General features: G+C 45.8%; 3 protein-coding genes across 4 annotated transcripts in view; 2 read left to right on the top strand and 1 right to left on the bottom strand.

Moving 5' to 3' along the window:
• Positions 1 to 42,079: 42,079 nt before the first annotated feature.
• LOC138674468 (uncharacterized) lies at positions 42,080 to 53,172 on the bottom strand. The gene is made up of 7 exons (XM_069762308.1): positions 53,068 to 53,172; positions 52,868 to 52,991; positions 52,369 to 52,516; positions 43,326 to 43,755; positions 42,846 to 43,210; positions 42,607 to 42,774; positions 42,080 to 42,494 (listed from the first exon to the last, which is right to left on the bottom strand). The coding sequence occupies exons 1-7, from the start codon at positions 53,170 to 53,172 to the stop codon at positions 42,080 to 42,082; spliced, it is 1,755 nt and encodes a 584-aa protein (XP_069618409.1).
• Positions 53,173 to 71,897: 18,725 nt separating this feature from the next.
• Positions 71,898 to 80,562, top strand: RPL26L1 (ribosomal protein L26 like 1). 2 transcript variants are annotated; one of them, XM_069764099.1, is made up of 4 exons: positions 71,898 to 71,917; positions 72,390 to 72,562; positions 75,792 to 75,932; positions 80,397 to 80,562. In XM_069764099.1, exons 2-4 carry the CDS (start codon positions 72,395 to 72,397, stop codon positions 80,523 to 80,525), a joined length of 438 nt encoding a protein of 145 aa, XP_069620200.1. In that variant the 5' UTR covers positions 71,898 to 71,917; positions 72,390 to 72,394; the 3' UTR covers positions 80,526 to 80,562. The 2 variants fall into 2 exon arrangements, with proteins under 2 accessions (XP_069620200.1, XP_069620201.1); XM_069764100.1 differs by having other exon boundaries at positions 71,906 to 71,998.
• A 38,421-nt stretch (positions 80,563 to 118,983) lies between these two features.
• Positions 118,984 to 125,034, top strand: part of ATP6V0E1 (ATPase H+ transporting V0 subunit e1) — a 26,185-nt gene continuing 20,134 nt past the window's right edge. Inside the window, exon 1 of the mRNA XM_069764097.1 lies at positions 118,984 to 119,170. Within this exon, the coding sequence (XP_069620198.1) occupies positions 119,067 to 119,170 (104 nt within the window). The 5' untranslated portion in view covers positions 118,984 to 119,066. The remainder of the gene's footprint in view (positions 119,171 to 125,034) is intronic.

The following is a 125,034-nucleotide window of genomic DNA, read 5'->3' as shown; positions in this document are numbered from 1 at the left end:
GTGTCTCATTAATGGAGTACAGATGATGGCAGTGATGGGGTCAGCTCCTGTGTCTCATTAATGGAGTACAGATGATGGCAGTGAAAGGGTCAACTCCATGTGTCACTAATGGAGTACAGATGATGGCAGTGAAAGGGTCAGCTCCTGTGTCTCATTAATGGAGTACAGATGATGGCAGTGAAAGGGTCAGCTCCTGTGTCTCATTAATGGAGTACAGATGATGGCAGTGAAAGGGTCAGCTCCTGTGTCTCATTAATGGAGTACAGATGATGGCAGTGAAAGGGTCAGCTCCTGTGTCTCATTAATGGAGTACAGATGATGGCAGTGAAAGGGTCAGCTCCTGTGTCTCATTAATGGAGTACAGATGATGGCAGTGAAAGGGTCAGCTCCTGTGTCTCATTAATGGAGTACAGATGATGGCAGTGATGGGGTCAGCTCCTGTGTCTCATTAATGGAGTACAGATGATGGCAGTGAAAGGGTCAACTCCATGTGTCACTAATGGAGTACAGATGATGGCAGTGAAAGGGTCAGCTCCTGTGTCTCATTAATGGAGTACAGATGATGGCAGTGAAAGGGTCAGCTCCTGTGTCTCATTAATGGAGTACAGATGATGGCAGTGAAAGGGTCAGCTCCTGTGTCTCATTAATGGAGTACAGATGATGGCAGTGAAAGGGTCAGCTCCTGTGTCTCATTAATGGAGTACAGATGATGGCAGTGAAAGGGTCAGCTCCTGTGTCTCATTAATGGAGTACAGATGATGGCAGTGAAAGGGTCAGCTCCTGTGTCTCATTAATGGAGTACAGATGATGGCAGCGAAAGGGTCAGCTCCTGTGTCTCATTAATGGAGTACAGATGATGGCAGCGAAAGGGTCAGCTCCTGTGTCTCATTAATGGAGTACAGATGATGGCAGTGAAAGGGTCAGCTCCTGTGTCTCATTAATGGAGTACAGATGATGGCAGTGAAAGGGTCAGCTCCTGTGTCTCATTAATGGAGTACAGATGATGGCAGTGAAAGGGTCAGCTCCTGTGTCTCATTAATGGAGTACAGATGATGGCAGTGAAAGGGTCAGCTCCTGTGTCTCATTAATGGAGTACAGATGATGGCAGTGAAAGGGTCAGCTCCTGTGTCTCATTAATGGAGTACAGATGATGGCAGTGAAAGGGTCAGCTCCTGTGTCTCATTAATGGAGTACAGATGATGGCAGTGAAAGGGTCAGCTCCTGTGTATCATTAATGGAGTACAGATGATGGCAGTGAAAGGGTCAGCTCCTGTGTCTCACTAATGGAGTACAGATGATGGCAGTGAAAGGGTCAGCTCCTGTGTCTCACTAACACTGGGGATAAGCTGCTGCAGGAGATGGTTCTGATGAGCACAGCAGTCAGAGGAGGAGACGGGTGCTGACCCATCACTGCCATCATCTGTACTCCTAATGAGTACGTTCTGATATCCGTGAGGATGAAAGCAGGGACTTAGACAGGGGTCAAATCAGGGTCTGGAAGCCACCTTCGTGTAATTTTTATAATGAGGCTGAAGGAAAAAAAACACTAGTAAAGTGACAACATTTCTGAACTTTCCTTGCTGGACAAAATAATAAGAAAATGTAGTTACTCTTTTAAGGACCACTAAGACCATCGCATGTATGAACGGATGAAACCTCTTTAAATCATATAAACCTGATGTCATTTTACATCGTACTGTAAGGAGTAGATTTAATATACTGGAGATGAAGGTTCCAATTCATTATTGCATTTGTGGAGGGTTTTTTGTCTTTTTTTTTTTTTTTTTTTGTGATTTTAGCCCATTTTTGATTTGCGCTAAATGTTGTTTTTCATTTTGATCTATTTCTATTAGGGTGCTTTCACAAAGCACTTTGGCATCCGTTCGATGGTCCCGTTTGGGTTTACTTCCAAAGCCCCCGTAAAACAGGTTCATACATATGCGCCGGCAGGGCCATAGACTATAATGGTGCCAATAAAGTGAAAGTGCGCTTTGACGTGCTTCATTTTCGGGTGGGTACGTCTACTGGACACTCAGACACAGTCTACTACTTCGAACTGTCCTCCTTCAGTAAGCGTATACGCCCGAAAATAATGCACGGCAGAACGCACGTTCACTTTATTGGCACCATTATAGCCTATTGTGCCATCAATGCACGCGTCAAAATCCCGTTCTGCGGGCGTCCGGACGTACGCCCTGGCAGGATTAATGAAAGGGTGCAAAAACACAGCGGGAAGGAACCCTTGTCTCTTTTTGTTTTTTCGTTTTTTTCTGATGTTTGAGGCAGATTCATCACTTGCTACTTTTTAACATATTGCAAAATTTTGCTCCAAAGTGCTCCAGTCTATCCTTGGGGTGACTTTTTTTTTTTTTTTGCAAGCTAGAAATGTTTGCATAAATAGAGTTCAGTTCGACATTGTAATGGAACATGCAATGCTTTATTATAAAAAGGCACAAAAAAGCCTAACGGCTAAAATAACATTTTTTTTGTGCGAAAATCATGAAGCACATGCATGATTTGAACAATTTGTGGCAAAATATTTCAAAGAATACTTCAAGGTGAAAAAATAAGTCCCAAAACCCCCCCGCAAATGATGAATCTGACCATAAATCCTGACCATGCTCTATAAATGCAATTCCAGATTGGGGCCATGTTACACGACTAAGGGCTGCCGATTCCTATACAATATGGGTTCGCATTTACTTGCAGGACACCGTTTTTTTTGGTCTCTTTTGGAAGAATGTTACATTTTCCTTTTTTTTTTTTTTTTTTTTAATTGTTATTGTAAATGAAGGGAATGATGTAGAACGCTGTGGGAAGATAGTGGAACTTTGTGCAATTTGTTCTGAGTTTCTGTTTTTGTAAACCTTGAAATAAAAATAAAAAATATTTTAAACCATTCTTTTCTCCTCATTGAGCTATTTTATTTCAGTGGTATCATATGGTACTCCATCCGTCAGAATGCTCCAGCCCCAAAATGAGCATAGGAATGGGGTCATTTTCATTATTGCATTAGTCATAATAACCCCTCCTGAAAACATCTGTGCGTGGTTTACAGGTCAGGGTGAGATTGCAGCGAGACTGAGTCAGGCAATGTAGACAAATGCTATAACTGGGACATTGTGCACTAGAAGTTGGAGAATTGCAACCTACTTTATTGATTTTAATCACTGAAGTCATCATTTTAGGACAATGTGGTTGCCTCGCACCCCAGAATGTATTCCATAAGGGCCCACATACACGTAAACTAAAGTCAGCTGAACCTGCCAATATCGATAGTCTAGTATGTATGGGGGCCTCACGCATATGGCCAGGGTAATGGGCTTCTCTGGTCTTAAGCAACAAGTCTGCTGACACTGTATGACTGCAGACTGGTGAATCCTCACATTGCGCCCTAAGAAAATTTTCCGCAACGGGAGCGGGCAGTCATGTAACCGCAAATATGTGATTTCCACACTTCCAACTACCTTCCTACTAGACTGTATCTGGCCTTGGACGATGTTCATTCAGTTGTTTAATTTTATAGAAAAAAAAGCAGATCACAGACAAGGCACAAAACTAAAGTCATTTCAAATGGCAACCTTCTGGCTTTAAGAAACACTAAAATTAATCAAGAGCAAAAATGTGGTAGTCAGTAATGGTTACGTTTTTTTTTTTAACCAAGCATAGTGTAAACATTATGGAGTCACTGAATTATGAGGGAAAAAATTATGGAATCACCCTGTAAATTTTCATTCCCAAAACTAGGATCAAATCAGATCTGCTCATTAGTCTGCATCTAAAAAGGAGTGATCACACCTTGGAGAGCTGTTGCACCAAGTGGACTGACATGAATCATGGCTCCAACACGAGAGATGTCAATTGAAACAAAGGAGAGGATTATCAAACTCTTAAAAGAGGGTAAATCCTCACGCAACATTGCAAAAGATGTTGGTTGTCCTTTCAGCTGTGTCTAAAATCTGGACCAAATACAAACAACATGTGAAGGTTGTTAAAGGCAAACATACTGGTAGACAATGAAGACATCAAAGCATCAAGACCGGAAACTTAAAGCAATATGTCTCCAAAACAGGAAATGCATAACTAAACAAATGAGGAACGAATGGGTGGAAACTGGAGTCAACGTCTGTGACCGAACTGTAAGAAACCGCCTAAAGGAAATGGGATTTACATACAGAAAAGCTAAAGGAAAGCCATCATTAACATCTAAACAGAAAAAAAACAAGGTTACAATGGACTAAGGAGAAGCAATCGTGGACTGTGGATGACTGAATGAAAGTCATATTCAGTGATGAATCGTGAATCTGCATTGGGCAAGGTGATGATTCTGGAACTTTTGCTTGCTGCCTTTCCAATGAGATTTATAAAGATGACTGCCTGATGAGAGCATGCAAATTTTCACAGTCATTGATGATATGGGGCTGCATGTCAGGTAAAGGCACTGGGGAGATGGCTGTCATTACATCTTCAATAAATGCACAAGTTTATGTTGATATTTTGGACACTTTTCTTATCCCATCAATTGAAAGGATGTTTGGGGATGATGAAATCATTTTTCAAGATGATAATGCATCCTGCCATAGAGCAAAAACTGTGAAAACATCCCTTTTTCCCCTTGAAAAAAGACACATAAGGTCAATGTCATGGCCTGCAAGTAGCCCGGATCTCAATCCAATTGAAAATCTTTGGTGGAAGTTGAAGAAAATGGTCCATGACAAGGCTCCAACCTGCAAAGCTGATCTGGCAACAGCAATCAGAGAAAGTTAGATCCAGATTGATGAAGAGTACTGTTTGACACTCATTAAGTCCATGCCTCAGAGACGGCAAGCTGTTATAAAAGCCAGAGGTGGTGCAACAAAATACTAGTGATGTGTTGGAGTGGTTTTTTTTTGTTTCTTTGTTTTTTTTGGTTTTCACGATTCCATATTTTTTTCTCTCATAATTGAGTGATTCCATAATTTTTCCCCTATGCTTGGTTAAAAAAGTAACCATTACTGACTACCACATTTAGGCCATGTTCACACAGTGCGTTTTTTACCGCGGAACCGCGGCGGTTTTGCCGCTGCGGTTCCGCAGCTGTTTTCCATGCAGGGTACAGTACACTGTACCCTATGGAAAACAGGACACACTGTGCACATGGTCCGGAAATTGTAAAAAAAAAGACGCGCTGAATAGCTCCCGGAAAAAAGAAGGAGCATGTCAATTCTTTTTCCGGAGCCGCAGCGGTTCTGCACCCATAGACCTCCATTGTGAGGTCCAAACCGCAGTAAAACCCGCAGATCAAAAATATATCTGCGGGTTTTACTGCGGTTTGATGTGCAGAACCGCTGCAGCAGGAAGTGCGGGGAGCGGGCGGAAGTGCGTGGGCGGAGTGTGGCTGCCCCCCCCGTGTTCCGATCCCGCCCCCCCGTGCTCCGATGCCCCCCCCCCCAGTGCTCCGATGCCCCCCCCCAGTGCTCTGATGCCCCCCCCGTGCCCTAATCTCCCCCCCTTATACTCACCCGGCGTCCCGGTGTCCGTCCGGCCGTCTTCTCCCTGGGCGCCGCCATCTTGCAAAATGGCGGGCGCATGCGCAGTGCGCCCGCCGAATCTGCCGGCCGGCAGATTCGTTCCAAAGTGCATTTTGATCACTGAGATATAACCTATCTCAGTGATCAAAATAAAAAAATAGTAAATGACACCCCCCCCCCCTTTGTCACCCCCATAGGTAGGGACAATAAAAAAAATAAAGAATTTTTTTTTTTTTTTCACTAAGGTTAGAATAGGGGTAGGGTTAGGGGTAGGGTTAGGGTTAGGGGTAGGGTTAGGGGTAGGGTTAGGGTTAGGGGTAGGGTTAGGGGTAGGGGTAGGGTTAGGGTATTTTCAGCCATTTTAACCCTAAAAAAATTCCTAGAAAACACACAGACTCTGGCTAGAAAACTGCATCAAAAAAACGCATCAAAAAACGCATCAAAAACGGACCAAAAAAGGACCAAAAAAAGGACCTGCGTTTTCTGCCAAGAGCTGCAGTTTTTTAAAAAACAGTCAGGAAAAAAAAGGATGGAAATCCTGAACGTGTGAACATACCCTTATTGTTCTTGATTTCTTTGTGTTTCTTAAAGCCAGAAAGTTTCCATTTGAAATGACTTTGGTTTTGTGTTCTGTTTTTTTCCTACAAAATTAAACAACTAAATGAACATCCTCCAAGGCTGGTGATTCCATAACTTTTGCCAGGGTTGTATGCATATTGCATAGCTGTGGTCATGCACCTGCCACTCCCGGCACCGCAGACCTAGACCTTTAAGCCTCCACTTGTGTGATACAACCAATTCACTATTCTACCCATCAGTGCCTAGCCTACCATATATTATCAGAATATAATTGGGTTTGGGTAGTTATTAGTGAAAAAATAAGAATAAGCATTACTGACCCTTTTAAATCTTTTACTACTCTAGATATCCCCTATTTTGGCGCTTTTGTCAATCTGTGTTTACAGGACAATCCGCATTGATGTACAGTTTACAAGTACTTAAGAGCTGCAGCCAATCAATGGCCTCGGCGATCTCAAGCCTTCTGTCATCACTGCTGAGCCCAGTCATTAACTGTAAACCAAGGCCGTCGGGGAATAAAGTGGAGGTGGGGCTGGAGTGGCGGGGATTCAGCTAGTAAGTAATGCTTATTTTGTGAATTTTAAAGCATTACCAGCCTGTGGCCCATTCTTTATGAAAACTGACAGTCTTTAAGATGGTTTGCTCTCCTAATGGCTTATGCTAGTGGGCACAACTTCCAGTTTTGGTTTTGATAATTATGAATTGTAAAGTGCTGTGGAATATGTTGGTGCAATATAAATATATTATCCTGCTGCCATGCTCATGTTAGAGATACCACTAGAAACCCCATATATCTGTCTGTAGGATTCAGTAGGGGTCATCTACCAATATGAGAAAACAATCATGCATAGAGCAACTTTCTTTAGAGCAGTACAAGTGTCTTATATAGGTACTACACCACGCTTGGCTGCTTCTGCTGGTGCATGTTTATAGGCATCAGCATTGACCTAACATTTACAAAATGAGACCTCTGCAGCCAATCAATGGTCTCAAGGTCTCAAGCTTCCTACCTTGGCATCTCTGCTGAGCCCAGTGAAGGCTACAACAAGATGACAGTGGTACAGCCCTGTAAACAAAGGCCATCGGGGAGCAAAGTGAAGGTGGTGCTGGGGTGAACCACAGAAAACTGGTGCAGTACCAGACAAAAACTGTTAAATATTAATGGTTCTTAAGAAGGAAGACCACCCTCTCTAGTGTCACCGATCAGTGATTATCCCTCATTTTTTTTAGATAATTTTGCTCTTAAGACTCCCTATCATTTGGGTCTTCGCAAAGGAAATTCATATTTTTCAAGAGGCAAATTGGCATTAATATGATGCAGCAATCCCTGTAAATTGGGACTTTATGCTGGATGTAGGTGCTCCATATCTAATGTGTGGTGTGATATCTAACATGGTAAAATGTGTAATGTTTCAGCACATGCTGTCATCTTTACTTTACCTTTGGCATTTCCCCAGGGCTGGTGTTGGGGCCATGACCCTCAATTCCTTGGAGCCCCCAGTGTTCACAGCAGGAGCTTCACTGATGATGGCATTATCAGTGAAGCTTCCGATGTGGAGACGGCTTCAGGACCGTTGGTGACTCCACAATCAGTTACTGGTCATGTGACCATGATGATACCACAGGTTTTGTACACGGCATGACTTCAAGACCTTTGATGACATCTTGATCATGTGACCGTAATGTCGCCACATGCTCTATACTCTGCTCGAGTCCGAAGGATTGAAGAGAAGATAGACAAGTGGTAAGTGTGTGTTGTGTCTGTATGTATCTCTCTGTGTGGTTGAACCCAAAATGTATGGGTTCCTCTCTGCAGCCCATACAGATGGATACCTGTGGATGATGTTCTTCAATTAGTAAACTTAATCCCTTCATGACCTTTGACGTACATTTATGTCATATGTTGTGTTTACTGAACATACATTGCAGTCGCCCAACATTTCAGATATTAAAATCATTTTTCAAGCTGGTGTTAAAAAGTATTCTAATTTACTGAGATAATGACTTTTGGGTTTTCATTGGAGTTAAGCCATAATCATCAACATTAACAGAAATAAACACTTGAAATAGATCACTCTGTTTGTAATGACTATAATATGAGTTTCCCTTTTTGTATTGAAGAACTGAAATTGACTTTTTGATGATAATATAATTTTGTGAGAAGCACTTGTATGTGAAGACATGTGTATGTACAGTAAAGTGCATATATATTTGAACAGAGAACATTTTTCTAATTTTGGTTATAGACATTACCACAATGAATTTTAAACAAAACAATTCAGATGCAGTTGAAGTTCAGACTTTCAGCTTTCATTTGAGGGTATCCACATTTAAATTGGATGAAGGGTTTAGGAGTTTCAGCTCCTTAACCCCTTCCCGACCCATGACGCCACGTAGGCGTCATGAAAGTCGGTGCCAATCCGACCCATGATGCCTATGTGGCGTCATGGAAAGATCGCGTCCCTGCAGATCGGGTGAAAGGGTTAACTCCCATTTCACCCGATCTGCAGGGACAGTGGGAGTGGTAGTTTAGCCCAGGGGGGGTGGCTTCACCTCCCCCCCGTGGCTACGATCGCTCTGATTGGCTGTTGAAAGTGAAACTGCCAATCAGAGCGATTTGTAATATTTCACCTATTATAACTGGTGAAATATTACAATCCAGCCATGGATAGAACCTGAAGACTCATCTCTTCCGACAAGCCTACAGCCTGCAGTGATCCTCAACCTACTGAACAGCCGTACAGCCAGCTCTTCCCTCTCCTAGTGTATCCTCACCCACCCCCTGCAGACTGTGAGCCCTCGCGGGCAGGGTCCTCCCTCCTTATGTACTCGTGTGCCTTGTTATCTGCTCATGTTTAATGTATTTGTCTATATTTGCCCCGTATTCACATGTAAAGCGCCATGGAATAAATGGCGCTATAAAAATGTATAATAATAATAATAATAAATGGCCGATGCTGCAATATCATCGGCCATGGCTGGAAACACTAATGTGCCCCCACCCCACCGATCACCCCCCCCAAGCCACCGGTCTGTCCGGTACACTGCTCCGGCTCCCCTCCGTCCTGTGCTCCGCTCCCCCCGTGCTCTTGTCCGCTCCCCCCATGCTCCAATCACCCTCCCCGTGCTCCAATCACCCCCCCTGCACTCCGATCCACCCCCCCGTGCTCCGTTCCACCCCCCCGTGCTCCGTTCCACCCCTCCCGCGCTCTGATCCCTCCCCCATGCTCCTATCCCTCCCCCCATGCTCCGATTTCCCCCCCCCCCCCCCCCGTGCTCCCACCCGTCCCATCATACTTACCAATCCTGCCGGGGTCCGTCCGTCTTCTCCCTGGGCGCCGCCATCTTCCAAAATGGCGGGCGCATGCGCAGTGCGCCCGCCGAATCTGCCGGCCGGCAGATTCGTTCCAAAGTGCATTTTGATCACTGAGATAGATTATATCTCAGTGATCAAAATAAAAAAATAATAAATGACCCCCCACCTTTGTCACCCCCATAGGTAGGGACAATAAGAAAATAAAGAATTTTTTTTTCCACTAATGTTAGAATAGGGGTAGGGTTAGGGGTAGGGTTAGGGTTTCGGTATGTGCACACATATTCTGGTCCTCTGCGGATTTTTCCACTGCGGATTTGATAAATCCGCAGTGCTAAACCGCTGCGGATTTACCGCGTTTTTTCTGCGCATTTCACTGCGGTTTTACAACTGCGATTTTCTATTGGAGCAGTTGTAAAACCGCTGCGGAATCCGCACAAAGAAGTGACATGCTGCGGAATGTAAACCGCTGCGTTTCCGTGCAGTTTTTCCCATAGGTTTATATTGAACTGTAAACTCATGGGAAACTGCTGCGGATCCGCAGCGTTTTCCGCAGCGTGTGCACATACCTTTAGAATTAGGCTATGAGCACACATTCGCTGCAGTGTTCCACCAGGATTACAGTACCATGTAAACATATGGAAAACCAAATCCGCTGTGCCCATGGTGCGGAAAATACCGCGCGGAAACGTTGCGTTGTATTTTCCGCAGCATGTCAATTATTTGTGCAGATTCCGCAGCGTTTTACACCTGTTTCTCAATAGGAATCCGCAGGTGAAATCCGCACAAAAAACACTGGAAATCCGCGGAAAATCCGCAGGTAAAACGCAGTGCCTTTTACCCGCGGATTTTTCAAAAATGATGCTGAAAAATCTCACACGAATCCGCAACGTGGGCACATAGCCTTAGGGTTAGGGTTGGAATTAGGGTTAGGGGTGTGTTGGGGTTAGGGTTGTGGTTAGGGGTGTGTTGCGGTTAGGGGTGTGATTAGGGTTATGGCTACAGTTGGGATTAGAGTTAGGGGTGTGTTGGGGTTAGTGTTGGAGGTAGAATTGAGGGGTTACCACTGTTTAGGCACATCAGGGGTCTCCAAACGCAACATGGCGCCACCATTGATTCCAGCCAATCTCGTATTCAAAAAGTCAAATGGTGCTCCCTCAATTCCGAGCCCCGACGTGTGCCCAAACAGTGGTTTACCCCCACATATGGGGTACCAGCATACTCAGGATAAACTGCGCAACAATTACTGGGGTCCAATTTCTCCTGTTACCCGTGTGAAAATAAAAAAATGCTTTTTTGAGGAAAGAAAAATGATTTTTTATTTTCACGGCTCTGCGTTGTAAACGTCTGTGAAGCACTTGGGGGTTCAAAGTGCTCACCACATATCTAGATAAGTTCCTTGGGGGGTCTAGTTTCTAAAATGGGGTCACTTGTGGGGGGTTTCTACTGTTTAGGCACACCAGGGGCTCTGCAAACGCAACGTGACGCCCGCAGACCATTCCATCAAAGTCTGCATTTCAAAAGTCACTACTTCCCTTCTGAGCTCCGACGTGTGCCCAAACAGTGGTTTACCTCCACACATGGGGTATCAGCGTACTCAGGAGAAACTGGACAACAACTTTTGGGGTCCAATTTCTCCTGTAACCCTTGGGAAAATTAAAAAATTCTGGGCTAAATAATTATTTTTTGAGGAAAGAAAACGTATTTATTATTTTCACGGCTCTGCATTATAATTTTCTGTGAAGCACTTAGGGGTTCAAAGTGCTCACCACACATCTAGATAAGTTCCTTTCGGGGTCTAGTTTCCAAAATGGGGTCACTTGTGGGGGGTTTCTACTGTTAAGCCACATCAGGGGCTCTGCAAACGCAACGTGACGCCCACAGAGCATTCCATCAAAGTCTGCATTTCAAAACGTCACTACTTCACTTCCGAGCCCCGGCATGTGGTTTACCCCCACATATGGGGTATCAGCGTACTCAGGAGAAACTGTACGACAACTTTTGGGGTCAAATTTCTCCTGTTACCCTTGGGAAAATAAAAAATTGCAGGCTAAAAGATCATTTTTGAGAAAATAATTTTTTTTTAAAATTTTCATGGCTCTGCGTTATAAACTTCTGTGAAGCACTTGGGGGTTCAAAGTCCTCACCACACATCTAGATTAGTTCCTTTGGGGGTCTAGTTTCCAAAATGTGGTCATTTCTGGGGGATCTCCAATGTTTAGGCACACAGGGGCTCTCCAAACGTGACATGGTGTCCGCTAATGATTGGAGCTAATTTTCCACTTAAAAAGCCAAATGGCGTGCCTTCCCTTCCGAGCCCTGCCGTGCGCCCAAACAGTGGTTTACCCCCACATATGGGGTATCAGCGTACTCAGGACAAACTGGACAACAACATTTGGGGTCCAATTTCTCCTATTACCCTTGGCAAAATAGGAAATTCCTGGCTAAAAAATCATTTTTGAGGAAAGAAAAATTATTTTTTATTTTCATGGCTCTGCGTTATAAACTTCTGTGAAGCACCTGGGGGTTTAAAGTGCTCAATATGCATCTAGATAAGTTCCTTGGGGGGTCTAGTTTCCAAAATGGGGTCACTTGTGGGGGAGCTCCAATGTTTAGGCACACATGGGCTCTCCAAACGCGAAATGGTGTCCGCTAACAATTGGAGCTAATTTTCCATTCAAAAAGTCAAATGGCGCGCCTTCCCTTCCGAGCCCTGCCGTGTGCCCAAACAGTGGTTTACCCCCACATGTGAGGTATCGGCGTACTCGGGAGAAATTGCCCAACAAATTTTATGATCCATTTTATCCTATTGCCCATGTGAAAATGAAAAAATTGAGGCGAAAATTTTTTTTTTGTGAAAAATAAGTACTTTTTCATTTTTACAAATCAATTTGTGAAGCACCTGAGGGTTTAAAGTGCTCACTAGGCATCTAGATAAGTTCCTTGGGGGGTCTAGTTTCCAAAATGGGGTCACTTGTGGGGGAGCGCCAATGTTTAGGCACACAGGGTCTCTCCAAACGCGACATGGTGTCCGCTAACGATGGAGATAATTTTTTATTCAAAAAGTCAAATGGCGCTCCTTCCCTTCCGAGCCTTACCATGTGCCCAAACAGTGGTTTACCCCCACATGTGAGGTATTGGTGTACTCAGGAGAAATTGCCCAACAAATTTTAGGATCCATTTTATCCTGTTGCCCATGTGAAAATGAAAAAATGGAGGCCAAAAGAATTTTTTTGTGAAAAAAAAGTACTTTTTAATTTTTACGGATCAATTTGTGAAGCACCTGGGGGTTCAAAGTGCTCACTATGCATCTAGATAAGTTCCTTGGGGCGTCTAGTTTCCAAAATGGGGTCACTTGTGGGGGAGCTCCAATTTTTAGGCACACGGGGGCTCTCCAAACGTGACATGGTGTCCGCTAAAGAGTGGAGCCAATTTTTCATTCAAAAAGTCAAATGGCGCTCCTTCCCTTCCAAGCCCTGCCGTGCGCCCAAACAGTGGTTTACCCCCACATATGAGGTATCAGCGTACTCAGGACAAATTGGACAACAACTTTCGTGGTTCAGTTTCTCCTTTTACCATTGGGAAAATAAAAAAATTGTTGCTAAAAGATAATTTTTGTGACTAAAAAGTTAAATGTTCATTTTTTCCTTCCATTTTGCTTCTGCTGCTGTGAAGCACCTGAAGGGTTAATAAACTTCTTGAATGTGGTTTTGAGTACCTTGAGGGGTGTAGCTTTTAGAATGGTGTCACTTTTGGGTATTTTCAGCCATATAGACCCCTCAAACTGACTTCAAATGTGAGGTGGTCCCAAAAAAAATTGGTTTTGTAAATTTCGTTGTAAAAATGAGAAATCGCTGGTCAAATTTAACCCTTATAACTTCCTAGCAAAAAAAAATTTTGTTTCCAAAATTGTGCTGATGTAAAGTATACATGTGGGAAATGTTATTTATTAACTATTTTGTGTCACATAATTCTCTGGTTTAACAGAATAAAAATTCAAAATGTGAAAATTGCGAAATTTTCAAAATTTTCGCCAAATTTCCGTTTTTATCACAAATAAACGCAGAATTTATTGACCTAAATTTACCACAAACATGAAGCCCAATATGTCACGAAAAAACAACCTCAGAACCGCTAGGATCCGTTGAAGCGTTCCTGAGTTATTACCTCATAAAGGGACACTGGTCAGAATTGCAAAAAACGGCAAGGTCTTTAAGGTCAAAATAGGCTGCGTCATGAAGGGGTTAACATGTGCCACCCTGTTTTTAAAGGGACCAAAAGTAATTGGACAATTGACTCCAAGGCTATTTCATGGACAGGTGTGGGCAATCCCTTCGCTATGTCATTCTCAGTTAAGCAGATAAAAGGCCTGGAGTTGATTTGAGGTGTGGTGCTTGCATTTGGAAGGTTTTGCTGTGAAGTAAACATGCGGTCAAAAGAGCTCTCCATGCAGGTAAAACAAGCCATCCTTAAGCTGCAAAAACAGAAAAAACCCATCCGAGAAATTGCTACAATATTAGGAGTGGCAAAATCTACAGTTTGGTACATCCTGAGAAAGAAAGCAAGCACTGGTGAACTCATCAATGCAAAAAGACCTGGGCACCCACGGAAGACAACAGTGGTGGATGATCGCAGAATAATCTCCATGGTGAAGAGAAACCCCTATACAACAGCCAACCAAGTGAACAACACTCTCCAGGAGGTCGGCGTATCAATATCCAAATCTACCATAAAGAGAAGACTGCATGAAAGTAAATACAGAGGGTTCACTGCACGATGCAAGCCACTCATAAGCATCAAGAATAAAAAGGCTAGACTGGACTTTGCTAAAAAAAATTTTTTTAAAAAGCCAGCACAGTTCTGGAAGCTTCCGGTCCCAGGGTTGGTATGAGCGCAGGACCTGTGATGACGTCGCGGTCACATGACCGTGACGTCATGGAAGGTCCTTCTCTCATACGCAGCATCAATAATAAAAAGTTGGTCACACAGGGTTAATAGCTGCATTAATGGAGTGCGTTACACCGCGGTATAACGTGGTCCATTAACGCTGCTATTAACCCTGTGTGAGGGCTGACGGGAGGGGAGTATGGTGACTGTGGGGAGGAAGGAGCGGCCATTTTGCCGCCGGACTGTGCCCGTCGCTGATTGGTCGTGGCAATGGTCGTGGGTGTTTTGCCACAACCAATCAGCAACTTGGAATTCCATGACAGATAGAGGCCGCGACCAATGAATATCCGTGACAGACAGATGGAAGTGACCCTTAGACAATTATATAGTAGATGTGACACAGGACAGAAGCAGCCGAATGAATTCTGAGGTCTTCAGAGACATACTGTGTGCTCAGATCCAGCCAAATGCAGCCAAACTGATTGGTCGGCGTTTCATTATACAGATGGACAATGACCCAAAACATAAAGCCAAAGCAACCCAGGAGTTTATTAAAGCAAAGAAGTGGAATATTCTTGAATGGCCAAGTCAGTCACCTGATCTCAACCCAATTGAGCACGCATTTCACTTGTTAAAGACTAAACTTCAGACAGAAAGGCCCAAAAACAAACACCAACTGAAAACTACCGCAGTGAAGTCCTGGCAGAGCATCAAAAAGGAGGAAACACAGCGTCTGGTGATGTCCATGAGTTCAAGACTTCAGGCAGTCATTGCCAACAAAGGGTTTTCAACCAAGTACTAGAAATTAAAATTTTATTTAACCCCTTAAGCCCTGAGGGTGGTTTGCACGTTAATGACCAGGCCAATTTTTACATTTCTGACCGCTGTCCCTTTATGAGGTTATAACTCTGGAACGCTTCTACGGATCCCGGTGATTCTGACATTGTTTCCTCATGACATATTGTACTTCATGATAGCGGTAATACTTATTTGATATTACCTGCGTTTTTGTGAAAAAAAACGGAAATTTGGTGAAAACTTTGCAAATTTCCAACTTTTAATTTTTATGCACTTAAATCACAGAGATATGTCACACAAAATAATTAATAAGTAACATTTCCCACATGTCTGCTTTACATCAGCACAATTTTGGAAACAAAATTTTTTTTTGTTAGGGAGTTATAAGGGTTAAAAGTTGACCAGCAATTTCTCATTTTTACAACACCATTTGTATTTAGGGACCACATCACATTTTAAGTCATTTTGAGGGGTCTATATGATAGAAAATAACCAAGTATGACACCATTCTAAAAGCTGCACCCCTCAAGGTGCTCAAAGCCACATTCAAGAAGTTTATTAACCCTTCTGGTGCTTCACAGGAATTTTTGGAATGTTTAAAAAAAAGAACATTTAATCTTTTTTTACAAAAAATTTACTTCAGCTCCAATTTGTTTTATTTTACAAAGGATAACAAGAGAAAATGGACCTCAAAAGTTGTTGTACAATTTGTCCTGAGTACGCTGATACCCCATATGTGGGGGTAAACCACTGTTTGGGCGCATGGGAGAGCTTGGAAGGGAAGGAGCGCCATTTGACTTTTCAATGCAAAATTGTCTGGAATTGAGATGGGACGCCATGTTGCTTTTGGAGAGCCACTAATGTGCCTAAACATTGAAACCCCCCACAAGTGATACCATTTTGGAAAGTAGACCCCCTAAGGATCTTATCTAGATGTGTTTTGAGAGCTTTGAACCCCCAAGTGTTTCACTACAGTTTATGACGCAGAGTAGTGAAAATAAAAAAAAAAATTTCCACAAAAATTGTTTTTAGCCCCCAGTTTTGTATTTTCCCAAGGGTAACAGGAGAAATTGGACCCCAAACGTTGTTGTCCAATTTGTCCTGAGTACGCTGATACCCTATATTTGGGCGCATGGCAGAGCTCGGAAGAGAAGGAGCGTCATTTGGAATGCAGACTTAGATGGATTGGTCTGCAGGCGTCACGTTGCATTTGCAGAGCCCCTGATGTACCTAAACAGTAGAAACCCCCCACAAGTGACCCCCATATTGGAACCTATACCCTCCAAGGAACTTATCTAGATGTGTTGTGAGAACTTTGAACCCCCAAGTATTTCACTACAGTTTATAACGCAGAGCCGTGAAAATAAAAAATCATTTTTTCCTACAAAAATGTTTTTTAGCCCCCCAAATTTTTATTTTCCCATGGGTAACAAGAGAAATTGGACCCCAAAAGGTGTTGTCCAATGTGTCCAGAGTACGCTGATACCCCATATGTTGGGGTAAACCCCTCTTTGGGAGCACGGAAGAGCTCGGAAGGGAAGGAGCACTGTTTTTCTTTTTCAACGCAGAATTGGCTGGAATTGAGATCGGACGCCATGTCGCGTTTGGAGAGCCCCTGATGTGCCTAAACAGTGGAAACCCCCAATTATAACTGAAACCCTAATCCAAACACACCCCTAACCCTAATCCCAACCACACCCCTAACCCCAACTCCAACACACCCCTAACCCTAATCCCAACCATAACCCTAACCACACCCCTAACCCGGACATACCCCTAACCCTAATCCCAACTGTAAATGTAATCCAAACCGTAGCCCTAACCCTAATGGGAAAATGGAAATAAATACATTTTTTTAATTTTTTTATTTTTCCCTAACTAAGGGGGTGATGAAGGGGGGTTTGATTTACTTTTATAGCGGGTTTTTTAGCGGATTTTTATGATTGGCAGCCGTCACACACTAAAAGACGCTTTTTATTGCAAAAAATATTTTTTGGCGTTACCACATTTTGAGAGCTATAATTTTTCCATATTTTGATCCACATTCATGTGAGGTCTTGTTTTTTGCAGGACGAGTTGACGTTTTTGTTGGTAACATTTTCGGACATGTGACATTTTTTGATTGCTTTTTATTCCTATTTTTGTGGGGCAGAATGACCAAAAAACAGCTATTCATGAATTTCTTTTGGGGGAGGCGTTTATACCGTTCCGCGTTTGGTAAAATGGATAAAGCAGTTTTATTGTTCGGGTCAGTATGATTACGGCGATACCTCATTTATATCATTTTTTATGTTTTGGCGCTTTTATACGATAAAAACTTTTATAGAAAAAATAATTATTTTTGCATCACTTTATTCTGAGGACTATAACTTTTTTATTTTTCTGCTGATGATGCTGTATCGCGGCTCGTTTTTGCGGGACAAGATGACTTTTTCAGCGGTACCATGTTTATATCCGTCTTTTTGATCGCGTGCTATTCCACTTTTTGTTCAGCGGTATGATAATAAAGCGTTGCTTTTTTTTTACGGTGTTCACTGAACTAGTGGGACAGTTTTATAGGTTGTGTCGTTACGGACGCGGCGATACTAAATGTGCGTACTTTTATTGTTTTTTTTTTTTTATTTAGATAAATTATTATTATTTATTTAGGAATTTATTTATTTTTTACATATGTAAATTTTTTTTTTTTTACTTTGCCCCGGGGGGGGGGGGACAGATCGCTGATCTGACACTTTGCTGTGCACTGTGTCAGATCAGCTATCTGACATGCACAGCAGGGAGGCTTCCTGGCGCCTGCAGGAACCGGATGCAGCCCCGTGGCCATTTTGGATCTGGGGCCTGCAGGGAGAAGAAGGTAGGAGACCCTCGGAGCAACGCGATCACATTGCGTTGCTCCGAGGGTCTCGAGGAAGCCCGCAGGGAGCCCCCTCCCTGCGCGATGCTTCCCTATACCGCCGGAACACTGCGATCATGTTTTTGGGGATAAAATGTTTGCTTCATAATTTAGATCATAATGGTTCCTACCGCACTGCAACCTTAACAAATTCTTAACTTTCACAAAGCGTCTCAATTGTAATGTTTGTAATTGTAATGTTTGATCGCAGTGTGCCGGGGGTTAGTGTGCCGGGGGGCGGTCCGTGACCGCTCCTGGCACACAGTGCCGGATGTCAGCTGACACCCGGCCGCAATCGGCCGCCCTCCCCCCGTGAGCGCAGCTGATCGCGCTGGATGTACTATCCCGTTACTGGGAATTAAGTCCCAGGTCACCTTGACGGGATGGTACATCCAATGGGATTAAGGGGTTAAAATTATTTAATCTGTCCAATAACTTTTGGTCCCTTTAAAAACAGGGTGGCATAAGTTAAGGAGCTGAAACTCCTAAACCCTTCATCCAATTTTAATGTGGATACCCTCAAATGAAAGCTGAAAGTCTGAACTTCAACTGCATCTGAATTGTTTTGTTTAAAATTCATTGTGGCAATGTCTATAACCAACATTAGAAAAATGTTGTCTCTGTCCAAATATATATGGACTTAACCGTAGGTGCTCTGTATACATGTGTGTATGTGCTTCGTATATACATGTGTGTATACATAAGAGTGTGTAGCATAGAATGTGTGACACATAGTGTGTGTGTGTGTGTAGCATCCACATGTATATATCCAGACAGTGCAATTGAGAGTTAATAGGAGTAAACATGTTGGTAAATCACCCAACAAAAGAGCAAAATTTTGCTCATTCATTGAGTGATTGGATTGGCTATGCTGGAACAAAAATCATTGCTCTCGGCAGCATATCGCCGATGTAACCTGCAGATGTGCTGCTGATAGCATGATACTGTATGGGGACAGATTGATCTACTAGTGATCGTTCTGTAACCACCATTCTTCCTCAGCTGGTGTAAAGAGGCCGGGAAACAAGTGTAGAACGAGTTCAATGTTGTCGATCACGCTAATATAGCGGCAAGAACTCAGCGCATGTAAATACAACGTAAATGTTTCTGTGTGTTGTGCAATATGTGAACATTTACGGTCCCACTTTTGCCCAGGGCCCCACTTTGTCTAAGATCAGCCCTGCACTTCCCCAGTGTACCGGGATGATATTTCTGGCAAGTTCTTCACCCGTCTAAGGAAGAGTGAGTAAATATAATGATGCAATCTAATCCCGGAGTGTCAGCCTTACTTTTTGTGCTGCCTAACTACTGTATTACACATCTGATCTATGTGCAAACGGCTGTCAGATCCATCCCCCTCACTCTGGGATCAGCAAGAAAAAATGTGCAAGACTAAACAATATGGATTCTTTTGTCACTCTTTGTCATGGCATGTGAAATAACACAGCTGGAGGGGCTACAGCAGTATGTGTGATACATTTCTATCAGCAGTGAGCTCGGTACCTTCTGACTTGACAGCATCGCACACACAGAGGAGTGACGTCTGTATCATTAGATCTACAGCTCCACATTAATATCCCATGGCGTCGGAGAAAGATGTTCTAAGCGTGCAATCATTTATTTCCGCTAGGCCTTTGTGCATAATGGACGACCCGGTACTATACACTTTTGCAGATGTTGGTGACCCTGCTTCTGTTGTGTTCAATTCTATCAGTATCCTCTTTGCCCTTTTTTGATGACAGACTCAATGTAATCCCAATGTAATTCACCTATCACCTACTTGGTGCCCATATATACATATATATGGGTGAATATATATATATATATATATACAGTGGGGCAAAAAAGTATTTAGTCAGTCAGCAATAGTGCAAGTTCCACCACTTAAAAAGATGAGAGGCGTCTGTAATTTACATCATAGGTAGACCTCAACTATGGGAGACAAACTGAGAAAAAAAAATCCAGAAAATCACATTGTCTGTTTTTTTAACATTTTATTTGCATATTATGGTGGAAAATAAGTATTTGGTCAGAAACAAAATTTCATCTCAATACTTTGTAATATATCCTTTGTTGGCAATGACAGAGGTCAAACGTTTTCTGTAAGTCTTCACAAGGTTGCCACACACTGTTGTTGGTATGTTGGCCCATTCCTCCATGCAGATCTCCTCTAGAGCAGTGATGTTTTTGGCTTTTCGCTTGGCAACACGGACTTTCAACTCCCTCCAAAGGTTTTCTATAGGGTTGAGATCTGGAGACTGGCTAGGCCACTCCAGGACCTTGAAATGCTTCTTACGAAGCCACTCCTTCGTTGCCCTGGTGGTGTGCTTTGGATCATTGTCATGTTGAAAGACCCAGCCACGTTTCATCTTCAATGCCCTTGCTGATGGAAGGAGGTTTGCACTCAAAATCTCATGATACATGGCCCCATTCATTCTTTCATGTACCCGGATCAGTCGTCCTGGCCCCTTTGCAGAGAAACAGCCCCAAAGCATGATGTTTCCACCACCATGCTTTACAGTAGGTATGGTGTTTGATGGATGCAACTCAGTATTCTTTTTCCTCCAAACACGACAAGTTGTGTTTCTACCAAACAGTTCCAGTTTGGTTTCATCAGACCATAGGACATTCTCCCAAAACTCCTCTGGATCATCCAAATGCTCTCTAGCAAACTTCAGACGGGCCCGGACATGTACTGGCTTAAGCAGTGGGACACGTCTGGCACTGCAGGATCTGGGTCCATGGTGGAGTAGTGTGTTACTTATGGTAGGCCTTGTTACATTGGTCCCAGCTCTCTGCAGTTCATTCACTAGGTCCCCCCGCGTGGTTCTGGGATTTTTGCTCACCGTTCTTGTGATCATTCTGACCCCACGGGGTGGGATTTTGCGTGGAGCCCCAGATCGAGGGAGATTATCAGTGGTCTTGTATGTCTTCCATTTTCTAATTATTGCTCCCACTGTTGATTTCTTCACTCCAAGCTGGTTGGCTATTGCAGATTCAGTCTTCCCAGGCTGGTGCAGGGCTACAATTTTGTTTCTGGTGTCCTTTGACAGCTCTTTGGTCTTCACCATAGTGGAGTTTGGAGTCAGACTGTTTGAGGGTGTGCACAGGTGTCTTTTTATACTGATAACAAGTTTAAACAGGTGCCATTACTACAGGTAATGAGTGGAGGAAAGAGGAGACTCTTAAAGAAGAAGTTACAGGTCTGTGAGAGCCAGAAATCTTGATTGTTTGTTTCTGACCAAATACTTATTTTCCACCATAATATGCAAATAAAATGTTAAAAAAACAGACAATGTGATTTTCTGGATTTTTTTTTCTCAGTTTGTCTCCCATAGTTGAGGTCTACCTATGATGTAAATTACAGACGCCTCTCATCTTTTTAAGTGGTGGAACTTGCACTATTGCTGACTGACTAAATACTTTTTTGCCCCACTGTATATATATATATATATATATATATATATATATATATATATATATATATATATAATCAAATTCTTCTATACTTAAAGGAAATACTAAGCGAATTTTGATGGGATGCTACAGATTACCTCTGTATTATGTGCACACTGCTGAGAACTGCAGGTCAGCGCGATAAAGTTGCGACTATACAGCACGTGATGCCAAAATGCGCAAGTATCGAGAGTAGGCAGACCAATTATTGCAAGTGACGTACAAGATAACCTGAGCTTTACTTACCCTCCCCGGTCCAGCACTAGCTCTGCCTTACTGTTTCAGCTCTTGTTGATTGAGCTCATTGATCAGCTACAGTGCTGTCAACATGACATTACTGTTGCAGTCAAGACTAGAGCAGGAGGGTGTAAGGCCAGGGTTAAATAACTTTGAGTTTATTTTTTATTCATCACTGAGCCTATGGGCTAAAAATACTTCAAACAAGATAACCCCTTTAAAGTTCAAAGACAACAGAACAAACCCTTTAACAAGCCCTCAAAATATGGAGAGCTGTCAGGTGATTGCTGTTTAAAGGACTGATGTCACTTTTTCTGGAGTAAGTGCACCCCCTACTGCTAAAAAAAAAGGACAAAGCGCATATGTACCGGCTATACAATCTGACATTCCAAGAATTCACTTTAAGGCCAAGTTCAGTATTTGGTCGGTATTTTACCTCAGAATGTGTAAGCCAAAACCAGGAGTGGGTGATAAATCCAGAAGTGGTGATGTGTTTCTATTATACTTTACCTCTGATTGTTCCACTCCTGGCTTTGGATTATACATTCTGAGGTAAAAAACTGACCAAATACTCAACGCGAGCACGTGGCCTAAGGGGAATAGTTGCACAGTCACTTTTTATGAGGGAATGGCCAATGAAGAATGTATCAATTCCAAATATAAAGCTCTGGCAGACAGTGACCTCAGTGGGCACATCAGACATTTTGTATTTCTTTGGTAAATGGTTATTAAATTCCTCAGGATACTGAGGAAGGAAGAAACCTTGAAATGTGGAGATGCCCTATGTATGTTATTATTAAGTATTTACCGAATGGATACATCTTATGGATTGGTGTGTGCCCACAAGAGGTTCGCCGCCCATAAGAGCATAATATTTGGATTTGATACCTTCTTCGTTGAACCGGAGGAGACACATTGGCTGTTCTTCCATAAAAAGTGAGTGTATTCATACTAGTGTGGTGTCCATGGTTCCTCGCTCTCCGTCTTTCTTCTGTTGATTCCTGTACATTGCTTACATGGTTCCTGCATTTGTGAGGATCCTGCCATTGTGGATTTCAGCTGGGTAACCAGTTAATTTTTCGGAGGTTTTTGATGGATGAGGATTGTGGGTAGAGAATATGTTCAGCTCCCTCCTTATTCGGCAAGCTATAGCGCTTACTGAAGAAGCTGCATCGGGAACCTGGATACCTGGAGCGCTCCGATAATCAGGTGTCCGGCTCTGCAGCGGCATGTGTTGCTGCTGTGTGACAGTCACAACATACAGGCTCTCCATACATGTGTTGTGACTGTCACACAGCGGCGACACCTGATTATCAGGAGCGCTCCAGGTATCCCGTTTTTTCGGTAAGCGCTATAGCTTGTCGAATAAGGAGGGAGCCGAACATATTGCTCATGTCTAATTGTGAGCAGTAGTTACCTGTCACTCACAGAGGTTAAGTAAAAATTGCTATATAAGTACATCATCGTCTTGTATCAACACACTGGTTCACTCTTTGACCAGCTCCTGAGGCAGTCTACTCCACAGATTAAGGCTATGTGCCCACGTAGCAGAAAGTATGCAGAATTTTCCTGATGAAACCCAGACTCCCTTCGCAGGAAATCCGCTTGTGTTTTTTTTGCGTTTTAGGCACGTATTTGTTGCATTTTTTCACATTTTCGCGGATTTTTAGCATTATTTTCTAATGGTCCAAATACAATTCTATAGCGGCAAAACCGCCGATTTTCCGCAAAATTAATGAACATGCTGCGTTTTTTCCGCAATGATTTTCCGCTGCAGAAAAAAACGCAGCATGGGCCGAAAATTTGCAGAATGCATTAAAATAATGGGATGCTTTATGTAAGCGTTTCCGCAGTGGAAAACCGCCGCAAAAATGCTTAAACGCTAAAAATCTGGAACGTGGGGCTCATAGCCCTATACTTCGGGTAAAGAAGCCTTGTCTTGTCTGGAGATTGGACCTGTCTTTCTCCAGATGGAGGGAGTCTCTTCTCAAGACTAAATAAATATAACTCTTTTAATCTTTCTTCATAACATCCTTTCTTCATAATATCCTTTCAGAACTATCCTTTTAATCTTTCTTCATGACCTCCATGCCTTTCCATGAGCTGGTGCCCAGACATGAACTGCATATTGTAGATGAGGTGGCACTAACGCTTTGCAAAGTGGTTTTCTTATGTATTTATATATTTAACCTCATGCTAAATCACTTACATCCAGAAGAATTGCAGTGATATGTTAAGGTAAACTGCTGTCCCGGATACAGGGAACATGCACACTAAGATAAATTTCTTGAGTTTCCAAAATGCGGTCACTTGTGCGGGGTTTCTTCTGTTCACAATCTATTCAAATAAAATCTGTATTCCAAAAGCCAAATAGCGTTCCTTCTCTTCTGACCCTGCCATGTGCCCAAACATTACTGTACAACCACACATGGGACATTGTCGTGTTCTGTAGAAATTGTCCATTTTCTCCTATTACTCCATATTACATGACACACTCAAGAACAAGGGAGTATTACTGGCAAGTTGTAAATAACTCTTTATTAAATACAGTATAAACCATAAAATTACATACAGTATAAACCAAAAATGGAAAATAGGATGAGAGAGAATAAAAAAAAAATCCCCAGTGGCATGTAAAAAAGTGTGTCCTACCATAGAAAAGTAGGAACACCAATAAAAAAATAGGACTTTTCCTAGTCATTTTAACTAGTAGGACCTGCAGTCACATGGTCTCATTCAGTCAATGGCAACCCGGCATATCAGGGCATGCGCACTCTGCCGTGCGCGCCAACCGTGTAAGGGGCAAACCCTTTTCACACAAATATACATACACAGTCAAACTAGAAATCAGAATAAACCTTTCCCGTTTTAGGTCAGTTAGGATTACCATAATTATTATTTGCCAAATACCAGAATAATAAGAGAGAATGTTTTAAGGCATTTTATTACTTACTGCAAAGTCAAAAGTTTACATACACTAAGATTACTATGCCTGTAAACAGTTCTGGACTGCCCATGATGTCATGTGTTTGGAAGCTTTTGATAAGTTTTTTGGCAACATCTGAGTTAATTAGAAACACACCTGTGGATGTATTTTCATGCACACCTGAAACACACTGCTTCTTTGTGTAGCATCACATGAAAGTCTAAAGAAATCAGCCAAGATATCAGGAAGAGAATTGTGGACTTGCACAAGTCTGGCTCAACCTTAAGTACAATTTCAAGATACCTGAAGGTTCCTAGTTCATCTTTACAAACAATTATACACAAGTACAAAAAAGATGGGAATGTCCAGCCATCACACTGCTCAGGAAGGAGACTGGTTCTGTGTCCCAGAGTTGAACGTGCTTTGGTCTGACATGTGCATATAAACCCAAGGACAAAAGCAAAAGACCTTCTGAAGATGATGGCAGAAGCTGGTAAGATTGTGTCAATATCCACAGTGAAACGAGTACTGTATCAACTGTATCAACATGGGCAGAAAGGCCACTCCGCAAGGAAGAAGCCATTACTCCAATAGAAACATACAAGCCAGATTGTTTGAAAATGCACACAGGAATTAAGACCTTCATTTTTGTAGACATGTCCTGTGATCTGATGAAACTTAAATTGAACTTTTTGGGCATAACAACCGTCGTTACGTTTGGAGGAAAAAGGCAGGAGCATAGAAGCCTAAGAACACCCTCCCAACTGTGAAACACGGGGGTGGCAGCATCATGTTGTGAGGTTGTTTTGCTGCAGGGACTGGTGCACTTCACAAAATAGATGGCATAATGAGAAAAGAAGATTATGTGGCAATACTGAAGCAATATCTCAAGACATCAGCCAGGAAGTTAAAGCTTGAGCATAAATACAGGTGCTTCTCACAAAATTAGAATATCAAAAAGTTAATTTATTTAAGTTATTCAATACAAAAAGTGAAACTTATATATTAGTCATTACAGAGTGATCTATTTCAAATGTTTATTTCTGTTAATTTTGATGATTATGGCTTACAGCCAATGAAAACACAAAAGTCATTATCTCAGTTAATCAGAATACTTTATAACACCAGCTTGAAAAATTACTTCAAACCCTTAATCCCATATGACGTACTATCCTGTCGAGGTGACCTGGGATTTAATCCCCAGTGACGGGATAGTACGTCATATGCAATCGGCCGCACTCACAGGGGGAGCGCGGCCGGGTGTCAGCTGACTATCGCAGCTGACATCCGGCACTATGTGCCAGGAGCAGTCACGGACCGCTCTTGGCACATTAGCCCCCTGAACACTGCAATCAAACATGATTGCAGCGTTCCAGGGGCATAAGGAAGCATTGCGCAGGGAGGGGGCTCCCTGCGGGCTTCCCTGAGACTCTCGGTACAAGGCGAAGTGCTCACCTTGTACCGAGCGTCTCCTCCCTGCAGGCCCCGCATCCAAAATGGCCGCGGGCTACTTCCGAGTCTTGCAGGGAGGTGGCTTACAAGCACCTGCTCAGAGCAGGCGCCTGTAAGCCTGGAGCAGTGCACGTCAGATCGCTGATCTGACACAGTGATGTGCAAAGTGTCAGATCAGCAATCTGTCAGTATAGTGTGATGTTCCCCCTGGGACAATGTCATAATGTTAAAAAAAGTATATTTAGATGTGTAAAAAAAAATAATAATAATAATTCCTAATTAAAGAAAAAAAAATATTGTTCCCATAAATACATTTCTTTAAATAAAAAAAATATAAAAGTACACATATTTAGTATCGCCGCGTCTGTAACGACCCGACCTGTAAAACTGTCCCACTAGTTAACCCCTTCAGTGAACACCATAAAAAAAAGGCAAAAAACAAAGCTTTATTATCATACCGACGATCAAAAAGTGAAATAACACGCGATCAAAAAGACGGATATAAATAAACGTCATCTTGTCCCGCAAAAAACGAGCCACCATACAGCATCATCAGCGAAAAAATTAAAACGTTATAGTCATCAGAATAAAGCAATGCAAAAATAATTATTTTTTCTATAAAATAGTTTTTATCGTATAAAAGCCCCAAAACATAAAATAAGATATAAATGAGGTATCGCTGTAATCGTTCTGACCCGAAGAATAAAACTGCTTTATCAATTTTATCAAACATGGGACGGTATAAACGCCCCCCACAAAAGAAATTCATGAATAGCTGGTTTTTGGTCCTTCTGCCTCACAAAAATTGGAATAAAAAGCGATCAAAAAATGTCCTGTGCCTGAAAATGTTACCAATAAAAACGTCAACTCGTCCTGCAAAAAACAAGACCTCACATGACTTTGTGGACCAAAATATGGAAAAATTATAGCTCTCAAAATGTGGTAACGCAAAAACTATCTTTTGCAATAAAAAGCGTTTTTTAGTGTGTGACAGCTGCCAATCATAACAATCCGCTTAAAAACCCGCTATAAAAGTAAATTAAACCCCCCTTCATCACCCCCTTAGTTAGGGAAAAATAATAAAATTAAAAAAATGTATTTCCATTTTCCCATTAGGGCTAGGATTAGGGTTAGGGTTGGGGCTAGGGTTGTTGCTAGGGTTAGGGCTGGTGCTAGTGTTAGGGCTACAGTTAGGGTTGGGGCTAAAGTTAGGGTTAGGGTTGGTGCTAAAGTTAGGGTTAGGGCTACAGTTAGGGTTGGTGCTAAAGTTAGGGTTGGTGCTAAAGTTAGGGTTGGGGCTAAAGTTAGGGTTGGGGCTAAAGTTAGGGTTGGGGCTACAGTTAGGGTAGGGGCTAAAGTTAGGGTTGGGGCTTAAGTTAGGGTTAGGGCTACAGTTAGGGTTAGGGTTTGGATTACATTTACAGTTGGGATTAGGGTTAGGGGTGTGTCAGGGTTAGGGGTGTGGTTAGAGTTATGGTTGGGATTAGGGGTGTGTTGGAGTTAGGGGTGTGGTTGGGGTTAGGGGTGTGGTCGGGATTAGGGTTAGGGGTGTGTTTGGGTTAGGGGTGTGGTTGGGGTTAGGGGTGTGATCGGGATTAGGGTTAGGGGTGTGTTTGGGTTAGGGTTTCAGTTAGAATTGGGGGTTTCCACTCTTTAGGCACATCAGGGCTCTCCAAACGCGACATGATGTTCGATCTCAATTCCAGCCAATTCTGCTTTGAAAATGTAAAACAGTGCTCCTTCCCTTCCGAGCTCTCCCATGCGCCCAAACAGAGCTTTACCCCAACATATGGGGTATCAGCGTACTCAGGACAAATTGGACAACAACTTTTGGGGCCAATTTCTCTTGTTACCTTTGGGAAAATAAACATTTTGGGGCCTAAAAAAAATTTCTGTGGGAAAAAATGATTTTTAATTTTCACGGCTCTGCGTTATAAACTGTAGTGAAACACTTGGGGGTTGAAAGTTCTCACAACACATCTAGATAAGTTCCTTGGGGGGTCTAGTTTCCAAACTGGGGTCACTTGTGGGGGGTTTCTACTGTTTAGGTACATCAGTGGCTCTGCAAATGCAACGTGACGCCTGCTGTCATGATCCCAATGGCAGGGGATCACAAAAGGACAAGCACAAAAACAAAACAAGCTCTAGGGTGATGGAACCTGAGCTGACCGCGATCCTGAACCTAAACACACAACTAGCAGTAGCCGGGGAACGTGCCTACGATGATTCCTAGACGTCTCGCGCCAGCCGAAGGATTAACTTCCCCTATTAGAAGAAACACAGACCTCACTTGCCTCCAGAGAAACCTCCCACAGAAATAGCAGCCCCCCACATGTAATAACGGTGAAATGAGAGGAAAGCACATACGTAGTTATGAAAACAGAATCAGCAAAAATGAGGCCCGCTAAAGCTAGATAGCAGAGGATACAAAAGTGAACTGCGCGGTCAGCGAAAAACCCTTCAAAAAACCATCCTGAAATTACTTGAACTCATGTGCCAACTCATGGAACATGAGGAGTAATTTCAGCCCACTAGAGCAACCAGCAGCAAGGAATCACATATCTGCAAGCTGGACTAAGACAAAAATTAAGCAAAACGTGGAACAGGAAAATCAAAACTTAGCTTGTCCTGAAGATTACAGACGCAGGTAGCAGAGGTAAAAAGACACACTGATTACATTGCTAGCCGGCGAGGAAATGACAAGAAAGCCAGGTTAAATAGGAAACTCCCATAACCTGATGGAACAGGTGGACACCAGAGACCGCAGAGAACACAAGTCACCCAGTACCATCAGTAACCACCAGAGGGAGCCCAAAAACAGAACTCACAACAGTACCCCCCCTTGAGGAGGGGTCACCGAACCCTCACGAGAACCACCAGGGCGACCAGGATGAGCCCTATGAAATGCACGGACCAAATCGGCAGCATGAACATCAGAGGCAACCACCCAAGAATTATCCTCCTGACCATAACCCTTCCACTTGACCAAATACTGGAGTTTCCGTCTGGAAACACGAGAATCCAAGATCTTCTCCACAACATACTCCAATTCACCCTCCACCAGCACCGGAGCAGGAGACTCAAGCGAAGGAACAACAGGTACCTCATACTTCCGCAACAACGACCGATGGAACACATTATGAATAGCAAACGATGCGGGAGATCCAAACAAAACGACACAGGGTTAAGAATTTCCAAGATCCTATAGGGACCGATGAACCGAGGCTTGTACTTAGGAGAAGAAACCTTCATAGGAACAAAACGAGAAGACAACCACACCAAGTCCCCAACAAGAAGTCGAGGACCCACGCGGCGACAGCGATTAGCAAACTGCTGAGCCCTCTCCTGGGACAACTTCAAATTGTCCACCACATGACTCCAAATCTGATGCAACCTATCCACCACCATGTCCACTCCAGGACAATCAGAAGGCTCCACCTGACCAGAGGAAAAACGAGGATGAAACCCCGAATTACAAAAGAAAGGAGAAACCAAGGTAGCAGAACTAGCCCGATTATTAAGGGCAAACTCGGCAAGCGGCAAAAAGGTAACCCAGTCATCTTGATCAGCAGAAACAAAACACCTTAAATAAGTTTCTAAAGTCTGATTAGTTCGTTCCGTCTGGCCATTCGTCAGGGGATGGAATGCAGACGAAAAGGACAAATCAATGCCCATCTTAGCACAGAACGTCCGCCAAAATCTAGACACAAACTGGGATCCCCTGTCAGAAACGATGTTCTCCGGAATGCCATGCAAACGGACCACGTTTTGAAAAAACAGAGGGACCAACTCAGAGGAGGAAGGTAACTTAGGCAAGGGTACCAGATGAACCATCTTAGAAAAGCGGTCACACACAACCCAGATGACGGACATTTTTTGAGAGACAGGGAGATCCGAAATAAAGTCCATGGAAATGTGCGTCCAAGGCCTCTTCGGGATAGGCAAAGGTGACAACAATCCACTGGCCCGAGAACAGCAAGGCTTAGCCCGAGCGCAAACTCCACAAGACTGCACGAAAGAACGCACATCCCTCGACAAGGAAGGCCACCAAAAAGACCTGGCCACCAAGTCTCTAGTACCAAATATTCCAGGATGACCTGCCAACGCAGAAGAATGGACCTCGGAGATGACTCTACTGGTCCAATTATCCGGAACAAACAGTCTTTCCGGCGGACAACGATCAGGTTTATCCGCCTGAAACTCCTGCAAAGCACGTCGCAAGTCTGGGGAGACAGCCGACAAAATCACCCCATCCCTAAGGATACCAGTGGGCTCAGAATTTCCAGGGGAGTCAGGCACAAAACTCCTAGAAAGAGCATCCGCCTTCACATTCTTTGAACCTGGCAGGTACGAAACCACAAAATTGAAACGGGAGAAAAACAGTGACCAACGAGCCTGTCTAGGATTCAGACGCTTGGCAGACTCAAGGTACATCAGATTTTTGTGATCAGTCAAGACCACCACACGATGTCTAGCACCCTCAAGCCAATGACGCCACTCCTCAAATGCCCACTTTATGGTCAAAAGCTCCCGATTACCAACATCATAATTCCGTTCAGCGGGCGAAAATTTTCTAGAAAAGAACGCACATGGCTTCATCACTGAGCCATCGGAACTTCTCTGTGACAAAACCGCCCCCGCTCCGATCTCGGAAGCATCAACCTCAACCTGAAAAGGAAGCGACGTATCTGGCTGATGCAACACAGGAGAAGAAAACCGGCGCTTAAGTTCCTGAAAGGCCTCCACAGCCGCAGGAGACCAATCAGCAACATCAGCACCCTTCTTAGTCAAATCCGTCAAAGGCTTAACAACACTAGAAAAATTAGTTATGAAGCGACGATAAAAATTAGCAAAGCCCAAGAACTTCTGTAGACTCTTAAGAGATGTAGGCTGCGTCCAGTCACAAATAGCCTGAACCTTGACGGGATCCATCTCAATAGTAGAAGGGGAAAAAATATACCCCAAAAAAGAAATCTTCTGGACTCCAAAGAGACATTTAGAACCTTTTACAAACAAAGAATTGGCCCGCAGGACCTGAAACACCTTCCTGACCTGCTGAACATGAGACTCCCAGTCATCAGAAAAAAACAAAACATCATCCAAATACACGATAATAAATTTATCCAGATATTCACGGAAAATATCGTGCATAAAAGACTGGAAGACAGAAGGAGCATTAGAAAGTCCAAAAGGCATCACCAAATACTCGAAATGGCCCTCAGGCGTATTAAATGCGGCTTTCCACTCATCACCCTGCCTTATCCGCACAAGATTATACGCACCCCGAAGATCAATCTTAGTGAACCATTTAGCCCCCTTAATGCGAGTGAACAAATCAGTCAACAATGGCAAAGGATACTGATATTTGACTGTAATCTTATTCAAAAGACGATAATCTATGCAAGGCCTCAAGGAACCATCTTTTTTGGCCACGAAAAAAAAAACCTGCTCCCAAAGGGGACGAAGATGGACGGATATGTCCCTTTTCCAAGGACTCCTTAACATAATTCCGCATAGCAGTATGCTCTGGCACTGACAGATTGAACAAACGACCTTTAGGGAATTTACTGCCAGGAATCAAATCTATAGCACAATCGCAATCCCTGTGAGGAGGAAGCGAACTGAGCTTAGGCTCCTCAAAAACCTCCCGATAATCAGACAAAAATACCGGAACCTCAGAAGGAGTAGATGAAGCGATAGAAATCGGAGATGCATCATCATGAACCCCCTGACATCCCCAGCTTAACACAGACATTGTTTTCCAGTCCAGGACTGGGTTATGAGTTTGTAACCATGGCAGACCAAGCACTAAGACATCATGTAAATTATACAGTACCAGGAAGCGAATCACCTCCTGATGAACGGGAGTCATACGCATGGTCACTTGTGTCCAGTACTGAGGTTTATTCATAGCCAAAGGTGTAGAGTCAATTCCTTTCAAAGGAATAGGAACTTCCAGAGGTTCCAGACTAAACCCACAGCGATTGGCAAATGACCAATCCATAAGACTCAGGGCAGCGCCTGAATCCACATAGGCATCGACGGAAATGGATGATAATGAACAAATCAGAGTCACAGACAGAATGAACTTAGACTGTAAAGTACCAATGGCAACAGACTTATCAACCTTTTTTGTGCGTTTAGAGCATGCTGATATAACATGAGCTGAATCACCACAATAAAAACACAATCCATTTTTCCGCCTATAATTTTGCCGTTCACTTCTGGACTGAATTCTATCACATTGCATTATCTCAGGTGCCTGTTCAGAAGACACCGCCAAATGGTGCACAGGTTTGCGCTCCCGTAAACGCCGATCAATCTGAATAGCCATAGTCATGGACTCATTCAGACCTGTAGGCGCCGGGAACCCCACCATAACATCTTTAATGGCCTCAGAAAGGCCATCTCTGAATTTTGCAGCCAGAGCGCACTCATTCCACTGAGTAAGCACCGACCATTTCCGAAATTTCTGACAATATATTTCTGCTTCATCTTGCCCCTGAGAGAGAGCCAATAAAGCTTTTTCAGCCTGAATCTCTAGGTTAGGTTCCTCATAGAGCAAACCCAATGCCAGAAAAAACGCATCCACATTGAGCAACGCAGGATCCCCTGGTGCCAATGCAAATGCCCAATTCTGAGGGTCACCCCGCAGGAAAGATATAACAATCTTGACCTGCTGAGCAGGGTCTCCAGAGGAGCGAGATTTCAAGGAAAGAAACAACTTGCAATTGTTCCTAAAATTCAGAAAACTAGATCTATCTCCAGAAAAAAACTCTGGGATAGGAATTCTAGGTTCAGACATAGGAGTATGTACAACAAAATCTTGTATATTTTGAACCTTAGCAGCAAGATTATTCAGGCTGGAAGCCAAACTCTGGACGTCCATGATAAACAGCTGAGGTCAGAGCCATTCAAGGATTAAGAGGAGGAAAGAAGCAGCCAGGCTGCAATTAAGGCTAGGCAGCAAACACTGAGGAGGGGAAAAAAAAAAAAAAAACTTCCTCAGACTACTTTTCCTCCTACTTCAGCCAAAACGATGACCAATTTTTTTTTAGGCCGGCTATACTGTAATGATCCCAATGGCAGGGGATCACAAAAGGACAAGCACAAAAACAAAACAAGCTCTAGGGTGATGGAACCTGAGCTGACCGCGATCCTGAACCTAAACACACAACTAGCAGTAGCCGGGGAACGTGCCTACGATGATTCCTAGACGTCTCGCGCCAGCCGAAGGATTAACTTCCCCTATTAGAAGAAACACAGACCTCACTTGCCTCCAGAGAAACCCCCCACAGAAATAGCAGCCCCCCACATGTAATAACGGTGAAATGAGAGGAAAGCACATACGTAGTTATGAAAACAGAATCAGCAAAAATGAGGCCCGCTAAAGCTAGATAGCAGAGGATACAAAAGTGAACTGCGCGGTCAGCGAAAAACCCTTCAAAAAACCATCCTGAAATTACTTGAACTCATGTGCCAACTCATGGAACATGAGGAGTAATTTCAGCCCACTAGAGCAACCAGCAGCAAGGAATCACATATCTGCAAGCTGGACTAAGACAAAAATTAAGCAAAACGTGGAACAGGAAAATCAAAACTTAGCTTGTCCTGAAGATTACAGACGCAGGTAGCAGAGGTAAAAAGACACACTGATTACATTGCTAGCCGGCGAGGAAATGACAAGAAAGCCAGGTTAAATAGGAAACTCCCATAACCTGATGGAACAGGTGGACACCAGAGACCGCAGAGAACACAAGTCACCCAGTACCATCAGTAACCACCAGAGGGAGCCCAAAAACAGAACTCACAACAGCCTGCAGACCAATCCATCCAAGTCTGCATTCCAAACGGCGCTCCTTCCCTTTCGAGCTCTGCCATGCGCCCAAATGGTGGTTCCCCCCCACATATGTGGTATCAGCGTACTCAGGACAAATTGGACAACAACTTTTGGGGTACAATTTCTCCTGTTACCCTTGGAAAAATACAAAACTGGGGGCTGAACATTTTTGTGGAAATTTTTTTTTTTTATTTTCACGGCTCTGCGTTATAAACTGTAGTGAAACACTTGGGGGTTCAAAGCTCTCACAACACATCTAGATAAGTTCCTTAGGGGGTCTACTTTCCAAAATGGTGTCAATTGTGGGGGGTTTAAATGTTTAGGCACATCAGGGGCTCTCCAAACGCAAAATGGCGTCCCATCTCAATTCCAGTCAATTTTGCATTGAAAAGTCAAACGGCGCTCCTTCTCTTCCGAGCTCTGCCATGTGCCCAAACAGTGGTTTACCCCCACATATGGGGTATCAGCGTACTCAGGACAAATTGTACAACAAATTTTGGGGTCCAATTTCTTCTGTTACTCTTGGGAAAATAAAAAATTGGGGGCGAAAATATCATTTTTGTGAAATAATATGATTTTTTATTTTTACGGCTCTGCATTATAAACTTCTGTGAAGCACTTGGTGGGTTAAAGTGCTCACCACACATCTAGATAAGTTCCTTATGGGGTCTACTTTCCAAAATGGTGTCACTTGTGGGTGGTTTCAATGTTTAGGCACATCAAGGGCTCTCCAAACGCAACATGGCGTCCCATCTCAATTCCAGTTAATTTTGCATTGAAAAGTCAAATGGCGCTCTTTTGCTTTCCGAGCTCTGCTGTGTGCCCAAACAGTGGTTTACCCCCACATGTGGGGTATCAGCGTACTTAGGACAAATTGTACAACAACTTTTGGGGTCCTTTTTCTCCTGTTACCCTTGGTAAAATAAAACAAATTGGAGCTGAAGTAAATTTTTTGTGAAAAAAAGTTAAATGTTCATTTTTTTTTAAACATTCCAAAAATTCCTGTGAAACACCTGAAGGGTTAATAAACTTCTTGAATGTGGTTTTGAGCACCTTGAGGGGTGCAGTTTTTAGAATGGTGTCACACTTGGTTATTTTCTATTATATAGACCCCTCAAAATGAGAAATGTGATGTGGTCCCTAAAAAAAATCGTGTTGTAAAAATGTGAAATTGCTGGTCAACTTTTAACCCTTATAACTCCCTAACAAAAAAAAATTTTGGTTCCAAAATTGTGCTGATGTAAAGTAGACATGTGGGAAATGTTACTTATTAAGTATTTTGTGTGACATATCTCTGTGATTTAAGGGCATAAAAATTCAAATTTGGAAAATTGCGAAATTTTCACCAAATTTCTGTTTTTTTCACAAATAAATGCAGGTAATATCAAAGAAATGTTACCACTATAATGAAGCCCAATATGTCACGAGAAATCAGAATCACCGGGATCCGTTGAAGCGTTCCAGAGTTATAACCTCATAAAGGGACAGTGGTCAGAATTGTAAAAATTGGCCCGGTCATTAACATGCAAACCACCCTTGGGGCTTAAGTGGTTAAAATACGAAATGTGGGCATACTGAAATGTATGTTCAGTAAATGCACTCAATAATTGGTCGGGGCTCTTTTTGCATCAATTAGGCTACGTTCAGACTAGCGTTGTGCGCCGCTGCGTCGGCGACGCAACGCACAACGCACGCAAAAACGCGGCAAAACGCACGCAAAAACGCTGCGTTTTGCGACGCATGCGTCGTTTTTTGCCGAAAACCGGACGCAAGAAAAATGCAACTTGTTGCGTTTTCTTGGTCCGACGCTTGCGGCAAAAAAGACGCATTTGTCGCAAAACGCAACAAACAAAAACGCATGCGTCCCCCATGTTAAACATAGGGGCGCATGACGCGTGCGTCGCCGCTGCGTCGCCCGACGCTAACCCGACGCACACTAGCACAACGCTAGTCTGAACGTAGCCTAACTGCATCAATGCGGCGTGGCATGGAGGCAATCAGCCTGTGGCACTGCTGAGGTGTTATGGAAGCCCAGGTTCCTTTGACAGCAGCCTTCAGCTTGTCTGCATTGTTGGGTCTGGTGTCTATCACCTTCCTCTTGACAATACCACATAGATTATGGGGAATTCTCTATAGTAGTATTCCCCAAGTCCGGTCCTCAAGAGCCACCAACAGGTCATGTTTTCAGGATTTCCTTAGTATTGCCCAGGTGATAATTGCATCACCTGGACAGGCAAGCATTCAATGACCTGTGCATTACTAAGGAAATCCTGAAAACATGACCAGTTGGTGGCTCTTGAGGACCGGACTTGGGAAACACTGCTCTCTAGGGTTAAGGTCAGGCAAGTTTGCTGGCCAATCAAGCACAGCGATACTGTTGTTTATAAACTCCGCGATCTGTAATAAATCGCTCAGTGCACATAGCCAGTCCTGATTCTTGACCTTTGCGAGTCCTGTTTACACAGAATGATGCACTGCCGAGAAGGATGGTCTTTTGCGCTGTCACAATTATCTTTCAGTGTAATTACAGCTTTACTTGCAGAGAAATGACAGGAGTAATTGTATTATTGTGCATACGGTGCCCTCACTTGTTATGTATAGTACTGTCGCTTATTATATTGCATCATCTCTTGTTATGTATAGCGCTGTCCCTTAGTATTTAGCATCCTCTTTTGTTTTATATAAAGTTGTCCATTATTAAATAATGCATAGTGCTGCCTCGTATTAAAAAAAAATGTGCATGGTGCTCTTTCTGTTTGTTTATATCTGCAGGTTTACAGCAGAGCATCTGTGTGTTCATCACATGATCTATCACATAACCTCCCCCCCCCCTAAAAAAAAATCATGCGACTGGTCACATGAAGTGTTGGGTGCGAGGCCTACACATCCTAAACTGCCCAGGGCCCTGAATACCCTTTATCCGCCCCTAGTAGGGATATCATATTGATGTAATAGGATGTGGATGATTTATAGAGAATTTAGGCCTCTACAATATAGAAATCGTCTGTGTCCAAGCTCAGTGACCTCTGCTGATAAAAATGATCTTAGACATGGGAGGCCAGTAGGTAATATAGCCTTTCACATACAGTTTATATGTCTGCAAGCATTAACCCCTTCCTCTCCTATGTTGGAAGAGATTTCGGAACCTGTAAATGACCATACTATTTTGCGGTAGTGATGACCGAGCTGCTGTACGGTTAGGCTCTGGCACTTTAGAGGAAAACAGTGTCCCAGTGTGCTGTCAGGTGTGGGGGCATCACACTCATTTGTAGGCCACAGGCTTCCATCTTCAGGAGAAGCCGCACACAACTCAGGGGACACTAAGTTCATTTAAACAAGCAAACCTTTACTGGTCAGCTTAAGTTCATGTAACATGTGGGATGAGGCACAGTACTCCATGTTTCTTACTTATTACAACTCATCTTCAGCCCTACTTGTTGGTCCTGGACTATCCCTATGCCCATTGACTCTGTCAGCCTCAGGGATGTCCTGTCCACTTTAACAGTGCAGGATCGACCACCTGCCCTTAACATGGTTCCACATTCACCAACCTTTATCTGTCAGAAGACCAGACCCTTTTGGTGTCAGCTGGTCCAAGCTCTAGGCTCTGAGCATTGCAGAAATCTTTGAGGGATTTCAGTATGGCCTCCCACTGCCTTGAGCGATAGGTAACGGTGACCCTAGCAGCCCACTGTCCCTGAACTTGACCTTGTCACTATCTCCCTCTCTAGCAGGAAGAGCCCACCTTTTAATAATGCTAGTCCTCTCCCACTGGGCTAGTTCTATCCTTTAACTACATCCTATCCTATAGACTAAACCTGTTGTCCTTGTCTTATCCTCGGTCTAATCCTGTACTTACCCTACACTATACACTGCTCACATTATACATTAACACTTTACATTACTTATATGCTACGCACACACAATATAGAAGACGCACATCACTATTCACGTTACATGTAAAACTGCATGACACTGTATAAATAGTGTGATTGTTGTCTTCAAGGGTAGGAACGCAACAGAACAGTCCATCATTATTCCATTGGCACAGGAACAACAGGAGAACAATGCCCTGCTCTTGGCTGTATTGCATTGAGAACATTAGAGGTCAAGCAAATTTTAAGCTTTGCTGCCACCTAGTGGTCTACAATTTGTCAGCTCAGCCCCAGGGCGCTGACACTGAAAGGGTGAAAAATAGTGATGAGCGTATGTGCTCAGACAAGGTGTTATCCGAGCATGCTTGGGTGCTAACCAATTGTCTTTGGTGTGCTCGAAAAATATGCTTGAGTCCCGCAGCTGCATGCCTCACAGCTGTTCGCCAGCAACAACACATACAGGCATTGCCTGAACGCACCAAAGAAATAGCAGTGAGTAAAGGTGTAACCAAAAGCAACACACAGCATATATACTACGAGCCGCGGGTGCAGGCACGGCCAGCTATTTCGGAGGATTCGCAGAACTGTCTGTGGGCACCCAGTGACACATCCATATAACAATGCTTACATAACCCCCTCCCTGTGGAAATTGGCACTGTGACATCACCTAGAAAAACAGAATTGATATTGCAATCAAACAAGCCCTCCCATGAAAATGTATGTCCTCTAGGCTATGTTCACACATAGCGTCCTGTCCCTGCGGGTTCTCCCGCAGCGGATTTGATAAATCTGCAGGGCAAACCCGCTGCGGTTATCCCTGCAGATTTATCGCGGTTTGTCCTGCGGGTTCCGCTGCGGGATTTTACCCCTACTATTGATGCTGCATATGCAGCAATATGCAGCATCAATAGTAATGTTAAAAATAATAAAATAATGGTATACTCACCCTCTGACGTCCCGATCTCCTCGGCGCTGCAGGCGGCGGTCCGGTTCCAAAGATGCTGTGCGAGAAAGACCTTCGTGACATCACTGTCATGTGACCGCGACGTCACCGCAGGTCCTGGTCGCATAGCAAACCTGAGACTGGACAGCCGCGTGCAGCGCTGAGACTTCAGAGGTGAGTATAACATGATTTTTTATTTTAATTCTTTTTTTTTTTACACAAATATGGTTCCCGGGGCCTGGAGGAGAGTCTCCTCTCCTCCACCCCGGGTATAACCCGCACATTATCCGCTTACTTGCGGGAAGTAAGCGGATAAATGCATTTCTATGTGTGCAGAATCGCTGCGATTCTGCACAAAAAAGTGACATGCTGCGGGTTGTAAACCACTGCTTTCCCGCAGCATGTGCACAGCGGTTTGCGGTTTCCATAGGGTTTACGTGTTACTGTAAACGCTATGGAAACTGCTGCGGACCCACAGCTGCAAAATCGCCGCGGTTCCGCGGTAAAAACCGCAATGTGTGAACATAGCCTTAAATGAAACCTGTCACCAGGTTTTTCCCATGTAAAGCAGGGCCAGCACCTGTAAGCCCTGTGCACTTTAGAATGCTGTCCACCTGTCCCCAATGCCTCCATAAAAGAAATAGCTGCTATTATACTCCCCTATGTGCCTCCTCTGTCGTTGCTTCGTGCTTGCATAGTGTCCTCCATCATGATGCTGCGCAGGCGCATTTCTCTACCCTACTGAGGGCAGAGCAAAGGATTGAGGCGCCAGCGGAAATGATAGTACATTGGTTGGGCTGAGGATGAGAACTCACCCGTCAGTTAGGGTCACACAACTGTGTTTTTTGCCGTCAGAGAAAATTGGTCCGATGATGCTACTCACACTCTGATCAGGGTGGGGTCCGATTTTCTCGGATGGAGAACATATTCAGCAGCACTTTACATTTTGGAGGGGCTTGTCCAGACAATAAAAGACATTACAGAAAAAGACAACTCAACTGGTCCCAAAAGCAGCGAGGGCCCTGCTCGCACAATAACGCACGCACACACAATAACGCTCGCACGATAACGCTCGCTCGCACAATAACGCTCGCACAATAATGCTCGCACACACAATAACGCTCGCACAATAAGGCTCGCACGAAAAGGCTCGCACGATAGCGCTCGCACGATAAGGCTCGCACAATAATGCTCGCACACACAATAACGCTCGCACGATAAGGCTTGCACAATAAGGCTCGCACGATAAGGCTTGCACAATAAGGCTCGCACGATAGCGCTCGCACAATAACCTTCGCACAATAACGCTCGCACACACAACGCTCGCACAATAACGCTCACACACACAATACTGCTCGCACAATAACGGTCGCACAATAACGTTCGCACACACAATAACGCTCGCACAATAACGCTCGCACACACAATAACGCTCGCACGATAACGCTCGCACGATAACGCTCGCACGACAAGGCTCGCATGATAAGGCTCGCACACACAATAATGCTCACACACAATAACGCTCGCACAATAACGCTCGCAAACACAACGCTCGCACGATAACGCTCGCACAATAACGCTCGCACAATAACACTCGCACAATAACACTCGCACACATAATAACGTTTGCATGATAACGCTCGCACGATAACGCTCGCACGACAAGGCTCGCATGAAAAGGCTCGCACACACAATAATGCTCATACACACAATAACGCTCGCATAATAACGCTCGCAAACACAACGCTCGCACGATAATGCTCGCACAATAACGCTCGCACAATAACACTTGCACATCAACACTCGCACAATAACACTCGCACACATAATAATGTTCGCATACTAACGCTTGCACGATAACGCTTGCACGATAACGCTCGCACAAATAACGCTCGCACAATAACGCTCACACACGCAATAACGCTCACACGCTAACGCTTGCACAAATAATGCTTGCACTACATCAGGTTTCTGCAGGAATCCTGCGTCAGGGCCCTGATGGGTTCATGAAGGAAGACGACAGGCATTGTGGACACTGTTTGGCCTATGTTGTCTTTTTCAGACGTGCACAAAAACGAGGTCTGTCACATTTGTGTGAATGTTTGAGAAAGACAACTACTGCCCGGAATGAGGCCACGGTGCCTTTATTCCAGAGAATGGACTATGTTTTACAGGCAGGCACTTTTTGTGTGATACTGGCACCGGCTATGGGGACATTTGATGCCCGCACTGATTTATCGCTGTAGTCAGCTGGGACACACTGTGCATAGTGATGGCAGCGGGGAGAGAAGTCATCACTATCACATATTGTGGAGTCCCCACCAGGTCTTCATTGTGCAGCTCCATTTGCTATGTAGTGACCGCAGATCAGCTTCTACTGAAGAACATATTGAATGATTAGATAATAATAATCTTTATTTTTATATAGCGCTAACATATTCCGCAGCGCTTTACAGTTTTGCACACATTATCATTAGATCCGACTGCCTGCTGATTGGGTGAGACCCCCACCAACCTGATGGTGATGACCTACAAGACCATAGTCCCTGTGTACCTCTATGACAAACACAGCACTCTTATAACAGACACAACACTCCAATGCCACAGTGTTCCACATGACAGCCACAATGGTCCTCTAATATAGCGCTATTAATTCCACAGCGTTTTACAGACATCTTCACTGTCCCCATTGGGGCTCACAATCTAGATTCCCTATCAGTAGGTCTTTGGAATGTGGGAGGAAACCGGAGAACCCGGAGGAAACCCATGCAAACACGGGGAGAACATACAAACTCCTTGCAGATGTTGTCCTTGGTGGGATTTTAACCCAGGACCTCAGAGCTGCAATGCTGCGGTGCTAACCACTGAGCCACCGTCCTGCCCCCTGTCACAGTGCCGCCCTTGTTAGCGGCCAGAGCCCCCTCTTCCACACGTGTGATCTGTGCTTCCCTCCAATGCTGATTGCTTCCACATCTAAACAGATGTGCCATCTTCTGTTGGGGAGGTTTGCTGTTCGGGGGGCTTGTGTTGGGGGAGGTTTGCTGTTTGGTGGCTTGTGTTGGGGGAGGTTTGCTGTTCAGGGGGCTTCTGTTGGGGAGGTTTGCTGTTCGGGGGGCTTGTTAAGGGAGGTATGCTGTTCGGGGGGCTTCTGTTGGGGGAGGTTTGCTGTTCGAGGGGCTTCTGTTGGGGAGGTTTGCTGTTCGGGGGGCTTGTTAAGGGAGGTATGCTGTTCAGGAGGCTTCCGCTGGGGGAGGTTTGCTGTTTGGGGAGCTTCTGCTGGGAGATGTTTGCTGTTCGGGGGGGCTTCATTTAGGGGAGGTTTGCTATTCGGGGATTTCTTTTAGGGGCGGTTTGCTGTTGGGGGCTTGTGTTAGGGAAGGTTTGCCGTTTGGGGGCTTCTGTTGGGGAGGTTTGCTGTTCTGGGGCTTCTGTTGGGGAGGTTTGCTGTGTGGGAGGCTTCTGTTAGGGGAGATTTGCTATTCGGGGGGCTTCTTTTAGGGGAGGTTTGCTGTTGGGGGCTTGTGTTAGGGAGGGTTTGCCGTTGGGGAGGTTTGCTGTTCTGGTGCTTCTGTTGGGGAGGTTTGCTGTTCAGGGGCTTCTGTTGGGGAGGTTTGCTGTTCAGGGGGCTTCTGTTGGGGATGTTTGCTGTTCGGGGGCTTCTGTTACGGTAGGTTTGCTGTTCTGGGGCTTCTGTTGGGGGAGGTTTGCCGTTCAGGGGGCTTCTGTTGGGGAGGTTTGCTGTTCTGGGGCTTCTGTTAGGGGAGGTTTGCTGTTTGGGGGGCTTTCTGTTGGGGGAGGTTCGCTGTTCCGGGGGCTTCTGTTACGGTAGGTTTGATGTTCTGGGGCTTCTGTTGGGGGAGGTTTGCCGTTCAGGGGACTTCTGTTGGGGAGGTTTGCTGTTCGGGGGGCTTCTGTTGGGGAGGTTTGCTGTTCAGGGGCTTCTGTTGGGGAGGTTTGCTGTTCAGGGGGCTTCTGTTGGGGATGTTTGCTGTTCGGGGGCTTCTGTTACGGTAGGTTTGCTGTTCTGGGGCTTCTGTTGGGGGAGGTTTGCCGTTCAGGGGGCTTCTGTTGGGGAGGTTTGCTGTTTGGGGGGCTTTCTGTTGGGGGAGGTTCGCTGTTCCGGGGGCTTCTGTTACGGTAGGTTTGATGTTCTGGGGCTTCTGTTGGGGGAGGTTTGCCGTTCAGGGGGCTTCTGTTGGGGAGGTTTGCTGTTCGGGGGCTTCTGTTGGGGAGGTTCGCTGTTTGGGGGGCTTCTGTTGGGGAGGTTCGCTGTTCGGGGGGCTTCTGTTGGGGAGGTTTGCTGTTCGGGGGGCTTCTGTTGGGGAGGTTTGCTGTTCGGGGGGCTTGTTAAGGGAGGTATGCTGTTCGGGGGGCTTCTGTTGGGGGAGATTTGCTGTTCGGGGGGCTTCTGTTGGGGGAGGTTTGCTGTTCGGGGGGCTTCTGTTGAGGGAGGTTTGCTGTTCGGGGGGCTTCTGTTGGGGGAGGTTTGCTGTTCGGGGGGCTTGTTAAGGGAGGTATGCTGTTCAGGAGGCTTCCGCTGGGGGAGGTTTGCTGTTTGGGGAGCTTCTGCTGGGAGATGTTTGCTGTTCGGGGGGCTTCAGTTAGGGGAGGTTTGCTATTCGGGGGGCTTCTTTTAGGGGAGGTTTGCTGTTGGGGGCTTGTGTTAGGGAGGGTTTGCCGTTTGGGGGCTTCTGTTGGGGAGGTTTGCTGTTCTGGGGCTTCTGTTGGGGGAGGTTTGCTGTTTGGGAGGCTTCTGTTAGGGGAGGTTTGCTATTCGGGGGGCTTCTTTTAGGGGAGGTTTGCTCTTGGGGGCTTGTGTTAGGGAGGGTTTGCCATTGGGGAGGTTTGCTGTTCTGGTGCTTCTGTTGGGGGAGGTTTGCTGTTCGAGAGGCTTCTGTTAGTGGAGGTTTGCTGTTCGGGGGGCTTCTGTTAGGGGAGGTTTGCTGTTCGGGGGCTTCTGTTGGGGAGGTTTGCTGCCCAGGGGCTTCTGTTGGGGAGGTTTGCTGTTCAGGGGGCTTGTTGGGGATGTTTGCTGTCTTGGGGCTTCTGTTGGGGGAGGTTTACTGTTTGGGGGGCTTTCTGTTGGGGGAGGTTCGCTGTTCGGGGGGGTTGTTACGGTAGGTTTGCTGTTCTGGGGCTTTTGTTGGGGGAGGTTTGCCGTTCAGGGGGCTTCTGTTGGGGAGGTTCGCTGTTCGGGGGGGCTTCTGTTGGGGAGGTTTGCTGTTCGGGGGGCTTCTGTTGAGGAGGTTTGCTGTTCGGGGGGCTTCTGTTAGGGGAGGCTTGCTATTCAGGGGCTTCTGTTAGGGAGGTTTCTGTGGAGAGCTGTCCTGTATCTCGTTTAAGGGGCACTCCGCTGGCACTGTTATTCTGGCTTATGTAGAGAAGGACAGTTCTATCATTCTGTACTGAACCTCCTATGGGCCCAAGTACACATTATCAGCCATTGCTGTTCCGCTTCCGCACAGCAGCAGGCAGAATAAAACTAGGCATTGTGGGCAGGGATATATTAGGACTGCGCATGCGCCACATGCACGCATGGCACTCGTGTCCGCATGGCCACGCGCACCTGGCGCATGCGCAGTAGCTAGTGCTACTGCGCGCCACCCGAGGCTGCACGCCGCGCGCACCAGGCGCACCTGGCACATGCGCAGTAGCTGTGCACTGCCCGAGGCTGTAATAGCTGGTGGGCGGGTGCTCTCCCAGCGAAACACGCCCCAACCCCCTTCTCCCGCCTTCTCGTTTTGGTGGCATGCCAAGACAGCGGACACTGCTACCGGTATTAACTCTTTGGGGGGGGGGGAGAGTGCGTGGGGGGGCTCAGAGAGGGGAGGCAGGGCGTGGGGGGTCAGACTACGAACACTGCTACCGGTATTAACCCTTTGGGGGGGTGCCAACACTGCTACCGGTATTAACCCTTTGGGGGGGAGAGGGCGCGGGGGGCTCAGAGAGGGGGGGAAGGGCGTGGGGGGGTCAGACTGCGAAAACTGCTACCGGTATTAACCCTTTAGGGGGGTGCCAACACTGCTACCGGTATTAACCCTTTGGGGGGAGAGGGCGCGGGGGGGCTCAGAGAGGGGGGGCAGGGCGTGGGGGGGTCAGACTGCGAACACTGCTACCGGTACTAACCCTTTAGGGGGGTGCCAACACTGCTACCGGTATTAACCCTTTGGGGGGGGAGAGGGCGCGGGGGGGCTCAGAGAGGGGGGGCAGGGCGTGGGGGGGTCAGACTGCAAACACTGCTACCGATATTAACCCTTTAGGGGGGTGCCAACACTGCCGACGCGCAATTCCTGCATTTTTGCCGGCGCGCATTCAGGAGCGCGCATTTCGAATGTAAGGAAGCGCGCATTCAGGATTGCAGATCCGTATTCTGCCTGTAGTAATCTGTTGCGTTTATTCCCAGCGGATCCCTATTCTGCCTGTAGTAATCTGTTGCGTTTATTCCCAGCGGATCTGTATTCTGCCTGTAGTAATCTGTTGTGTTTATTCCCAGCGTATCCGTATTCTGCCTGTAGTAATCTGTTGCGTTTATTCCCAGCGGATCCGTATTCTGCCTGTAGTAATCTGTTGCGTTTATTCCCAGCGGATCCGTACTCTGCCTGTAGTAACCTGTTGCCTTTATTCCCAGCGGATCCGTATTCTGCATGTAGTAAACTGTTGCGTTTATTCCCTGCGGATCCGTATTCTGACTGTAGTAATCTGTTGCGTTTATTCCCTGCGGATCCGTATTCTGCCTGTAGTAACCTGTTGCCTTTATTCCCAGCGGATCCGTATTCTGTGTTATGACCTGGTGGTTATGAGCACCCGGAATGACCTGATAGTTAAAACTCACACAGGACAAGCTCTGGGATGTGGGAGCTCTGCTGACCGCAATCCCTAATCCTATCACACACACTAGAAATAGCCATGGAGCGCTCCTGACGCTCCCTAGGCGCCTCGTCACAGCCTAAGAGCTAGCTAGCCCTAGAGATAGAAAATAAAGCCTACCTTGCCTCAGAGAAATTCCTCAAAGGAAAAGGCAGCCCCCCACATATATTGACTGTGAGTAAAGATGAAAGTCACAAACGCAGAAATGAAACAGGTTTCAGCAAAGGGAGGCCAGACTTACTAAATAGACAGAGGATAGGAAAGGTAGCTTTGCGATCAGCACAAAAAACTACAAAAGACCACGCAGTGTGTGCAAAAACGATCTCCGCACCGACTAATGGTGCGGAGATGCCACTCTGCATCCCAGAGCTTCCAGCTAGCAAGACAAAATCATGATATCCAGCTGGACAAGAAAACAATGAACGAATTAGATACTATCAGGAACTTAGCTTTTGCTGGAGTAGACAGGTCACCAGAAAGATCCAAGAGCGAACTGAACCAATGCAGAAACATTGACAGCTGGCATGGAGTAACGATCTAAGTGGAGTTAAATAGAGAAGCCAACCAAAGGATAAACCATGTCACCTGTGTAAGGAACCTCAGAAGCAGCAGCTCCACTGACAGCCACCAGAGGGAGCCCACGGACAGAACTCACCGAAGTACCATTCACGACCACAGGAGGGAGCTTGACAACAGAATTCACAACAATTCTGCCTGTAGTAATCTTCTTGCGTTTATTCCCAGCGGATCCATATTGACTGTAGTAATCTGTTGCGTTTATTCCCAGCGGATCCATATTCTAACTGTAGTAATCTGTTGCATTTATTCCCAGCGGATCCGTATTCTGACTTTAGTAACGTGTTGCCTTTATTCCCAGCGGATCCGTATTCTGCCTGTAGTAAGCTGTTGCGTTTATTCCCAGCGGATCCGTATTCCGCCTGTAGTAATCTGTTGCGTTTATTTCCAGCGGATCTGTATTCTGCCTGTAGTGAGCTGTTGCCTTTATTCCCAGCGGATCCGTATTCTGCCTGTAGTAAGCTGTTGCGTTTATTCCCAGCGGATCCATATTCTGCCTGTAGTGACCTGTTGCCTTTATTCCCAGCGTATCGGTATTCCCCTTATTACCCCGCTACACGGGAGTGGGAAGAGAGTGGCTAAGTGCCAGAATAGGCGCATCTTCCAGATGTGCCTTTTCTGGGGTGGCTGGGGGCAGATGTTTTTAGCCAGGGGGGAACCAATAACCATGGTCACTCTCTAGGCTATTAACCCCTTAATCCCATGACGTACTATCCCGTCAAGGTGACCTGGGACTTAATTCCCAGTGACGGGATAGTACGTCATACTGTTTAATGCGACATCGCGACTTAAGTCGCGGTGATCGTATTAAATTTCCGGCGCCTTCTTGCCTGCAGGAAGATGGCGTCGGCATCCCAGGGTCTGGCTCCGCCCCCCAGGCCTCACGATCGCTGTGATTGGCTGTTCAATTCTGAACAGCCAATCACAGTGTTTCTCATTGTTTCAGCCAATCGGAGTGGCTGAAACAATAAGGTCCCAGGCTAGGATCGAGTACCAATGTACTTGATCCTAGGGCCGGTGCCTGGCAACGCCAGGCACCGGCAAAAGACCACCGGATTGGCGCGATCGCCGATCGTGCCAATCGCAGGGCACAGCGGCGGTATTACCGCACTGTGCCCTGATGTACCCGGCTATCCCCTGCTGTAGCGGCCTGGATCGGTGCTGCTATCGCAGGCCAGAGACTAGTGCAGGAGCTGATTAGCGCGATCGATGCTATCGACGATCGCGCCAATCATAGGGCACAGCGGCGGTCACGTTGTGACCGCTGTGTGCCCTGCTGGTGACCTGCCTAGGATCGGAGGGATCCTAGGCAGTTGCCTGGTCACCAGGGCCTGCAGGGATTAGTGGGATCGATGTTATCATTCGATCCCACCAATGACAGCTCATAGCAGCGGTGTGACTGCTCTGTCTGTCACCTGCAGGTGACCTGTCTGACCACTCTGCAGGGGTCCCCACTCTAGCTGAGGACTCCTGCAAAGCGGTCACACAGCCAGATCTTGTCTTGCTGGGCCTTGTGGTGCTACAGAAGCCTGTAACACCACAATCCCCTGCGTTAGAAAAGAACGAAAGAAAACCGAAGAAAGAAGAGAGACTACAAACGTAAGTGTTAACAGCCCCTACCCGATCTCTCTTCATCCCCGCATCCCCCTCTTTTTTAACCCCCTCCATCCCTCTTTGCGCCGCCTCCGTGCGCACGTTTAGCAGCCGCCAAGCGTTGATTGGTGACGCAGTTCACCGATCAACACCCGTGCTCGCTTTTTTTTCATCAGCCCCCTTTGCCCAATTCCGTACACCCATCCTGCAGCCGCCAAACTTTGATAAGTGACGCAGTTCACTTATCAGAGCTTGTGCCTGCATTTTTCCTTTTCACCACACCTGTGCGCACACCCAGCAGCCGCCGAACTTTGATAAGTGACGCGGTTCACTTATCAGAGCTCTCGTGCCTGCCGGTTTTTTTTTCACATCCCTGTTCGCACACCCAGCAACGGCCGAACTTTGATAAGTGACGCGGTTCACTTATCAGAGCTCTCATGCCTGCTGGTTTTTTTTCACATCCTCGTTCGCACACCCAGCAACGGCCGAACTTTGATAAGTGGCTAGGTTCACTTATCAGAGCTAGGGCCTGCTGTTTTAGACTTTTCTTTCACAGGAATTTTTTTCCCCTATTTGCTTCTTTTTCCTTTAGCTTTTTCTTTTCAGAGTTTGCACCAAGCACTATCCCCCCCACACTTACACATAGCTACCAATAAAGTACACCCAAGCACCACACTTACAAAAAAAATGTCACGTTCGTCCCAACAGCGCTATTCAGCGGGGGAGGCATATTCTTTCCTTGCCTCCGACACTGATAGCGAGGGAGAGGATCCCACTTTTCTTTATTTTTCAGATTCTTCCTCATCCTCTTCCCACTCATCTTCCTCCTCCAGCCCTGCGGAACTGCCACGCAGACGCCGCAGGACAGATGAGGCAAGGCACATCATTGATGAATCGCCCACCATTGCTGAAGACGAACCAGCGCACCCCACTGCGGACCCCATATGGACCCCGCCACCCGAAAAGTACAAGCCACTGATTCCTGATTTTGTGGCAGAATCAGGAATCAACTTTGACACCACCGGCCTCACAGAACTAGACTTTTTCAAAGTCTTTTTCTCTGAGGCTTTCATTAACCTCATGGTGGAGCAAACTAACTTGTATGCTCGGCAATTTTTGGACCAAAACTCGGGTTCATCATATTCTAACTGGTCTCCTGTAGACGCAGTTGAAATGATGCAGTTTTGGGACCTGGTTCTCCACATGGGGATCCTGAAGAAGCCTGAACTTCGGCAATATTGGAGTGTTGATATTTTATATAACACTCCAGTGTTCCGAATGGTCATGACCCGCACGCGTTTTGAGGCCATCCATAAGTTCCTGCATTACAACAATAATGCACGGTGTCCCGCATGAGATGACCCCAACTTTGACAGTCTGTTTAAAGTTCGGCTGGTCATTGAACACTTCAACAAAAAGTTTGCTTAAGTGTACGTGTCTCAAAGGGACATCTGTGTGGATGAGTCCTTAATTCATTTTAAGGTGCGGCTCAGATTCCGTCAATACCTGCCCAGCAAAAGGGCCAGGTACGGAATCAAACTCTACAAGCTGTGTTAGAGTACCTCAGGGTACACCCACAGCTTTAGAGTTTACGAAGGGAAGGACACCAGGATTGAACCGCCTGAGTGTCCTTCTATCCTGGGAGTGAGTGGGAAAATTGTGTGGGATTTGGTGCACCGACTGCTGGATAAAGGTTATCTCCTCTATACCACTAACTTTTACACCAGCATCCCACTCTACAAATCTCTCTCTGTGCGAGGTACTGCAGCCTGCGGTACTGTCCGCAAAAATCAGAGACGCTACTTGGGCACTCTCAGGAAAGGTGAGAGCAAAGCCCAATGTAGCGACCACCTGCTGGTGGTCAAGTACAAGGACAAAAGGGATGTCCATCTATTGACCATTTTTCAACAGCAGAGAAAAAAATGGCAGCAACACTTAAGGTACCGTCACACTAAGCGACGCTGCAGCGATACCGACAACGATGTCGATCGCTGCAGCGTCGCTGTTTGGACGCTGGAGAGCTGTCACACAGACAGCTCTCCAGCGACCAACGATCCCGAAGTCCCCGGGTAAGCAGGGTAAATATCGGGTTACTAAGCGCAGGGCCGCGCTTAGTAACCCGATGTTTACCCTGGTTTCCATTGTAAATGTAAAAAAAAAAAACACTACATACTTACATTCCAGGTGTCTGGTCATGTCCCTCGCCGTCAGCTTCCCGCACTGACTGAGCGCCGGCCGTAAAGTACAGCGGTGAAGTCACCGCTGTGCTGAACTTTACGGCTGGCCGGTGCTCACCAGTCAGTGCGGGAAGCTGAAGGCGAGGGAGAAAGGCCAGGGTGTGGTACAAAACGCTGTCCATGCACATTGTACAAATGGCAATGCTCAACGCTTTCCTGCTGTCACGATGTGCACACAACACCGATACGTCGTACCTTTATTTCCAGGAGGTAGTGGTTAAGGCCCTGATGTTTGGCACGAGGGTAGGAGCGGGTCCCAGTACTTCTGGAACTGAAGGTACATGTATCGTACCAGGTCAGCATTTTCCGGGGGTTGTCTCGCCAACTGGAAGAAAAGTTAAGCCGCAAAAAAGGTGCCAAGTGTGCTACAAAAGAGCAATATGTGAGGACACCATCTATCAATACCTGCCTTGAAAAACCTGGCCTGTGTAGGAAGGATTGCTTTAAATTGTACCACACCTCCATGCGCTACTAATTTACAGGAAACAGATTCATTCCAAAGGAGGCACATCTACGTAAGTTCTTCATCAGGGGCTCTGCAAATGGAACATTACGCCCGCAGACGATTCCATCAAAGTCTGCATTCCAAAACTTCAGTACTTCTCTTTCGAGCCCCAACATGTGCCCAAACAGTTTTTTCCCACATATGGGATACCAGCGTACTCAGGACAAATCGGACAACAACTTTTACGGTCCAATTTCTCCTTTTACCTTTGGGAAATTAAAAAATTGGGGACTAAAAGATCATTTTTGTAGGCAAAAAATAGGATTTTTTATTTTCACACCCGGGCGTTATAAACTTTAGTGAAACACTTGGGGGTTCAAAGTTCTCACCACATATCTAGATAAGTTCCTTAGGGGGTCTAGTTTCCAAAATCGGGTCACTTGTGGGGGGTTTCCACTGCTTAGGCACATCAGGGGCTCCGCAAATGTAACATGACGCCCGCAGAACATTCCATCAAAGCCTGCATTCCAAAACATCACTAGTTCCCTTCCGAGCCCTGACGTGTGCCCAAACAGTAGTTTTCTCCCACATATGGGGTACCAGCGTACTCAGGACAAATTGGACAACTTTTGCGGTCCAATCTCTCCTGTTACCCTTGGGAAATTAAAAAATTGGGGACTAAACGTTCATGTTTGTGGAAAAAATATGATTTTTTATTTTCACGCCCGGGCGTTATAAACTTCTGTGAAGTCCCTGGGGGATCAAAGTGCTCATCACACATCTAGATGTTCCTTAGGGGGTCTAGTTTCCAAAATGGGGTCACTTGTGGGTGGTTTCCACTGTTTAGGCACATCAGGGGCTCGTCAAATGCAACATGGCATCCGATCGCAATTCCAGCCAATTTTAGGTTGAAAAAATCAAACGGCGCTCCTTCCCTTCCGAGCCCTGCTATGCGCCCAAACAGTGGTTCCCCACCACATATTGGTTATCAGCGTACTCAGGACAAATTGGACAACAACTTTTCCAGTCCAATTTCTACTGTTACCTTTGGGAAAATAAAAAAATTGTTGCAAAAAGATCGTTTTCATGACTAAAAAGTTAAATTTCCATTTTTTCCTTCAGCATTGCTTTAGCTCTCATGAAGCACCTGAGGGGTTAATAAACTTCTTGAATGTGGTTTTGATCAGCTTGAGGGGTGCAGTTTTTAGAATGGTGTCACTTTTGGGTATTTTTTGCTATATAGACTCCTAAATGTGACTTCAAATGTGAGGTGGTCCCGAACAAAAATGATTTTGTAAATTTTGTTGTAAAAATGAGAAATTGCTGGTCAACTTTTAACCCTTATAACTCCCTAACAAAAAAATTTGTTTCAAAAAATGTTCTGATGTAAAGTAGACTTGTGGGAAATGTTACTTATTAAGTATTTTGTGTGACATATCTCTGTGATTTAAGGGAATAAAAATTCAAAGTTGGAAAATTGCGAAATTTTGAAAATTTTAGCCAAATTTCCATTTTTTTCACAAATAAACGCAGGTACTATCAAATAAATTTTACCACTATCATGAAGTAGAATATGTCACGAGAAATCAATGTCAGAATCGCCAAGATCCGTTGAAGCGTTCCAGAGTTATAACCTCATAAAGGGACAGTGGTTAGACATGTAAAAATTGCCTTGGTCAATAAGGGGTAAACATTGATAGCCCGTCTTTACCACTGGTTACACCCGCCATCTTGGCTGTAAGCTCTTCCCTTGTGTCAGCCAAAGCTGCTCAGTCACCGACGCCCACAGCACAGCGGCGTCACCGGAGCTGTGTCCAAGGTTGGGTACAGCACGTCTGTCGGCGGAGCTGTGCAGCGCAGGGACTGACACGTTCCATCCAATAACTTAAAAGGCGGAGGTGCCGGTGTCGCACACCCACAGATCACACACAGATGACATACTCTAATGAGAGACCATCAATGTCACGGTCATGGACAACCCCTTTAAAAAGAGAACAGTTCAAGGGATAAAAGCTCATGTCCACCATGGTAGCGCCTCCAACGATGCTGCAGCAGATCAGCACCACATCGTCGGCCGTACCGATGACATCTGTACACAAGAGACCCATGAGGACCACGAGCCGCTCATGTTTATATCGTGGTAGTTGTGAAAATGCAAGAACGGGGATGTTTCAATTCACTGTTTGCAAGCAGCTACAAAGAGCCATTACTTACGCTCCGCCAGCTGGGCCCACCTTTATGACACAGTTCTAAAAAGTGGGAAGGGCTTAGCGGGAGGGGCGGAGTCTGCTAGTGGTTTAATGAATTAATTAATATAAGCCATAAACTTGATGTAAATTATCTAACGCTGAGGACACGGCCCATTACCGAGAAACCAGTGATTCAGTATCGCAAAAACATAGAAAATATAAAATTTTATTATACAAAAATGACTAAATACAGATATAAAGGAGAAAACCATGGAGCACATAGCGGTGCTCGCTTCTCCAATGGAGCAGATGCGACTTGGAGTCTCCCAACTTCTGAAAGTAGTAGTTCAGTTTGTCACTGAGCTTCTCCCGCAGCTGTAAAGGAAATGGAGGAAGATATTAATGGTGCACACATGGTCTGAGCCCGGCTGCCATGGCTCTAATCCCTCACAGTTTCTGAGTGTGGCATTATGTCACCATGAATGACATCACCATTAGTCACGACGGCCATGTGATGTGAATTCTCAACATAAACGGTCAGGGAGTCCAGGCGCATGCGGAGGACAAGCTTTGGCTTTGCCGGTTCTCATCCTTAGGCTTCATACCCATTTGCAATAAGCAGTTCTCTGTCATTTACACATCATTTTAATACTAAATATTTATCAAAACACACATATGTATGTATATATATCTATATATATAATTGTCTAAGGGGTACTTCCGTCTTTCTGTCTGCAACTTCTGTCACGGAAATCCCGCGTCGCTGATTGGTCTCGCCAGCTGCCTGTCATGGCTGCCGCGGCCAATCAGCGACGGGCACAGTCCGATTAGTCCCTCCCTACTCCCCTGCAGTCAGTGCCCGGCGCCCGCTCCATACTCCTCTGCAGTCAGTGCCCGGCGCCCGCATACTCCCCTCCACTCACACAGGGTTAATGCCAGCGGTAACGTACCGCACTATGCCGCGGGTAACGTTACCACTGCTATTAACCCTGTGTGTCCCCAAATTTTTACTATTGATGCTGCCTATGCAGCGTCAATAGTAAAAAGATCTAATGTTACAAATAATACAATAACAAAAAACCTGCTATACTCACCCTCCGTAGTCCGACGATGCGCTCACGACTGCCGCCATCTTCCGTTACCAGAGATGCTTTGCGAAATTACCCAGAAGACTTAGCGGTCTCGCGAGACCGCTAAGTCATCTGGGTAATTTCGCAATGCATCCTGGGAACGGAAGATGGCGGCAGCCACGCGCATAGGGACAGCTTCGCGGGATCCCAGGGGGTGAGTATATAACTATTTTTTGTTATAATTATCTTTTTTTAACACGGATATGTGCCCACACTGCTATATACTACATAGGCAGTGTTATATAGCGCGTGGGCGGCGTTATATACAGCGTGGCTGCTATATACTACGTGGGCAGTGTTATATACTATGTGGGCAGTGTTATATACCGCGTGGGCAATGTTATATACCGCGTGGGCAGTGTTATATACCGCGTGGGCTGCGTTATATACCGCGTGGGCTGCTATATACTACGTGGGCAGTGTTATATACCCCGTGGGCTGTGTTATATACCGCGTGGGCAGTGTTACATAATGCGTGGGCAGTGTTATATACCAGGTGGCTGCTATATACTACATGGCCAGTGTTATATACTATGTGGGCAGTATTATATACCGCGTGGGTAGTGTTATATACCGTGTGGCTGCTATATACTACGTGGCCAGTGTTAGATACTATGTGGGCTGTGTTATGTACTGCGTGGCCTGTGCTATATATTACGTGGCCACTGTTATATACTGCATGGCCTGTGCTATATACTACGTCACCTGTGTTATATACTGCGTGGCTATATACTGTGTGGGCTGTGTTATATACTGCGTGGCCTGTATTAACGCATCGGGTGTTCTACAATATGTATGTATGTATATAGCAGCCACATAGTATTTAGCACAGGCCAGGTAGTATTTGTCTGCTATATACTACATGGCTCCTATATACTACGTGGCCTGTGCTATATACTATGTGGCTGCTATATACATACATATTCTAGAATACCCGATGCGTTAGAATCGGGTCACCATCTAGTATATATCTATATATATAATTGTCTAAGGGTTTTTCTGTCTGTCTGTCTTTCTGTCTGTCTGTCTGTCCTGGAAATCCCGCGTCTCTGATTGGTCGAGGCCGCCAAGCCTCGACCAATCAGCAACGGGCACAGCGACGATGATGTCATAAAGGACGTAGACATCTCACGTTTCTGATTCAGCGACGGGCACAGTATCGACGTAGATGTCATAATGGTTGCCATGGCGACGATGATGTCATAAAGGTTGCCTCGACCAATCAGCGACGGGCACAGTCTGCTGCGAATTCTGGAATCATCATTGTCCATATACTACGGGGACATGCATATTCTAGAATACCCAATGCGTTAGAATCGGGCCACAATCTAGTATATATATATATGTATATTATATATATATATATATATATATATATATAAATATATATATAAAACTATATATATATAAAAATAAATATAAATGTGATTGATAGTGTCACGATATGGTATGAAATATCATATAAGTAGTTTCTCTTGCTAGCAGGCTGTGGGCTAAAAAGCCAAGAGCTGCCTTGCCAATGTGCATGGGGGAAGAGCGTTTTATTGCCTAAAGGAATTTTTACGACCAGGTTAGAATCTTCCTCCAGCAAGAACTGGATTCTAAGTCTCTAGAACACATGGAAGTTCTTTGTTTTGTTTTGTAAGATATTACGCAAACAGTTTACGTTAAGAACACGAAAATATATATTCTTAATCTCCCTCGGTGGATCTGCCCATCCCTCGAAACACGGGCTTCTAACTCCATCTAGTAAAGAAGTAGGGATTTCTCTGTAAATATGTATCCCAGATAGGACATATTTGATCTCATTAGAATGCCCACGTTAATCCGAGATGAATGCTGGGTTTGTTATGACTATGACATGTTTTGTAGCGAAGTTATAGAAAGTAGATAAATTTAAGGTCGAATTACTCAGAATGTAGAGAGAGGAGGGTCTGGATAAGCCAACCTTTCTGTGATGTCACAGCCTTAAGGTTTTAAGTATCTGGCAGGCTCTCAGCAGTTCAGTTCACTTCTTGTCTTTTCCTGGAGAGCCCTGAGCACATCCAATGAGCTGGGACGTATGGAAGCTCCACTAGCCTGGTTGCCAGCAATGAACTGAGAACATGTGAGTGTTATCTGTTCTCCTTTAATCCCCTTTATGTTATAATTACCCTGTACATATTTGCAATTGTCTCATTTGTAACATCTTTGTAAAATATTTTGATAAAGCACTGCCTAAATTTTGTGGGGTATATTATTTAATGCCAGTTCTTTCTCCATGCTCTAAAAACGGACCCTAAGTCTTCTGAAGGGAATTACGCTACTGTTTTGGGTTAGCTTCGGACCCGTTTAATCGAAGCTGGTGGCAGCGACCGTGTGCAGGCTTTTGGGGTGATGTTGTAGCGACTGCGGCATTGATAATTATTGTTCCTGCCTGAGTGGGAGTAGTTTATCGCGTCGCTGCAGCGTGCCCAATAGCCAGTACATAGCAGGCAGCCTGTCTGGCGACTAATTACCCAGGGTGCAGTACCTAATCTGACCTGAGAGTAAGGGGGGCGCCAGAGAGCTGCAAGTGTTGAGTGGAACTGTAAGCGGGATATACATAAATCCCTGCAGTTCGTGGTATATTGAAAAGCAGTGGGATACCTAAAATAAGCCCCTGCTGTAAACTAAGAGGTCAATAGCCTTGTGTGTGTTGTTTCATCACATTGTGGAGTGGAGGGATAACTAAGATAAGCCCCCCTGCACATGTGATAGCCGTCTGTTGGCCTAAAGTCACCCCGACCCGTGACGTAGGGGTGACGGTCACGGTGTGAATCGTGACAAATTGGTGGCAAGGCGGTGGGATCTTAGAGCCTTAGTGATTTGGTTTGAGTGATCATTCCTCTCACTACAAACTTGCAAAGTTCTTGCGAGGACTCTGCGCAAATAAGTTTGGAGAACGAACTCAGTGTTTATTAGTCCTGAGACAATTGTGTGTACTGATAATTATCCCCTCCCTTTCTCTTTGTTTTTCTGTCCTATCTTTTATTTGGCAATGATGGTTGTGCTGGGAGAAACCTTCTATGAGCAGCAGACCAGAGACACGCTTATTGCCTTATGCAAGTCACAGCACATTGACTTTGCGGGCAAAAACAAAGCCCAACTGGTCGCAGTTTTGGTGCAATGGGAAGCCGCTCTAGACCACTCTCAGAGCCCAGTGTCCGCAGAAGCCAGCACCAGCAAACATGGTGCTGCAGCAGAGGTCCAACCACTGAATGCTGGCCCTGTTAGCAATCCGGGCAAATTGGACCCCCACCTGCAGGCGGCCTTGAAAGAATTCCCCACTGACGACCATGAGGGACGTCGGCAGCTGATTCAGCAATACCGGCAGGAGGCCGAGTCCCGAGCCGAGCGAGAGGCCCAGGCCCAGCGAGCCGAGCGAGAGGCCCAGGCCCAGCGAGAGGCCCAGGCCCAGCGAGCCGAGCGAGAGGCCCAGGCCCAGCGAGCCGAGCGAGGCCCAGGCCCAGCGAGAGGTCCAAGTGGAGCGGGAGTACCAGCTGCAGATGGCCCGACTGCAAATGCAGGGGTCGTCCCAGTCCAGCCGTGAGCCCAGCAGCGCTCAGATACCGAAGCCCCGGCCCGATCACTTCCCTGTTATGGAAAAGGACAGGGACTTGGACACTTTTCTGCGGGCCTTTGAGAAAGCCTGCAGACAGTACCAGCTGCCTGCACAAGAATGGGCACGATACCTGACACCAGGGCTGAGAGGCAAAGCTCTGGAGGCGTTTGCTGCCCTCCCTCAAGAAAAAGATGGAGACTATGAGGCCATCAAGCAGGCTCTGATAGCCAAGTACCAGCTTACACCCGAGGTGTACCGTAGAAAGTTCCGGACCCTCCAACGTGGCCCACATGACAGTTACAGTGATGTGGTGCATGGACTGGGGACCCACTTTGACCAGTGGACCCAAGGACTGTCAGTGACCACCTTTGCACAGCTGCGAGACCTGATGATCAAAGACCAGTTCTTTCATCTTTGTCCAGCTGAGGTGCGACAGTTCGTGATGGACAGAGAACCCAAAGACGTGACGAAAGCCGCGCAGATTGCCGATGCCTATGAGGCTAACCGTAGATCGGAAGTGCGGAAGCCAGTCACGACCAGCTGGAGAGGGGGTAAGCCTGCAACCAACGCCAGTACCCCTGCCAGCCATCACACCAAAGGTCCTGCCCCCGTGGCCAACAACACCCGACCTACCACCGATCCTCGCCAGTGTTACTTCTGCAATCGGCCTGGTCATATCAGTACCTACTGTCCAGCCAAGCCGAAGAACCCCCAAGCCAAGGCCCCAGGGCCTAATGCAGCAGTTCTTTTGGTGGGTGGTGTGGTTGGGAGGGTGTGTGACAACGTACAGCACGTCACGGTGGGAGGCCATGTTGCTACAGGCCTCAAGGACACCGGGGCTGAACGAACCCTCATCCGACCCGAACTGGCGGCCCCTGAAGAAATCATTCCGGGGAAAACCCTAACTGTCACGGGGATTGGGGGCATCAGCTGTCCCTTACCGATGGCCTGGGTTTATCTTGATTGGGGTGCCGGGAGCGGGGTGAAGGAAGTGGGGCTGTCTGATAATTTGCCCACTGATGTTTTGTTGGGGACTGATTTGGGGAGGATGGTTGCATACTATGTTCCTGACACCCCTCCCCAATCTGCTAATAAGGGTAACGTTAACCCTGATGATGATGATGATGATGGGAAATCGCATGTGTTACCTGACCATGCTTTATCTTGTAATGATGCATCTAATAACCATTTTTTCCCTAGGATTGATGGTGGAAATGTTGTACCTGTGCCAACTGAACCTGATAATGATTTTTCTGTGAAGGTTAATGTGTCCATAGGTACAGGCGTGCCCAGCCACGTCGCTCTGCGGAGTGAGATTGCTGAGGAACCCCTAACAGGGGTAAGTGTCGGTGCTACAGGAAATGGGGAGATGCATGGGAACCGTGAGGAAGGTGATGCCATGAAAGTGACCAGTGCCACCGAGGAAGGTAACTGGCCCATAAGTAGCACTGCCCCTGGAGTGTTGGGGGTGGATGGGGAGGTAGAGCCCATAGCAGCGCCGGCTCATGGGTCTGTAGAAACCCCCGGGGAGACAGCCTACGTAGCTGCTGTCACCCGCAGTCAGAGTGCCCGGAACGCAGATAACTGTCTGCCTTCCGGACCCTCCTCAGTCATCACTGTGACTGAACCAGAGGTGGACCCAGAGCAGGTCCAAGAGGGTTCCCGTGGAGAAGGGACCCTGACATCGCTTCTGGCTTCCCCTAGCCAGGAGTTTCAGGCCGCTCTGCACACAGATGCGAGCCTAGAGAGTTTGAGACAACTCGCCGGGACACTCTTCTCCGAGATTGATAAGAAGAGGGTGTTCTGGGAACGAGGAAGGTTGTACCGGGAGACAGTACCCGGAGAATCACAAAAGGAGTGGTTGAGGGAAAGACAGCTGGTCGTCCCGCAGCAATTCCGGGGTGAGTTGCTGCGGATTGCCCATGAGATTCCGCTAGCTGGACACTTGGGGATCAGCAAAACTAAGGCCCGGCTGTCTCAACACTTCTATTGGCCTAAGATGGGGACAGATGTGTCAAACTACTGCCGCTCCTGTGTCACCTGTCAAAGAGTGGGGAAGGCGGGGCCTGCTCTTAAGGCTCCCCTGATCCCATTGCCAGTGATAGAGGAGCCTTTCCAGAGGATCGCGGTGGACATTGTGGGCCCGCTGGCCGTCCCCAGCAGCTCTGGAAAGCGTTATATCCTTACTGTGGTAGAATACGCTACCCGGTACCCAGAGGCAGTAGCTCTGTCATCAACTAGGGCAGATAAGGTGGCGGATGCCTTGTTGGCCATCTTTTCACGTGTAGGATTTCCCAGGGAAATGCTTACTGATCAAGGGACCCAATTTATGTCTCGCCTAATGGAGGCTCTCTGTAAGAGAATGCAGGTGAAACACCTGGTATCGAGTGCGTGTTGGTATTGTACCTGCATTTATGTGGACCCATCACCCCAAGTTTTGATATGGGTTTTAAGTGTTTTTAATGTTTCGTGTTTGTGTTCCCAAATAAAGTTGATTTCTATATCCATATATCCATTGTGGTGATCCCAATTTTTCTGCATACATCTTTCTCCGTTGTGTCACATGTATATATGGTATGCAGTTGGTGATCCCCTTTGCCTATTATAATTGGATGGTGCCCGCTCAGCTAAGTACTGTTATGGTATCGAGTGCGTATCACTCTCAGACCAATGGCTTGTGTGAACGCTTCAATGGTACCCTCAAACAGATGCTACGCATGCTGGTTGAGACACGAGGGCGCGACTGGGAGCGGTACCTCCCACACCTGCTGTTCGCTTAACGAGAGGTTCCGCAGGCCTCGACGGGGTTCTCCCCCTTCGAGCTCCTGTACGGCAGGCGAGTCCGGGGACCCCTTGGGTTGGTAAGAGAATCCTGGGAAGAGGAGCCGAACCCTTCTGAAGTGTCCATAGTGGAGTATGTCATTCACTTCCGTGACAAGATGCAGACCTTGACGCAGTTGGTGCATGACAACATGACACAGGCTCAGGCTGACCAGAAGCACTGGTACGACCAGAACGCCTGGGAGTGGACCTACTACGTGGGTCAAAAGGTGTGGGTGCTGGTCCCCGTACCAAATGATAAGCTTCAGGCAGCCTGGGAGGGCCCGTACGTCATCCACCAACAGCTCAACCCGGTCACCTACGTGGTCACGCTTGACCACGCTCAGGGTAGGCGAAAGGCCTTTCACGTCAACATGATGAAGGCCCATCATGAACGTGAACCTTTCGTCCTACCAGTCTGCAGCGTGCCCGAAGACGGGGAGGAAGACACCCTCCTGGACATGCTGGCCCAAGCCAAGGCCAATTGGTCCATCGAGGACATGGAGGTAAGCGCCTCGTTAACTGAACCCCAGCGGTTGCAGTTGCAAACCACACTGGAACCCTTCCGGGTCATGTTCTCCAACTGACCTAGGAGGACTGAGTTAGCAGTCCACGAGGTGGACACCGGGGATCACGCCCCACTACGGCGAACACCCTATCGAATCTCTGACCAGGTGCAGCAGATTATGCGCCAAGAGATCGATGAGATGTTACAGCTGGGGGTGATTCGACGGTCAAAGAGCGCGTGGGCCTCACCTGTAGTTCTCGTGCCAAAGAAAGACCGGACCACCCAGTTCTGCGTGGACTACAGGGGGCTCAACGTCATCACAGCCTCTGACGCGCACCCAACGCCGCGCATCGAGGAGCTGCTGGATAGGTTAGCTGGCGCAAATTACCTAATAATAATGGATCTGAGTAGAGGATACTGGCAGATTCCCCTGAGCTCCGAGGCGCAGGAGAAGTCCGCCTTTATCACACCCTTCGGACTGTACGAGTCCACGGTCATGCCCTTCGGCATGAAGAATGCCCCTGCCACTTTTCAGCGGATGGTCAACCTCCTGCTTCAGGGACTGGAGCAGTACGCCGTGGCGTACTTGGATGACATTGCCATCTTCAGTTCCTCCTGGAAGGAACACCTGTAGCATCTCGAGGCGGTGCTCAGGCGAATTCACCAAGCAGGACTGACTATCAAGCCGGGAAAGTGCCAGATGGGCATGAGGGAGGTCCACTACCTGGGGCACCGGGTAGGCGGAAACACCCTAAAGCCAGAGCCTGAGAAAGTGGGCACGATCGTGAACTGGCCCACTCCCGTGACCAAGAAACAGGTGATGTCCTTCCTGGGCACTGCAGGGTACTATAGGCGCTTCGTACAGCACTATAGTAGCCTAGCAAAACCTTTGACGGACCTCACCAGGAAGAAGCTACCCCACATTGTCAACTGGACAGATGGCTGTGAGGGGGCCTTCCAGGCGTTGAAAACCGCACTGTGCAACGCCCCTGTGTTGAAAGCAGTCGACAGCAGTCGACCGTTCTTGGTGCAGACCGACGCCAGCGAGTTTGGCCTTGGTGTGGTGCTCAGCCAGGTTGACTCGGAGGACCAAGAGCACCCCGTGTTATACCTGAGCCGGAAACTTTTGCCGAGGGAAGTGGCCTACTCCACCATCGAGAAGGAGTGCCTGGCCATAGTCTGGGCCCTGCAGCGCTTGCAGCCCTACTTGTACGGTCGCCCCTTCCCTGTGGTAACCAACCACGACCCTCTGCGCTGGCTAAACGCCATGTGTGCAACCAACGGCAGGTTGCTGCACTGGAGCCTTGCCCTTCAGCAATTTGACTTCACCATTAAACACAAAGCGGGCAGGGAGCATGGGAATGCAGATGGACTGTCCCGCCAGGGTGAACCCACTGAGGTGCGCATGGAGGCATACCGTGGGGTTCTACCTCCCTAGCACACACCAAAAGGGGGAGGTGTCACGATATGGTATGAAATATCATATAAGTAGTTTCTCTTGCTAGCAGGCTGTGGGCTAAAAAGCCCCCTTCCCTTTCACTCAGCCAAGAGCTGCCTTGCCAATGTACATGGGGGAAGAGAGTTTTATTGCCTAAAGGAATTTTTACGACCAGGTTAGAATCTTCCTCCAGCAAGAACTGGATTCTAAGTCTCTAGAACACATGGAAGTTCTTTGTTTTGTTTTTGTAAGATATTACGCAAACCGTTTACGTTAAGAACACGAAAATATATATTCTTAATCTCCCTCGGTGGATCTGCCCATCCCTCGAAACACGGGCTTCTAACTCCATCTAGTAAAGAAGTAGGGATTTCTCTGTAAATATGTATCCCAGATAGGACATATTTGATCTCATTAGAATGCCCACGTTAATCCGAGATGAATGCTGGGTTTGTTATGACTATGACATGTTTTGTAGCGAAGTTATAGAAAGTAGATAAATTTAAGGTTGAAGTACTCAGAATGTAGAGAGAGGAGGGTCTGGATAAGCCAGCCTTTCTGTGATGTCACAGCCTTAAGGTTTTAAGTGTCTGGCAGGCTCTCAGCAGTTCAGTTCACTTCTTGTCTTTTCCTGGAAAGCCCTGAGCACGTCCAATGAGCTGGGACGTATGGAAGCTCCACTAGCCTGGTTGCCAGCAATGAACTGAGAACATGTGAGTGTTATCTGTTCTCCTTTAATCCCCTTTATGTTATAATTACCCTGTACATATTTGCAATGGTCTCATTTGTAACATCTTTGTAAAATATTTTGATAAAGCACTGCCTAAATTTTGTGGGGTATATTATTTAATGCCAGTTCTTTCTCCATGCTCTAAAAACTGTTGTGAATTCTGCTCTTGGGTTCCCTCCAGTGGTTGTAGGTGGGAATGCAGTTGTCTCTGAGTCACAGTCCTGGCCAGGTGTATCTGCTGATTGCAGTTCTGACTGGGATATTTAGGTGTGCAGGATTCATTAGTCCTTGCCAGTTGTCAATGTTTCTTCTGAAGTGTTGGATCAATTTCTGGCTTCTCCTGCTCAGCTGTCAATTCAGCAAAGATAAGTGTCTGGTTTTTGTTTCTGTGGCACACATGCAGTGTGCTTATATTCTGTGCTATTCATTTGTTTTTCTCTTGTCCAGCTTAGAATGTGTCAGTGTTTTCTCGGTCTTGTTGGATTCTCTGGAGATGCAGATATACACTCCACATCTTTAGTTAGATGGTGGAGTTTTGTATTTTCTGCTGTGGATATTTTTGGAAGGATTTTTAATACTGACCGCTTAGTATCCTGTCCTATCCTTTCCTATTTAGCTAGTGTGTGCCTCATTTGCTAAATCCTGTTTTCTGCCTACATGTGTCTTTTCCTCTACTACTCACAGTCAATATTTGTGGGGGGCTGCCTATCCTTTGGGGTTCTGCTCTGAGGCAAGGTAGAAATTCCTATTTCCATCTATAGGGGTATTTAGTCCTCCGGCTGAGTCGAGGTGTCTAGGTTTTGTTAGGCACACCCCACGGCTACTGGGGTTGCGGTGATAAGATCAGGGTTTGCGGTCAGTATAGTTACCACCTACTCCAGTGAAAGTTTTCATGCTGCTCCAAGGTCACCTGATCATAACAGTACAACTGGCCAATAATGAGTTAAATGCATCTCAGAAGAAGGGAAGAAAGGTCTTAGAACCGGTCGGGATTCTGAAAGAAGGGGTGTTCCTTTCTGCCATTTCCCCTGATTTACGATGGGTTCTTCAGGAATTTCAGGCTGACAAACCTGACCGCTGTCCTGTGGGGAAACTGTTTGTTCCTGACAGATGGACTAGTAGAGTGATTTCTGAGGTTCACTGTTCCATGTTGGCTGGTCATCCTGGCATTTTTGGTACCAGAGAATTGGTTGGTAGGTCCTTTTGGTGGCCTTCTTTGTCGCGTGATGTGCGTTTTTTTGTGCAGTCCTGTGGGACTTGTGCGCAGGCCAAGCCTTGTTGTTCCCGTGCTAGTGGGTTGCTTTTGCCATTGCCAGTCCCTGAGAGGCCCTGGACGCATATTTCGATGGATTTTATTTCTGATCTTCTGGTCTCCCAGAAAATGTCTGTTATCTGGGTTGTTTGTGACCGGTTCTCTAAGATGGTTCATTTGGTGCCTTTGCCTAAATTGCCTTCCTCTTCGTATTTGGTTCCGTTGTTTTTTCAGCATGTGGTTCGTTTGCATGGGATTCCGGAGAATATTGTGTCCGACAGAGGTTCCCAGTTTGTGTCTAGGTTTTGGCGGGCCTTTTGTGCTAGGCTGGGCATTGATTTGTCTTTTTCTTCTGCATTTCATCCTCAGACAAATGGCCAGACCGAGAGAACTAATCAGACTTTGGAAACTTATTTGAGATGCTTTGTGTCTGCTGATCAGGATGATTGGGTGGCCTTCTTGCCATTGGCCGAGTTTGCCCTTAATAATCGGGCTAGTTCGGCTACTTTGGTTTCGCCTTTCTTTTGTAATTTTGGTTTTCATCCTCGTTTTTCTTCTGGGCAGGTTGAGCCTTCTGACTGTCCTGGTGTGGATTCTGTGGTTGACAGGTTGCAGCAGATTTGGGCTCATGTGGTGGACAATTTAGTGTTGTCTCAGGAGGAGGCTCAACGTTTTGCTAACCGTCGTCGATGTGTTGGTTCCCGGCTTTGGGTTGGGGATCTGGTCTGGTTGTCTTCCCGTCATGTTCCTATGAAGGTTTCTTCCCCTAAGTTTAAGCCTCGGTTTATTGGTCCTTATAAGATTTCTGAGATTATTAATCCGGTGTCTTTTCTTTTGGCGCTTCCGGCCTCTTTTGCTATCCATAATGTCTTCCATAGATCTTTATTGCAGAAATATGTGGTGCCCGTTGTTCCTCCGGCCCCTGTGTTGGTTGATGGTGAGTTGGAGTATGTGGTTGAGAAGATTTTGGATTCTCGTTTTTCAAGGCGGAGGCTTCAGTACCTTGTCAAATGGAAGGGTTATGGCCAGGAGGATAATTCTTGGGTTTTTGCCTCTGATGTCCATGCTGTTGATTTGGTCTGTGCCTTTCATCTGGCTCATCCTGACCGTCCTGGAGGCCCTGGTGAGGGTTCGGTGACCCCTCCTCAAGGGGGGGATACTGTTGTGAATTCTGCTCTTGGGTTCCCTCCAGTGGTTGTAGGTGGGAATGCAGTTGTCTCTGAGTCACAGTCCTGGCCAGGTGTATCTGCTGATTGCAGTTCTGACTGGGATATTTAGGTGTGCAGGATTCATTAGTCCTTGCCAGTTGTCAATGTTTCTTCTGAAGTGTTGGATCACTTTCTGGCTTCTCCTGTCAATTCAGCAAAGATAAGTGTCTGGTTTTTGTTTCTGTGGCACACATGCAGTGTGCTTATAATCTGTGCTATTCATTTGTTTTTCTCTTGTCCAGCTTAGAATGTGTCAGTGTTTTCTCGGTCTTGTTGGATTCTCTGGAGATGCAGCTATACGCTCCACATCTTTAGTTAGATGGTGGAGTTTTGTATTTTCTGCTGTGGATATTTTTGGAAGGATTTTTAATACTGACCGCTTAGCATCCTGTCCTATCCTTTCCTATTTAGCTAGTGTGTGCCTCATTTGCTAAATCCTGTTTTCTGCCTACGTGTGTCTTTTCCTCTACTACTCACAGTCAATATTTGTGGGGGGCTGCCTATCCTTTGGGGTTCTGCTCTGAGGCAAGGTAGAAATTCCTATTTCCATCTATAGGGGTATTTAGTCCTCCGGCTGTGTCGAGGTGTCTAGGTTTTGTTAGGCACACCCCACGGCAACTTCTAGTTGCGGTGATAAGATCAGGGTTTGCGGTCAGTATAGTTACCACCTACTCCAGTGAAAGTTTTCATGCTGCTCCAAGGTCACCTGATCATAACAAAAAACGTACCCTAAGTCTTCTGAAGGGAATTACGCTACTGTTTTGGGTTAGCTTTGGACTCGTTTAATCGAAGCTGGTGGCAGCGACCGTGTGCAGGCTTTTGGGGTGATGTTGTAGCGACTGCGGCGTTGATATTTATTGTTCCTGCCTGAGTGGGAGTAGTTTATCGCTTCGCTGCAGCGTGCCCAATAGCCAGTACATAGCAGGCAGCCTGTCTGGCGACTAATTACCCAGGGTGCTGTACCTAATCTGACCTGAGAGTAAGGGGGGCGCCAGAGAGCTGCAAGTGTTGAGTGGAACTGTAAGCGGGATATACATAAATCCCTGCAGTTCGTGGTATATTGAAGAGCAGTGGGATACCTAATATAAGCCCCTGCTGTAAACTAAGAGGTCAATAGCCTTGTGTGTGTTGTTTCATCACATTGTGGAGTGGAGGGATAACTAAGATAAGCCCCCCTGCACATGTGATAGCTGTCTGTTGGCCTAAAGTCACCCCGACCCATGACGTAGGGGTGACGGTCACGGTGTGAATCGTGACAATAGATAGAACAGCTGGCAATTCCTGTGCGCATACAGTAAAATCACACTGGCAGGTTACAATACAATAAATAGAATAGAAATATACACATAGTATGCGTATAATATAAATATATATATAGTGCTTTGCGAAAGTATTCGGCCCCCTGGAACTTTTCAACCTTTTCCCACATATCATGCTTCAAACACAAAGATACCAAATGCAAATTTTTGGTGAAGAATCAGCAACACGTGGAACACAATTGTGAAGTTGAACGAAATGTATTGGTTATTTAAAATTTTTGTGGAAATTTAAAAACTGAAAAGTGGGGCGTGCAATATTATTCGGCCCCTTTACTTTCAGTGCAGCAAACTCACTCCAGAAGTTCATTGTGGATCTCTGAATGATCCAATGTTGTCCTAAATGCCTAATGATGATAAATATAATCCACCTGTGTGTAATCAAGTCTCCGTATAAATGCACCTGCTCTGTGATAGTCTCAGGGTTCTGTGTGAAGCACAGAGAGCATCATGAAGACCAAGGAACACAACAAGCAGGTCCGTGATACTGTTGTGTGTATTAATCCTTTAATTTAACACCTACAGCTCCAAAATTTTTCACACACACACACTACTAACACTACTAGTGAGGGACATATAAAAATCTAACGGATATGCAATGGTTCACTGTATGTAAACCATGTCTCACATCCTGTCGGCTTCTGTAATAATTATGCAGAACCCGACAATTGAATTACCAGCTTTTCTGCTATCTATGAAATATTAAGAGATTTTATATATATATATATATATATATATATATATATATACTAGATTGTGGCCCGATTCTAGCCGGTTCGGTGAGAAGACGATGGCTCCGGCCGGGCGACGCTCACCTCACTGTAAATTCACGTAAGGGAATTCCACAAGTTCATGGAGCTCTGAACGTTCACACAGGATGATGACTAGCTGCCGAAGGCAATCCAGCTGTCTGCAAAAATGGGGGACGGGGGATGAGGAAACAACCAGCCCCTAATATTCCAGCACTCCCACAGCATGTAACTGGGCACCTACTCTGGCTAAGTGAGGGTTAAAGGGAACCTGTCACGTCGTTTTGGCCCTGGAAGGCTTCTTTCACACTTCCGTCTTCCAAATCTGCACAGGATCCGTCAAGAAGTTGAAATGACGGATCCTGTGCAGATTGTGGAAAACGTGTGCACTGGGCCTGTTTTCCTGACAGACCCGTCGAGGCTATGTGCACCTGTTGTGTATGCGTCTTCGCAGCAGTTTTCTGCTGCAAAAACGAATACACAACACAACCCAGGTGAAAAAGGGAAAAAAAAAAAAAAAATCGCAATATTCTTACCTTCCGGCATCCCGCACAGCGTTACCGATGCTCCCGGCAGCTAGCGTTCCCAGTTATGCATTGCGGCAATAACCCAAAAGACCTAGCGGTCTTGCAAGATCGCGAGGTCATCGTATCATTTTGCAATGCATTACTAGAAACGGAAGATGCCGGCGGCATCGGGAGCATCGGTAACGCTGCGCGGGATACCGGAAGGTAAGAATATTGCGATTTTTAAAAAAATTTTTTTTAATATTTGTAACATGATATCTTTTTACTATTGATACTGCATAGGCAACATCAATAGTAAAAAGAGAGAGAGCGAGAGACAATTTCCCTCACGGGAAATTCTTCCACGCATGATCAGTTTCAAAAGACGGGATCCGTCGCTGGATTCCTGCTTTTGACGGTCAGCGACGGATCCTGCGTCCATAGGCTTCCATTATAGCCAACGATGGACAGCGCAGAACCCGTCGCTGAGCGATTTTACGACGTGCAGAAATAACGTTCCTCTGAACGTTTTCTCAACCCAACGGACAGCAATTTTCCGACAGATCCAGTGCACGATGAAATGGAAGGCCATCCGTCACAATCCGTCGCTAATACAAGTCTATGAGGAAAACAGGATCCAGCAGAAAAATTTGCTGGATCCTGTTTTTTCAAAAATCGACGGATTGTGACGGGAGCTCAAAGATGGAAGTGTGAAAGAGGCCTAAGCTGCGGCCACTGCCTTTCACGGCTAATCTACAGTATTCTGTAATGCTGTAGATAAGCCTCCGATCTACCCTGAAATAGAAGAAAAACAAGATGATACTCACCCGCGAGGGAGGGGCTGTCCCGTTCGATGGGCATCGCGGTCCGGAGCCTCCCATCTTCATACGATGACTTCCTCTTCCTTGCTTCGTGTCGTGTCTCCTGCGCAGCTGTACTGGTCTGCCCTGTTGAGGGCAGAGCAAAGTACTGCAGTCTCTGGGACTCTCTGACCTTTCCAGGCACCTGTGCACTGCTGTAATTTACTCTGCCCTCAACAGGGCAGATAAGTACGCCTGCGCAGGAGCCGCGACACAAAGCAAGGAGGAGGACGTCATCGCATGAAGATGGGAGGCGCAGGACCTGGACCTGAGACGCCCATCGGAACCGACCGCCCCAGCGTGAGTATAATAAAACTTGTTTTTCTTCTATTTCAGATTGGACCGGGGGCTTATCTATAGCATTATAGAATACTGTATATAAGCCCTGAAAAGTGGTGGCCGCAGCTTACAGGGGCAAACCGACGTGACAGGTTCACTTTAACAAGTGGGGTCACTGTGAGATTACTGCCCATTGCTATTTCCTGCGGTGCCTTTAATACATTCCCAACCATTGAGGTGCATGTAAGTTACAGGCCAGGAGCCGGTGTACGGAGCGGCTCATGATCATGGCCTGTCACTAAAAAGATATGCTTCCATCCTCCATTTGGCCATGTATGGAGCATACGCTGGGGTCTAAGGCTCAGGCACAACGTACACACCTCCGCCCCACACCAAGAGCTGTCGGCCTTGCACCCCACAGCACGAGCTGTCGACCCTGCACCCCAGAGCACGAGCTGTCGGCCCTGCACCCCAGAGCACGAGCTGTCAGCCCTGCACCTCACACCACGAGCTGTCGGCCCTGCACCCCAGAGCACGAGCTGTCGGCCCTGCACCCCAGAGCACGAGCTGTCGGCCCTGCACCCCAGAGCACGAGCTGTCGGCCCTGCACCCCACAGCACGAGCTGTCGGCCCTGCACCCCACAGCATGAGCTGTCGGCCCTGCACCCCACACCACGAGCTGTTGGCCCTGCACCCCACATCACGAGCTGTTGGCCCTGCACCTCACACCACGAGCTGTCGGCCCTGCACCCCACATCACGAGCTGTCGGCCCTGCACCTCACACCACGAGCTGTCGGCCCTGCACCCCACAGCACGAGCTGTCGGCCCTGCACCCCACATCACGAGCTGTCGGCCCTGCACCCCACACCACGAGCTGTCAGCCCTGCACCCCACACCACGAGCTGTCAGCACTGTACCCCACTCCACGAGTAATCAGACCTCCATCTCACCTGCTGTGATCGGGAATATGCGCAACAGCGTTGTACGACTGGCGGTTGTGTCCGAAATCCAGGTGATGCTTGAAGATACAAGTCCTCAAAGTTGCCTACAATCAGGAGACATCTGGTCACTCACCAAAAAATATCATAGATACATAGAGAAGGACACCACTGCTTGTACATGGCATTACCTGACTTTTCAGGTCATCCACAGTCTCCGAAATACCCAATGTTGCTAACTGAATCAGCAGCTCTGGCAAAACCACACGTTCCAGGAGATGCAACACCTGGGAATAAAGGCAACAGCTTACTACAGGCAGAATACGGATCCGCTGGGAATAAAGGCAAAAGGTAACTACAGGCAGAATACGGATCCGCTGGGAATAAAGGCAACAGATTACTACAGGCAGAATACGGATCCGCTGGGAATAAAGGCAAAAGGTAACTACAGGCAGAATACGGATCCGCTGGGAATAAAGGCAACAGATTACTACAGGCAGAATACGGATCCGCTGGGAATAAAGGCAAAAGGTAACTACAGGCAGAATACGGATCCGCTGGGAATAAAGGCAACAGATTACTACAGGCAGAATACGGATCCGCTGGGAATAAAGGCAAAAGGTAACTACAGGCAGAATACGGATCCGCTGGGAATAAACGCAACAGATTACTACAGGCAGAATACGGATCCGCGATCCTGAATGCGCGCTTCCTTACATTCGAAATGCGCGCCAAAGGGCACAACTGCGCTCTTGAATGCGCGCCGGCAGAAATGCGGGAATTGCGCGTCGGCAGTGTTGGCACCCCCTAAAGGGTCAATACCGGTAGCAGTGTTTGCAGTCTGACCCCCCCCACCCCAAAAGAGTTAATACCGGTAGCAGTGTTCGCAGTCTTGACCCCCCACACGCCCTGCCCCCCTCTCTGAGCCCCCCTGCGCCCTCTCCCCCCCCAAAGGGTTAATACTGGTAGCAGTGTTGGCACCCCCCTAAAGAGTTAATACTGGTAGCAGTGTCCGCTGTTTCCTACAGTGCCTATTGAAGATAGCACGCAGGTATCTGCTCCAGACCATGTGACGGTGACCCCCAGTACATCATCTACTGGTACTGCTGCTGCAGCGTCTACAGCCACCCCTCAGGCATCAGTTAGTAGCGTCTCCGACGCCACCCAGGTGCGGTGAAACGACGCATGCGTCGTGCGTTTTTACAAAAGCGCACGACAACGCAACGCATGCGTCCCCAATGATAAAGATAGGGGCGCATGACGCATGCGTCGTTGTGCGTCGACGACGCTGCATCGCATGACGCTAATGTGAACGTAGCCTTAGACCAAAAACTAGTACCTAGAAAACATCAGTCCCTTCAGAGAGAATTTTCTCCAAAACAGGGCAGATAATCACAGAGAGAAGAAACCGGATCAGCCCGTCCAAACTGAGGCACTTAGTGTTTCTTAATGCCAATTTGTCCTAATGACCTTCTAAAAATGTTTCACTGTTAAGTTATACTGCTGTTTTGCATATTTTTTGCATTTGATTGATGTTCTTATAATGAAAAATAATATAAACACTGTTAATCTGTTAACTAGAAGGTTTTGTGTCATTATTTTGGTGAGATTACTGAAGAGCCGATTCAAGAGCCGAAAGAGCCGGCTCTTCTTGCTGAGCCGAGCCGAAAGAGCCGATTCCCCAAAAAAACCCCGAAGTCCCATCACTAGCTGTTTTGGCATGCCGCCAAAACGAGAAGGCGGGAGAAGGGGGTTGGGGCGTGTTTCGCTGGGAGAGCACCCGCCCACCAGCTATTACAGCCTCGGGCGGCGCGCAGCTACTGCGCATGCGCCTGGTGCGCGCGCCCGTGCAGCGCGGCGCGCAGTAGCCCTAGCTACTGCGCATGCGCCAGGTGCGCGCAGCTACAGCTCTGCGCTTCTCCCTGGGGCCACCAGGGGTCACCATATTCCGGCCTCCTTTCCGCAGATGTTCCCATGTCTCGCGTGAGTTCTATAGTTGACTAATGTGAGCGGAAGTTGTTGCTCTTTCTCTTTTCCGGCGGCCATAGTGGTCCGTGCAGCAGGGTAAGGAGCTCTGGAGGCGAAGTGAAGTGTAATCCGCCGCAATCCTCGCCCGCAGCGCGCGCTTTGCTCCTCGTCATGGTCTCAGAGTGTGGCCGCGGCGGCTCCGGTGTTCGGGTGGAAACTATGTAGTGGCGAGGGGACTGTAGGGGAGCTGTGGGTGAATGGAGCGGGCCGCCGGTGTGTGACATACACGGCTAGCGGCCTGTGATGGTTGTGTAACCCGTGTTGTGTGTGAGGAGGAAGACGGGCTCTGGGAATGCAGGGAGCGCCGCCGCTGTGAGCACGCATGCTCGGAGTGTGTGCCGGCCCGGTGTGGTGGCCGCGGGCCGGTGCTGAGCCTGTATCACTATGGTGGTCTCCGCTGATGTCTTCATGTCCCTTATTTCCTCAGTCACCATGAAGTTCAACCCGTTCGTCACCTCAGACCGCAGCAAGAACCGTAAGAGGCACTTCAATGCCCCCTCTCATGTGCGCAGGAAGATCATGTCCTCCCCCCTGTCCAAGGAGCTGAGGCAGAAGTACAGCGTCCGCTCCATGCCCATCCGCAAGGACGATGAGGTCCAGGTAAGCGCCACCCTGGTGTGGGAATGGCTGTTCTAGGGGGGTACAATGATGGCGTATCGCTGGGATGTACGCACTGCCGGAGATACCGGGAAAGAGGAGAATCTAGTGCTCCTGCCCCTTCATAGCAAAGACTTCGTTCTCAGGAATGGTGGGGTCTTGTACATAAGACCATTGATGCAGTCTCATTATTGGTGGGGGCCTGTAGGTGAGGCCATTTATACAATTACAGGAATGATGGGGGGCCTGGAGGTGAGGCTATTGATAGTCACAGGAATGATGGGGGGGCCTGGAGGTGAGGCCATTGATAGTCACAGGAATGATGGGGGGGGCCTGGAGGTGAGGCCATTGATAGTCACAGGAATGATGGGGGGGGCCTGGAGGTGAGGCCATTGATAGTCACAGGAATGGTGGGGGGCCTGTAGGTGAGGCCATTGATAGTCACAGGAATGATAGGGGGCCTGTAGGTGAAGCCATTGATAGTCACAGGAATGATGGGGGGGGGCCTGGAGGTGAGGCCATTGATAGATGGTGGGGGGCCTGTAGGTGAGGCCATTGATAGTCACAGGAATGATAGGGGGGCCTGTAGGTGAAGCCATTGATAGATGGTGGGGGGCCTGTAGGTGAGGCCATTGATAGTCACAGGAATGATGGGCGGCCTGTAGTGGGGCCATTGGTGCAGTCTCATTATTGGTGGGGGGCCTGTAGTGGGGCCATTGATACAATCACAGGAATGATGGGCGGGGGGGAGCCTGTAGGTGAAGCCATTGATAGAATCACAGGAATGATGGGGGGCCTGTGGTGGGGCCATTGATGCAGTCTCATTTTTGGTGGGGGGCCTGTAGGTGAGGCCATTGATACAATCACAGGAATAGTGGGGGGCCTGTAGGTGAGACCATTGAAGCCATCACCGGAATGGTGGGGGGCCTGTAGTGAGGCCATTGGTGCAGTCTCATTATTGGTGGGGGGCCTGTAGTGGGGCGCCTCTAGTGGGGCCATTGATACAATCACAGGAATGTTGGGGGGCCTGTAGTGAGGCCATTGGTGCAGTCTCATTATTGTTGGGGGGCCTGTAGGTGAGACCATTGAAGCCATCACAGGAATGGTCTACCCTGCACATCAGCCAATAACTAAGCTCAGTGACTCGTGCTGCCTGTATCAGACAGTACTGAACTCTGAGAAGGACATCACTGGCCTTTTTATACACTTTTACGCTATGGGGCAAATTGCTGAACAGTGTCAACCCTTTAATCACTGTATAATGAAGCGTCGTGCTCCTTTCTCCTTCTTTGCTTGTTTGCTGTCTGCCACCCTTGTACGGTCTTTAATAACACTCATGTGCCCCTTCATAAATGACAGCTACCCTGCATAACTAAGAGCATGCCTTTTCTAATTGTCCTCTATATGCAGATCTGTGCTGAGCGGTCTCATGGGCGACTCTTTATTATGCTTGGAACGATCTGTTCCCGTAATCACCTTCTCCCGCTTTGATTGAGGTGGCTGAGGTCATCTGATAGTCTAAAGGTACTGTCACATTAAGCGACGCTGCAGCGATCCAGACAACGATCCCGATCGCTGCAGCGTCGCTGGAGAGCTGTCACACAGACAGCTCTCCAGCGACCAACGATGACGGTCCCCTGGTAACCAGGGTAAACATCGGGTTACTAAGCGCAGGGTCGCGCTTAGTAACCCGATGTTTACCCTGGTTACCAGCGTAAACGTAAAAAAAAAAAAACTACATACTTACCTTCCGCTGTCTGTCCCCCGGCGCTCTGCTTCTCTGCACTGACTGTGAGCGCCAGCCGGAAAGCACAGTGGTGATGTCACCACTGTGCTCTGCTTTCCGGCTGGCCGACGCTCACAGTGCAGAGAAGCAGAGCGCCGGAGGACAGACAGCGGAAGGTAAGTATGTAGTTTTTTTTGTTTGTTTTTTTACGTTTACACTGGTAACCAGGGTAAACATCGGGTTACTAAGCGCGGCCCTGCGCTTAGTAACCCGATGTTTACCCTGGTTACCAGTGAAGACATCGCTGAATCGGCGTCACACACGCCGATTCAGTGATGTCTGCAGGAGGTCCAGCGACGAAATAAAGCTCTGGACTTTCTGCTCCGACCTGCGACATCACAGCAGGGGCCTGATCGCTGCTGCGTGTCAAACACAACGATATCGCTAGCCAGGACGCTGCAACGTCACGGATCGCTAGCGATATCGTTGTGTGAAGGTACCTTAACTCGCACCTGCACAGTGGGGAATAAATCCTGCACAGGTATAATGGACTGTGTGGATGATGTCAGCCACGTCAAACAATCTGAAGAGACAGCTGGTTGTGTGGACTGGAGGCACCGATTAGCATATGGAGAGGAACCATTAAAAAAGGGTGTTTTAGAAATCCTGGCCTGCTGAGATATAAATGAATTAAAGACAGCACAAGGGTGGCGGATTCTGTTAGTTTTCCTTATATTGAGTAGGTGATTTGTCCTGATTGACCTAAACTTACAGATGTATCCTCATCCTTCTCACAGCTGGCAGATTACTGCTAGAGCTGCTGCCTCCCAGTAGCTGCACAACCAGGACCATAAGGCCGTGTGCCCACGATCTGCAACAAACAGAGCTTTGAACGTATGTTCACTGTGTCCAAAGCGCTTCTATTGAATGCAGGTGAATCCGCATGTGCTCACTGAACCGTTCAGATTTACCACAACCAATACTTTTTCTTCCCCAAGAGAAATCAATAATGCAGAGGTCTGGAAAGACGTGCAGCATGTCAGTCTCCGCGGGCGGCTGTGGACATGGGATTTCTAAAAATCCCACCCACTATGCTGTTTTTAAGTGGTCGTCCAGGCTGGGAAACCTTCCCAGCTATTATTGAAGTATGGTAAAACGTGTCCTACACGAGTGCCCCCAGCTAGTCTGTGATACTGCAGGGTTATATGCTCTGCATATTACCTGAGCTCTCGATCGGTCTTTAAACTATGTTTTTTTTTTAGTCATGTGTACACTATGATCTAAACCAGTAAACGTGGTCCCTGTTCCCTCTCCTGAGACGTTCCCATCTATATCCGTGTATGATGGGCTTATTGTGGGGAGGTAGATGAAATCATCTGATTTGGAGCGGTGACTGTCCTGTGATTTTACACCTCATGAACAGATGAAACAAGCAGCCATGTTTCTTTCGTCCTGTGCTTGTTTAATGCATGTGAACTTCTCGCTAATGCTTTTACATTTTTGTAGGTGGTCCGTGGACACTACAAAGGCCAGCAAATTGGTAAAGTTGTCCAGGTGTACAGAAAGAAATATGTGATCTACATTGAACGTGTGCAACGTGAGAAGGCCAACGGCACCACTGTTCATGTTGGTATTCACCCCAGCAAGGTGCGTATTGGTCAGGTTTACAGAAAGTGTGTTGTGACTGTGAAAACCTAAAGGTTTGGTAATACTGAGAATGTGCTAGAAAGCAACACAGCCAGGTAATTGCTGGAAAACTATGCATAGTGCTTTTATTGTGACTTTTTTTTAATTTACCGTATGTTTTTTTTTTTTAATTATTATTATGAAGCCGATGGTTGCTCTGGTAAGGCCGAGGGAGTGCAGTGGTGAAGCAGGATAAAAACTGTGCAGTTGACTGCATGCACAACCACGCTGCATGACACAATTTTAATAAGGCAATTTTAAGGTGAAACACTCCTGGTAGTGACCGGTGTGACCAACATTCAGATAACCTACACTGCCTAAGCAGGTTGGTTTGTGCGAAAACTGTGCAGTCAGCTGATCACACTGTGCACTTCTTGATCACATTGACTGTTATGATTGTGAGCAATGCAATCTGCGCTGTCTGGCCCTACCCTACAGAAATACATTGGGCATCCTGCAGGACCCGAGGGGGCTGTTGCATGTGAAATGGTGGATTTAAAGCAAAGCATTGCCAATCTGTTTATTATGAGCAGTCACCAGAAGCCCTTGCCCACCACCCATGGAGACCTGGTCTTCATGTGGATGGTGTCCACCATTATACTGTGGCTCTTTGGCATGGTGCAACTGTTTCCTTGGGGTTCTTACCCAACAAGGACAGAATCTGCAAGCAGTTGTATGTTTCCCTGTGTTTGGATGAGTTGTCTCCAGTTTCCTCCCACACTCCATGGATATACTGATGGGGAGCTTTGTTTGGGGACAGTGATCATGTCTATAAAGTGCTGTGGAATATCATGGCACTGTATTGGTACAATTATTATTTATTATAATAGCGCCATTTATTCCATGGCGCTTTACATGTGAGGAGGGGTATACATAATAAAAACATGTACAATAATCTTGAACAATACAAGTCACAATTGGCACAGGAGGAGATAGGACCCTGCCCGCGAGGGCTCACAATCTACAAAGGATTGGTGAGGATACAGTAGGTGAGGGTAGAGCTGGTCGTGCAGCCGTTTGATACAATAAATGATGTCCCATTGTTACCAGCCTGCACAGTCTCCTTCCTGCCACAACTCTTGCTGTAAGAAGGCCAGTAGAATGAGTGCATTGATTTTGACCCACTTTGAAAATGTAGTCTACCGAGAATTGCCAGCTAATGTAAATTTAGATAGATTAAATGCAGAATCTCATCACTATTGACCAATTAATATCCGCATACAGGTTATAGACTGAAAAGAATGATACCTGTATGCCTCATAGATGATGCCTTGTTGTGGAAAAGTCCTCTTTAATTGCTTTATGGAAATGAGTTCTTCTAGACTCTGGGCATACGCTGTAGAGATAGCGTTGCCTCCTCGCTTCATTATCCTATCTTTACTTTGGCCACATCAGCACTGTGTCCCTGAGACAGAAGTGCCATCGCTCCTCTGCACTGTTCTACCCTTGTTTATTTTTTACATTGATACTGTAGTAATAAATTCTGCTGTTTCCTGTTAAATGAGAATCTCCAAATTAACCCCTTCATGACCTTGTGATTTTCTGTTTTTCCGTGTTCGTTTTTCGCTCCCCTCCTTCCCAGAGCCATAACTTTTTTTTTTTTTTTGCGGGACGAGTTGTACTTTTGAACGACATCATTGGTTTTACCATGTTGTGCACTAGAAAATGGGAAACATTCCAAGTGCGGTGAAATTGCAAAAAAAAAAGTGCAATCCCACACTTGTTTTTTGCTTGGTTTTTTTGATAGGTTCACTAAATGCTAAAACTGACCTGCCATCATGATTCTCCAGGTCAGTACGAGTTCATAGACACCTAACATGACTGGGTTATTTTTTATCTAAGTGGTGAAAAAAAATTCCAAACTTTGCTAAAAAAAAAAAAAATTGTGCCATTTTCCGATACTCGTAGCGTCTCCATTTTTCGTGATCTGGGGTCGGGTGAGGGCTTATTTTTTGCGTGTCGAGATGACGTTTTTAATGATAGCATTTTGGTGCAGATACGTTCTTTTGATCGCCCGTTATTGCATTTTAATTCAATGTCGCGGCCACCAAAAAAACGTAATTCTGGCATTTTGAATTTTTTTCTCGCTACGCTGTCTAGCGATCAGGTTAATGCTTTTTTTTATTGATAGATCGGGCGATTCTGAACGCGGCAATACCGAATGTGTATGTTTGATTTTTTTATTTTTTTTTTTGTATTGATTTATTTTGAATGGGGCGAAAGGGGGGCGATTTAAACTTTTATATATATTTTTTTTTTTTTTTTACTTTTGCCATGCTTAAATATCCTCCATAGGAGGCTAGAAGCAGGCACAATGCGATCGCCTCTGCTACATAGCAGCGGAACCACCACACCACACCCTCCCCAGGTGACCCCATAGTGGAAACTTCACTTCTTAAGGAATTCATGTAGGGGTGTAGTGACTATTTTGAGACATAGGTTCCTCGCAGGATTTTATAACATTGAGACGTGGAGATCTGACATTGTAGTGGCACAAAGGTAATTTTTATATTTGCTGCAAACTTGTCAGGTACACAAGGGTTATTGGTGAATCTAGACCCCACAATTTATTGCACAATTTCTCCCGAACTTGCTGATGTCTAAGGAAGGCGCCTTATTTGGCTTTTGGAGCACAGATTTTGCTGGACTAGTTTGCAGGAGACACCCAAAGGTGCCAAAACAGCAGAAAAAAAGTGGTCCCACTGCGGAAATTGCGCCTCTCAATTAATTGATCTACGGCTGCAGTGACTATTTAGTAGCATCCACATCAGGCTTTTTTCTGGAGATTTGCAAATCTGCCAGTCTAGCACCCATATTTTGTGCCCCCATTTATGATAGCACCCCCATACATTGTGCTCAGCTTGTGCACCTGGCGATACGCACCCGTAAATTGTGCCTTCTGTCCATTACAATAATGCCAAACGTGGCTGCTTACTGTAGTTTAATATACCACACATAGACTGCTATACAGCCTGAAGGTCAGAAAATATCAATATAACGAATCTGTATTTTATCTTTGGTATCAAGTAGAAAGGTTATTCCTGATTTCGTTACTGTAATTTAGGCACAGTGGGGCTCAGGAGTGGGCCTTTGGATTTGGGAGTGCAGAATTCGCTGGACTTTATTTGAGGGGGTGGGCACCATGTCTCTTCCAGAGACTTTGTTGTACCAGTAAAGTGGGAACCCCCTATAATTCTTCTGGGGCTGGTATCGTGCAAGATAAACTGAAGGTTTTTACTGGTAACATTCTGGGGTCCATTACATTTTTCGATTGTTTTCAGTAGAAGGTTGAATTACATTCAGTTATACCACATTTAGCAACACGTTTGGAATGTTTTTTGTTTTTTTTTGGTGTTCGTCATACGGAATAAATAATATGCTTTTAGTGATTCATGTGCACGTCTTTGTGGTCTGCTTTTCTTCCATATTTTATTTTACTTAGTGAATGAGTGACACTGCCTGCTTATAGCTGAATCTCGCAGGCCACTGTACCCTGGGGTCATCACATGACTTCAGGGTACCATTAGCACCCTCAATTCTCATTGCGGGGGTCTGATGGCTGTCGTGTTTGACATCAGTATTTAACAGGTTAATCGGCTTCAAAAGCAGCTGAAACTGCAGGGTGTCGGCTGTCATGTAAAGCATAGAATTACGGTCACCAGGTAGCGCTATTCTTTTCCTCAGCATTGTTAAAATGTGGCGCTGAGGAATAAGGCCCCTTAATGACCACCGTTGAAAGGCATATTGGCATTCTTTAAAGATGTTCTTTCTTTTTTTCTTTTTTCTTTTTGTATGGCGCTAACATATTCCGCAGCGCTTTACAGGTTGCACACATTATCATCGCTGTCCCTGTTGGGGCTCACAATCTAAATTCCCTATCAGTATGTCTTTGGAATGTGGGAGGAAACCGGAGAACCCGGAGGAAACCCACACAAACACGGAGAGAACATACAAACTCTTTGCAGATGTTGTCCTTGGTGGGGTTTGAACCCAGGACCCCAGCGCTGCAAGGCTGCTGTGCTATCCACTGCTCCACCGTGCTGCCCAGGTTAAGACTCACTTGTTTCCATTCCTCATCGATTTTTGCTGTTATGCAGTGTAGGGGAGAAAATACTGTTTTGCTTTGTTTTCTTTTGTTTCGGGTTAGGTGATATAAAGCACTAGTAAACCAGCAGTGGTTATGTAGACATATATTTGGCTTCAAAGATGTAATTCTGACGTGCTCCACTATTGAGTAACCTCTTTACAATCCATTTAGTATTACCAGCATAGCTCACCATGATGAGGAAGCCCAAATGATAATTGCTAATATCTTATGATTACTAAACTTTGGCTGCTGCTCTTTCCGCTAGCTACAAACGTCTTACAGTCATCTGTTTGACTATGACAATTTTCACTAAATACATTTTTCTACTCTTCTCTCAGGTGGTGATCACCAGACTAAAGCTCGACAAAGATCGCAAGAAGATCTTGGAACGCAAGGCCAAGTCTCGCCAGGTTGGCAAAGAGAAGGGCAAATACAAGGAAGAAAGCATTGAGAAAATGCAGGAGTAACTTCATCAATAAAAAACAAACTGTTCAGTTTCTAAAACGTGTGGCTCTTTTATTTGGACCTTGTTAATTTTGACTGGAGGTTCAGAATCTTCATCTTTTGGGTTGTCATGTATATTCCAGAAGTTATTTTCGCTTTGTTCAAAGTAACTGATCCCCTTTATCATATTTTACAGCAAAAAATAGATGAAAGCAAAAGGGTTGAATCAAAAAAAATAGGAATATCTACACATAAAGCAAAAAACTAAATAAACTAAGTAGATACCAAAACCTATTTAACAAAAATAGGACTAAATAACGGTTCAGTATAAAACCTCATGAAAATCCGATAGAAAAAAGTGTACACAAGAACCAAAGATATAAAAAATAAAAATTTTATTGAAAAAGACAAAAACAGAAAATGCAAAAAAATACCAACATGTAGGCATTAAAAAGTGGGAAACCAAAGTTTGGCATAGGGACCCACCATGTTATCAACAAGATGTACTATACAAGGACCAAACAAACCAATGTATTGCACATGATTACTCTCTAAGTCTAATGAGAACATCTCTAAACATGAAACAATCATTGGAAGGGTTCCAATATAATGTGCAAATAATTACCTCTGTATCAAATCCCGGCGGGTTCTCGGCCATAGAGAGGGTTTGTTATGTTGTATTGTTTAGTATTCATTTGTTATGTTATCCGTGATTGGTTGTTGGAAACGATATAACCTTGCTCTTACTGGTATGATGCCACCCCCAGAAGAAGGCTGTTTGCCGAAACGTGCGTAGGGGCAGGCGTTGGCACCCACCAGAGGTAATTATTTGCACATTATATTGGAACCCTTCCTATGAGTGTTTCATGTTTAGAGACGTTCTCATTAGACTTAGAGAGTAATCATGTGCAATACATTGGTTTGTTTGGTCCTTGTATAGTACCTCTTGTTGATAACATGGTGGGTCCCTATGCCAAACTTTGGTTTCCCACTTTTTAATGCCTACATGTTGGTATTTTTTATATTTTCTGTTTTTGTCTTTTTAAATAAAATTTGTATTTTTTTATATCTTTGGTTCTTGTGTACATTTTTTTTCTATCGGATTTTCATTAGCAAAAAATAGATGTTCTATCCTAATGGGTAAATCAATCAGGTTGCTTCTGACCTCGGGTGTCTGACCCTGCGCAGTATTAGTTCGAGCGCAGAATGGACATTGCAAAATTGTAGAAGGTAAATGGGTCGGGGATGGAAGAGGTTTAGTTATCATCCTTCAGTCTTTAGGCATGATTTGCTGGAGCCCACTAGGGTCTTGTACCAGCTGAAACCTGATTGGGATATCAGTTGGTAACATAACTGTGCCCTTGTTCTTTTTCAGGCTCACAAAGGTGCATGTTGGAGATGGTATGCTTAGTGTTTAAAGGGAAAATCTCTGGAGTCTCCTACTCTGGCAGTTCTATACATTTAAGTATTACATGGTTGGCCATTCAGTTGAATGGCTGGGATTTAAATAGTTTGTCCAATCTGGGACGCTTCTGCTGTATAAGGATGTAAGGGTGTCTATTGAGGGGTTTATTTATTTTTCTGTGTGCACCCCAATTGGCGGAGAACTCGCTGAATTGTACTTGCTTTATGACAGACAGGATATGTCCTAAATTTCTTGATGGATGCGGCATCTGGGTCTGCTGTGAGCTTTCTTATGACTGTGTATGTCTCTGTAAGACTCAGAAGCAGAAAATGGTGCAAATTTCTGAATAAATCTCTACTGCTCATATTGCTATAATATAGGACATACAGGATCTTTCAGGTCTGTATTGAGACAGAGGGTTAATTTGGGCATGTATGCGGAAGTGTGGTAAATTCTGAGTTTCATCATCCAGGCAGTTCTGGTGATTGTGACTCACTTCATAGACCATAGTCTTGTAATTACTGGAGAAGTCCACGTGCGGTCACATGAAATAACTGAGGAGGTGGAATCAGTGAATGAATGCATTGATAAAAAGGAACAGCGTAATAATGGGTATTATGGCCCCACTCACTTCTGCATCAATAAATGGAGTCACTGATGTCTTGCCTACCACTGGGTCACGTGCACCATTAGCAGGTATCAGATGTGACCTACCTCCCATACAAGGGAGAAGAACTCCTTTCTTGGAGTTTTACCTGTCATATTAGAATGGGCCCCATGCACTATTGCAGTTGGACATGCAGGAGACTACCAGTGCTTCTCACCTCTCTGTTCATGGTTAAGAAATGTGCTGAGGGTTTGAGTAAGCTGGAGCACTTTTCTGGCTCTGGTCAATAGCTTAACCCCTTTACCCCCAAGGGTGGTTTGCACGTTAATGACCGGGCCAATTTTTACAATTCTGACCACTGTCCCTTTATGAGGTTATAACTCTGGAACGCTTCAATTGATCCTGGTGATTCTGACATTGTTTTCTCGTGACATATTGTACTTCATGACAATGGTAAAAATTATTTGATAGTACCTGCGTTTATTTGTGAAAAAAACGGAAATTTGGCGAAAATTATGAAAATTTCGCAATTTTCCAACTTTGAATTTTTATGCAATGAAATCACAGAGATATGTCACACAAAATACTTAATAAGTAACATTTCCCACATGTCTACTTTACATCAGCACAATTTTGGAACCAAAATTTTTTTTTGTTAGGGAGTTATAAGGGTTAAAAGTTGACCAGCAATTTCTCATTTCTACAACACCATTTTATTTTAGGGACCACATCTCATTTGAAGTCATTTTGAGGGGTCTATATGATAGAAAATACCCAAGTGTGACACCATTCTAAAAACTACACCCCTCAAGGTGCTCAAAACCATATTCAAGAAGTTTATTAACCCTTCTGGTGCTTCACAGGAATTTTTTGAATGTTTAAATAAAAATGAACATTTAACTTTTTTTCACAAAAAAATTTAATTCAGCTCCAATTTGTTTTATTTTACCAAGGGTAACAGGAGAAAATGGACCCCAAACATTGTTGTACAATTTGTCCTGAGTATGCCAATACCCCACATGTGGGGGTAAACCACTGTTTGGGCGCATGGCAGAGCTCGGATGCGAAGGAGTGCCATTTGACTTTTCAATGCAAAATTGACTGGAATTGAGATGGGACGCCATGTTTCGTTTGGAGAGCCCCTGATGTGGCTAAACATTGAAACCCCCCACAAGTGACACCATTTTGGAAAGTAGACCCCCTAAGGAACTTATCTAGAGGTGTGGTGAGCACTTTGACCCAACAAGTGCTTCACAGAAGTTTATAATGTAGAACCGTAAAAATAAAAAATCATATTTTTTCACAAAAATTATCTTTTCGCCCCCAATTTTTTATTTTCCCAAGGGTAAGAGAAGAAATTGGACCCCAAAAGTTGTTGTACAATTTGTCCTGAGTACGCTGATAGCCCATATGTGGGGGTAAACCACTGTTTGGGCGGATGGGAGAGCTCGGAAGGGAAGGAGCGCCGTTTGACTTTTCAATGCAAAATTGACAGGAATTGAGATGGGACGTCATGTTGCGTTTGAAGAGCCACTGATGTGCCTAAACATTGAAACCCCCCACAAGTGACACCATTTTGGAAAGTAGACCCCCTAAGGAACTTATCTAGAGGTGTGGTGAGCACTTTGACCCACCAAGTGCTTCACAGAAGTTTATAATGCAGAGCCGTAAAAATAAAACAAAATTTTTTTCCCACAAAAATTATTTTTTTAGCCCCCAGTTTTGTATTTTCCTGAGGGTAACAGGAGAAATTGGACCCCAAAATTTGTTGCCCAATTTGTCCTGAGTGCGATGATACACCATATGTGGGGGGAACCACTGTTTGGGCACATGGGAGGGCTCAGAAGGGAAGGAGTGCCATTTGAATGCAGACTTAGATGGAATGGTCTGCAGGTGTCACATTGCGTTTGCAGAGCCCCTAATGTACCTAAACAGTAGAAACCCCCCACAAGTGACACCATTTTGGAAAGTAGACCCCCTTAGGAACTTAGCTAGATGTGTGCTGAGCGCTTTGACCCACCAAGGGCTTCACAGAAGTTTATAATGGAGAGCCGTAAAAATAAAACAAATTTTTTTCCACAAAAATTATTTTTTAGCCCCCAGTTTTGTATTTTCCCGAGGGTAACAGGAGAAATTCGACCCCACAATTTGTTGTCCAATTTGTCCTGAGTGCGCTGATACCCCATATGTGGGGGGGAACCACTGTTTGGGCGCATGGGAGGGCTCGGAAGGGAAGGAGCTCCATTTGGAATGAGGACTTAGATGGAATGGTCTGCAGGTGTCACATTGCATTTGCAGAGCCCCTAATGTACCTAAACAGTAGAAACCTCCCACAAGTGACACCATTTTGGAAACTAGACCCCCTAAGGAACTCATCTAGATGTGTTGTGATAGCTTTGAACCCCCAAGTGTTTCACTACAGTTTGTAACGCAGAGCCGTGAAAATTAAAAAAAAAAAATCTTTCCCCCCAAAATTATTTTTTAGCCCCCAGTTTTGTATTTTCCCGAGGGTAAGAGGAGAAATTCGACCCCAAAAGTTGTTGTCCAATTTGTCCTGAGTACGCTGATACCCCGTATGTTGGGGGAAACCAACGTTTGAGCGCATGGCAGAGCTCGGAAGGGAAGGAGCGCCATTTGGAATGCAGACTTAGATGGAATGGTCTGCAGACGTCACATTGCGTTTGCAGAACCCCTAATGTACCTAAACAGTAGAAACCCCCCACAAGTGACCCCATATTGGAAACTAGACCCCCCAGGGAACTAATCTAGATGTGTTGTGAGAACTTTGAACCCCCAAGTGTTTCACTACAGTTTATAACGCAGAGCCGTGAAAATAAAAAATCTTTTTTTTCCCACAAAAAATATGTTTTAGCCCCGAGTTTTGTATTTTCCCAAGGGTAGCAGGAGAAATTGGACCCCAAAAGTTGTTGTCCTATTTGTCCTGAGCACGCTGATACCCCATATGTTGGGGTAAACCCCTGTTTGGGCACACAGGAGAGCTCGGAAGGGAAGAAGCACTGTTTTACTTTTTCAACGCAGAATTGGCTGGAATTGAGATCGGACGCCATGTCGCGTTTGGAGAGCCCCTGATGTGCCTAAACAGTGGAAACCCCCCAATTATAACTGAAACCCTAATCCAAACACATCCCTAACCCTAATCCCAACAGTAACCCTAACCACACCTCTAACCCTGACACACCCCTAACCCTAATCCCAACCCTATTCCCAACCGTAAATGTAATCTAAACCCTAACTGTAACTTTAGCCCCAACCCAAACTGTAGCCCTAACCCTAGCCCTAACCCTAATCCTAACCCTAGCCCTAACCCTAGCCCTAACCCTAGCCCTAACCCTAGCCCTAACTCTAACCCTAGCCCTAATGGGAAAATGGAAATAAATACATTTTTTTAATTTTTCCCTAACTAAGGGGGTGATGAAGGGGGGTTTGATTTACTTTTATAGCGGGTTTTTTAGCGGATTTTTATGATTGGCAGCCGTCACACACTGAAAGACGCTTTTTATTGCAAAAAATATTTTTTGCGTTACCACATTTTGAGAGCTATAATTTTTCTATATTTTGGTCCACAGAGTCATGTGAGGTCTTGTTTTTTGCGGGACGAGTTGATGTTTTTATTGGTAACATTTTCGGGCATGTGACATTTTTTGATCGCTTTTTATTCCGATTTTTGTGAGGCAGAATGACCAAAAACCAGCTATTCATGAATTTCTTTTGGGGGAGGCGTTTATACCGTTCCGCGTTTGGTAAAATTGATGAAGCAGTTTTATTCTTCGGGTCAGTACGATTACAGCGACACCTCATTTATATCATTTTTTTATGTTTTGGCGCTTTTATACGATAAAAACTATTTTATAGAAAAAATAATTATTTTTGCATCGCTTTATTCTCAGGACTATAACTTTTTTATTTTTTTGCTGATGATGCTGTATGGCGGCTCGTTTTTTGCGGGACAAGATGACGTTTTCAGCGGTACCATGGTTAGTTATATCTGTCTTTTTGATCGCGTGTTATTCCACTTTTTGTTCGGCGGTATGATAATAAAGCGTTGTTTTTTGCCTCGTTTTTTTTTTTTTTTTCTTACGGTGTTTACTGAAGGGGTTAACTAGTGGGCCAGTTTTATAGGTCAGGCCGTTACGGACGCGGCGATACTAAATATGTGTACTTTTATTGGTTTTTTTTTTTTTATTTAGATAAAGAAATGTATTTATGGGAATAATATTTTTATTTTTTTTTTCATTATTTTGGAATATTTTTTTTTATTTTTTTTTACACATTTGAAATTTTTTTTTTTTAACTTTTTTACTTTGTCCCAGGGGGGGACATCACAGATCAGTGATCTGACAGTTTGCACAGCACTCTGTCAGATCACTGATCTGATATGCAGCGCTGCAGGCTTCACAGTGCCTGCTCTGAGCAGGCTCTGTGAAGCCACCTCCCTCCCTGCAGGACCCGGATCCGCGGCCATCTTGGATCCGGGGCTGGAGGGAGCAGGGAGGGAGGTGAGACCCTCGCAGCAACGCGATCACATCGCGTTGCTGCGGGGGGCTCAGGGAAGCCCGCAGGGAGCCCCCTCCCTGCGCGGTGCTTCCCTGTACCGCCGGCACATCGCGATCATCTTTGATCGCGGTGTGCCGGGGGTTAATGTGCCGGGGGCGGTCCGTGACCGCTCCTGGCACATAGTGCCGGATGTCAGCTGCGATAAACAGCTGACACCCGGCCGCGATCGGCGGCGCTCCCCCCGTGAGCGCTGCCGATCGCATATGACGTACTATTGCGTCCTTGGGAAGTAAAGCCCACCCCACATGGACGCAATAGTACGTCTAATGGCAGAAAGGGGTTAAGGGCATGTGATTTCATTCACATTCAGAAATCTATTTTTCTCTAATCTCCACGACAGCACTACAGAAGATTGCATCCCCATCCTAATTAGGGAAACAAAAAGATTTAAACAGCCCCACACCTTTCCTCCATCCTGTTTTTCCTGACCCTAGCGATGAAGATGTTTCCAGAGAGGACTGGGGCCAGCGAATATTCACTCTTATGCCACACTATAGCAAGGCTACATGGGGTCGATTGCTCGTGCTTTGCTCCCCTGCATGTGGAACGCCTGCCAGGGCTGTGGGGTGTACTCGGTACCGAGTCCGGTACTTAAAGGGATGTCACGGCGGCAGCGACCCGGTCCGTGGCCCTGGGCACCCATGTTAAAGGGAAAGTCTTTTTAGAGGGGTTTTTTAAATAAAGTTTGTGACGCCACCTGTGGTATTCGGTCAGAGGTGACCAACGCTGCTTAAAGGGGTCCTCTGGGGTGATGTTATGGCAGCCAGATGGTATAACTTCCCACAGGTGAAGTAGGTCCCCAGGGCTCCTGGTGAATAGATGGTGAGTGGTGCAGTAAAGAACGAAGGACGCAGTTGTGCATTCTTTTTACCTGGTTTACTGATGGTAGCAGGGAGCCACAGTCCAGGGCACCAGATCATAAGTACAGGCAGGGTCCTGCCGGCTTGGAAACGAGTTCAGCTTTACCAGGTGGAGTTAAAAGCCTTCCTTCTAGCGCTGTGGTGTAGTTCCTTTCTGCCTATGGCTTCTTAGCAAGGTCCTCTCGGTTATCTCTGTCCTTTAGTGAAGTGGGACACAAACCTGTATGACAGGTGACTCAAGCCTTTTTACAGGGTCTCTATCATGACCCGGGCTCTGTGTCACTGGGTGTTAGGGTGGACAGGTTACATGTAGTCTAGCTGTCCTACCGGTTTCTGCTGTGCCTCCTAGAGCATGACACAACCTCTGTATTCCGGTTACCGGTATCTGTGCTCTATCAGGGAGGTAGCCCTCTCGCAGCTGTTATCACTCTCCTGTGCTTCGCTCTCCGGCACGTTCACTAAAAGCTGTTCTTTTTATCGCTATCCAGGGGCTACAACACTTTAGGCTGTACGGCCCCTCACCCGTCCTGCCTCAGACTGCTCCAGTCTGCTGTCCGGCACCAACTGTGTAAATCTCCTTAACTGCCTAGCAACTAACTCCTCTTCCTGACCAGAGAGCAGCTCCCCTGTAGTCGGGTGTAGAGCTCCCCCTTCTGGCCTGGAGTCAGAACGGTGTTGTATGTGCTAATTACCTGTTAAGAGGAATCTTCCATCACTTCCAAGCGTGATCACTCTCCCCATGAGGAAAGCAATGCCACTGAGACAACCACGACCCTGTGGCGTCACACATGCGCTGTTGGAGTGGAACCACGCAATCTTCCTGCATCTCGGAGCAATGCTGGATGGGGAGATGCTAGGGTCATCCCTAGCCCATTGTTCATCTTGCCTGCTGTCTCCGGTGTGCTGAAGCATGCTCACGAAGTGATGTGAACCGGTGCGTGACATCAATTCGGTTGCCTTCCACTGTGGTGGGAAATTTAAAATTGGACTCCCAAAAAACTACATCCTGATGTCCAATCTTTCCAGGACCTTGCAAATGGAGAAGTATCATCCCATTGGATGGGAGCTTATTTAGTCTTGTTCTCTGGGAAATCTTATTGACCCTGACTGAAGACACCGTAAGGTAGGCCTAAGGTTCTGATAATGGAGAGTGTCTTCCCTAAAAACTGCATCTGCAAAGCCCAGTGCAAACCCATGCAGTGAGTGTGACTGGTATGGGTAGGTCCTCTTTGGTGCAGGATCTGACCTCATTGCATCTACCCCCCTTTTTTATTTATAAAGAAAAGGCTCCTGCGCCAAAGTCTAAATACCTACAAATCTCAAATATGCCAACAAACTCCCCTCTGACGATAAAAAGCTGCTATGCCAGCGTTGCACAGAAAAAAATTGAGAAGAGCAACATTCCCTGAAGGAAAAAGTAAGAGGAATGGTGCGTCAGGATATTCAATCTTCCCTAACTTCCTTCTCAAGTTTTTACCGGGGCTCCAACTGAATTGAAAAAGAGGAAACATGACCCAGGGGGATAGATTCTGATATAGAGGTATCTGATGCTGAGGAAGAAGTTACTACAATTTGCAGTTCAGGCCAAGATAATAAGTTTTACTTTTCATCAGAAGACATGGAGGAACTTTTATCGGCAGTAAGGAATACTATGTTAGAAGAGAAGAAAGTGACCCATGCAATTCAAGACTAGATGTTCAGAGGATTAATATAAAAAAGGAATATGGTGTTTCCAGTGCACCATGATGACAGAATTTATACTGCTCAAAAAAAATAAAGGGAACACTAAAATCCCACATCCTAGACATCACTAAATTAAATATTCCAGTTGTAAATCTTTATTTGTTACATAGGGGAATGCGTTGAGAACAATAAAACCTAAAATGATCAACATAAATGACAACTAATATCCCAAGGAGGTTATCTCCAGACTCTGTCACATGTGCTCAGTGTGAACCTGCTTTCATCTGTGAAGAGCACAGGGCGCCAGTGGCGAATTGGCCAATCCTGGTGTTCTGTGGCAAATACCAAGCGTCCTGCACGGTGTTGGGCTGTGAGCACTACCCCCATCTGTGGACGTTGGGTACTCAGACCATCCTCATGGAGTCTGTTTCTAACCGTTTGTGCAGACACATGCACATTTGTGGCCTGCTGGAAGTCATTTTGCAGGGCTCTGGCAGTGCTCCTGTTTCTCCTTGCACAAAGGCTGAGGTAGCGGTCCTGCTGCTGGATTGTTGCCCTCCTACGGCCCCCTCCACGTCTCCTGGTGTGCTGGCCTGTCTCCTGGTAGCGCCTCCAGCCACAGAATACTACGCTGACAGATACAGCAAACCTTGCCACAGCTCACATTGATGTGCCATCCTGGATGAGCTGCTCTACCTGAGCCTCTTGTGTGGGTTGTAGAGTCCATCTCATGCTACGACGAGTGTGAAAGCATAACCAACATTCAAAAGTGACCAAAACATCAGCCAGAAAGCATTGGTACTGAGATGTGGTCTGTGGTCCCCACCTGCAGAACCACTCCTTTATTGAGTGTGTCTTGATAATTGCCAATAATTTCCATATTTTCTCTATTCCATTTGCCCAACAGCATGTGAAATTGATTGTCAAACAGTGTTGCTTCCTAAATGGACAGTTTGATTTCACAGAAGTTTGATTTACTTGGAGTTATATTCTGTTGTTTAAGTGTTCTCTTTATTTTTTTGAGCAGTGTATTTTTGGATGAATGGGAGTTCCCAGAAAGATGCCTAAACAAGAATTGAAAGATTTTTGCTGGATGATGACATAGCCAAATGCTGGACGGAGATTCCTAAAGTGGATATTCAAGTAGCTAAAGTAGCAAAGAAAACTACAGGGTGGGCCATTTACATGGATACACCTAAACAAAATGGGAATGGTTGGTGATATCAACTTCCTGTTTGTGGCACATTAGTATATGGGAGGGGGAAACTTTTCAAGATGGGTGGTGACTATGGCGGCCATTTTGAAGTTGGCCATTTTGGGTCCAACTTTATTTTTTTCAATGGGAAGAGGGTCATGTGACACATCAAACATTGAGAATTTCACAAGCACAACAATGGTGTGCTTGGTTTTAACGTAACTTTATTCTTTCATGAGTTATTTACAAGTTTCTCTTTGTTTACAGCCATTGACATGTCACAGAGGTTAACACGTGAGGAGCGGATAGAAATTGTTTTGATGTCTGGTGAATGCAGTACCCGGGTCATTGCAGCACATTTCAATGCAAGATACCCTATGCAAGAAAACTTTCAACATTCCCATTTTATTTAGGTATATCCATATAAATGGCCCACCCAAAAAAGTTTGCCTCATCAATGAGCATAATGTTTTGTGTAAACTGAGGGTCCTGTTCCAATTTTTGTTTTGCCCATTCTGCAAATTCAGCTCTCCGATCTGGGTCACCAACCATTCCCATTTCATTTAGGTGTATCCATATAAATGGCCCAACCTGTTCATTACCATTTAAAAACTTCTCCGTTCAAGGATCCACTGAACCGTAAGATAAATAGCTTGTTAAGGATGTCTTGGGAGACATCAGGGGCCTCACTGAAAACAAATGTCACATCCACTTGTATTACGAGGGTCATGTTCCATTGGTTACAACAAATGGTATATAATATCAGTGATGACACCCCTACAGAACACCAGCTGGCCTCACTGCCTATAATTCAGAAGGCACCAGGATTCCTAACGAATGCTTCTGCAGAATTTGTTCGGATAGCGGCAAGAGCTTCGGTCCTATCAAATACCACAAGAGTCCTCCGGTTAAAAATGTGGAGCAGGGATATTATATTAAAATTGTGCTCTATCCCTTTTAAAGGAAAATGTGTTTGGTCCAGCTCTTGATCTGTTAGAGAAAGTGGTGGATAAGAAGTCACTCCCTGAATGAAAAACCTTCAAAAGAAGACTATTTTGTCTGCCATAAACTCACACCGCTCAATATAAAGGGAAAGGTAAATTCGGGCTCTGGAGTTATCTCAAAGGAGGAGGAGGAAGACCGTACAGACCAAAAGTTTGGACACACCTTCTCATTTAAAGATTTTTCTGTATTTTCATGACTATTAAAATTGTACATTTACATTGAAGGCATCAAAACTACGAATTAACACATGTGGGATTATATACTTAACAAAAGTGTGAAACAACAGAAATTGTGTCTTATATTCTGGGTTCTTTAAAGTAGCCACCTTTTGCTTTGATGACTGCTTTGCACACTCTTGGCATTCTCTTGATGAGCTTCAAGAGGTAGTCACTGGGAATGGTTTTCACTTCACAGCTGTGCCCTGTCAGGTTTAATAAGTGGAATTTCTTGCCTTATAAATGGTGTTAGGACCATCAGTTGTGATGTGTAGAAGTCTGGTGGATATACAGCTGATATTCTTACTGCCAAGAGTGTGCAAAGCAGTCATCAAAGCAAAAGGTGGGTACTTTGAAGAACCTAGAATATAAGACATAATTTCAGTTGTTTCACACTTTTTTGTTAAGTATATAATTCCACACGTGTTAATTCATAGTTTTGATGCCTTCAGCGTGAATGTACAATTTTCATAGTCATGAAAATACAGAAAAATCTTTAAATGAGAAGGTGTGTTCAAACTTTTGCTCTGTACTGTATTTCAAAGCCAACGTTGGGAGAGACAGTGCTGCCAAACAAGTAGGCGGATTTTTGGGGTTTGTCTCTTAGAGACAGAAAATATCCTCAGATCTGAAAATTCTGGATTCAGAGTGGGAGCAAAGCTCGAGTTCTCCTTTCCCAAGCAAAAACTGGAAGTAACATCCCTGCCATCTTTCAATCCTAATCTCAGAGCTCCATGACCTACCAGCTTCTGGAATAATCTCGTTTCCAGAGGAGGAACAAGGCAAAGGCCATTATTCCTTATCTCGCATAAAAACACAAATGGGGTTTACGGAATCCTTATAAATCTGAAACACCTGAATCATCACATCATGTTCAGAAGGTTCAAAAGGAATCTGTAAGATCCACGGTTGCATTAATAGGCAAAGGCTTCATCATGGCAACTATTGATCTATAGGATGCTTACTATCATGAGGCGAGGTCTAAGGGTTAAGGCTTCTGGAGAGTGACATACCAGCTCTGGCTTGTCAAGGTAAGGAGGTTTATTTGCCGTGCAATGCTCCTCTGGGAAATTTTATATGCGAATTGCCTCTTCAGAGAGAAAGAGAACTTGAACTCTATATAGCGCCACCTGTTGGTAGTAGCGATCCTACAAGTCACAATCAATCCTTTAACAAGCCTTGCAATATGACTTAGGATGAAAGCCAAAGCAGAATCTCAATTTGCAGACACAGTGTTAAAGGGTTGATTGTGACTTGTAGGATCACTACTTCCAACAGGTGGCGCTATACAGAGTTCAAGTCCTCTTTCCTTCTGAAGAGGCAATTTGCATATAAAATTTCATAGCAGAGCATTGCACGGGAATAAGCCTCCTTACCTTGGCAAGCCAGAGCTGGTATGTCACTCTCCACAAGGAGAAGCCTTACCCCTTAGACTCCAGTCCAGAGCCTCTCACCTAGCCAAATCAGATCTCATACTTTGCATTGATGAGGGCCAATAGCCTGAAACACCGGGTCTGCAAATTGCAATTCTGATTTGGCTTTTTATCTTAAGTCATAATGCAAGACTCTTTAAAGGGTTGATTGTGACTTGTAGGATTGCTGCTTCCAACAGGTGGCGCTATATAGAGTTCAAGTCCTCTTTCTCTCTGAAGAGACAATATGCATATATGCATATCATATCCCCATGAAAAAAAGTGTGTCATTTTCAATTTAATTCCCTTTGGGATTTCTTCATCTCCTTGAATTTTCAAAAAAAATCATGGCAGAGGTGGTGGCGTTCGTCATGAATGCAGATATTTGCATTATCCCTTATCTGGACTATTTTATAATTTTGGCTAGCTCTGTTCCCTGTCTCAGTGATAATCTCCAGATACTAACATCCTTAGATTGGATCATAAATCAAATAAAATCAGACCTGACTCCTTCTACCAAGAACGTCTTCTTAGGGGTTTTCCTAAATTCTCAGGATCAGATCTCTCTTCCGTTAATCAAACAGTTGCATTCAAGATCCAAGATTCGAATCCTAAGGAACCAACAGACAGTGTCTATAAAATTTGCAATGTCAGTCCTGGGGTCTATAACCGCATATATCCAAGCAGTTCCCTGGGCTCAGGGGCATACAAGAGTCCTACAGAACTTCATTCTCTCTCGTTTGAACAGAACTCCAGGTTCATTCAGCAGAAGAATCTGCTTACCTTATCATGTAAAACATCACTCGGTTGGGGACTCAAGCAAGAGAATCTGGTGAAGGGCATATCCTGGGTTCAGCATCCCCTTTCAACAGTAACAACTGATGCCAAAAAAAGGTGTTGGAGAGCGGTTATTTCTCAGGTCGTCTAAAACGGTGTCTGGCTGAAAGTCATGGAAGGGCAGTCCTCAAATTACTGATAGTTAAGAACTGTGGAAGAAGACCTCAGATCAGCAAAATCTGCAACAGAGAACACAGAATCTTTTTAGACAATATAACTACAGTGGTTCACCTGCGACATCAAGGGAGCATAAAGTACAGGAACCTGCAAGAAGTCTTGGCAAGAATTATCTGTTGGGCAGAACATATCCTGTCCTTGTCGGCCCTTCACCTAAAAGGATCCGACCATATTCAGGCAAACTTCTTCAGGAAACCAGGAAATAATGAACCCTTAATGCCAACATTTTTCAGTTAAAAACCAAGAAATAGGGTCTTCTGGACATAGACCTGTTTGAGTCCACAGAATGCAAAAGTAAATGGTTACTTCTCCCTAAATTCAAATGAGACAGTGTCAAAGGTAGATGCATGTTCCCACCCTTGGAAGTTCAGGTTGGCCTCTGCATTCCCTCCGATTCCCTTGCTGCCAAGGACTTTAGAAAAGATCAGTATGAAGAAAGTCAAAAGCATTCTGATTGCTCCTCTGTGGCCAAAGAGGAGATTGTTTGTCACATTGAACATTCTGAAAGCAGAGAATCCTCTTATCCTTCTTCCAGACGACAACCTTCTACATCAAGGTCCAATTTATCATCCGGTCCCCCCTGAGTCTATGCCTGGCAACCTGGCTTCTGCAGCCTCAATTCTGAAAGCTAGAGGTCTCTCAGATAGTGTCATTTATACCCTGCAAAAAAAGTAGGAAACAGATCACAAATTCCATCTACTGTAACTTATGGAAGACCACAGCGTGGTGTGGATTTACTCCCCTTTATCCATTTCATCCTGACAGACTAGGATATTGAAATTTAAATTTCCAAAAACTGACCGTCACATCCAAACTTAAACTAAGTATGAACAGGTACTAAACTAGAGTCACCAACTCATATATACTCAAAAAAGGCAGCACTTTGTGGCGCCATAGCATGCAAATATGAAATATGAAAATTGAATTGCATTAGTGCATTAGAAATATGAAAAATTGAGAATGCTTAGCGCATAAATTGGCCAATTCATATGTACCTGGAAGCCACGTTAAGGCGTTTCTCGTTTCCAGGACCTAATGCCAATCCTCTCTTAGATAAAGTCTTCATCTGTATGGGAACCTAATATGAGTCCTCTCTCAGGCTGAAATCTATCTCTCTGTGGAGAGGTAGTGGTCCTGCTGTGATTAAAAACCCCTGTGGTTAAAAGGCGGAGTGCTCAGTCAGAAAGCTAATGAATACAAATTTTAAAAAACTGACCATCACATCCAAACATAAACTTAAGTGTGAACAGGTGCTAACCTAGAGTCACCATCTTATATAAAATCAAATAAGGCAGCACTCTGTGGCACCATAGCATACAAATATGAAATATGAAAATTGAATTGCATTACTGCACTAGAAATATGAAAAATTTAGAAAGCTTAGCGCATAAATTTGCCAGTTGATGTGTACCTGGAAGCCACGTTAAGGTGTTTCTCATTTCCAGGACCTAACAATGATACGAAAGTGGCTTTCCTGTTAGCCATAATAACAGCGAGGAGAGTAGGTGAGATCCAGGCCCTATCCATTAGGGAATCCTGTCTGAGGATCCTGGAAGATCCTAGACCGTTTCTTACTACCAAAAGTGACAGCTGATTTCCATATGTCTCACATGCCTTTTGTCAAAACCCAACAAACATTAGAGAAATGGAATTTAATTCTTTAGATGTTCAGAGAACTATGCTCTACTATCTAAAACAAACAATTTTGGAGGAAGGATCAGAACCTGCTGACTAAATAAGAGGAAAAAAGCCTCTAAAAGTCCCCTGGCAAATTGGATCAAGAAATCGATCATAGCGTGATAAAAAAAACCAACACCTGCCTATTTCTGAATCGCCGAAAGCTCATTCCACCAGCACTATGTCTGTCTCATTGGCTAAAAGGGATTGTGTATCCATGGAGCAGAGCTGCCACCTGGTCCTCGTTACATACCTTCTCTAAACACTATAGATTATATTTAACATCTATAAAAGATTTAGTCCTCCAGGCGACTGTCCATCCCTAATGTTATTCTTTGGTATTTCTGCTGACGATGTGATTAGAGAAAATAGAATTACACTTACCGGTAATTAGGTTTCTAGGAACGCTCCACGACAGCATGGTTAGTCCCCCCCTTATTTTTTATATGATTATTTGATTGGTGTTAATAAATATTTTGAGCATTCATACTGGGTTGTCCTTTAGAAAAACACTGAGGATGGAGGGATGGGTGGGGCTATTTAAACTTCTTTGTTTCCTGTCCCTAATTAGGAGGTGGAGGCAACCTCATGTGGTGCTATTGTGGAGGGTTCTTAGAAACTAAATTACTAGTAATAATAATAATTTTATTTATATAGCGCCAACATATTCCGCAGCGCTTTACAAATTATAGAGGGGACTTGTACAGACAATAGACATTACAGCATAACAGAAATCACAGTTCAAAATAGATACCAAGAGGAATGAGGGCCCTGCTCGCAAGCTTACAAACTATGAGGAAAAGGGGAGACACGAGAGGTGGATGGTAACAATTGCTTTAGTTAGTCGGACCAGCCATACTGTAAGGCTTAGGTGCTCATGTAAAGCTGCATGAACCAGTTAACTGCCCAAGTATGTAGCAGTACAGACACAGAGGGCTATTAACTGCATAAAGTGTATGAGAACATGATTATGTTTTTTTTTTTTTTGAATGGGCCACACAGGGATAGTTAGGTTAATGTGTTAAGGTGGTAGGCCAATCTGAACAAATGAGTTTTTAGGGCACGCTTAAAACTGTGGGGATTGGGGATTAATCGTATTAGCCTAGGTAGTGCATTCCAAAGAATCGGCACAGCACGTGTAAAGTCTTGGAGACGGGAATGGGAGGTTCTGATTATTGAGGATGCTAACTTGAGGTCATTACCGGAGCGGAGCGGAGGGCACGGTTAGGGTGGTAGACTGAGACCAGAGAGGAGATGTAGGGTGGTGTTGAGCCATGGGGTGCTTTGTGGATGAGGGTAGTAGTTTTGTACTGGATTCTTGAGTGGATGGGTAACCAGTGTAATGACTGGCACAAGGTAGAGGCATCGGTGTAACGGTGAGGAATATGATCCTGGCTGCAGCATTCAGGACAGATTGGAGAGGGGAAAGTTTGGTAAGAGGGAGGCCGATTAGTAGAGAGTTACAATAGTCCAGACGAGAATGAATAAGTGAAACAGTAAGAGCTTTTGCAGAGTTGAAAGTAAGAAAATGGCGAATTCTAGAAATGTTTTTGAGATGCGCATAAGAAGAGCGAGCCAGTGATCGGATGTGGGGGGGTGAATGAAAGCTCGGAATCAAGTATGACCCAAGGCAGCGGGCATGTTGCTTTGGAGTAATGGTGTAACCACACACGGAGATGGCAATGTCAGGCAAAGGTAGGTTAATAGAGGGAGAAAACAAGAGGAGTTCAGTTTTTGACAGGTTCAGTTTCAGATAGAGGGAGGACATGATGTTAGAGACAGCAGTAAGACAAACACTGGTGTTTACTAGTAAGTGTAATTCTATTTTTTCCATAAGTCAATCTGTGATAATACAGGTATTTGTTCATATTGTTCATATGACACCTGATGCTGGTATTGGTTGCGGTTTCTGCTGTATGGCATCCAGTAGGGCTATCTGTTTAATATGCATCCTGACCTACAGGTGCTTCTCACAAAATTAGAATATCATCAAAAAGTTTATTTCAGTTCTGCGATACAAAAGGTGAAACTCATATATTATATAGAGTCATTACAGAGTGATCTATTTCAAGTGTTTATTTCTGTTAATCTTGATGATTATGGCTTACAGCCAATGAAAACCCAAAAGTAATTATCTCAATAAATTAGAAAAATTAACAAAAAACACCTGGAAAAGCTTCTAAAGCTTTTAAAAAGGTCCCTTAGGCTGGTTTCACATTTGCAGACGAGGGCTTTGTGAAGGGCTGCGTAGTTCCTCCGTTAAGCCCTGCCCACTGCCACACCTTTTTCTTCAGCTTCGCCTATGTCGGCATGTGTCCTGCATACCCTATCTTTAACATTGGGTAGGCAGGCCATGCAGATGTATGCGGATGCCTCCACATGCGTCGTTTTGACGCTGCGCCGACCTGCGTCGAACGCAACATGTTGCATTTTGTTGCTCTCTGCGCAGCGTAAAAACGAAGCATGCGGAGGCAACTGGGATAACCGCAACCTTGAAAAGAGTGTTAAGAAAAGGACATGTGATGCCCCAGGGTCCTGGTTGTCACAGAGGCATTGCTTTCCTCACGGGGAGATTGATGTCATGCTTGGAAGCAAGGGAAGATCTCTTCTATCAGGTAATCACAATGCACACAACATGTTCATACTCCAGGCCAAGAAGGGGAGCTCTGAACCTGGTTTTCAGGGGAACTTCCCTATTTAGACATTCTGGCTTGAATGGAAAGCAGTCAGTCGGTCCAGAGAGACCAAGAGAGAAGGAAGTCTGTCAGAAGGACAGAGCAGAGTGAGGAGAGGGGGAAAGGAATGATAGTAGACTGGAGCAGTCTGAGGCCGGAAGGAGAGTTGGAGAAAGCCAGAGAGGAGCTTGTCACGAAACTTCAGCTAAGGCGGAGCTGGTATGATAGGAGAAAAGCTGAGCAGACGTGGGGGTCTGCTGCTCCTGGCAGAAAGAAGAGAGAAGTGTGAGGGGCCGTGCAGCCATGAGAAAGAGCTGCAGCTCCTGGACAGGGAAACAGAGAAGGAAGAATAGTGTAAAGTGAGTGTGCAGAAGAGCGAAGGGCAGGCGAGTAACACCAGGGGAGGACAGCAGCGTATGGGCTATCTCCCTGTGGAGCGCAGATTCCCGGTAGCCAGAAGACCGAAGTTGTGTCAGACTCTAGGAGGCACAGCAGAAACCGGCAGGATAGCTGGATTATTACACGTAATCTGTCCACACTAATACCCAGTAGACACAGTGACACATAGAGCCCTGGTCGTGATAGAGACCTTATGAAAAGGCTTGCGCCACCTGTCATATGGGTTTGTGTCCTAACCTTCATGGAGGACAGAGAGAACTGTGAGGACCTTGCCAGAAGCCATAGGCAGTAAGGGACCACAACATCACCACGCTAATAGGAAGGCTTCTAACTCCACCTGGTAAAGGGGATTCTGAACTTGCTTCCAAGCCGGCCAGACCCTGCCTGTGCCTGTCATCTGGTGCCCTGGACTGCGGTTGCCTGAAGCCTTCAGTAAACCAGGTAAAGAGACTGCAAACCTGTGTCCTCCGTTCTTTACTGCACCACTCACCATCCTCCATCTACACACCAGGAGCCTTGGAGACCTACTTCACCTTTGGGAAGTCACTCCATCTTAGCTGCCATAATATCACCCCAGAGGACCCCTTTAAGCAGCGTCGGTCCCTACTGAACGAATACCACAGGTGGCGTCATGAACACAAACTTTATTCAATTCCCTTTTACATGGGGGCCCAGGGCCACGGACCTGGTCACCGCCCCCGTGGCACATCCCCTTAAGTACCGGACCCGATACCAAGTACCCCACGGCCCTGGCGGGCATTCCAGCCATTCGAAAATTTGGGGAGATTCACAAGGAGTGGACTGCTGCTGGAGTCATTGCTTCAAGACCAACAGACACAGACGTGTCCAGGACATGGGCTACAAGTGTTGCATTCCTTGTGTCAAGCCACTAAGGACCAATAGACAACGCCAGAAGTCTTATCTGTGCCAAGGAGAAAAAGGCTTTTTAACCCCTTCATGACCCAGCCTATTTTGACCTTGATGACCTGGCCATTTTTTTGCAATTCTGACCAGTGTCCCTTTATGAGGTAATAACTCAGGAACGCTTCAACGGATCCTAGCGGTTCTGAGAATGTTTTTTCATGACATATTGGGCTTCATGTTAGTGGTAAATTTAGGTTGATATTTGTGAAAAAAATGGAAATTTGGCGAAAATCTTGAAAATTTCGCAATTTTCTAATTTTTAACCCCTTAATCCCATATGACGTACTATCCCGTCCAGGTGACCTGGGACTTAATTCCCAGTGACGGGATAGTACGTCATATGCGATCGGCCGCGCTCACGGGGGGAGCGCGGCCGATCGCGGCCGGGTGTCAGCTGCCTATCGCAGCTGACATCCGGCACTATGTGCCAGGAGTGGTCACGGACCGCTCCCGGCACATTAACCCCCGGCACACCGCGATCAAAGATGATCGCGGTGTGCCGGCGGTGCAGGGAAGCATCGCGCAGGGAGGGGGCTCCCTGCGGGCTTCCCTGAGACGATCGGTACATGGTGATGTACTCACCGCGTACCGAGCGTCTTCTCCCTGCAGTCCCCGGATCCAAAATGGCCGCCGGGCTGCATCCGGGTCCTGCAGGGAGCACTTCCGGGTCAGGATCAGGCTGCAGCTGCAGCTCTAATCCTGCCCGGCTGTATGTTAGATCACCGATCTAACAGAGTGCTGTGCACACTGTCAGATCGGTGATCTGTGATGTCCCCCCCTGGGACAAAGTGAAAAAGTAAAAAAAAAAATTTCCACACGTGTAAAAAAAAAAAAAAAAAAAAAAAAAATTCCTAAATAAAGCAGAAAAAAAAAATATTATTCCCATAAATACATTTCTTTATCGAAAAAAAAACAAAAAAACAATAAAAGTACACATATTTAGTATCGCCGCGTCCGTAACAACCCGACCTATAAAACTGGCCCACTAGTTAACCCCTTCAGTGAACACCGTAAGAAAAAAAAAAAAAACGAGCAAAAAAACAACGCTTTATTATCATAACGCTGAACAAAAAGTGGAATAACACGCGATCAAAAAGACGGATATAAATAACCATGGTACCTCTGAAAACATCATCTTGTCCCGCAAAAAACGAGCCGCCATATAGCATCATAACCAAAAAAATAAAAAAGTTATAGTCCTCAGAATAAAGCGATGCCAAAATAATTATTTTTTCTATAAAATAGCTTTTATCGTATAAAAGCGCCAAAACATAAAAAAAATGATATAAATGAGGTATCGCTGTAATCGTACTGACCCGAAGAATAAAACTGCTTCATCAATTTTACCAAACGCGGAACGGTATAAACGCCTCCCCCAAAAGAAATTCATGAATAGCTGGTTTTTGGTCATTCTGCCTCACAAAAAATCGGAATAAAAAGCGATCAAAAACTGTCACGTGTCCGAAAATGTAACCAATAAAAACGTCAACTCGTCCCGCAAAAAACAAGACCTCACATGACTCTGTGGACCAAAATATGGAAAAATTATAGGTCTCAAAATGTGGAGACGCAAAAACTTTTTTGCTATAAAAAGCGTCTTTTAGTGTGTGACGGCTGCCAATCAAAAAAATCCGATATGAAAAACGCTATAAAAGTAAAACAATCCCCCCTTCCTCACTCCCTTAGTTAGGCTAGGTTCACATTGCGTTAATGGGTTAACGCTAACGGACAGCGTTGCACGGCGAAAATGTCACAACGCCGTGCAACGGGTCCGTTAGCACAACCATTGACAGCAATGTGATTTTCGGGTGTAGCGCATCGCTAGAGCGTGCCATTTTCGGCTCACGCTAGCAAGGTGCCGTTCTTTTGTGGCGCGCCTCAGACGCTGCTTGCAGCGTCCGCGGCGCGCCCGAGGTCCGATCCCCGATCTTCCAGAGCGGGGACGTTAACGCGACCACTAAACACGACACCTAAAAAGACATTGCGTTAGCGCAATCCGCTGGCGCTAAACGGATTTCCCTAACGCAATGTGAACCTAGCCTTAGGGAAAAATAATAAAATTAAAAAAAATGTATTTATTTCCATTTTCCCATTAGGGTTAGGGCTAGGGTTAGGGCTAGGGTTAGGGCTAGGGTTAGGTTTTGGATTACATTTAAGGTTGGGATTAGGGTTGGGATTAGAATTAGGGGTGTGTCAGGGTTAGGTGTGTGGTTAGGCCTCTTTCACACTTCAGTTATTTGGCGTCAGTCTAAAACCGCCATTTTCCTCAAATAACGGATCCGTCATTTTTTTTTTGACGGATCCGTTATTTTCCCATAGACTTGCATTAGTGACGGATTGTGACGGATGGTCGTCCGTTCCATCCGTCATGCGACGGATCCGTCGAAATTTGGCGGACGTTTTCTGAAAATAGACGGACATTGGAACGTTTTTTGTCAACGCCGAAATGGCGGATCGCGACGGATCCGTCGCGTCCGCCATTCCATAGAATGGGCGCCTATGGGCGACGGATCCGCCGCAACCGTTTTTTCGGCGGATCCGTCGCCCCAATCCGTTTTTTCAATTGCGCATGCTCCAAAAAGTAGATACTTCTCCCAGACAACCCCCAAGTAACGGATCCGTCAAAAAAACGGATCCGTTAGAACAGTTTTCGCAACAATTGTGACGGATCCGTCAATCCGTCACTATGTCGGTAGTGACTGATGCCAAAAGACTGAAGTGTGAAAGAGGCCTTAGGGTTACAGTTGGGATTAGGGTTAGGGGTGCGTTTGGATTAGGGTTTCATTTATAATTGGGGGGTTTCCACTGTTTAGGCACATCAGGGGGTCTCCAAACGCGACATGGCGTCCGATCTCAATTCCAGCCAATTCTGCATTGAAAAAGTAAAACAGTGCTCCTTCACTTCCGAGCTCTCCCGTGCGCCCAAACAGGGGTTTACCCCAACATATGGGGTATCATCGTACTCGAGACAAATTGGACAACTTTTTGGGTCCAAGTTCTCTTGTTATCCTTGGGAAAATAAAAATTTGGGGGGCTAAAAATCATTTTTGTGGGAAAAAAAAAGGATTTTTTATTTTCACGGCTCTGCGTTTTAAACTGTAGTGAAACACTTGGGGGTTCAAAGTTTTCACAACACATCTAGATAAGTTCCGTGGGAGGTCTAGTTTCCAATATGAGGTCACTTGTGGGGGGTTTGTACTGTTTGGGTACATCAGGGGCTCTGCAAATGCAACGTTACGCCTGCAGACCAATCCATCTAAGTCTGCATTCCAAATGGCGCTCCTTCCCTTCCGAGCTCTGCCATGCGCCCAAACAGTGGTTTCCCCCCACATATGGGGTATCAGCGTACTCAGGAAAAATTGGACAACAACTTTTGGGGTCCAATTTATTCTGTTACCCTTGTAAAAATACAAAGCTGGGGGCTAAAAAATCATTTTTGTGAAAAAAAAAAGAATTTTTATTTTCACGGCTCTGCGTTATAAACTGTAGTGAAACACTTAGGGGTTCAAAGTTCTCACAACACATCTAGATTAGTTCCCTGGGGGGTCTAGTTTCCAATATGGGGTCACTTGTGGGGGGTTTCTACTGTTTAGGTACATTAGGGGTTCTGCAAACGCAATGTGACGTCTGCAGACCATTCCATCTAAGTCTGCATTCCAAATGGCGCTCCTTCCCTTCCGAGCTCTGCCATGCGCCCAAACAGTGGTTCCCCACACATATTGGGTATCAGCGTACTCAGGACAAATTGGACAACAACTTTTGGGGTCCAATTTATTCTGTTACCCTTGTGAAAATACAAAACTGGGGGCTAAAAAATAATTTTTGCGAAAAAAAAAAAAAATTATTTTAACGGCTCTGCGTTATAAACTGTAGTGAAAAACACGGGGGTTCAAAGCTCTCAAAACACATCTAGATAAGTTCCTTAGGGGGTCTAGTTTCCAAAATGGTGTCACTTGTGGGGGGTTTTAATGTTTAGGCACATCAGGGGCTCTCCAAACCAACATGGCGTCCCATCTTAATTCCAGTCAATTTTGCATTGAAAAGTCAAATGGCGCTCCTTCCCTTCCGAGCTCTGCTATGCACCCAAAAAGTGGTTTACCCCCACATATGGGGTATCGTCGCACTCAGGACAAATTGCACAACAACTTTTGTGGTCTAATTTCTTCTCTTACCCTTGGGAAAACAAAAAATTGGGGGCGAAAAGATCATTTTTGTGAAAAAATAAGATTTTTTATTTTTACGGCTCTGCATTATAAACTTCTGTGAAACACTTGTTGGGTCAAAGTGCTCACCACACATCTAGATAAGTTCCTTAAGGGGTCTACTTTCCAAAATGGTGTCACTTGTGGGGATTTCAATGTTTAGGCACATCAGGGGCTCTCCAAACGCAACATGGCATCCCATCTCAATTCCAGTCAATTTTGCATTGAAAAGTAAAATGGCGCTCCTTCCCTTCCGAGCTCTGCCATACGCCCAAACAATGGTTTACACCCATATATGGGGTATCAGCGTACTCAGGACAAATTGCCCAACAATTTTTGAGGTCCAATTTCTTCTCTTACTCTTGGGAAAATAAAAAATTGGGGGCAAAAAGATAATTTTTGTGAAAAAATAAGATTTTTTATTTTTACGGCTCTGCATTATAAACTTCTGTGAAACACTTGTTGGGTCAAAGTGCTCACCACACATCTAGATAAGTTCCTTAAGGGGTCTACTTTCCAAAATGGTGTCACTTGTGGGGATTTCAATGTTTAGGCACATCAGGGGCTCTCCAAACGCAACATGGCATCCCATCTCAATTCCAGTCAATTTTGCATTGAAAAGTAAAATGGCGCTCCTTCCCTTCCGAGCTCTGCCATACGCCCAAACAATGGTTTACACCCATATATGGGGTATCAGCGTACTCAGGACAAATTGCCCAACAATTTTTGAGGTCCAATTTCTTCTCTTACTCTTGGGAAAATAAAAAATTGGGGGCAAAAAGATAATTTTTGTGAAAAAATATGATTTTTTTATTTTTACGGCTCTGCATTATAAACTTCTGTGAAGCAATTGGTGGGTCAAAGTGGTCACCACACATCTAGATAAGTTCCTTAAGGGGTCTACTTTCCAAAATGGTGTCACTTGTGGGGGGTTTCAATGTTTAGGCACATGAGGGGCTCTCCAAACGCAACATGGCCTTCCATCTCAATTCCTGTCAATTTTGCATTGAAAAGTCAAATGGCGCTCCTTTCCTTCCGAGCTCTGCCATGCGCCCAAACAGTGGTTTACCCCCACATATGGGGTATCAGCGTACTCAGTACAGATTGTACAACAATGTTTGGCATCCATTTTATCCTGTTACCCTTGGTAAAATAAAACAAATTGGAGCTGAAATAAATTTTGTGTGAAAAAAAGTTAAATATTCATTTTTATTTAAACATTCCAAAAATTCCTGTGAAACCCCTGAAGGGTTAATAAACTTATTGAATGTGGTTTTGAGCACCTTGAGGGGTGCAGTTTTTAGAATGGTGTCACACTTGGGTATTTTCTATCATATAGACCCCTCAAAATGACATCAAATGAGATGTGGTCCCTAAAAAAAAATGGTGTTGTAAAAATGAGAAATTGCTGGTCAACTTTTAACCCTTATAACTCCCTAACAAAAAAAAATTTTGGTTCCAAAATTGTGCTGATGTAAAGTAGACATGTGGGAAATGTTACTTATTAAGTATTTTGCGTGACATATCTCTGTGATTTAAGGGCATAAAAATTTAAAGTTGGAAAATTGCAAAATTTTCTAATTTTTCGCCAAATTTCCGTTTTTTTCACAAATAAACGCAAGTTATATCGAATAAATGTTACCACTAAAATGAAGTACAATATGTCTCGAGAAAACATTGTCAGAATCGCCAAGATCCGTTGAAGCGTTCCAGAGTTATAACCTCATAAAGGGACAGTGGTCAGAATTGTAAAAATTGGCCCGGTCATTAACGTGCAAACCACCCTCGGGGCTTAAGGGGTTAATTTTTATTCTGTTAAACCAGAGAGTTATGTGACACAACATAGTTAATAAATAACATTACCCACATGTCTACTTTATATCATTATAATTTTTTTTTTTTTGCTAGGAAGTTATAAGGGTTAAAATTTGACCAGCGATTTCTCATTTTTACAACAAAATTTACAAAATTATTTTTTTAGGGACCACCTCACATTTGAAGTCAGTTTTAGGGTTCTATATGGCTGAAAATACCCCAAAGTGACACCATTCTAAAAACTGCACCCCTCAAGGTGCTCAAAACCACATTAAAGAAGTTTATTAACCCTTCAGGTGCTTCACAGCAGCAGAAGCAACATGGAAGGAAAAAATTAACATTTAACTTTTTAGTCACAAAAATTATCTTTTAGCAACATTTATTTTTATTTTCCCAAGTGTAAAAGGAGAAACTGGACCCCGAAAGTTATTGTATAATTTTACCTGAGTACGCCGATACCCCATATGTGGGGGGGGGAACCACTGTTTGGGCGCAAGACAGGGCTTGGAAGGGAAGGGGCGCCATTTGACTTTTTGAAAGAAAAATTGGCTACAATCTTTAGCGGACACCTTGTTGCATTTGGAGAGTCCCTGTATGCCTAAAGATTGGAGTGACCCCATTTTGGAAACTAGACCTCCAATGGAACTAATCTAGATGGCGGTGCGCACTTTGAGCCCCCAAGTGCTTCACAGAAGTTTATAACGCAGAGCCGTGAAAATAAAAAATCATTTTTCTTTCCTCAAAAATTATTTTTAGCTCTCAATTTTTTTTTTTTCAAGGGTAACAGGAGAAATTGGACCCCAAAAATTGTTTTACAGTTTGTCCTGAGTACACTGATACCCCATATGTGAGGGGGAACCACTGTTTGGGCACATGTCGGGGCTCAGAAGGGAAGTAGTGACGTGTTGCAATGCAGACTTTGATGGAATGGTCTGCGGGCATCATGTTACGTTTGCAGAGGCCCTGATGTGCCTAAACAGTAGAAACCCCCAAGTGACCCAATTTTGGAAACTAGACTCCCCAAGGATCTTATCTAGATGTGTGGTGAGCACTTTCAACCCCCAAGTGCTTCACAGAAGTTTATAACGCAGAGCCGTGAAAATAAAAAATCATTTTTCTTTCCTCAAAAATTATTTTTTAGCAAGCAATTTTTCATTTTCACAAGGGTAACAGGAGAAATTGGACCCCAAAAGTTGTCCAGTTTGTCCTGAGTACGCTGATACCCCATATGTGGGGGTGAACCAATGTTTGGGCACACGTCGGGGCTCGGAAGGAAAGTAGTGACGTTTTGAAATGCAGACTTTGACAGAATGGTCTGCGGGCGTCACGTTGCGTTTGCAGAGCCCCTGATGTGCCTAAACAGTAGAAAACCCACACACGTGACCCTATTTTGGAAACTAGACCCCCCAAGGAACTTATCTAGATGTGTGGTGAGCACTTTGAACCCCAGAATTTTATAACGCAGAGCCGTGAAAATAAAAAATCATTTTTTTTTCACACAAAAATCATTTTTCAGCCCTATTTTTTTATGTTCACAAGGGTATCAGGATAAATTAGACCCTCAAAGTTGTTGTGCAATTTTTCCTGAGTACGCTTATGCCCTATATGTTTGGGTAAACCACTGTTTGGGCGCACGGCGGGGCTCGGAAGGGAGGGAGCACCATTTGACTTTTTGAATGCAAGATTGGCTGGAATCAATGGTGGCGCCATGTCGCTTTTGGAGACCTGATGTGCCTAAACAGTGGAAACCCCTCAATTCTAACTCCAACACTAACCCCAACACACCCCTAACCCTAATCCCAACTCTAGCCATAACCCTAATCACAACCCTAACCCAAACACACCCCTAACCACAACCCTAACCCCAACACACCCCTAACCCTACACTGTGTTCCAAATTATTATGCAAATTGGATTTAAGTGTCATAAAGATTTAATTGTTTTGTTTTTCAAATAAACTTGTGTCAGGTCGCCGTTATCACCGCCGCGGCCCCTGCTGTCCGCTCTTACTTACCGCTCCTCGGCGTCCCGGCGCGCTCCTGTTCCTTCTCCAGCGCCGCCTCCTCTGCTCACTCTCCCGGCTCCTGCTTCCTGTCAGGCGCGCGCGCACTAGGGTTTCCTGCGCACGCGCACTCTGCCTTCCCTTCCTTCCCTGCTCCGGTCAGCCCCGTGTCTCACGCTGGCAGCGCTGACGTTACCAAGCAGCGCTCCTGCGCGTCCACAGCGCCTTCTACTGGGAGCACATGAATGCGCACTCTGCCTTTTTCCTTTGGACGCTCTTTCCCCTGCTCTCTGTGGTCCTGGAGGTCCATGACCCGGAAGGTACGCTGCCACTCTGCATTTAAGACCGCCTCTTCCTTTTGGCTGTGCCTGTCTGTCATTTGTTTTCCGGCAAATGCCTCTGGCTCTCTCGCTTCCTAGCGTACCTTACGTTCTCCCTGCTGCTTGTCTCTGACTTTTCGTTTCTGTGTATTTTCATTAACTGTCCACGTGTTTCCCTTGCAGCTCCAGTTCTCCTGTACCTTTGTTTCTTCCCGGTGTTCCAGATCCTCTGCCTAGTCCTTCCGCCATCGTCTCCTGCGCTTCCGTGGTCTCGTGTCTCATCCTGTCTTCCGGTTTGTCCTTCCACTCTCTGTCTGTCTTGTCAGTTTCCCGTTACCCGTTCCTCTTCTCCTTCTTCGTTTTCTTTTCCGTCGTCCCTGCCCTGACCTTTTCCTTTCCCTGTACTTTGGTACCGGCTGCCGTTCAGTAGTCTCCCCTGGGCCTGCTCCTAACGCTCCCTGTATAGGGGGCGGTCCACCTGGTCCACTCGTCCTGGGGAGGTTCGCTGTTTCGGTCCAGTTTGTCCACTTATCTTGCTTTCCTGGTCCCTAAGCGTAACAACTTGTGGATGGTATTGTGCCTCAGGGCTCAATAGATAACTGAAATCAATCTTAAACACATGTGATAACTAGTTTTCCAGGTAATTCTAATTAAAGGAAAACTACTTAAAAATGATGTTCCACATTATTAAGCAGGCCAAAGGTTTCAAGCAATATGAGAAATAAAAAGGATCTCTCTGCTGCTGAAAAGCGTTAAATAGTGTAATGCCTTGGACAAGGTATGAAAAAATTAGATACCTCACAAAAACTTTGAGATCATCATACTGTGAAGAGATTTATGACGGAAAAAGAGCACAGACAGAGTTCATGCAGATAAAGGCATAATGAGGAAGGTTTCTGCCAGACAAATTCATTGGATTAAGAGAGCAGCTGCCAAAATACCATTACAAAGCAGCAAACAGTTATTTGAAGCTGCTGGTGCCTCTGGAGTCCCTCGAACCTCAAGGTGTAGGATCCTTCAAAGGCTTGCTGTGGTGCATAAACCTACTATTTGGCCACCCCTAAGCAGTGTTCATGAGCAGAAACGGTTGCAGTGGGCCCAGACATACATGATGACTAATTTTCAAACAGTCTTGTTTACTGATGAGTGTCGAGCAACCCTGGATGGTCCAGATGGATGGAGTAGTGGATGGTTGGTGGATGGCCACCATGTCGCAACAAGGCTGGGACGTCAGCAAGGAGGTGGAGAAATCATGTTTTGGGCCGGAATGATGGGGAAACACCTGGTGGGGCCCTTTAAGGTTCCTGAAGATGTGAAAATGACCTCTGTAAAGTAAATAGCGTTTCTGACTGACAACTTTCTTCCATGGTCTAAAAGCAGAAACGTGCCTTCAGGAGCAAAATCATCTTCATGCATGACAATGCACCATCTCATGCTGCAAAGAATACCTCTGAGTCATTGGCTGCTATGGGCATAAAAGGAAATAAACTCATGGTGTGGCCACCATCTTCCCCTGATCTCAACCCTATAGAAAACCTTTGGAGTATCATCCAGCACAAGATCTATGAGGGTGGGGGGCAGTTCACATCAAAACAGCAGCTCTGGGAGGCTATTCTGACTTCATGCAAAGACGTACAAGCAGAAAGCTCTCCAAAAACTCAAGAATTCAAGAATTGTGAAGGTGATATCAAAGAAGGGGTCCAATGTTAACATGTAACTTGGCCTGTTAGGATGTTTTGGAGTTAAATAGCTTTTTTTGTTCAGTGAATGTGACCTCCTAATGCTGCAAATTCCACAAATGAGCATTTTCAGTTCTTTAAAACATATCAAATGTTTAGAAATTCTACTGTGCCTAATAATTTGGAACAGTGCATTTTGAGTCTTTATTCATTTTAGAGATTATACTGTTATCATTGGGAGGTTTCTTCAATAATATTCGATGTATACTCTAACAGGTGATGACTTTTATTAGACTAACTGTCATTTGCACCGACCATTTAGGAAAATCCGAAAAAAGTGTCATCTGCATAATAATTTGGAACACAGTGTAATACCAACCCTAACCATAACTCTAACCACAAGCCTAACCCTAACCCCAACACACCCCTAACCCTAATCTTAACGCTATTTCCAACCCTAACTCTAATTCCAACCCTAACCCTAAGGCTATGTGCCCACGTTGCGGATTCGTGTGAGGATTTTTCCGCACCATTTTTGAAAAATCCGCAGGTAAAAGGCACTGCGTTTTACGTGCGGATTTACGGCGGATTTCCAGTGTTTTTTGTGCGGATTTCACCTGCAGATTCCTATTGCGGAACAGGTGTAAAACGCTGCGGAATCCACACAAAGAATTGACATGCTGCAGAAAATACAACGCAGCATTTCCACGCGGTATTTTCGGCTCCATGGGCACAGCGGATTTGGATTTGCATAGGTTTACATGGTACGGTAAACGTGATGGAAAACTGCTTTGAATCCGCAGCGGCAAATCCGCTGCGGATTTGCAGTCAAATCCGGACCATGTGCACATAGTCTAATTCTAACCCTAACCCTAATTCTAACCCTAATTGCAACCCTAATTCTAACCCTAACCCTAATTGCAACCCTAACCCTAATTCTAACCCTAATTGGAACCCTAACCCTAATTGCAACCCTAACCCTAATTGCAACTCTAACCCTAATTCTAACCCTAATTGCAACCCTAACTCTAATTGCAACCTTAACCCTAATTGCAACCCTAATTCTAACCCTAACTGCACCTCTAACCCTAATTGCAACCCTAATTTCAACCCTAACCCTAATTGCAACCCTAACCCTAGTTCTAACCCTAACCCTAGTGGAAAAATAAAAGTAAATATATTTTCTTTATTTCATTATTTCCCCTACCTATGGGGGTGATAAAGATGGGGTTTATTTACTTTTTTATTTTGATCACTGTGATAGGTTCTATCACAGTGATCAAAATGTACCTGAAATTAATCTGCCGGCCAGCAAATTCGGCGGGCACACTGCGCATGCGCCCACCATTTTGAAAGATGGCGGCACCCATGGAGAAGATGGACGGACATCGGGAGGGACATCGGAGCTCGGTAAGTATGGGGGGTGGGATCGGACCAGGGGCGGTGAGATCGGACTGCGGGGGGAGCGGACAGGAGGACAGAGGGGAGAGGAGGACAGCAGAGGATAGAACGGAGGACGGAGGGGAGATCAATGGCGGCGGCAGATCGTGGTCTCCACCCATGGCCGATGCTATTGCAGCATTGGGTATGGCTGGATTGTAATATTTCACCAATTTTCATTGGTGAAATATTACGATTGCTCGGATTGAAAGTGAAACAGTCACTTTCAACAGCCAATCAGAGTCATCGTAGCCACGGGGGGGCTAAGCCACCCCCCCTGGGCTGAAGTACCACTACACCTGTCCCTGTAGGTCGGGTGAAAGTACAGTTAACTCTTTCACCCAACCTGCAGGAACGCGATCATTCTGTGACGCAGCATATGCGTCACAGGTCGGATTGGCACCGACTTTCATGACGCATGCGCTGTGACACAGGTCAGGAAGGGGTTAAGGATAGGCGTGATTGTGGCATGTTTGAAAGCAGAAGAGAAGGTGCCAGAAGTTAGTTATAGGTTGAAGAGGTGGGTTAGGGATGGGATAAGTGTGGTGGTGAGGTTGGGAAGGAAGTGGGATGGGGTCAAGCACAAAGGTGAGGAGGTGCGATTTGAAGAGGAGTCAATTAAGCCCCCCTTCAGTGATGTTGGATAAGGAGGTTATGGGGTTTGGGCATTGGCCTGGTATACAAAGGGGTTGTCATGGTTGAACAATGAAAATTTGTCTTGTTTGGTCGATCTTAATTTTAAAGTGTGTGGCAAAGTCCTCAGCAGAGATGAGCGAGGTTGGAGGGGGCAGTGGTGGGCAGAGGAGGGAGTTAAAGGTTTTGAATAACTGTTTGGGGTTGTAGGATAGGGAAGATATGAGGGTTGTGAAGTAGGCCTGTTTAGCAGAGGTGAGAGCAGATTTAATAGCGAGTGTTGCCTATTTGAATGCAGTGAAGTTGTCTTGCAATGTATATTCTTCCAACGCTGCTCTGCAACCCTGGATACTTGCCAGAGCTTTTTAGTGGTGTCATTGTGCCAGGGTTGTCTATTGATACGTCGCACTCTGCCATGAACGAGAGGGGCAACCGTATCAATAGCTGATGCAAGAGTGGCATTGTAGAAAGCAGTGGCACTGTCTGTGTAGTGGAGCGAGGATATGGATGCCAGTGGTAGGATAGAGTCAGAGAGTGTGTGGGTGTCTAGGTGTGGAAAGTTTCTGCGGGGGTGCACATGTTGCTGGACATGGATGACCGGTGAGGACAGGGATGAGACAGTGAGCAGATGATGGTGGGATAGAGGGAGAGGGGAGGTGTGAAGTTAGATAGAGAGCAGAGACGGGTGAAGACCAGGTCTAGTGTTTGTCTATCTGTGTGGGTGGCTGCGGAGGACCACTAAGTAAGTCCAAAAGATGAAGTAAGGGACAGACGTTTGGAGGCTGTTGACTGAAGGGTATCTGTGGGGATGTTGAAGTCACCCATGATGATGGTGGGAATGTCAGCAGAGAGAAAGTGCAGAAGCCAGGTGGAGAATTGATCAATAAAGGCAGTGGCCGAGCCCGGAGGTCGGAATATGATGGCCACTTGGAGGTTGGAGGGAGAGTAGATGCTGACAGAGTGGACTTCAAAAGAGGGGAGGATAAGAGAGGGTAGAGGTGGGATTGCGTTAAAGGTGCAGTTAGAAGAAAGGAGAAGACCCACTCCTCCACCTTGTCTGTTGCCGGGGCGAGGGGTGTGGGTGAAGTGGAGGCCGCCATAACACAGCACAGCAGGGGAGGTGGTGTCAGAGGGTGTTAGCCATGCTTCTGTGAGGCCAAGGAAGGCAAGCTTGTGAGAGAGAAAAAGGTCATGAATCACTTGAAGCTTATTGCTGGTTGAGCGGGCATTCCAGAGTGCTCCAGAGAGAGGAAGCAAGGGAGTGGGCATCAGGGGCACGGGTTTTATGTTGGAGAGATTGTGGCAGTTCATATTAGATAGGGAGCGGTAGGAGGGGGAATTAATGGGAAGTATTAGCTGTAGGGGTCCAGGGTTGGGAGATATGTCGCCAGCAGTGAGTTGAAGCAGAAAAAGGGAGAGCAAGTGGGAGAAGGAGAGTGGCCGCCTTGTTTTATGTTTTATTAGGACAGATTTGAGGTTGAGGAGCAGGTCAGCGGAGTAGGTCAGGTGGGGAGGAAAGAGAGATGATTATTTGGTTAGAGGGTGCTGGGGTTTGGGGATAGCGAAGGAGAGTGAGGATTAGCAGAGCAAACACTGTAAGGGCCTATGTAAACATGATGGAGTAAGATGGGTTAATAGAAAAGCTAGATCCAAGTAATAAGAAGTGCTTACTCAGCAGACATACACAAAAGAGACAGATACATAGATTGGAGTCCTGACTCCTGCCATGACTAACTGGTGTTGAAATAACTGCACTTCGTGATACTTTTGCTGCCGGGAGACGTGTGCCCCCCTAGAATGTTACTAAATTTATAGGACTAAGTAGAGGATCAGGTGAAAGGTATTGTGGGACCTGATTAGGGATAAATTAGCAACTGGCCAACACACCAGGGGAGGTTAGATCAGGGGTGTCAAACTGCATTCCTCGAGGGCTGCAAACAGGTAATGTTTTCAGGATTTCCTTGCATTGCACAAGGTGCTGGAATCATTCTCTGCAGGTGATTAAATTATCTCCTGTGCAATGCAAGGAAATCCTAAAAACATGACCTGTTTGCAGCCCTCGAGGAATGCAGTTTGACACCCCTGGGTTAGATGATCAAAGGCACTGGGTCTGGCTACATCCATATGCTGCAACACCTTGCACCAGATAACATCTCCTGTGGCCCCAGCATGGATACACAGCAGTGAGTACAATGCAACAAATGGATTTAGCACACATTCAGTAGGCACTGTTACATACCATTAAAGGGAATGTTGCAGGATGATAAAAAGGAGATGACAGCAAGCAGATATTGTACCATTAACATAAACTCAATTTTTTTGTTCAGATGGGCACAGAAACGTATCGTCTGATCTAATGGACATGTTCAATGAGGAAACACTAAGGTAGTAGTTGACGTGAACTCTGCCTCACTGCAATCTATGGCTATGGACGGTTTTAGAGGGATTCCGACGCAACTCCAGGACGTCCTGCGGAAACACAATGTGAACAGGACCCTAGCAGGACAAAAATAGTGCAAAACGTCTTTGTCCAACTAAAATAACGTATTGCATTGGATCTGTTTACTTTGAAGTCTATGGAAAACGGCTCCATAACGTGGAAGGGATGATGACTGACCTCAGTGCCAGATACTCTCCTTAGCGGAAGCTTCCCATGTTTTAAATATGGCGGTTTTTTTTTTTACAATTGGTCCGACTTCTTAAAGGGAACCTGTCACCCCCAAAATCGATGTTGAAGTAAGCTCACCGTCATCAGGGGCTTATCTACAGCATTCTGTAATGCTGTAGATAAGCCCCCGATGTATCCTAAAGGCCAGCCTCACACTAGCGAGTTTTACGGACGTAAGAGCGTAGAAACTACATCCGTAAAACTTGCATAACATACGGCACAATTATTCTCTATGCCCCTGCTCCTATCTGCCGTATTTTACTGATCAGTATTATACGGCTTTCTACGGCCGTAGAAAATCGCAGCATGCTGCGTTTCTCACCGTATTGCGCAAATAAAACGTCAATGAAAGTCTATGGAAGCCCCAAAAATATGGATTACACACGGACCAGCAGTGTGACTTGCGAGGAATACGCAGCGGTGTTAGAGAGAAAAGCCGGTAATTCAATGCGGTGTACAGTAAAATCACACTGACAGCTTACAATAGAATAGGTAGAATAAATGTGTACACATAGAATAGGTATATATATATATATATGTCATTGAGACACATATATGTATATATATTAATATTTCATCCAGCGCTAGATAGCAGATAGCCGGTAATTCAATTACCGGCTTTTGCTTTCTCCTTCCTAAACCCGACATGATATGAGACCTGGTTTACATACAGTAAACCATCTCATATCACCATTTTTTTGCATATTCCACACTACTAATGTTAGTAGTGTGTATGTGCAAAATTTGGCCGTTCTAGCTATTAAATTAAAGGGTTAAATGGCGGAAAAAATTGTGCGGGAGCCCACGCCAATTTTTTTCCGCCATTTAACCCTTTAATTTAATAGCTAGAACGGCCAAATTTTGCATATACACACTACTAACATTAGTAGTGTGGAATATGCAAAAAAAAGGTGATATGAGATGGTTTACTGTATGTAAACCAGGTCTCATATCATGTCGGGTTTAGGAAGGAGAAAGCAAAAGCCAGTAATTGAATTACCGGCTTTAAAGCTATCTAGCGCTGTATGAAGTAATAATATATATACATATACAGTGGGGCAAAAAAGTATTTAGTCAGTCAGCAATAGTGCAAGTTCCACCACTTAAAAAGATGAGAGGCGTCTGTAATTTACATCATAGGTAGACCTCAACTATGGGAGACAAACTGAGAAAAAAAAATCCAGAAAATCACATTGTCTGTTTTTTTTAACATTTTATTTGCATATTATGGTGGAAAATAAGTATTTGGTCAGAAACAAACAATCAAGATTTCTGGCTCTCACAGACCTGTAACTTCTTCTTTAAGAGTCTCCTCTTTCCTCCACTCATTACCTGTAGTAATGGCACCTGTTTAAACTTGTTATCAATATAAAAAGACACCTGTGCACACCCTCAAACAGTCTGACTCCAAACTCCACTATGGTGAAGACCAAAGAGCTGTCAAAGGACACCAGAAACAAAATTATAGCCCTGCACCAGGCTGGGAAGACTGAATCTGCAATAGCCAACCAGCTTGGAGTGAAGAAATCAACAGTGGGAGCAATAATTAGAAAATGGAAGACATACAAGACCACTGATAATCTCCCTCGATCTGGGGCTCCACGCAAAATCCCACCCCGTGGGGTCAGAATGATCACAAGAACGGTGAGCAAAAATCCCAGAACCACGCGGGGGGACCTAGTGAATGAACTGCAGAGAGCTGGGACCAATGTAACAAGGCCTACCATAAGTAACACACTACGCCACCATGGACTCAGATGCTGCAGTGCCAGACGTGTCCCACTGCTTAAGCCAGTACATGTCCGGGCCCGTCTGAAGTTTGCTAGAGAGCATTTGGATGATCCAGAGGAGTTTTGGGAGAATGTCCTATGGTCTGATGAAACCAAACTGGAACTGTTTGGTAGAAACACAACTTGTCATGTTTGGAGGAAAAAGAATACTGAGTTGCATCCATCAAACACCATACCTACTGTAAAGCATGGTGGTGGAAACATCATGCTTTGGGGCTGTTTCTCTGCAAAGGGGCCAGGACGACTGATCCGGGTACATGAAAGAATGAATGGGGCCATGTATCGTGAGATTTTGAGTGCAAACCTCCTTCCATCAGCAAGGGCATTGAAGATGAAACGTGGCTGGGTCTTTCAACATGACAATGATCCAAAGCACACCGCCAGGGCAACGAAGGAGTGGCTTCGTAAGAAGCATTTCAAGGTCCTGGAGTGGCCTAGCCAGTCTACAGATCTCAACCCTATAGAAAACCTTTGGAGGGAGTTGAAAGTCCGTGTTGCCAAGCGAAAAGCCAAAAACATCACTGCTCTAGAGGAGATCTGCATGGAGGAATGGGCCAACATACCAACAACAGTGTGTGGCAACCTTGTGAAGACTTACAGAAAACGTTTGACCTCTGTCATTGCCAACAAAGGATATATTACAAAGTATTGAGATGAAATTTTGTTTCTGACCAAATACTTATTTTCCACCATAATATGCAAATAAAATGTTAAAAAAACAGACAATGTGATTTTCTGGAACATTTTTTTCTCAGTTTGTCTCCCATAGTTGAGGTCTACCTATGATGTAAATTACAGACGCCTCTCATCTTTTTAAGTGGTGGAACTTGCACTATTGCTGACTGACTAAATACTTTTTTGCCCCACTATATGTGTCTACTGATATATAGATATATATATATATATATATATAGACAGTATATATGTTTTTTTTTTGACACATGGATCCCTTGTATAGGCGTGTGTTGGTTTTGCAAGCCTGCGAGAAAAACACGCAGTACGGATGCCATACGGATTACATACGGAGGATGCCATGCGCCAAAAACCCTGACACACCCTGCCTACGGAGGAGCTACGGACCACTATTTTGGGGACTTTTCAGCGTATTACGGCCGTAAAAAACGGACCGTATTTTCATACGCTGAGTGTGAAGCCGGCCAAAAGAGGAGAAAAAGAGGTTAGATTATACTCACCCAGGGGCGCCCCTGCTGCGGTCTGGTCAAATGGGTGTCTCATGTCCGCTCCGGCGCCTCCCATCTTCATTCCATGACGTCCTCTTCTTTTCTTCCAGCCGCAGCTCCGGCGCAGGCGTACTTTGTCTGCCCTGTTGAGGGCAGAGGAAAGTACAGCAGTGCGCAGGCGCCGGGCCTCTCTGACCTTTCCGGCGCCTGCGCACTGCAGTACTTTGCTCAGATCTAGCGATGTCTTCACTGGTAACCAGGGTAAATATCGGGTTACTAAGCGCAGGGCCGCATACTTACATTCCCGGTGTCTGTCACGTCCCTCGCCATCAGCTTCCCGCACTGACTGGTGAGCGCCAGCCGGCCGTAAAGCAGGCTGTGCAGTGGTGACATCACCGCTGTACTTTACGGCCGGCACTTACACAGTGCAAGGGACGCGACAGACACCGGGAATGTAAGTATTTTTTTTTTTTACATTTACAACGGTAACCAGGGTAAATATCGGGTCACTAAGCGCGGCCCTGCGCTTAGTAACCCGATATTTACCCTGGTTACCCGGGGACTTCGGCATCGTTGGTCGCTGGAGAGCTGTCTGACGGCTCTCCAGCGACGCTGCAGCGATCAGCATCGTTGTCTGTATCGCTGCAGCATCGCTTAGTGTGACGGTACTTTTACAGAATGCTGTAGATAAGCCCCTGATGACGGTGAGCTTACCTCACCATCGATTTTGAGGGTGACAGGTTCCCTTTAAAGGATTTGGGACTTTTGGTGCTAAAACATAGCAAAAAAACGGAAACAAATTATCTATATTCATAAGAGAGCGACATGCTCCATTGTGATGAATTTGGCCCAATAGAGTAATCACAGATGATATTTTGGCACTGACATCGATCTATAGCCGGGCCACAGCTCCCTGGCGAGCGCCCGATGACGTGTGACCTCCAGCCGCGCAGCCGCACTAGTCTGCTGGTAGCTAATCCCTTTATATTAGGGCTCTGGAATACCGCCCTCTAGCGGTCACACATTCCATTGCACTTCTCACATTTCCGAGGTGATGGCAGGAGGGGAGGAGCCAGTGCTGCCTGTCACATGACGCCGCTATGTGCAGTCACATGACTGTGAGAGTGCTCGCGCAGTATCCGGAGCCCCGGACTTGACTTGTGTCGCTGCTCTCCGTGAGGTGACAACATGGCGTATCCCGGGCTCCTCGTTCCCATCATCGTCATGACCGTGTTCTGGGGCATTGTGGGCGCCGTGCTGCCGTGGTTTGTTCCCAAAGGACCAAATCGAGGGTGAGTATAAAGCTTGTGAGTTCCTCTTCCTCGGAGTGTGAGGGCTGAAGTGAGCGCCATGTTCGTGCGACTTCTCTGCCGGAGACATTTCCTATGTGCGAGGTTCTCTATAGATCTGACATTAGTAGGCCGGGTGTATGGCCGAGCATGTGCCGCTCAGAGAGGAGCCTCGCCTGTGTGTCTGGCCGCGGGTAGGAGAGTGCGGCGCCCGCAGCTACCTGCTCTTCTGATGACCGCTGCAGCCAATCACTGTGCCTGTACGTGGGAACAGCAAAGAGGGATTGTTCTCTTACTTCACAAACAACTCTTTTAATAATTAAGCAATAGGAGCGCCCACCGCTGGTCTGTGTGCCGGTCAGGAGCCCTAGGAGGGCCCACCGCTGGTCTGTGTGCTGGTCAGGAGCCCTAGGAGGGCCCACCCCTGGTCTGTGTGCCGGTCAGGAGCCCTAGGAGGGCCCACCGCTGGTCTGTGTGCTGGTCAGGAGCCCTAGGAGGGCCCACCCCTGGTCTGTGTGCCGGTCAGGAGCCCTAGGAGGGCCCACCCCTGGTCTGTGTGCCGGTCAGGAGCCCTAGGAGCGCCCACCGCTGGTCTGTGTGCCGGTCAGGAGCCCTAGGAGCGCCCACCGCTGGTCTGTGTGCCGGTCAGGAGCCCTAGGAGGGCCCACCGCTGGTCTGTGTGCCGGTCAGGAGCCCTAGGAGGGCCCACCGCTGGTCTGTGTGCCGGTCAGGAGCCCTAGGAGGGCCCACCGCTGGTCTGTGTGCCGGTCAGGAGCCCTAGGAGGGCCCACCGCTGGTCTGTGTGCCGGTCAGGAGCCCTAGGAGGGCCCACCCCTGGTCTGTGTGCCGGTCAGGAGCCCTAGGAGGGCCCACCGCTGGTCTGTGTGCCGGTCAGGAGCCCTAGGAGGGCCCACCCCTGGTCTGTGTGCCGGTCAGGAGCCCTAGTAGGGCCCACCGCTGGTCTGTGTGCCGGTCAGGAGCCCTAGGAGGGCCCACCGCTGGTCTGTGTGCCGGTCAGGAGCCCTAGGAGGGCCCACCCCTGGTCTGTGTGCCGGTCAGGAGCCCTAGGAGGGCCCACCCCTGGTCTGTGTGCCGGTCAGGAGCCTTAGGAGCGCCCACCGCTGGTCTGTGTGTCGGTCAGGAGCCCTAGGAGCACCCACCCCTGGTCTGTGTGCCGGTCAGGAGCCCTAGTAGGGCCCACCGCTGGTCTGTGTGCCGGTCAGCTCTAGTTTCCCTGTATGAAAGGAGCATTGTTTTCTTGTATTAACCTGCTCCTCTACGGTCGGTGAGACTGAATATAGCTGAGCACACACTGCTCACACTTTCTCCTTACTACTGAAAGCCCAATTGGTCAGACCCTTCATCTGACAACTATTCCTCCCAACCCCTGATGCATATGTCCGCTCAGCCGAGCTGTGTATATATGTTGTGTTAATGGATAGAGGAGAATAAGCTTCTCTTGGTGGTTTTTGTACTGTTGAAAGAAAGGGATTATTTCCCCTGGCATGTGGTGTAGTTCCATGACATAAAGTGGTGGTATATACCGTAGCTGGGAAACAGTGTGCGTGTATGGGCTGGATACCACTGACTCATTAGATAACACTGTGTGTGTTCTTGATAGATTTTTTTTTCATGCTGATTTCAGAACTTACTTCAGATTTTTCCTATGGCGTAAGGTTTTTGAGAAATGATACGAAACATAATATTCTGTTATAATTCTAAAAACACGGATTATAAACTAAAGTCGTCTGTAAAACACTTTTGAACAATTGCTATTGACATCGATGCACATGTATGTGGTATCTCCGACGTCATAATGTAGACTATAAACTGTTGTTTCTTAACCCCTTACTGCCGGCAGTGAGCTCACCTCAAAGACGCGACATGTCAGCTGTTTTTAACAGCGGACATGTGCCCGCAATAGGCGCAAGCAGAATCACGATCTGACTGCGCCTATTAAGTAGTTAAATACCACTGTCAAACTTTAACAGCGGGCAATTAAATGCAGAATTACCTTTAATTGTCGTCGCGACAATGCATTAAAATGTAATAAGTCAACCAAAAGAACGTATCTGCACAAAAGTGGTATAATCAAAAATGTCAGCTTGTCCCTCAAAAAAAAAAAAAAAAAAAAAAGGCCTCACATGGCCATATTGATGGAAAAATAAAAAAGTTGTGGCTCTGGAGAGAAGGGGAACGAAAAATCGAAAAAAGCTCCGGTCGCCTTTGGGCTCTGCCGTATGTACGGTCGCCTTTGGGCTCTGCTGTATGTACGGTCACCTTTGGGCTCTGCTGTATGTACGGTCACCTTTGGGCTCTGCTGTATGTACGGTCACCTTTGGGCTCTGCTGTATGTACGGTCACCTTTGGGCGCTGCTGTATGTACGGTCACCTTTGGGCTCTGCTGTATGTACGGTCACCTTTGGGCTCTGCTGTATGTAAGGTCACCTTTGGGCTCTGCTGTATGTAAGGTCACCTTTGGGCGCAGCTGTATGTAAGGTCACCTTTGGGCTCTGCTGTATGTACGGTCACCTTTGGGCTCTGCTGTATTGCTGGGGTTTTCCTTTATGAGCACAAATATTGGAATTGCTTTGTGACTATGACATTGTGCTCTTTTTGGGGAGAACACCTGCCTTCTCTGTACTGTTCCTCCTTCCAGCCTGTCTGGTCATCATGCTGGGATTTCTTCACTCCGTGTACCAGTTGCAGTTCTCTTTCGCTGTTGGCTTGTTGACCGTGCGGCCTCCTCCGCCTCGGCTAGTTTGTAGTGTAAACCTTCGTCCGCCCATTCCTGATTTAAGCAGCTTGTACTCGGTGTGTTTATGCCTGAGACCAGATACAAGTAGATTTCCACAGGAAAAGCCAGGTCCGGTTACAGGATATACTGTACATAAATGAGACCTCTATGACTGCAAAACCAAGGATATAGATATATTTCTATTTACTTGTTTACCTGAATCTCAACATGCACACTGCAAATGCCACATGTTTGTCCTCGGAATATACTCTAAGGCCTCTTTCACACATCCATTTTTTAGAATCGGTCACAATTCGTCATTTTTAGAAAAAACGGCTGAATCCGTTTTTTCCCCATAGATTTGTGTTAGCGACGGATTGTGACGGATGGCCCTCAGTTTCATCTGTTGTTTGACGGATCTGTTGTAAAGTCATTGTCCGTTAGCAGGAGACAGTGGACCTAGGAATGTTTTTTGTGTACGTCGAAAAATCGGCCAGCAACAGATCCTGTGCCGTCCGTCGTTGGCTATAATGGAAGCCTATGGGTGCAGGATCCGTCGCTGTCTGCCAGAATACGCAATGCAGTCACGGAGCCTCAACGGGTCCGTCAAAAAAAACGGATCCAGTGCATCAGTTTCTTACAATTGCCACAGAATCCGATGGCTATGAAAAGCAGATCTCCAGATGGTGGTGTTTGTGAGTAGCCCAGCAGCGCAGATCTGGATGCACATATAGAGGCCTATGGGTGTAGAGATAGTTTAGGTATGGTATGCTGGAGACCGGATGGTAATACCTTCAGAAGAGGTGCTTGTACCTGGATGCAATAGTGTAGTGGGAGTGGAGTGCTTGATGGGGGGGGGTGATGTGGGACCCCTGGATGTACGTATACTGCCTCGGTGTGATTTCTGAGGAAAAGCTTTGGCTGTCATTATACTGGTAATGGAGGATCTGGGTGTCACTACTGTGAGGGGAGGCCTTACAGAGCTGAATATGCCTCGCAAGGTCAGAAAGTTGGGAGCCACTGCTCTTCGGTATCATACTATAGTATTTAGAACTACTATAGGTTTATTATTACTTTTTTTTAACAGTTGCAAAGGCAGCTGGATTGAAATTTTTATTTTATCTTTCTGGGAAAAAAAAGTTGGAAACGTGTTTTCCAGTTCACCACCTGACAGCACCATTGGAGGATGTCCTTCTTACCCTCAGTGGGACAGGAACAACAAGCGGTTAAAAGGACCCTCCCCACTACACCCACCAGTGTTTTTCCTGTCCCACTGCGGATAGGAACGGCAAGCGTATTCTCCGACGGTGCTGTGCAGATGGTGGGGATCGGGGGGCCCAGCCTTTCCCTTCCCTGCTGCAAGATATCTGCGGCTGATACCTGTTATGGGGGGTCCCTCAGCCTCTTCAGTGTAGCGCTGCTCCTGGGGTCGGGTCCGCTTCCTCCGTATAGGGGGCTCTCGGTCCGGGCGCCTGTCTGCCGGGGAGTCAGAGCAATGGTTGCTCCAGCACGCGACCAGCTCCTGCGTGCGGCCGCAGCTTCGCCGAGAGACTGCTTCCAAGCGGCCACTTCTGGCTCCAGCAGCCGCGTCACTTCCGGTTGCAGCCAGCATGGAGAATGGCGCCGGCAGCAGCGCCGGCCTCAGGGAGGAGATCAGCGCCGTCGACCACAGCGGCGGTAAGGAGGGCAAGATCAAACCAGGTAAATCCTATATAAATGTACTAAAGGGGTCTTTATTCCGCCGGCCATCCTGACAAAGGAGCACTCGGCTAGACGGTGTGAATTGTCCTCACTATGGAGGGGACTGACAAGCTTCAGAGGCACGTGAGTAGGCTATATTAAAGCCTTAAGGTACCTTCACTTTCAGCGACGCTGCAGCGATACCGACAACGATGTCGATCGCTGCAGCGTCGCTGGAGAGCTGTCACACAGACAGCTCTCCAGCGACCAACGATCCCGAGGTCCCCGGGTAACCAGGGTAAACATCGGGTTACTAAGCGCAGGGCTGCGCTTAGTAACCCGATGTTTACCCTGGTTACCAGCGTAAAAGTAAAAAAAAACAAACACTACATACTTACCTACCGCTGTCTGTCCCCGGCGCTCAGCTTCTCTGCACTCCTCCTGCACTGACTGTGAGCTCAGCGGCCGGAAAGCAGAGCAGTGACGTCACCGCTCTGCTTTCCGGCTGACCGACGCTCATAGCCAGTGCAGGAGGAGTGCAGAGAAGCAGAGCGCCGGGGACAGACAGCGGTAGGTAAGTATGTAGTGTTTGTTTTTTTTTACTTTTACGCTGGTAACCAGGGTAAACATCGGGTTACTAAGCGCGGCCCTGCGCTTAGTAACCCGATGTTTACCCTGGTTATCAGTGAAGACATCGCTGGATCGGTGTCACACACGCCGATCCAGCGATGTCAGCGGGAGATCCAGCGACGAAATAAAGTTCTGGACTTTCCTCAGCGACCAACGATCTCCCAGAAGGGGCCTGATCATTGGTCGCTGTCACACAGAACGATTTCCTTAACGATAACGTTGCTACGTCACAAAAAGCAACGATATCGTTAACGATATCGTTATGTGTGAAGGTACCTTTACCACAAAGCTCACCCCTCCCCCTGCTTCCTATTTTAGTATTCCCTATGTATCTCTATCTATCCTAGGCAAAGCCTTCCATTCCCACATCCGAAAGGAAAAAATCTGGGAAAAGTAAATGCCCAATATGTGCCTCTAAATTTCCGGAAAATTGGTGGAAGCCTTTATGCAAATCATGCACATCCAAGATTGTGGGGGATGAGCAGACTGCGTTACTATCCAGTATGAGGACAATGATTCGGCAAGAGGTTCAGGCATCCATCTCAAGCCTGAATCTTCCCCAAACAAAAATAGCAAAATACACCGCACTCACGGAAGGAATATTTTTGCAAGTGAATCATAAACAATTTATTTGTGTACATACACATTGAACAGACAGCAATGCAAATATATGCAGTAGAAAAGCGTGCATACAGATGACGTTTCGAACCCAACCGGGTTCTTAATCATAAAACGCTTAAAATGGTATGTAACAAAGGGCACTAAGAGTATCCCAGCCGGGATGGACTATTGCACTGTACAATTATGCTAGAGCAAATGT

This window comes from Ranitomeya imitator, chromosome 4 (assembly GCF_032444005.1).
Source record: "Ranitomeya imitator isolate aRanImi1 chromosome 4, aRanImi1.pri, whole genome shotgun sequence".
Lineage (NCBI taxonomy): Eukaryota > Metazoa > Chordata > Amphibia > Anura > Dendrobatidae > Ranitomeya > Ranitomeya imitator.
The sequence above is the reverse complement of the archived record's forward strand: the minus strand, read 5'-3'. Positions and strand labels throughout refer to the sequence as shown.

What these genes read in the sequence shown, in the direction of transcription:
- LOC138674468 (XM_069762308.1), bottom strand. Translation starts at nt 53,172, where the DNA reads ATGCGCCTGGACTCCCTGACCGTTTATGTTGAGAATTCACATCACATG. An exon ending in TGGTTTTCTCCTTTATATCT is followed by an intron (nt 52,517 to 52,867) that starts GTATTTAGTCAT and finishes TCTTGTGTACAG; the next exon opens with ATGTCATCGGTACGGCCGAC. An exon ending in TAAAAGAAGCCCCCCGAATA is followed by an intron (nt 43,211 to 43,325) that starts GCAAACCTCCCC and finishes TCCCTTAACAAG; the next exon opens with CCCCCCGAACAGCAAACCTC.
- RPL26L1 (XM_069764099.1), top strand. Translation starts at nt 72,395, where the DNA reads ATGAAGTTCAACCCGTTCGTCACCTCAGACCGCAGCAAGAACCGTAAG. An exon ending in GCAAGGACGATGAGGTCCAG is followed by an intron (nt 72,563 to 75,791) that starts GTAAGCGCCACC and finishes ACATTTTTGTAG; the next exon opens with GTGGTCCGTGGACACTACAA. An exon ending in TTGGTATTCACCCCAGCAAG is followed by an intron (nt 75,933 to 80,396) that starts GTGCGTATTGGT and finishes CTCTTCTCTCAG; the next exon opens with GTGGTGATCACCAGACTAAA.